At 46.8% G+C, this 138275-nt stretch overlaps 17 protein-coding genes and 2 non-coding genes across 22 annotated transcripts; 12 read left to right on the top strand and 7 right to left on the bottom strand.

Moving 5' to 3' along the window:
• The first annotated feature begins 5504 nt into the window (after window positions 1–5504).
• LOC112897920 (external alternative NAD(P)H-ubiquinone oxidoreductase B2, mitochondrial-like) lies at window positions 5505–11088 on the top strand. The gene is made up of 10 exons (XM_025966324.1): window positions 5505–5860; window positions 7107–7371; window positions 7984–8190; window positions 8316–8566; window positions 8659–8875; window positions 8953–9057; window positions 9599–9871; window positions 9992–10113; window positions 10465–10584; window positions 10698–11088. Exons 1-10 carry the CDS (start codon window positions 5769–5771, stop codon window positions 10783–10785), a joined length of 1740 nt encoding a protein of 579 aa, XP_025822109.1. The 5' UTR covers window positions 5505–5768; the 3' UTR covers window positions 10786–11088.
• Window positions 11089–12707: 1619 nt separating this feature from the next.
• On the bottom strand, window positions 12708–15233 carry LOC112898556 (vesicle-associated protein 4-1-like). Its single transcript, XM_025966892.1, has 7 exons — window positions 14816–15233; window positions 14274–14344; window positions 13937–14018; window positions 13714–13832; window positions 13506–13583; window positions 13278–13397; window positions 12708–13150 (listed from the first exon to the last, which is right to left on the bottom strand). Exons 1-7 carry the CDS (start codon window positions 14976–14978, stop codon window positions 13091–13093), a joined length of 693 nt encoding a protein of 230 aa, XP_025822677.1. The 5' UTR covers window positions 14979–15233; the 3' UTR covers window positions 12708–13090.
• A 17115-nt stretch (window positions 15234–32348) lies between these two features.
• Window positions 32349–35006, top strand: LOC112897682 (tryptophan decarboxylase 1). The gene is made up of 2 exons (XM_025966033.1): window positions 32349–34048; window positions 34857–35006. The coding sequence occupies exon 1, from the start codon at window positions 32489–32491 to the stop codon at window positions 34037–34039; it is 1551 nt and encodes a 516-aa protein (XP_025821818.1). The 5' UTR covers window positions 32349–32488; the 3' UTR covers window positions 34040–34048; window positions 34857–35006.
• Window positions 35007–59641: 24635 nt separating this feature from the next.
• LOC112897228 (tryptophan decarboxylase 1-like) lies at window positions 59642–61610 on the top strand. The gene has a single exon (XM_025965480.1). It carries the CDS (start codon window positions 59837–59839, stop codon window positions 61382–61384), a length of 1548 nt encoding a protein of 515 aa, XP_025821265.1. The 5' UTR covers window positions 59642–59836; the 3' UTR covers window positions 61385–61610.
• A 4058-nt stretch (window positions 61611–65668) lies between these two features.
• LOC112896839 lies at window positions 65669–68320 on the bottom strand. The gene is made up of 6 exons (XM_025964964.1): window positions 68307–68320; window positions 67703–67841; window positions 67393–67618; window positions 66877–67307; window positions 66285–66623; window positions 65669–66202 (listed from the first exon to the last, which is right to left on the bottom strand). Exons 2-6 carry the CDS (start codon window positions 67802–67804, stop codon window positions 65669–65671), a joined length of 1632 nt encoding a protein of 543 aa, XP_025820749.1. The 5' UTR covers window positions 67805–67841; window positions 68307–68320.
• Window positions 68321–73362: 5042 nt separating this feature from the next.
• Window positions 73363–75201, bottom strand: LOC112897684 (tryptophan decarboxylase 1-like). The gene has a single exon (XM_025966038.1). The coding sequence runs from the start codon at window positions 75099–75101 to the stop codon at window positions 73551–73553; it is 1551 nt and encodes a 516-aa protein (XP_025821823.1). The 5' UTR covers window positions 75102–75201; the 3' UTR covers window positions 73363–73550.
• A 5927-nt stretch (window positions 75202–81128) lies between these two features.
• On the top strand, window positions 81129–82896 carry LOC112896242 (U-box domain-containing protein 8). Its single transcript, XM_025964162.1, has one exon. The coding sequence runs from the start codon at window positions 81306–81308 to the stop codon at window positions 82365–82367; it is 1062 nt and encodes a 353-aa protein (XP_025819947.1). The 5' UTR covers window positions 81129–81305; the 3' UTR covers window positions 82368–82896.
• Window positions 82897–87422: 4526 nt separating this feature from the next.
• On the top strand, window positions 87423–88917 carry LOC112896699 (NAD(P)H dehydrogenase (quinone) FQR1-like). The gene is made up of 4 exons (XM_025964796.1): window positions 87423–87657; window positions 87902–88027; window positions 88140–88499; window positions 88568–88917. Exons 2-4 carry the CDS (start codon window positions 88005–88007, stop codon window positions 88800–88802), a joined length of 618 nt encoding a protein of 205 aa, XP_025820581.1. The 5' UTR covers window positions 87423–87657; window positions 87902–88004; the 3' UTR covers window positions 88803–88917.
• Window positions 88918–89031: 114 nt separating this feature from the next.
• On the top strand, window positions 89032–91148 carry LOC112896698 (multiple organellar RNA editing factor 9, chloroplastic-like). 2 transcript variants are annotated; one of them, XM_025964795.1, is made up of 5 exons: window positions 89032–89471; window positions 90106–90203; window positions 90291–90356; window positions 90455–90628; window positions 90709–91148. In XM_025964795.1, exons 1-4 carry the CDS (start codon window positions 89113–89115, stop codon window positions 90625–90627), a joined length of 696 nt encoding a protein of 231 aa, XP_025820580.1. In that variant the 5' UTR covers window positions 89032–89112; the 3' UTR covers window position 90628; window positions 90709–91148. The 2 variants fall into 2 exon arrangements, with proteins under 2 accessions (XP_025820580.1, XP_025820579.1); XM_025964794.1 differs by having other exon boundaries at window positions 90455–90636.
• A 745-nt stretch (window positions 91149–91893) lies between these two features.
• On the top strand, window positions 91894–95602 carry LOC112896700 (organelle RRM domain-containing protein 2, mitochondrial-like). The gene is made up of 4 exons (XM_025964797.1): window positions 91894–92110; window positions 92974–93042; window positions 93120–93226; window positions 95101–95602. Exons 1-4 carry the CDS (start codon window positions 91990–91992, stop codon window positions 95224–95226), a joined length of 423 nt encoding a protein of 140 aa, XP_025820582.1. The 5' UTR covers window positions 91894–91989; the 3' UTR covers window positions 95227–95602.
• LOC112898654 lies at window positions 93755–93885 on the top strand. Its single transcript, XR_003229914.1, has one exon. It is a non-coding gene; the product is annotated as a small nucleolar RNA snoR113 (small nucleolar RNA).
• Window positions 95603–97851: 2249 nt separating the features above from the next.
• LOC112896335 lies at window positions 97852–98583 on the top strand. The gene is made up of 2 exons (XM_025964276.1): window positions 97852–98378; window positions 98475–98583. The coding sequence occupies exons 1-2, from the start codon at window positions 98080–98082 to the stop codon at window positions 98530–98532; spliced, it is 357 nt and encodes a 118-aa protein (XP_025820061.1). The 5' UTR covers window positions 97852–98079; the 3' UTR covers window positions 98533–98583.
• A 13340-nt stretch (window positions 98584–111923) lies between these two features.
• On the top strand, window positions 111924–112059 carry LOC112898648. Its single transcript, XR_003229909.1, has one exon. It is a non-coding gene; the product is annotated as a small nucleolar RNA Z247 (small nucleolar RNA).
• Window positions 112060–114775: 2716 nt separating this feature from the next.
• Window positions 114776–119309, top strand: LOC112896416 (calcium/calmodulin-regulated receptor-like kinase 1). Its single transcript, XM_025964375.1, has 8 exons — window positions 114776–114919; window positions 115792–116194; window positions 117132–117285; window positions 117384–117510; window positions 118010–118095; window positions 118171–118242; window positions 118459–118662; window positions 118751–119309. The coding sequence occupies exons 2-8, from the start codon at window positions 115872–115874 to the stop codon at window positions 119087–119089; spliced, it is 1305 nt and encodes a 434-aa protein (XP_025820160.1). The 5' UTR covers window positions 114776–114919; window positions 115792–115871; the 3' UTR covers window positions 119090–119309.
• Window positions 119310–119830: 521 nt separating this feature from the next.
• LOC112897958 lies at window positions 119831–122036 on the bottom strand. The gene is made up of 4 exons (XM_025966366.1): window positions 121938–122036; window positions 120840–120978; window positions 120447–120652; window positions 119831–120213 (listed from the first exon to the last, which is right to left on the bottom strand). Exons 2-4 carry the CDS (start codon window positions 120939–120941, stop codon window positions 120027–120029), a joined length of 495 nt encoding a protein of 164 aa, XP_025822151.1. The 5' UTR covers window positions 120942–120978; window positions 121938–122036; the 3' UTR covers window positions 119831–120026.
• LOC112897957 (pentatricopeptide repeat-containing protein At5g50390, chloroplastic) lies at window positions 121933–124651 on the bottom strand. Of its 3 annotated transcripts, none has more exons than XM_025966365.1 (2): window positions 122309–124491; window positions 121933–122036 (listed from the first exon to the last, which is right to left on the bottom strand). In XM_025966365.1, the coding sequence occupies exon 1, from the start codon at window positions 124380–124382 to the stop codon at window positions 122313–122315; it is 2070 nt and encodes a 689-aa protein (XP_025822150.1). In that variant the 5' UTR covers window positions 124383–124491; the 3' UTR covers window positions 121933–122036; window positions 122309–122312. The 3 variants fall into 3 exon arrangements, with proteins under 3 accessions (XP_025822150.1, XP_025822149.1, XP_025822148.1); XM_025966364.1 differs by having other exon boundaries at window positions 121938–122049; window positions 122309–124490; XM_025966363.1 differs by lacking the exon at window positions 121933–122036 and adding an exon at window positions 122075–122245 and having other exon boundaries at window positions 122317–124651.
• A 998-nt stretch (window positions 124652–125649) lies between these two features.
• LOC112897123 (transcription factor ILR3-like) lies at window positions 125650–128801 on the top strand. The gene is made up of 5 exons (XM_025965325.1): window positions 125650–125902; window positions 126774–126836; window positions 126931–127008; window positions 127099–127261; window positions 128255–128801. Exons 1-5 carry the CDS (start codon window positions 125748–125750, stop codon window positions 128546–128548), a joined length of 753 nt encoding a protein of 250 aa, XP_025821110.1. The 5' UTR covers window positions 125650–125747; the 3' UTR covers window positions 128549–128801.
• Window positions 128802–128980: 179 nt separating this feature from the next.
• LOC112897122 (blue copper protein-like) lies at window positions 128981–130373 on the bottom strand. The gene has a single exon (XM_025965324.1). The coding sequence runs from the start codon at window positions 130005–130007 to the stop codon at window positions 129072–129074; it is 936 nt and encodes a 311-aa protein (XP_025821109.1). The 5' UTR covers window positions 130008–130373; the 3' UTR covers window positions 128981–129071.
• Window positions 130374–135465: 5092 nt separating this feature from the next.
• LOC112896836 (protein STRICTOSIDINE SYNTHASE-LIKE 10-like) lies at window positions 135466–136494 on the bottom strand. The gene has a single exon (XM_025964961.1). The coding sequence runs from the start codon at window positions 136492–136494 to the stop codon at window positions 135466–135468; it is 1029 nt and encodes a 342-aa protein (XP_025820746.1).
• Between the last annotated feature and the right edge of the window lie 1781 nt (window positions 136495–138275).

The raw sequence follows: 138275 nt of genomic DNA, 5'->3' as shown, positions 1-138275 counted from the left end.
AACTATAAGAGATATATAAGATTTGTGAACAATATTAGAATTATCATGTCAGATGAAGAAATGACAAAACAACCAAAATAAACTTTGTAGATCTAGTTGGCAATATTTTAATTTGAAGTCATCTTGTCAACAAAAACTACATCTGAATATAGAAAATTTAAAATTTGAATTTTGCAAATGACCTCGAATGGAAAAACCATCAGAATTAAAGTTGTAGATCTCAAAACGTTATGAAAGTTTATAGTTGACAACTTTTTCATTTGAAATCATTGTGTCATATTAAAATACGTTTGAAGTTTTCAAATTTGAAATTCAAATTTTGTAAACGATCTTGAATGAAGAAACTACCAAAATAAAAGTTATAGATCTCGAAAAGTTATGCTACTTTGTAGTTAATAACCTTTTCATTTGAATTTATTTACTATCTTAAACAAATAATTTACACTCGATTAATTATAATATGTGGAGAATAAAAACGTAATGTTGACACACTTGGTCCAATGGTGTAGTGGTAGAGAGAGTTGTTTGTGTGCAGGAGGTCGTGAGTTCGAAACCTATCATCGACAACTTATGAAAAATTGCTGAAAAAATATGCAACCCATTAGATGGGTCACTGGATGGCTGTGCATGCCTCCCCCCAATAATTTTTTTTCTATTTCTTTTTTTGGATTTTTTTCTATTCACATTTTGCCGAGTGCTTCTCTTTGCCGAGTGCTTCACTCGGCAAAGACGTCTTTGCTGACGAAATCGCTGCCGAGTGCCCTTTACCGAGTGTTACACTCGGCAAAGCATTTGTCGAGTGTAATCGGGGCTTTGCCGAGTATCCCAGACACTCAGCAAAGGGCCTGAATCCAGTAGTGATGACATGCGCCATGGCATGCAAGACACCGCAGCTCTTCGACGTCTGCAAGGAGACGCTCAAGGACGCGCCGTACTTCTCGCCGATGACCGTCTGCGCCCCGTGGCGGCGAACCGCGCCACGAAGATGTACGACGACACAGTGTACCAGATGGCCAAGATCATCGCCAACGGGGTCCGCAGCGATCAGCGGGCGGCATACCTGAGCTGCACCAACAGGTACGCCACGGCGCGGATGCAGATGGTGGGCGCGGCCGCCGACATGGACAGCTGCCGGTTCGCGCGCACCAAGCAGGAGTACACCAAGGCCGCCGATATTGCGTGTAAGTTTGCTAAAATGGTCTCGCTCTCATACTTATAATAGATTACTAGTTTCCAACTAGTATCTTATTGAAGACGTCTCGCACACATACTTTTAGTATAACTCCGTTTTACTGGTTTACAACTGGTATTACACGCAAAATTGCTGAATGGGCCTCACTTCCATACTTCCAGTGACTGATTACTGTTTCCGACTAGTATTCTATATTACTAAAGGGGCCTCGCTCCGATAACAAGGTGTTTTTTGACTACTTCGACTACTCTCACTTACAAATTTGGTCGGAGTTGACTCCGACAGGTTGGCTTCATCGATAGTACGATATCCAGCGGCACCTTGGTCATTGCCTTGGCTCAGGGCCTGACGCCACCATATATATTGTACTACTCATCTAACTCCCTGGCTCGGGAGCTGGATGCGACAAGACACTCAACGTGCTTTCAGCGACAGCTCTCGTGCTTTAAGGCTGGACACTGTAAAACTACTCGGAAGATCCCGATTCAAGAGGCATTTGAAGATTTATCTTGGGAAGATAATTGTTGTCCATTATTTCTAGGATTTTATTCTAAAATAAGGGGTTTTCAGATTATTACTCAGAGATCTTATCTAGTCATTGACTCAGGAAACAAGATCTGATTTGAGCGGTAATTTAGGGCGTTTTTTGGAGAAGTTATTTGTTTAACCATTTTTCAGTAAATTCATTCCGAAAAAAGCGGTTTTCGAATTACTGAGCCAACTTGCCCATCTTAACCATCAAATCTTTACTGTCATATATTGCATGCCACGATTCTTTGGATCTTTTATTTCAAACCTTGGGGATTTGGATTCAAGACTCGAGGGCTGTGGGACACGTGTCATCAACGACTTATTTTTCAAATCTGTTGGAAGATAAGGACAGAAGACTCAAGATTAAGTTGACCCTCAGCCTGATTCTATGAGTCAACCTAAGACTCGGGGGGCTACTCCATATGGGGTGCGAGTTCAATCGCACCCCATATAAAAGAAGACTTGACAACTATTCAGGGTATCAGCACCTCATAGCTTCGATACAGCCAAGAAAAATACTCGGAGGACACCTTCAAGGCGGAGTTCGGAAGAACTCGAAAACGCCTTCATTAGTACTCGGAAGCTTGTAGCACTCGATTATGAAGAGCTCGGGGGCTTGTTAGATCTGGACCTATGGGACTGCGCACATGACCTACATCTTACAGGATAAGGGGCGAGACATGGCTCACGCTCTACACTAGTTGCAAGTACTCGTAGCCTAGTAGAACTACTCATACAGTAGTAAAATTAGTCGGATACAGTGGGAAAATATCCGAAAAGTACTCGGCTAGAACTCCTGGGCTTGTATCTGACTAGGACTTCTATGTAACCCTGTCCCCCTAGACTACATAAGGAAGGACATGGACCCCATTCAAACAAAAGATCACCCGATCACCACCTAAGGCAATACAAACCACACAGAACGTAGGGTATTACGCTCTCGGGGGCCCGAACCTGTCTAAATTTTGTGTTCATTGCACCTTCAAATTCCTGATCTTGACGACACCCTACCTATAAACTCACCATCTCGGGAATATCCTTTGGTGGGCATGACGGTAAAACACTGACAATGGGATCACTAGCAAACTTGTTTTCAGAAAGAAGAATTGTAGATACATCTATCAGGGAGGGGGTGGAGCTGAGCCGGCCCACGTCTAGGGCCACTCCATGGGCTGATTGGACCAGCTCGGTTGGACCCCTTTGCTACGGTACGAAAAAAACAGCCCAACGCCTAGGGTCATGGCGCTAAGTCTTCCTCCGCTCCTTAATCAGGTGATATTTATAAGTTTATTTCCTGACTTCGCCACGTGCGGGGGGGGGGGGGGGTGTGGTGTGTGTCTCGACTCACGACTAGGGATGGCAACGAGTCTAAACCTACTGTGTCCGAAACCCAAATCCATAAAAAATATTCAAATCCATTATAAAAGCCATACCCGTGGTGGGGTAAAAATTTTGCCCAAACCCGTACCCATCGGGTTAACGGTACTCACGGATCATCCTTGGGTCTACACCTTACTGTGCTACTACCTTTGTCCCAAAATATATCAACTTTTTGACTTGGTCAAAGTCAAACATTTTCATCTTTGACCAATAATATCTCTAAAAATAATTACTTTTAAATATAAAAAATTACGATAGTTGGTTTCATTATGAATAAACTAATATTATTTTTATGTTGTCAATCTTTATGAGTTTTTTTACCATCTAGGTCAAAGTTTAAAAGATTTGACTTGAAAAAAAAATCTAAAAATAGCTATATTTTGGAACGGAGGTAGTAGTTTTTATAATAATCAACAAGTTCAATATAACAAACATTAAGTTTATAGTGTAAAAAATACATGATGAGGAAAAAATTCATTGTTCACTAAAAAATATTAGAGAAAATATAAATATAAATACCAAGTTCTTATTCAAGAGATTATAACACCATATAAAGTTACCAATCCATCATATATATACATGGATAATACATCAACAAAGCAACAAAAGCCATACCCGCCACCAAAATATTTAGAGTTCACCAAAATAAGAAGTGAAAGAATAAGGGATATTAAGTTTATTACAAATTCACAAAGTAAAATGATAATTGCACTAGGTTGGAACGGGTTTAAACAAATTCATAGGTTTAGAGGTTCGGATATTGAGGAACAAATCCGTTCCTTGAAACCAGGTAGAATTTTATACCTATTAACAAACCTCCAGACCCATAGGTAAGAAAATTGACCTAAATCCATACCTAATAGATAGTAAAAATCCATCGGCTTTTAGATTTTAGGTATCCATTGTCATCCCTGCTCACTGACACATTTGGAGTGCACGTTGATCGCGATAATCGTTTCAACGTCGGACGGTAGCCAAGGCAGTGGTGGGCCGAGATAAATAAATAAATTAGATCGAAATCGAAATACTGTTTCTGTTGGGCCGGCGGCCCTGGCACGGACGGACGGGCCGTAAAAAGCGGGCGGCCTGATGATAGAAGACGGGAGTCGCGGCCCCCAGCGCGCGTGTTGACGGCCTGCCTGCCGTGTGCAGCAGCAGCAATCGAAGAGCAGAGCAGGCCGGGCACGAAGCGAGTGGGCCGCCACCGTCAGTGCTCGTCGTTTGGGCCACGCCAGCGCCCGTCGTGTTTGCGCGCGTCAGGCAGACAGTTCCTTCCTCGAGTAGGACATGGGATCCGCGAGACCACCCGCATGCCATGGCCGGTGTACCAAACGTCCATCTTCTTTTTTTCTCGGTTGGTTGGGCGTGCTCTCGCCGTGGATGCTCCTCCGTTGGTTCCTCGCTGTCCACGCGCACCGACACGCCCTCCTCCTCTTCTTCTTGGGGCAGCACAAGAAGCAGGCATCGATCGATGTCCACGTGCTCGACCAACTAACGAGCCCGAACAAACGAGCGTTCAACGCCAGGCCAGACGGGGCCCACCCGCCAGCCACCTACGTTTGCTTGGCTTCGCTGGCCAGGCACGCCACCTACGGACGGACTACGGCACGAGTACCTGGCAGCCTAGCAAGCTTTGTTTATTCGCTGCCATGCTCCCACCTTCGCCCGATGCAACGGAATATGCCTCCCTCCTTCTTGGGAGACAAGTCATGCTCGAACACCACCACCGCCGTCTGCGTCTCGGGATCCACGGCCACGGATGGTCGAGATCACGCACGTCGCCAACCACATCGCCGCCCCCTAAATTCCGTCATCCTTTCCTCGTTTCTTTATACTCGTCCGCCCCCTAAAAACTGTTTACATTACTAAGTACAAAATGACTATATTATTCCTAATTAATAGAGATAATCGAAGACCACGCTATTTATTTAGTCCTAAAATCCTCGCGTCATGCAAATGTATTGGAATCTGAAAAGTAGCATCTATTCAAGAGTAGTATTTGATTGGCTCCATACCCTTCTTTATGCAATTATTTCTTGGTATATTACTAAGAATATTTTTGATAAAAGTCCTCGTGGACGGAGGGAGTATAGGTTAAAGAAAAATCTTCGGAATACAGCTAAGAAAACATTGCGAAGATTTGGCCGAAATCTTTGCGATCCTCCTGCACCAACCAAGCAGGAAAAAGGACGCGAAAAGCGCCGAACGGGCCGGGCCCCACGCACATGACGTGACGCCCGGGCCCGGCCCCTAGCAGCAGCCTAGCAGGCGGCCTGGCTGGTTCGCTTTAGCATGCGCACCACGTGTCCCCCCGCCGAACCGGCGAACCACCTAGTCCTCCTCCAGATGCGGGCCCACCGGCCAGTCACCAACCCCGTCAGCTCGCGGCGACAGCGGAGCACGGCGCCGTCCCGTCCCGTTCGCCGCCAGCCACGAGCACAAGGGAGAAAAGAAAAGAAAAGGGGTGGCGAGGTTGGACTGGGAGATCGATCAGTTGGGCAGATCGGTGGAAGAAGCTACGAGTCGTCCCGGTATAAAGGGGCGCCGGCCATCCTCCGTCCTTCTCCATCCCTCCGCCCGCCAAAGTGGTTCTGCTCGGCTGTTGCTTCCAACATCACCGGAGCACGCAAAGAAGCCAGCGGCCCGAGGAACAGGGCAGGTGACCATGAAGTGGGCGGCCTTCCTGTGGGACGGCGCGTCCGGCGCCCGCCGCCGCCCCGGCGTCTCCAACCTCCTCCTCCTCGTCGCGGCCGCGAGGTAATACCCTGCAGCTGCTGCTGCTCCTCCTCCTCCCTGCTCATCGACGAACCCTTCTCCCTCGCTTCTCCTCTTCCTCCTCCCATCGCCTCTCTTTGTAACCGCCTCTGCTTTCTCTTCAACCACACGAGTCTGCTCCCGTGGTCGGCGCTGCCTTTGCCTCCTGCGTTACCAAGTCGAAATCGGGGTCCACCACGGGGATCTTGCGACCTCCTGCGCGCAATTCTGCTCCGGAGCCCCTGTAGTTACCTGCAGCTCTGCCTTTTGTTCCGTTCACCCCGTAGTTTCTGCCCATTTCAGTCCCCGCAGATCTTGTAGGAGCATAAATTTGCCGCCTTTCTTCTTACCTCCGCCGAAAGTGAAATCTCGACGGCCGCCTTGTTCGATTTTGCTTTCACATGCGTTGCGTTGGCTACAGTAGTCCTTTTCCATGAATGTTAGATCAGCCAAAAAAAATCGAAAAAAAAAGGGTTTCCCAACCTACCTGATTTGCAAATCTGAGGCGTCCCCACGTCGGTCGGTCGCTGTGGACTCTTCGTATGAACATTCCGCGGCGCTCCATGTGGCCTAGAAGAAAGGGACCTCCTCTTTGATTTCTCCACTCCATGTAGAGCCAGCGTGTCCCTCCCTACATCGTAGCGAGAAAGGTCTGAGTGTTCAACGTTGGCAGCCCATTTGACCAGCAAGAAAAAACTGGCTTTGATCTCTCCGTTCCGTAGCACCACCACTAGGCATGTTTCAGCATCTCCTTGTTCCATACCTGTGCTTGTGCGTTTTCAATATTTAATTAATTAAAGGCGAGATCGTTATGGTACGGCAACAAACCGAGACTAGAAACATGTTGGGAGTCCTCATGTGCCAACTAACATGGATGGAACATGTTACTGTTTGTTATAAAGTACTATGCTTTCCCTTTTTCTTCAGAGTCCTGAGTAAAACGAAAGGTATCTCCTTGTAATACGCTTGTTTGGCAAAATGGAACATCAGAACGTAGAACAGTTGTTTTTCTTTGAATAGCATTAGAACGCAAAGAAAAACCTTGTTATGTATTTTTGTCAAGGCCTGCTCCATGCTATCCTGTTTCTTCAAATAGTCGACAGATAATTAGGTGGCTTCAATTTATTATAACATAAATATTAGGTTCTCTAAGATGACCGAACAATGCTGCAACCTGATAAAATCAGTCACATCATGAGTCCTTCTCAAGTCGATTGGACGATTCCTCACTAAGTTGCTGAATTTGCAGTAGTGGAGGCCTAGTCGCGTATGCGGACTCCGGATCAGATGCTGCTGTTGGGAAGCCCCAGCTTCCTCAGAGGAAAAAAGTCGTGGTGCTTGGGACTGGTTGGGGCGGCACCACATTCCTGAGGAATCTCGACAGCAGATTGTATGACGTGCAGGTCATATCTCCTCGGAACTACTTTGCGTTTACGCCATTGCTCCCAAGTGTCACATCTGGAACAGTTGAGCCAAGGAGCATTGTTGAGCCAATTCGTAGGGTTTTGGAGAAGGTATGCTGTTTTGCAGAATTTCTGGGGGTCCTTTACTCTTATGCTTGCACTTCCATTGTGTCTACTTCTATCATCTATATTTCAATAGAGCCATTAGTCAATTCCGGGTCCAGTTCTTCCTTAATATAGGATTGATTAGTATTGTTTTTCAGATAAGAGCAATATAACAATGTATCAGCTGACAATTTTCAGTATTCAGTAACAATATCACTGTATCAGTGCAATGTAGCATTACATAACTAAAAGTTTCTGCTTTCGTGCCAGATTGAATTGTTTTTTGTTTTTTAGTGGCAGCATGGATTATTTTTCCCATTGAACACTGTTTACTGTAAGCACTAGGATGCTTTATTTTTCGACCATGTACCAATTAAGTTTCGCATCTTCCTGACATTAGTGTCTTGCATCTCACGAATTGAGTCCCACTCATACAAGAAGTTGCAAGTTTTGACACACTTGGGAGCAGCCATATTTCCTTTTTCCTTTTCTTCTTGTATCAAGGGATCAACAAATTCATGTTTGAATTATTACAAATACTGAGCACTACTTTAGTTAGATGTCTGCATCTGTTTCCAATAGACTAAAATTCGTGCTTTTGTCTGTTATGCATAACAGAAAGGTGGAGAAATCAAATTTTGGGAAGCAGAATGCTTCAAGATTGATCCACGGAACAAGAAAATCCATTGCCGCTCGAATATTGGGACAAATCTTGATGGGAATGGTGAGTTCTTGGTTGACTATGACTATCTTGTGGTAGCTGTCGGAGCTAGGACGAATACATTCAATACTCCTGGTGTGGTCGAGAATTGCCACTTCTTGAAGGTAACCTTCCACTATGAGCTTCCACTACGAGTTTATGACATGATTTCTGAATATATGTGAGATGTTAGGTACTTAGGTCTGTAGCGTCATATTGCTTTGCTCATTTTATCCTCCTTTAATCGCAGGAAGTTGAGGATGCTCAAAAGATCAGGCGGAGTGTGATGGACTGCTTTGAGAGGGCAAGCCTCCCCTTCCTGGATGAAGAAGAGAGGAAGAAGAACCTTCATTTTGTTGTTGTCGGTGGTGGACCTACTGGAGTGGAATTTGCAGCATCTTTGCATGATTTTGTTACTGAAGACTTATCCAAGCTTTATCCCTCAGTTCAGCACCTTGTCAAGATATCATTGATCGAAGCTGCTGATCACATACTGACCATGTAAGGCTATATCCCCGTAATGTTTTTTCCTAAAAATTTTATGTTTGAGTAACATCACTTCCTGGACTAATGATTGCCTGCATTTCCTAAAGGTTTGACAAGAGGATAACAAACTTTGCTGAGGATAAGTTTGGAAGGGATGGCATTGATGTAAAAACAGGATACAAAGTTGTGAAGGTCTCTAAGGATGCGATTACCATGCAAAATCCTGCAACTGGGGACATCTCAGTTCCTTATGGAATGGCTGTCTGGTCGACTGGTATTGGAACTCGTCCATTCATTGTGGAATTCATGAAACAAATTGGCCAGGTAGACATAAACTCGGAGTTGATTTAGTTTTGTGCTGCAATTAAGTTAGCTGACTAATAATATCTCTGCATATACAGGGGAATAGGCGTGTCTTAGCCACTGATGAGTGGCTTAGGGTCCGTGAATGTGATGATGTCTATGCAATTGGTGATTGTGCTACAATAAACCAGAGGAGAGTAATGGTATGTAATGGAAACCCATTACTTGTTCTGTTGTTTGTTAATGGTCTGCCTGATTTCCTGTTGATCTCCATCAGAGAAAGGTTCTATCGAACAAGAGAAGAGTCATTTACGTAGCTATTCTCTCATATGACTATATTGCAATCTTGTTTAATCGCAAACCCATATGAATTTTGTTACTGCTTTTCAAAAAAAAGACTTATATTGCTAGCATTCCTTAGATTTTGTCCATTGACTCATAAGGAGCAAAATCTTCTGAAAAATATATTCCCTAAGTAGAAGCTAATGTCTCAGTAGGAGTACCCATGAATGACATTTTTTTTAAAAAAAAAACCCCATAAATGACATTAGTTCACTTGATCATTATCATCACATATGGACATGCGGTCAGTACTTAGATAATTTAACTCGGCATATTGGTTTTACAGTTGGCTAGCATTGAGTATCTGTAATACAGCTTTAAGCCAACTAACCATAGATATTTTGCTCGACTGTTATTTGAATTTAGGTACTTATTGATCATTATGTGTAATAATGCTTGCAGGAAGATATTGCAGAAATATTCAGAGTTGCAGATAAAGATAAGTCTGGAACCTTGACTGTCAAAGAGATTCAAGATGTATTGGATGATATTTATGTTAGATACCCACAAGTGCAGCTCTACCTTAAGAGCAAGCAAATGAATGGTATTGCCGATTTAGTGAGGAGTGCCAAAGGAGATGCTGAGAAGGAATCTGTGGAGCTGAATATTGAAGAATTCAAGAAGGCTCTTTCACTGGTGGACTCGCAAGTCAAATTCCTACCTGCAACTGCTCAGGTTGTTATTTTTTCTTCTTCAGATTATAATTGATTCAACAGTTTTGAAGTAGCAAATTTGGTTTAAGCACACTTCTTGTGTCCAAATTTTTTAAACTAGCTTGTTTGTTTTTTCTGCTAGGTGGCTTCGCAGCAAGGGCAATATCTTGCTAGGTGTTTTAACAAGATGAAGGATGCTGAAGAACATCCTGAAGGCCCTATCCGCATCAGGGGAGAAGGCCGCCATCGCTTCCGTCCTTTCAGGTTCCTATTCCATCACTCGTTTGCTCGATGTTTCCATAAATCCATTTCATGGTCTTCGTTCTGATCCAATTGCTGTGTACCATACTCACTGTTTGCCTACATGGCCGTTTAGCCCGTGTACACAAACGCTACACAATGGCCAGTCGTGTCTGTTTAATCAGCCGTTTACCCCGTTTAGTGACCGTTTAATCCGTTTAAATAGCCATTTAGTCCGAATAAATAGCTAAATGGTAGGCACTGTTTATTTTTACTGTTTAGGCTAACACTGACCATACGTCGCCACAACATAGCTCTAAAAGTGTTCACTTTTCTTTTTCAGAATCTGATTCTATTACTTTGTTAATCCTCCAGGTACCGGCATCTGGGCCAATTCGCCCCACTAGGAGGTGAGCAAACTGCCGCACAGCTCCCCGGAGACTGGATCTCCATTGGCCACAGCACTCAGTGGCTCTGGTACTCCGTGTATGCGACGTAAGTGTTTCCCTTTCCGTGACAGCAAAGTAGATCATGCTACCACACTTGTGCCCCACATTTCTGATTCATCAGCAACATGTCTAATGCTCTTGTTGCTTCAATGAATTCAGCAAACAAATCAGCTGGCGCACGAGGATGCTGGTGGTATCTGACTGGACACGCCGATTCATCTTTGGAAGAGACTCGAGCTGCATATAGTAAAGAAGGAAACTGAAATTTTTGCTGACACATAATCAGATGATCAGGGCCAATAGAGCTCATCCCACTATGAGTTTTGAATCACATAAAAGTTCTTTTTTTTTTTGGTTGAGGGAAGAATGGAAGTTCCCTTGCACTTGTATGGTGCACCACGAAATTCCTTTGTTACTACCTATTGGAGAGAGTTGTACTACTCACTTTGCGGCCTGAGCATGCTCAGATTCTTTAATAGCCTTTTTTCTACCACTAAGAAATGATATGCAAAAGGAGTCAGTTTGTACCAGATTTTGTTCTGCGAAACTATCCATGGTAGTGGTCCTGGTCCAGTTGGTTGCATAAATTACCTAACATCTGGTAAAATGTTGGTAGTTTGTACCAAACAGTTGGTCATTGGTACTCACATACCAAATTCTGTGGAATTTACCAAGCAACTATTAGCTGATAGTGTAGTGGTTAAGTTGCCACATCAGTGCAAAACTGCTCCCTCAAAATCCTAGCTACTTCAGGTCCATCAGTTGTGTGTTTGGATCCATTAATCGTTGAATTTTGTGGGAACCACCGAACACAACTATTCTTAAGTGGAGTAGATAGTTCACTCAAACAGAGGGCGAGATGTACCATCAAAGACAAAGATGCCGCAAAACTATATACACTCCCTTGTTTTAGAATTGTTGTTTTAGAATTGGGCACAAAAACTAAGGTAACCTCCAATTACTCCCTCCGTTTCAAAATGTAGGTGTATTGGTGTTTGTAGATTCATAATATTTGCTATATATTTACATATAATATATATGTCTAGGTGCATAGCAAAATTTATGAATCTAGAAAAGTCAAAACGAACTATATTTTGAAACGGAGGGAGTACTTCTTTAGTTTAGAGTTACTTCTTTAGTAGTTTAGAGTGTGCATGCACGAGGCAAGAAGTTAACTAATTATACAACTAAGAAGGGTAAAACTACCTTTAAAAAAATAAATGGTAAAATTACAAGGGTAAAACAAAGATAGCAAAAGAGGCTAAAACAAACAAGTATTTTAGTCTAGAAGGAGAATTTATGACCCATGACTAGGAACTGTAGCAGAACAGAGATTGGTCCCAAATTTGAGAAGAATGTCCAGAAAGATACGTGTATCACCGGTAAACTTCACGGATGAGTCAAAGTTTTGGTCATGTCTTTGTTTTATTTCCGTCCCTATCTTACTGTCATTCATTTTAAGAGGAAACCAGTTTTGCAGGAATCCAGCAAGGGAAAATCGTGGATCTGAATTTTCAAATTGTTCTAGAACATATCCAATTGCATCACCACATGGCGGCAAAATACCGGTTTTAAGGGTGATATCGCAACAAAAAAATATACTTATTCTTATCTGTCTCTATGAAAGTGAAAGGATACTAAAGACAAACAGCAAGTTGCAGTTATTCAATCTTAAAAGTCAAGGATGTATGATCACATCTATCTGGCTATGAAACTGAAATAAGTACTTAAAAAATAACCCAATATGAATGAATTCCAAGAAAGCAACAGCTTGTCCAGACCACAAAAAGGACTAAAACTAATGTTCCATTATCATGCACCTCTTTGGTTGGTGGGTTAGGTATACTTGTACCTAATTCCTCCAGCTCAACAGTTGCATTAGTACAGATCATATGAACACAAAGGAACAAGGGGCAATTATTTCAGCACAGATCACACCAACAAAATAAAGGAACATGGGGAAGAACCAGATGCTGAGCCTAGCCCAGAATGTTTCATGGGACCAAGCACTTGACAACTCAATATGACATAAACCTCAGGGTGGCATTAAAGTTTTTAATAGCAGCTCTACAGAGAAGATTCCCGGGATGATTAGTACTAAGCTGTCTTCTTAACATTAATTTCCAGTTGCCTTATGAGTTTATAAGCAAGTGGATGGTAGAATTAATGTAACATGATAGGAGAACTTTCATTAATCACCTTGGAGAGTGCCTGTTGAGATTACATTACAATTTCAATATTGATAGGCCAGCAGCTAAGGGAATGCATCACATTCACATGTCCACGTTCCACAATTCCAAATATATGGCTTAGCACAGAAGGTATTATCATCAAGCAGTGACTGGTTATCTACACACATGCAGACCCAAGGGAGAAGTACAGCATGAAGCTCGAATCCTAATTACACAAAGCCTCATTCTTGTTTGATTGCTACAATACGAACCTTCACAAAATTTAAGCTCCAAAACCATTTGACAAATGCAAAAGGACAGTATGTTGGCTCCGATAAAATGGTATGTTCAATTTGCAGAGTTTACAGCGCTGCGTCGTGTCTACACTGAATCAACACCTTCGATCTGCTGGCGAGCAAGGTATCTCTCTCTTCGTTCCTTCTGGAATAACATAATCAAGAAATTAACATACTAGCACATGAGGCAGAGCTGCATCTCCATACACTATTGAACACTATATTAAAAGACTAGGCACTGTCATTAAAAACTACAAAGTCACTGATCTTACCCATTCGTCAATCACAAGGCCTTCGCCAACAATGCGGGGACCATTGTCCTCTGGAGGTTTCTTTCGTGCCTCAAGTGCGGCTTCTGCTTCAGCGAGCTGGCGCTTTAGCTTGTCCATTTGCTTAAAAAATGTTGCCAGAATGTGTAAGCCAAACCTGATGTTCTTGAAAAGTTGCATTGCATTAACGGAAAAAAAATGAAAGGAAAAAAGAGCTTTGCTGAGGCTTACTGGGCTGGGACGCTCAGCATCCAAGAATACTACCCGCAAAATTTGCTCGACTGCAACCTGGTCCTTTTGCTCATCAAACTGCAACATAATGTTAAAACTTCAGCTCACACGAAGTCATGATGATCTGAATGGAGACAAGTGGAGGATTTGAACAAATAAACTGAATATACACTGAGGCTATCAGGGCTGTTCGAGGGGAAGGATTTACCAATTCAGGGACATACTCCATAGGCCCCTTGACTTTCAAGCTGACAATCTTGAACTTAACCTTGCACTTCTGGTCTAACGGCTTCTCATTGTTCTCCGGATGCTCCACAAATTTGAACACTGGCATTCAAATAAGAGAATGCACTCACGGGTCAGGTCATCATAATTGTGAACAGTGAACATCACAATTATCGATGACATTCATCGGTCTCAAATCGAATTACCTGTTGCAATGATGCTTTCCCCTGGAGCAAGTATGCCGCCGGGAGGCCTCATGAAGCAACTCTTTGGCGCTGTGGTTTGGAACTGGAACAGAAACATGCCCAAAATTAGTGTTTTGCTGCGAGGTACTGCGCAGCTGCTGATGTGCTAAATCGTGGTACTAGTCAGACTGTCAGAGTAATGGCTAACAACCTTCCTAGGAACAAATTGATTATCCCGTTATGTAAAAATGACGCAGCAAATTGAATGGAAAATTCAAGAAACCATATTAGAATAACATCAAGCTATAACAGAACGAAATTGCGGAGCAGAGCTGATAAAGAGACGATTGTTGGTTACCTTGAAGGCCACATGGGACTTGCTGATGTTCTTGATCCTGACCGCGCTCCGGACTTGCTTCCCGGGTTCATCTTTACAAGTCAAAATCAGGGGCCAAAATTAGGCGAAAAAGCCAGATGAATGAAAAATTCCTTCCTACTAAACTGCATAAGTGACATGCCCTTTACCACCCATCGAATTGATCAATCTCTATATATAAACAGTCGTAAAAAATCCGCGAACAAAAATCCCTTTTTGACGAATTAAAAATCCTCTTTTTTATACACCAGAAGGAAGCTGGAATAAAGGCTTCCGCAGAGCAATCAAACTGGGATTTGTGGAAGCATACAAACATAATAATAAAAAGTTAAGAACACGAAAGGCAACGCCTTGTCGAGAACAGAGCAATCGGAACGAAGCCCGAACAGCAAAGGGAGAGACAGCTTCAATCGAAACCATAATCACACGCTAACAGATTAATCAGGTACCGAAACCAGCAGACCACCGGACAAGCAGAAGTAGAAGAAGAGGGAAGAGCAAGGAGCAGAGCTCCGGGTGCGTACATGGGAAGTAGAGCTTGGCGGGCGGGTCGAGCCGGAGGCGGCGCCGGGTGGGGAGCAGCGACCGGATCACCTTAACGCCGCCGCCGCCGCTGGACCCGGGCGGCGCGCGCGCGGCCTCGCCCTCGGCGGCCGGCGGCCCGGACGCGGTCCCCCAGAGCGGCATGTGGCACAGCCCCAGGCGCCCGTGCCACTCAGCGGCGTCCTCCTCCTCCCGCCCGTCCCGGTAGCGCTCCTCCTCCGGCAAGACCAGCAGCGGCTCGCCGTCCGCGTGGGGCGCCGGAAAACGTATGGTCGGGGCCGGGCGCTTCTTGGGAGGAGAGCTGGAGAGGCAGAGGGAGAGGAAGAAGAGGAGTATGATTGGGATGGAGACGCAGAGAGAGTGGTGCGTGGAATTGTCAATCGTGGTGGTGGTGGTGGTGGTGGTGGAGTTTAATGGGGCTGTCTTATACGCTGGACTGGGTGGATGGGTGGTGGGGCCCACCTTGTCTAACAGCTCCCTTGTGTGTTTTGCTGGGACGCTGATTGGTGATGATTCTTGTTACCGGTAGGGCTAGGGGTTTTAGCTGGGTGGCATGGTGGTTGGGTGCTTCCACTTTAAGCCCCTGGTTTGGTTACCTTCTATAGGACCCTTTTACAACATGCATGGTGTTGCTACTCACGTGAGCACTCAACCCTTCTTCCAAAAACAACCTTATATAGTCATAGTAAAAGAAACCTTATATATGTCAAAAATGTTGTTGTTGAGAAGATGAGAATAGGAAAATGGTGGTCCCACATGAATAAAAAAACATATTTTTTTAAATTTGTGAAGAGAAATATACTGTTCTACGGATTTCTCTCTAAATTGAATGCCTTAGATATAAGACAATCTTATTGAACTTTCTCATGGATATCGCCGGAACCAAGGTACCTCACTTGTTAAGCAAAGAAGTTGAAATAAAGGTGTATTTAGCTTGTTAACATGCTCGAGTATACTTATTAGAATCAGGAGTCCATGAGATAATTAAAGTCGTTGCACCGTTATACATCTCACAAGTCATAGTTACATACATGCTCATGGACTTCTATACAAGTCTCTGCATTATACATTACAAGGAATAGTGAAAATGTGTCATCCTATTTCCACTTTGGGGATGATATGATCTACCATGATACGTAGCAAAATAAGGCCTAATCCTATTGCCGTATCGCCATGGGCCTACCGAGGTGCCAAAACACACGCGCGCGCGCGCGCACACACATATATATAATACGATTTGGTTACGGGATGGATTGACCTGTGCACGCGCTTTGGCTCTGCCTTTTTTTCCCAGGGAGTGAGCTGACTCACTCCATTGACCTGCAAAAGCAGCCAAGAGATCATTTTTTGAGCTTATTTGGCGCCTTTGAGGAGCAGCTTTACTCTGGGTGGATGTTGTGCTCAGTTGACTGCTGCAACACCGAAGATAGTGCGCAATATTGAAAAACAAAATTCCTCTGGTCATGTGGGCCATGGCTCTTGTGCGTGCCCATCGTCCTTATCTCCAGCTGCTTAAGTTTGCACAAGAAAAAGAATGTTTTCATCATTTCATGTGTGTTGTACTGTGAGCAGTATTAAAAAAGAGAGAGGAAACTGTTAGTATAGCAGGGGAAAAAAAAAGCCTAGGCAGGGATGAGAACACAAGGGGCTGGAACTGGGAGGGGCCCCGGCCAGAGCAGCGCTGGAGAAGTCAATGGAGGCTGCAGGCTGGCTGTGGCGCACGTCGGACGACAGCGGCGTCGCTCTTGGAGCCTTGCGGTTTGCCCGGCCGGAGCAGCACGAGTCACGGGCCTTCGTTCCAAGCTAGAGACAACAGGAGCCATGCCTACTCTTTCGCTAAGACAAGGAAAAGAGAAAAGAGAGGCCATTTGGTTGCCAGAATATCTCAGGAAATAGAAATGGATTATCTACTCTTCACGTCATGTGATTTGAACTATTATTAAAAAGATCCCTGGTCAGGTCTCCGTGTTTTGGCTTGAGCGCACGGAAAAGTAGCTGGCCTGTCCCGGTCTCCGATGAACGGCGAATGCATGGTCCAGTCCAAGTCCAACCAGGGACCGGATCCAGAGGCACGGAAACAGGGAACTGTGTGTGCGTGTGTGGATGCACCAAAGGATCGGAGCAGGCGACGATCGAGACAAACAACTGACGCTGCAGATGGACGCACTCTGCGCCAAGTCAATGGACAGTGCGTTTGTTATTAGCCTAATGGTAATGGCCACACCGTACCTTTCTGGCTTTCTCTTCCCTTTGGATGCACGCTGAACAAACGAACAAAAACCTTAGACAAGAGGACATTGACCAGCTCCTGCACTACACCATTCTGCATTCACCACACCAGCTGCTCTGACTTCCGAGCGAGTAAAGATTCCGATGTAGTCTTAACCTTGCACCGATTAAAATATCACGCCATTACGAGTACCAAAAACTTGCAAGAAAAAAGTGTTTTCAGGTAGTTTCATAGGTTCATATAGGGAGGTTTGAAAAGAAAAAAAAAACTCTACTAGGAAAAGTTTACAATATTGAGTTACTGGAAGACCTATTGGGCTTCCATGTACAATAGGGCCGAAAATTCAGCACAAGTATGTCCTCGATATCTAGCAGAATGCATGAGCATTGCAAAGGTGAAATACTTAATTTGTTTTCTTTTCCTTTGAAAACTTTTTTTTTTCCGCTATACGCGATACATCTTTACGTGTTTGCTCTTCCAGAACAGTCACACAAGCAAGCAAACGAAGATAATTAACAGTACATGAATCATCATACGCAGACTCAGAAAAGCATGCTAAACTATTACAGATGGGAGCACAAAGAATAACTAAAGTGGAGCTAAAAAAAGTAAAGTTATCAACTGAACATGGTTCCAAGGGCATAATTGTAAAGAATTCTAAAGTTTTTAGGGCTTAAACATGAAAACTACTGAAACAAGGACCGTCTGGGTTGAAAACCTAAACACAGCATGGATCGTTTTCTGCAAAACAGAAGAAACACAATTCATTTTTAAAATAGTAGTGGATAGATATGTTTTCTTCTGTCTGTCCATGGTGTGGCTTTGTCAATTTAGAAAAAGGGGAGCATCGTAACAAAGCTTGGATTAATAAAATCATACCATTTGTTTGGTGTACTTATGGAGACCGACAGAGAGACATTTCTTTTCCTTTATTTATGCAAACAAAACGTGTAACTTTTTGTGCCTTTTCTCCAAAGTAAATAAATGAAGCAAAATAATAAGAAAAACCTTCTCGTATTGCATTCTTTTCACGTCACCTATGGACATGATGCAGTGGTTACTGCCTGCCCATGTATTTATTGTGTACAGTTGGGCGTCCGGTCCATGATTGTGGGGCCTGCTTCTAGCCCGGGTTCTTATGGAATGACAAGTTGGGCGGGCCGTCTGGTTCCAGTTAAGCGTGCGGCCTGTTAACAAGCCCACTTCACTAATGTCTGTCTGCCTGCTGCATGGACAGGCCCTAATTTGTGGCCCCTTGGTTTTTTAGTTCTTTGATTTAGGAAGGAATTCTCCAATATTGTTTTGTCTGTGGGCTGTTTTCTTTTTAAACTGTGAGCCTTGGCTAACTCGTGTGGTTTTGTTTTATTCACCTTCTAGAAATTGATGGTCAATAATAGAAATATTTGACTTAAGACAAAGATGGAATGGCAACTTTTTTTTTTTGAATCAGAAGGAGTAGTAGATTCTTATTACTACCCGCGCAATTACGTGGAACTATCATCACCCCGCTGGCTAGTTAACCAAGAATTTTCCAGCTACAAATAAAATTGCATTGTGACTTGTTCAGCATCAAATTAAGACCAACTTAATTATTGCCCAAGCTAATCTGAAGCAACGAATAATCGACCATGACGTACGTGCTCTGCATAAAAAGAATGATATGATATGGCTACGGAAAAAATATTAAATACCCCACCTGAATAATTACGAGGAATAGGGATTTGAACAATGGTCCCAAGAACACTAGGCAGCTTCTCACGTGTACTCTCCATAAGCCCATGTGAACGGGAACATGTAATTTTCCCAGTCATATGCACGCACTAAAATCGATCACGTCTAGTCCATCGACTTGGCTCACATGCTCACGTCATCCATGATATTGCTGTAAGCTTGGCTATCTAACGACTTGTCCTCCCGTGGTCCTAGCTACCAACCTTGCCGACCTTCCAGTTGCAGCCAGGAGACCGTGTGTGGTTAAAAGAAAAAGGTGTTTTTTGTCGGTAAATTTTTTTTTGCTGGTGGTTGAATATGATGAACTTGTAATTAATTAATAGTAAAAAAGGATCTGGTGATCGACGACGACGATGTCCATCGTAGCCGGCCAGGCCGGCTGCTGCTCGATGACTGCAGAAGTAGGCCTGGACAAACACTTTTGACTTGAATTAGCTAGCAGGACCGGTAAAGTTGTTATATATATATGGCTTAACCTCCTGATGACCGTTTAATAAAGCTAGTAGCAAGTAAAGTTGGAAATGGCAAACGGGTCAACAAAACGCTTTCCCATCCCATGCGGATCGGGGATAGATATATATATATATATATATATATATATATATATATATATATATATATATATATATATATATATACACATGATATGATATTCGCAGGGCCTGTAACATCCCGAAATTTTCCCGAAATATTATAAGTTGAAAATCGTGAATTTTTTTAAAAAATTGTACAATGTGCTAATAGCTAGGATCACACGTAAGTACGAACTCTATCAATCCCAAATTCCTAGTAATTAAAATCTAAATTGGATCAAGGACTACATTGTTAGTGTGAAATATCTGGAGTTTAATTGGAGTTTATTTGAGCTGTTTATTTGGATTTATTTTGGTTGGATTTTGTTGTGTTTAAATTGTGTGGAATTTAAATTGAAGTGTGCTCTTCAATTTAAATTCAAAAGCTAACTATCCTAACTCAGCCCGCTATCCTAACCCTACCCTAATCCAGCCCGGTCCAAACCCACCTAAACCCCATAGCCCAACCCAGCTAGCCAGCCAACTAGCCCAGCTGGCCACCAAAACAGGCCTGCGCTGGCCCGTACCGCGCGTACGCCCCAGCCTGCGCCACTTGAACCGGCCCAGTTGGCCGACCGGCTTGCACGGCCCGCTAACAACCCATCCGCCACCTCCCTCTCACGCCGCACCCAGGGTCTCTGACAAGCGAGTCCCGCTTGTCAGCTTTCCCTTCCACCTCCAACCACCCCGCTCTTCTCTGTCTCGCCCCTGCCCCGCGTTGCTCCGCCGCAGCCCACGTGGCCCCGTGTCCTCACTCTTGACCGCCTGCGTGCCTCCAAACCCTAGCCGCCGAGCCGCAGGATGCCGCCACGTAGCCCTCGCGCACGCGCCGAGCCCCACCGGCCAATCCTCGATGTTCGTGCCGCCCCAAACCCTAGAGCGCCCCTATAAAACCCCCGCTTCGGCCGCCGCTGCAACTTTAGCACCCCTAATTAGGGTTTCCCCTCGCCCGCCGCCGCTACCAGAGAGAGAGAGAGAGAGAGAGAGAGAGAGGGAGAAGAGGAGAAACCGAGGAGGAGAAGCTGAGGAAGGGGAGCACGAGGAGGAGGACGTCGCCGCCACTGCAGGAGCCCCGTCACGCCTGCGCCCCGATCGCCTTCACCACCATTGCTGTGCTACACGGCACTACTCTGACCCACCGGCCTCGACTCGCCCCCGCTTCAGGCCTCATCTTCCTCGAGCCCACCGGTAGGTCGCCGCCTGAAGCGTCCCCCCATCAGGGGAGACTTAAAAGTGTTGCTTTATCAGTCCCAGGAGGCTGATAACACTTTTATTACATCAGATGGTACATCACCGTACAACTCTTCGCGGTAATGGGCAGTGAAGCGCCACTATCGCGAGGATTACAACAAAAACCCATACTACCACACTAACTACGAACAGGGGATCATCAGAGTCTTGCGCCATGCGGAGCTCCAACGGTGACCTCACCCACAGGCAAGACTGGGTGCAGGACGGAACCCTACTCGACGTCTTCTGGGATATAGTCGGGATCTTCCACTGTAAAAGTAAGGACGGGGTGAGTACTAACGTACTCAGCAAGTCCAATCACACCCGCGGAGGGGGTTATAACAGAATTATATGCACAGGATATTCCAAGGATACGGTTATGGTTCATTTGCGGAAAACTTGACTTTATGCAAAGGTTCGTTTCAAAACATTTTCAAAATCAAACCGTTAAACATCAAGGAGCACACGGTGGTGATCCACACAGGATCCAGTGTAAAACTGCTACCGGACTCCCCGTCCGCCGTAGCACACGGCACAACTGCCGGACACTTCCCAAACAACACACACACACACCAACCCATCCGTTCCCAGGGAGAAACACTAGTTATGTGACCACACCGTAACTTGCCCAATACCGTGGGCACGGCTATTCGAATAGATTTTTAACTCTGCAGAGGTGTGCAACTTTACCCACAGGTGGGGTACCACAGCACGAACACCTTAGTGCCGGTGCAGATCCCATCGAAGCCCTTACTCACCTTAGCTAGACCTGACTAGCCACCACGGGATCTATCAAGGGGTCATTCGACCTATCTCCGAGGTTTAACCGGGGCATAAGTCACACAGAGCTTATCCCGTCTCCTTGATCACCCGTTGCTCCCAGCCCTCCTGATGGCTATCAGACCAACTAGTGGGGTTAGGCTAAGCCGTTGCCCATACAACGGTCAAGTGGTTTGCACGACAGGAAGCTAGGTGAGACGACACATCAACTCGGTCCTTAGGGGTGACAAGATGGATATCTCCCATCCACGCTCAACCACACAGGTACGAGCACACCAACGGCAATTCACACAGAAATGCCATCCATCCCGTCCGACTCGTTTCTCAAATCCACATTTTTACCCTTTCCTACACGCATTTTCTTTATAAAATCAGGTGGTCAAGGTATGGTTGTCACAACAAGGGTGGCTATCCTACCATGGTTACGGCACGCAAAACCATGCAATTTTATAAAACAGGCCATCGGGTTGTGTTTATAAAAACTAGGACAAAAACATGCATCAAAGGGCGGAATTGAACTTGCCATCGTCAAACCCTTGCGGGAAGTCCTGATCGAAGCACTGTCCTTCGGGTTCGGGGTCGCAGAACTGTTCCTCAGTTGCTTGGTCGCGGTCGGGAACCTCGTCGTTCACTCCGTGTCCTACGACGCAAACAAACAGACACACAGTCAAGCGAAAGGTCTGAAAGCTTTATCGTTGGGCTTGAATCGGAAATAATTTAGTTACGGAGTTAGGGGTGGTATCTCTGGGTGGTTTCTTGATGGCATAGCTAAAACTATACTATAAAAGGTGTGGTAAAGTTTCGGGTCGATCGGAGGTCGTTTCGCGCATAAAATGACGCTCTAAAGGTGGTTTCAGGGCTTAAACTGGGGTCCGAGGGCTTGTTCGTAAATATCCGGAAAGAGTGTGGGCCTATTTGTAAATCCTAGAAACACCCTAAGCATGCTAAAAGGTGTCGAATATGTTTAGGTTTATGTTCCGAGGGGTTTGATTTGAATTAACGGAAAGGGTGGGGCTATTTTTGCAAAAAGGCCAATAGAGTGGGGGCTATTTTAATCAGTTAGGGAAGAAGGGAGGGGGTTAAGGGCAAAATAGCCCTCTCTTCTTCCTCTAGCCGTGGAAACAGGGGAGGGAGAGGAACAGGGCGCCGGCGGCGGCCCAATCCGGTCGGCCAAGGCACGGCGGCGGCCCGGGGGTGGGGGAAAAGAGGGAGGGGGGCGCGGGGAACCCATCCCCGGCCTTACCTCGGGCCGAGGTGGAGCGAGGGGACGCCCCCACGGTGGGCGGCGGGCGGCGGGGAAAGCTGTGGGCGGCGGCGGCGCTACGGCTCGGGGAGGGGCTGCAGGTGGCGGTGGAGGCCGTGGGGAGGCGGGCTGCGCGATGGGGGGGGGTTTATAGGGAGAGGGCGGCGGGAAGGAGGCTCTCGGGGGGGTGGCGGCCGGCGGCTGCACGGGGCGCTATTAATGGTGCCCCGGCGGCTTGCGGTCGTCGCCGAGCGGCGTGGGCGCCGAGGGCGGGGCGCTGTGCGGCCACAGTGGCCAGGAGGGGACGGCGCGCGCGCGGTCGGGCAGGGCGCCAGCGACGGGCGGCGCGGCACGCGCCCTTGCGCGCGCGGGCGGCGCGGCGAGGCGCGGGCCAGGGCGGTCAGCGCGGTACGCGGGCACGCGCAGCACGCGGGGTGGGCGCGCGGCAGCACGGCCGGGCCAGCGCGGTGCTCGGCCTGGGCGGCGTGCGGGCGAGCGGCAGAGGAGACCAGGAAGGGAAGAGGGAGAGGGAAGGAGAGGGAAAAGAGAGAAGGGAAGAAAGAGAGAAAAAGAAAGAAAAAGGGAGAAAGAGAAAAGAAAAAGGGAGAAAAGAGAAAGGGGAGAGAGGGGGAAAACGCGTCGGCGCCGGTCGCGGCGGCGACCGCGGCCGGTCGGCCACGCGCGCGGGATTGGCGCGCGGCACGAGGAGCGCCGGCGTTAATCGCGGCGGGCGGTCGCGCGCGAGCGACAAGCCCTCGAACGATGCGGAATGACGATCCGGTTAGGGTTAGGGTTTTGATCTCGAACCGTTTTTACGATTTATTCTAGCGCGTGAGTGGTGCAGGATGAGACGGCGATCGGGTTCGCGTCGGCCGTCAGTGGGGTGGCGAAACGGAGAGAGTCAGGGTTTTACGAATAAATTTTTGGTCCGGGCACCTTGACGCGTAGTTTAATTTCAAAATTTTTAGGGCGTTACACCGCCACTCCCTATCACCCTCTTGCTGCCGGCCAAGTCCGATGAGTCTTCCTTTAGCCAGCCCTAGGATCCTACCTTGTCTTCTGCAGGAGCCCGTCACCGCCGTTGCCCACGTTCACCGCCGCAACCTCTGGCCGCCGTGAACCAAGATGCGGGAGCTCGCGATCGTGCCTTGTCCTGGCCGAAAGGCCACCGTTTAGGCCTCCCTTCGCTTCGCCACAACCCCGCCGTGCGCAAGCACCGCTTGGATAGTAGCCGCGCCGCGCCGCCACATCGAACCTGTAGCGCTGCCCTGCCTCGCCTCGCCGCACCGCCACCTTGCCCTAGCCTCGCCACAGAGAGGTGACTGCACACCCGTCCCGCCGTGCCGCGACGTCACGGCATCGCACCCGCAGGAGCCACTATGGCAATTTGCCAAGCATCCTACGGGCGCACACGCCACCACACACACACTCCCCTACTCACGCACAGGCATGCCGACACGAGCTAGATCCACTCCGGATCTACCCCAGCCACACGGGATCCCGCCTGAGACCGAAGCTTGGGCCCAGCCTGTGAGCGCATGGCGCTGCGGATGACCTGTGGGCCCATCCTGCCAGCGAGTGCGGAGAGGAAAGGAACCCTGGCCGAGCCATGTGCTGGCCCACGTGCATAGCCGAGCCGGCCTGCTAACCTGAGCCGGCCAGCCAGCCAGCTTGTATGCGGGACGGCCTGCGAAGCCATAGGCCGAGCCAAATCCCCAAGCCGGCCTCCTTACGCTGAGCCATGCACCCTTGAGCCGAGCTGAGTTTTTGGGCTGGCCGAGCCAACCCAACCCCTTTCAGCCCAGTAACCGAGCCGCCCTATCTTTTTCCTTTTTCTTTTCAACCTGCTGACTTGTGGGTCCCACCTGTCAACCTCCGGGTGAGACTGACCAGTGGGACCACTAACCAGTGGGCACGCTCTAGTGTTGCCATGTGTCACTGCGGTGTGTTTTCTTTTTCCGATAATCTTTTAACAATTTTAGAAATAGGTTTTTCCTTAAAAAAATTCATAACAAATTAACCGGACCTCCGAAAATTATGAAACCAGTTTTATAATTCTTCTAAAATTATGATCTACTCGTTAGAGTAGGTTTTGTTTTGATTTGGGTCTTACTTAAGCAGTTTTTTGCATTCTTGCACTTTGGTCCCTACGTTTATAGACATTTATGGTTAGGCCCATGCGAGGAGGAGCTGATCGACGTCCCGGATGACCAGAAGACCGAGGAAGACGTCCCGGATGACCAGAAGACCCAGGAGGATTTCCTGGACGACTAGAAGACTCCGGAAGACTACGAAGAACCACCATGTTCACGTCCATCTATGATTTGATTACCCATTAGGCATTGCTTGCCAGATATGCTACCGCTTTATTTTATGTTATAGTGAGATGAACCTGCATGGCCTATTTTTATATACTCGAATTCCTTTCCTTGCTACCCTATCACACTTGGATATATTTATGAGACGCCTTGCTATGCATGTGTATGTGTGGGATATGGTGCTATAGTCTTGGCGTGAGTGGAGATACACTTCTAAAAAGTTGGTGATTAGGAATTTTAGCTAGGGGCGAGTGAATTAACCTGATCTTCGGATCAGGGGCTGAGGGTGTGTGTTGGGCACACTCTACGGAGTTCCTGTTGCTGTACATTCTTTTAGTGGATATTTGTGATACTTGAGGTGTTTGGCCGGTGGATACGCCTTGTGATGAAGATGCTCGCCTCGGCATATGAGGACCGGTTGAGGTAACTATGATTAGTGGGACTATGTCAAACGTGCACACCACTTATCCATTATGCGGGTGGATCCGGTCCAAGCTAGCTACACGCGGCACCAAACTTGTAGGAGGATAGAGTATTAGTGTAGGGGGAGGATCAGTGCTGGGGGAAGGGGTGCTGACCTCACGATCCCAGAGTAGCAAGGGAGGCTTCACAGTCTTAGGGCAACCTCTCGCGGGAGGATGCACCCAAACCCGGGAAAGCAGGATGGTTGCTGTAGCCGCTAGTTTCGTTCTTAGTAGACCGGTGTCTTGGAATCAGTCGGTCGACGAACTGGCTAGCTTCAATTCGAGTGGGTCCAAGTGTACAACCCTGCAAGGTGAAACTATACATATAGCCGCGTACTCGGTCATGCATAACCCTACTTTTCTATTGATGAATTCATCAGAGTAGTGTTACTCATGCTTTCTTCCTCACTCTAGTGATGATTTCCTGCCTGGAGTAGCTGGGGTGCGAGGAGTGGGAGTTCTCGCACCGACTTGGTGATTTTTGGAAGGTGTGTGTTAGATTAGGAGTCCAGGGTACCGGAATGGCCCGAGTTCGGAGTTTGGATGATGATATATCTTGATGTTACTCTTGCATAAAACCCCAACTTTCCTCCTTAATTTTGATATAACTTTAGTATAGTCCATTTAAAGCTTACATACGGATGGTGACGTGGATCTATCCTATTCCTTAGGGATAGGTTGGGTAGATGCAGGTTACGGCTTGGACTACGAAAATAACGATGATGGATGGTATGATGGAGGCCCGTGCTTCACTCAAGTTTGCCTGTTGGAGGAGTTTTCACCAAGATGAAGGATGGCCCTGAAGCTTAGCTATCGTGTCCGCTTTCTTCATGATCGATTTAGCCTAGGAGGTTTTGAAAGGATCTTGGTGATGCCTAGAGGAGGGTAAATAGGCATACCTGAAAAACCTGAAAAGTTCTTCGCAGCAATTAAATATGTCGGAACTTCCTCAAAATTAAACTTGAAACTGCAGAACCTGGCTGAATCAAAAGTTACACAATGATACTACGAGACTTCTGCAGGTGATCTTTGCAAGCACAACAACTCGAGTACGTAGATCGGCACGAAACAAACTCTAGGTCAACAAAAACTAAATAAATACAATAAGCACAAGACATAAGAGATTTATTCCCGAAGTTCACTTCCATTAAGAAAGCTACGTCTTCGTCGAGGAGCTCACAAAGAACCGGATCTTTCACTAACCTTTACCTCACTCAATCAATCACAAAGGAGGATTGAGTCACTTGCTATAAAATCCATAAACGACAGGATAATACAGATTTTCTGGAACGCACACACACGAGAGGACGCTCCACGGGCGACACCAAACCATCTAGAAGCAAGTTTCAAGAGTAACAAATGCGAATCGAAGGATGAAGATGCTTCAAATGCTTTTAAGATGAAATTGGCTGCCCTTTCACTTAAATGGTTGAGTCTCACACCTCAGTCTTGCTCTCACCTAAGCCCTAGCTCAAGTCAACTAAAGGATTAGCTCAAGAAGTGATTGGGGAGGAGTAGTAAATGCTCTTGGAGGTGTTTGTCTCGGGTTAGGTCAGCAGCAAATGAAGGAGGGGCTGAGAGGGTATAAATACTCAAGCCTCAAAAACTAGCCGTTAGTGCACTTTTTAAGTGATTGTCGGAACTTCCGATACGGGATCGGCACTTCTGACCATTTAAATCAGCTGACCGAGGATCCCTTGTCGGAAGAACCCAGCTACTTCCGACAAGCGTCGGAACTTCCGACACACACTGAAACAGTAAGAAAACTAGGTGCACAAGTGTGTAATTTTGTATCTCTCCTTGATGGTTAGCATCTCAAATAAGCACTTTGACACCTTCATGCTATCCATTCGCATCCCTCTTAATAGTACGGTATTTTCTAAACTCAAATTCAAAATATAAAATAAATAAAGATCTTCTTTCAAGCCCAACACTATCCTTTAAGCAAATTTGGCATCTTTTCTTGGTCTTTTTTATTTTATTAAATTTTAACCTGTCCATAACTCGATAAACACATTAGCTCCTTAATTTTGTATGTCATCAACACCAAAACCTACTTACGAGGCCAAATGCACTTTCAAGTTTGTATTGGAATCTTATCACAATCCTTTGGATTATGTATTATTTAAACCCATGTAATGACTTTTTGTGTTGTATGACTATGATATACTGCTGTAATGAGTTTTGTACGTGAGAGTACTTGATTCAGGGACTATCACAATATTACGGAAAGTCGGATTCTTAGAAATGAAAATCTGGATCGTTTCAGATGTGATATCCTGGCCCAACAGGACGAATTTGAGTCCACTAGTGGCTCATGTGTGAGTGGTATGACATGTGTGGGAAAGTTGTCCCACCTTACTAGTTGAGAGTAATGTTCACCAACGTATAAACCCAAGTGCCAAGTGCATTTCAACCCCCGAATTAACCCTTTTACGTGAAGCGAGGACGAAAACGTAAGCGTGGTTAGTTTGAATGCGTGTTTTACTCAGCGTGCGAGTAGGACCGAGCCATATTTGGGACCAGGGCATTACAATTTGGTATCGGAGCCGACCCTTGCGGTTACACGGGCGTGTGCATGCGAGGGACGCGGACATATGGCGCATGGCGCGTGTGGGCCCTGGTGTGGTCACACGGCATGGCACGTGTACCGGTACTAGACGCATGGATGACTTGTGCTAAGAGTGGAAGTTCCTGGTCGATTGCCCCAATGTATGCGGGTATGTTGCCGACAAGGACGTCGGGTCCTTTATGAGGATGTATGTGACATCCTGGCCCAGCATGACGAATTTGAGCCCACTAGTGGCCCATGTGTGAGTGGCATGGTATGCGTGGAAAGTTGTCCCACCTTGCTAGTTGAGGGTGAGGTTCACCAACATATAAATCCAAGTGTCAAGTGCATTTCAACCCCGGGTTGATCCTTTTACGCGAAGCGAGGACGAAAACGTACGAGTAGGACTGAGCCATATTTAGAACTAAAGTGTTACAGGGCCGGTTGAAGGGCAATACAGTGGAGGCGACCGCCGGGGTCCCACGGACAAAGGCGGATCCGGGGGGTGCAGGTGGCTCCAGCCCCCCTACCCCATACAGCCAATGGAGCCCTCCAAACGAGAAAATGAGGAGGAGAAAGAAGAAGTTCACATTCGCCACTGGCCACGGAGGAGGAGGTTCCAACATCATCTAATCTAATCCCCTTTGCTAATCGCATGACCACAACAGAAGACGAGGCGTCGGGGCGTCGCGCCGCTCCGTCCCTCTGAACCGCAGTCTGCAGACCGCAGCCGTCTTGCCGCTGCGCCCAGGTGCCCACATCGGCACGCCCTCTGCCTGTCCGTCGCCCCGTCTGCCGGCCGGCTGCCGCAGGGGCGCAGCCCGTAGTGCTGCCGTGCTGCTGCTGCTGCCTGCTACCTGAGTGCTTGATCGCCGGCTGATCCAATCGACCAATCAGGCAATCCTGCAATCCAAAGAGGAGATTGGTAGAGTCCTATCTCTAGAGAAGATTGGTAATTCTTACTCTTTCAATTTTCATACATAACTTTTATTCAATATTTATCTAGTACCTCTGGTGCATATCGAATCCTCTTAACTGAACTTGTGACTGCAGTATTGAGAAAGATATCTTGAACAACATTGATCTAGATATGGTTCTTAATGATTTTGCATCAAGAAATGCCTGAAGGAGCTTTTTTGTGAAGGACTAAAACATGATTGTTGATGGAGTCATGTAGCTTAGTCATTATTTGAGGTAATCATACTTGTTTTATTTTCCACTCTTTAGTTTGTATTATAGACATTCTTCAAGAATTATATATGTCACTACTATTATTATCTTCTTTATCATGTTACTAAACAAAAAAAAGTACTTAGTCTAAAGGGCCATAAAGCCTGGTTCGCTCGTGGGCACTCAAGATCATAGAGCCGGCCGTGGATATTCGTCCAAACGACCCAGCCTTGAAGTCCAAGTAGTACCAGACGAATGCGCTCACCAGTGTGGTATGCACCTGTGTTCGTTCGTCGTTCACTACTGGGTAAGCTAGACGTTGGTGAGCACGGAAAATGACGGATGGACTCACGTAGGAAAGTTGACCTGAACTTGCATGCCTATTCTCTGCTAGCTATCTATCGATCGATCTCTCTCGCGAGCTAGGGGTCGACGGCGACGCCGCCGGCTGTGTCGCCCGGTCGGCGGAGGATCATCGCAGGCGTTGAACACGACGTACGTATGTAGGATCGGAGTGCAGACGACGATGGGCCGGGTCAATTCAGCAGCTTGCTTGTTGCATCATCTATCCTCTAATTTGTGTGCTCAATTATCTTTTGTATAATCGCCATGCTTGTTAATGATATAGCACCGCACGTGCGAACGCGACGGTGCCTTGGCATGCATCCGGATCGTCCGGAACATATGCATGCATGACCGCTTGTTGACTTCCGCCGCGATGACAAAGTCGTCGGTACCGTACCTACCCACCCCAACGTCGTACCATGACCCGTGCGACGCCCTGTTCTGTTCGTTAACCTATCGTTAACGCGAGGAGGATAAAATTTACAACACAATCTAGACCAAACTAATATAAAAAAATGTACAACGAAAGCGGAAAATACCTTATAAAGAGATCATCGTGATCATTATCCATTTACATTAGACTACATAGCTCTTAAATCTGAAAAAATAAATAATATGAGTTAGGCAATTGCATTTGTCTAGTGAAATCTATAAAAAAATGTTAAACTTGTGAAATAAAAAATACCTCTAGTTACGTCTAGATCTAGGAGACCTAGTCAATTGCATTTGTCTAGTTTTCTTATTTTGAAATGCCTTTTTAATTTGCTGAAGATCAAGTCTTTTGAATACTTCTCTTTCTATGTAGCACACCGTCAAGTCATTCAACCATCCATCGGTCATCTTGTTGCGCAATTCAGTCTTAATAATTTTCATAGCCGAGAAGGCCCTTTCAACCGTTGTGGTTGCCACTGGTAACAACAATATCAACTCAATGAGACGATAGACCAATGGAAACACAATATGTCTCTCAAGTTGAACCATTATTTTTGATAGACTCGCAAGATCATAACAAGCCTTGAATTCTTCAACTCTTCGCACATGAATAATGAAAGTTCTTAGTTGATCTTTTATAGTCTTGCGGTCATCAAAAGAGAAATTCTCATGATAGATATCTGCAATCCGAGCAAGCTTCTCCACATCAAATTTAGAGAATGAATTTCTTAGATCAAGGCAAGCAAAACACACTAAGCAACTCTGAAGATAGCTCATTAATCAAACAACAATATGTATTAGACATTACAGCAAATCCGAAATCAAACTCATGCAATGGAATCAACAATTGCTGGCAAATGGCAAACATACCTCTGGTTCTTTGGCCAATTCCCCTCCCCCTCCCCTGGTTCTGGTTGTTTCCGGACATGGGAACGGCCAAACAGGGGATCTCCGGATCTAGGATGGGCGACAGCGGCCTGAGCGCCTGGCGGCATGCGGGCGCACGGGCGGCGGCTTGGCGCCCTGGCGGCGTGCGGGCGCACGGGCGCACGGGCGGCGGCGGCCTGGGCACGTGGCGGCGTGTGGGCGGATGGGCGGAGGCGGCCTGGGCGCCTGGCGGCGTGCGGGCGGATGGCGGCATGTGGGCGACGGGGCGGCGTGCGAGCAGGTAAGTTCTTTTTTTTTAAGCCCTGCTAAGTGCTACCCTTCTTGGGCTGGGCCAAGGTATTGCCCAAGCAATACCGGGCCACATTGGACCCTCCGCCCATGCCACTTGGTTCACTCTCCAGCCGCCGCTCCCCTATTATAAGTCAAACCCTAACACCAAAGGAGTTAGCGGAAAGCTTCTTGCAAGCGAGCATACATACATACATACATACATACATACATACATACATACATACATACATACATACATACATACATACATACATACATACATAAAAAATGTATCAAATTTGTTGGACCAGTAATAAAGAGGAGGGACTGGTACCAACAGTAATTTATTTTTTTTAATTTTCACAATCAGATCAACGGCTAGAAAAATTCTCAAATATATAGGTACGTAGGGTACTCAATCTCCTACCGATTTGCCTCAAAAAAATATACGAGTTTAAAGTAAAGTAGTCAAATGCCGGGCGTGGTTACTTGATGTCTATACACCTTGGCCGTCCGATCTGCTGATGGTTTAGGACGCCGCGTCACAGCCACCGCGCGCGACCGTGTGTTGAGTTGATTACTGTTACGCGTGCACGAATCGAATTTTCTACTCTCTTTTTTCTGCCCAATTACGCATGCGATGCACTCGGTGCTAACTCAGCAACTGTTTTACGTACGTGGTCGGCTAATAATCGTGACAAAATTCATTGTTTAATTACTGTGGGGGCAATACTAGCTAGCTATGTGTCTTTTTAACAAAAACTGCGGAGGAGTTCCCACAACGCTTCATGCTTTTTTCTTAATTAGCAGAAGGAGTACTTTCTAGCCATTGACACATCAACAATGGCATTAGATCCTCCAAAGGTGGAGTGCCCAACAAAACCATATTCAAAAGTTTTGTTGTCGTCTTATTTTTTCTATATAATCGTCATGTGGTAGTTTAGGAAAGGAGTCCATAGTAGAGTTAGAAACACATATTAAACATGTAAACGTTTTAGACATAATCATTTAGGTTTTCACATATATAATCGAAATGTTGAACGAGGCACACATGGGTTACAACTTGAAACAAAATTTTCCTGGACGTTGGAACGCGTAGATCGAGTTGCCATGCCGTGTTTATTATGAGTTCCGCACGTGCGAAATATGGATGGACTCCTCCCTTAACCGCCGACATCTTACGTACGACCCGTGCAACGCCCGCTTCGCCACGCCGCTTCCCTCTGCTCTCTGCTCCCTATATAAGCAAACCATAACACTCCCCAGCTTATCCTCACCAAGCACACAAACAACCAGCAGGCAGCAGCTAGCTCTCACCAAAGAGTTCAGAGCTCGCCTTGATCAGCTTCGTAATTGCTCCGTCATTCTAGCTTCATTTCCTGCATCGATCTCGAGCTAAGTCTGCTAGCCAGCCAACAGCCTAGGACGCCATGGGCAGCCTGGACACCAACCCGGCCGCCTTCTCCGCCTTCGGCGACGACGCCGGATCGTTCCAGCCCCTCAACCCCGAGGACGTCCGCTCCTACCTCCACAAGGCCGTCGACTTTATCTCCGACTACTACAAGTCCGTCGAGTCCCTGCCCGTGCTCCCCGACGTCAAGCCGGGGTACCTGCAGGGCGAGCTGCAGGCCGCGCCGCCCGCCTCCTCCGCGCCCTTCGACGTCGCCATGAAGGAGCTCAGGGCCGCCGTCGTCCCCGGCATGACCCACTGGGCCAGCCCCAACTTCTTCGCCTTCTTCCCCTCCACCAACAGCGCCGCGGCCATCGCCGGCGACCTCATCGCCTCCGCGATGAACACCGTGGGATTCACGTGGCAGGCCAACCCCGCCGCCACCGAGATGGAGGTGCTCGCGCTCGACTGGCTCGCGCAGCTCCTGCGCCTGCCGGCGAGCTTCATGAACCGCACAGCCGCCGGCCGCGGCACTGGAGGTGGCGTCATCCTCGGCACCACCAGCGAGGCCATGCTCGTCACGCTCGTCGCGGCGCGTGACGCCGCGCTGCGGCGGAGCGGGTCGGAGGGCGTCTCCGGGCTGCCGCGCCTCGCCGTGTACGCCGCCGACCAGACCCACTCCACGTTCTTCAAGGCCTGCCGCCTCGCCGGGTTCGACCCGGCCAACATCCGGTCCATCCCCACCGGCCCGGAGACGGATTACGCCCTCGATCCGGCGAAGCTGCTCGAGATCATGCAGGCCGATGTCGACGCCGGCCTCGTGCCGACCTACATCTGCGCCACGGTCGGCACCACCTCGTCCAACGCCGTCGACCCAGTCGGAGCCATCGCCGATGTCGCCGCCGTGTTCAACGCGTGGGTGCACGTCGACGCCGCCTACGCCGGCAGCGCGTGCATCTGCCCGGAGTTCCGGCACCACCTCGACGGCGTCGAGCGCGTCGACTCCATCAGCATGAGCCCGCACAAGTGGCTCATGACGTGCCTGGACTGCACATGCCTGTGGGTGCGCGACACCCACCGGCTCACCGACTCGCTGGAGACCAGCCCGGAGTACCTCAAGAACGACGCCAGCGAGTCTGGCACCGTCACCGACCTCAAGGACATGCAGGTCGGCGTCGGCCGCCGCTTCCGCGGGCTCAAGCTGTGGATGGTCATGCGCACCTACGGCGCCGCCAAGCTCCAGGAGCACATCCGGAGCGACGTCGCCATGGCCAAGATGTTCGAGGACAGTGTCAGGTCCGATGACCGGTTCGAGGTCGTCGTGCCGAGGAACTTCGCTCTTGTCTGTTTCAGGATCAAGCCCAGTCGCGGCATGACGGAGGAGGACGCCGACGAGGCCAACCGCGAGCTCATGGAGCGCCTGAACAGGACGGGGAAGGCGTACCTGGCGCACACGGTGGTCGGCGGCAAGTTCGTGCTGCGGTTCGCCGTGGGGTCGTCGCTGCAGGAGGAGAGGCACGTCCGGAGCGCGTGGGAGCTCATCAAGAAGACGACCGCCGAGATCATGCAGGAAAAGATCGTTGTGGAGTAGCATATGCAAGTATATAAAACACACACACATATATGTTATTTGCATCGAGATGTTTGATTCTTTGTTTTTTTGCTGAAATGTCGAATGAAGGCAAATATATTTGTTGAGGAGATATGATTTTCTAAGAAGGGATAATGAATGTAATTCTTGGTATTATTGAATGGGGGTATACTTAATAACGTTTCAAATGCGCATATATTTGCCCGATTCCTTGTGAAATGGAATGGTTTACTGTGAAACAACCATGCATATTGCCAGAAGTTCAGGAAAAGGATAATATAGTGAAATGGTGTGAACGGGCTCTCAACGATCTAGTACTTGCTGTGTCATCCTCATCAACATTGTGCCATGCATAAAAAAAAAAGTAAACCTTGGTCTTGAAACCATAACAACTGAACAAATAAATTAGGATGTATAATGATGTCAACAATTTACGTATTTGCTGGCCTAGTCTCCTTCAGAGCTCAGACTGCTGCTCTCTGGCCTTTATCTATGTTGGGTTGAGTTGAACCCCTAACCATTATTATCACAAAATAATTTATTATAAAAAATGGTTTGGAACCTCTGTTTTTCTTGGTCTCGATTAATCGATTCAAACTAGATGTTTTCTTAGAGCTGTAAACATCCTAGATAGTCCAATTGCAATGCTAGGATGAAATCTCAAATCTCCCATTAATGTAGAAATTACATTTGTTCTCTATAGAAGTACTAGACGCTGTTTGCCTTGCCTAGTCTCAAATGTTCTTACTGTATTCTTCTACCTTATCTTTAATTGATTCATAAATTAATTAGTTGATGTCAATGTCATATGATGCAGATCATGCCCGTTCTGCCTTCAGCACAGAACATGCCACGTCGCCACATGCTGCTGTCGGATGGAATGGAAGCACGAGATGGTTGTTTGGCTAGATTTTTTTTTTTGGTTAGTAACTGCTTGGGAGAATGTATCTGAGTGACCCCTGCTGTAAGAGAAGAGAAGGCCGCTGTGCAAAATAGGGTCAATGAAAAGGCAAAATGGTACTCACTTTTTTTTGATTGCGTACAGTCATGTTAATCAGTTTAAGCATGGACAATGAACTAGCGAAAACCACACAATTATGCTGGATGAAACATTCAACATAGATATCGGAGCACCGGAGGGGAGGGGCGCTCGGGCTTTTTTCAACTCGAGGACCGAGTCTGAAATGGCCAACAGTACGATACGATACTGCCGTACGCTTGACCGAGAATTGTCTAGCTGCAGCTGGCCACCGTTACATGGGACTCTGCTTCTGAACAAAGCTAGCTAGCTAGCTAGCTCTTGCGTGTGGCTCCAGGCTGCAAGTAACACAGCAAGGAATTTCTGAACGTCTGAACCTGCATGCGTATGCTCTTGTGAACAGGAGCACGCAATTTTCTCCGGTCTTCTAAGTAACCGTCAAAGTTACCACGGTTAACATATATAATCCGACAACTTTGGCTCACATATATGCTTGCATCATCCCCTTAGATCTTTGCCAAGAACGGCTACCGAGCCGGCCTCGTGTCTGTGCGTACCTAGGAGAACAAGTGTAGCAATCAGGTAGGTGACCTTTTGTTTGTCGGTAATAAGAACTTTCGCTGGCGACCTCGCAGTCAGCATTTGCATCTGATGAACTACTGCATCGATCCTAGCTTGAAATTACTGTCGTCCCACGCTGAGCAGCCGGCTAGTGAAGAAATGTCGTTTATTTACCCTGATTAACTAAGTGTGTCAAAGTAGTAGTAACAACAGATGGTCCTCGATCGACAACGTCGTGTAGGGCTGCAGCTACCTTCTTCGATCAGAGATTCTAGCTAGCTTCTTCAACTCTTTTGACTTGAATTATTAGGTACGCGGTTAATCTCCTCCATGGTATAAAGTAATATTTAATTTTCTTGTAAAAAGTAAAGTCTTTGAAAACGACGAACTGCGGTGCACAGAATCAATCTTTTGCTGTACTCTTCCTGTCACACAAAGAATAATGCAAATCGTAGCATTCAGAATTTGTCACGTGAAGAACGCAGTTGTGGCTTTTAAACTAGTTTGGTAGGGCGCCCATCTTATTTCATTAAGCCACACACGGTTGCTCCATCAAACTGGCCACTAATTGTGTTGACTCCATAACAAAGTGCACGCTAGCTCTATTAACTGAAGTGAGAACCGGACACTTTACTCGTGCTCCCGTAGCAACTACTCCTTCCGTTCTAAAATATAGGTCGTTTCCGCTTTAATTTCTAGATTTTTAGTGTTCGTTATACACTTAGATATAATAAATTATATCTAGGTACGTAGCAAAATTTATTAATCTAAAAAAGTCAAAACGGCGTACATTTTGGCTTCCACACATATATATTTGTCTGAAAAATCTTAGAATTGTATTTTTTTATACGAGAGAGAGCTGAGCAAAATACATGCTAGTTCAAGTGCCGACTTGAACTCACGTATGCACGAAAGGATTTCGAAGCAGTACCTGATATTCTTCCAAAGGAATACTTATTAGAGCGAAGTCTATCTGTCGCTCTCATCCGATCAACCCATAATCTGACCAAATCCAGCAAGCAGTACTGTTTCGTGGAGTCCGAGTGCATGCTTTCCGGTCCTTGCTCGATCAGAGAATTGAAAGATGTCCAAGTCGCCAGGCTGATGTCCAAACGCAACCAACGTGTAGCTCATTTTACTTGCCGAATGCAGCCGGCACCCGTCGTCAGGCGGTCAAGGCAAACGCCTTACACATGACCTCACTGGTTGACTGGATGAAATATGTGTATTGAACAAAAGCCTGCGTGTGAACAAAAACGTAGCTGTCTGGTCATCTTTTCTACTCTGATGACCCTAGCTAACTCGATCAAGAAAAAAAAAACTATCACTGCCGGTTCAAATCGACGGTGATAGGTCGTTTGCAATGGTGTAGTGACTTTGCCAGAAAAGCTCCGATCCACCATGGCGCTGGTGTGTGAACGGACATAATGCCAGCCGATAGCAGGCCTGAAGATTTTGTTTTATAGCGTCCCGGACGTCTTCAAAGAACGACTAGCAAAGAGCTGTGGACCGTCTCAGTTCTTCTATGAATGACACATATACACAATTCATAGACTACTGCTCGGAATTAAGTCATGTATAGTAACATATCATAGTGCATCTGGAAGCTCTACTGTGACCATAGGTGTGCAGAGTGCAGGCAATGGGTCAATTCAGCAGCTAACTTCTGGCTTTATTATTTGTGGAAGAACCGAGCAAGATTGAAGAGAAAAACTAACACATGAAGCAGGAATTCAAGGCTGCTATAAAGTACGTACATGGGGGTTCGCATGAAATGAAGATATGTTCAAGTTAATGCCTCGATGAGACATGAATTGTGGTGGTGGTGGTGGTGATGTGGATGCATGAAATGAAGATATGTTAAAGTTCTTGTTTCTAAAATGAAAGAATTGTCTGGATTCACAAAAGGAAAGAATGTTCACACAGGTCTATCAAGATTTTGGATTAGCTTTGCCTCCCTACTTAACTAAACGAGCCGGTGCCACCTGAATTTTTTTGTTTCGTTTTATTTGGTGCTATGCAGTAGTGTCATTAGCTCAGTTGTCCAGTTAGTTTCAGTCGTGCACATAAATGATCCAATATGCTCAGCACCGCAGTCGGAACTCCGCCCCGGCGCCCCCCTCGTCACGCACTCGCACCAACCCTACTTAAGCTTTCGTCCTTGCTTCGCGCAAAAGGGTTAACCCGAGGGTTGAAATGCACTTGGCACTTGGGTTTATATGTTGGTGAGGCTCACTCTCAACTAGTAAGGTGGGACAACTCCCTACACATACCATGCCACTCACACTTGGGCCACCAGTGGGCTCAAATTCATCCTTGCTGGGCCGGGATGTCACATACACTACCCTAAAGGACCCGACGTCCTCGTCGGCAACATACCCGCACACACTAGGGCAATCGACCAGGAACTTCCCCTCTTAGCACACGTTGTTCATGCGCCATATGTCCTACATGTATACCATGCCACTCACACTTGGGCCACTAGTGGGCTCAAATTCATCCTTGTTGGGCCGGGATGTCACATACACCTCCCTAAAGGACCCGACGTCCTCATCGGCAACATACCCGCACACACTGGAGCAATCGACCACGAACTTCCCCTCTTAGCACACGTCGTTCATGCGCCATATGTCCGCGTCCCTAGCATGCACACGCCTGTGTAACCGCGAGGGTCGGCTCTGATACCAATTGTAACACCCCAGTTCTACTCACATGTTGAGTAAAACACGTACTCGCACCAACCCCGCTGTCGGTGTTTTACCGGCTGCCCACCGAAGGGTATACCCAAGGTGGTAAATTTAGGTGAGGAGACGCCGAGATCAGGAACTCGAAGGTGTAAGGAACACAAGACTTAGACAGGTTCGGACCGCGAGGTGCGTAATACCCTACGTCCTGTGTGGTGGTTTGTATTGCCTTGGGTGCAGAATGATCTGTTTTGAGGAGGTCCCTGCCCCCCTTATATATCCGGGAGGTTAGGGTTACATGAATCCTAACCAACACTAGCCGGGGAATCGTAACCGAATACAACTCGAGTAGATTCCTTCTACACCGACTAGCTTTATCTCCTACTCAAACGAGTAGAAAATAACTTAAATAAGAGATAAGACGGGCTTTATCTCTTAATCCTGCTTAAACTACATTATGTACACAGCCCCGTAGCCCCGGGTCTGACAAACCCCCGAGCTCTTCGTAGCTGAGTACTGCAGGCTTTTCGAGTACTTCGAAGTAGTCTTCAGCTTCTTTTAAAGCTCCGTCTTGAAGTTCTTCTTCGAGTACTTACTTGGCTGCATCGAAGCTATGAGGTGCTCATGCCCCGAATTATTTCTCTAGTATGGTGTGCGATTGAAAAATCGCACTTCATATGGAGTAGCCCTCGAGCCTTAGGTTGAATCGAATAATCAGGTTGAGGGTCGCATTAGTCCTGAATCTTCCTTACCTACTTTTTCAAATAAATTTGAAAAAATAAGTAGTCGATGCCACGTATCCCGCAGCCCCCGAGCCTTGAATCCAAATCCCTCAGGTTTGGAAATAAGGATCCAAAAGTCATGGCATGCAGTGAAAAAATGTCCCCAAATAAATAACTGGTGTGATGGTATAAATGATGGAAATTAGATCTGGAATTCGAAAAACCCCTTTTTCAGGACAGTTAACCCAGAAAATCCACCAAATGACCTCTCATCTTCCGAATATTCTCTGAAACGACTCTTCAACTTCGAAACGGTAAACCTTTACCCAACCGCTGGCTATTTAACCCCACGGTAACAACAAGTAAAAATTGTGCTTCCAATCTGCAATTCGCCAAGAACTGTCAAAATCCCCCAAATAAAGCCGCACTCCGCCCTCACCCTCTTGGAGAGCCCCAATCCAACCAAAATCTCCCCGCCCCTTTCCCCGTAGCCCCCGAGCAACTCGTGGCGAGCGGATCTAGAAATGGCGCCCAAGAGACCTGAGAAGGCTGGGAAGAAGAAGGAGGCGCAGCCACCGGCCGGGGAATGGACTCACAGTAAGTGCTCCAACAACGACCTCCAAAAACTTGTTTCCGAGGGATTGCTCCAAGAGAGGAGTCTTGTCAACTGACGCCTCTCTTTTCGTGATCCAATCCTCATGGAAAATGTGGACGAAATCGTCACATTTTACCATTTTGCTGAACGGGGTTTGGCCCTCCCCTCTTGCTCCTTCTTTCGGAGTCTTCTTTACTACTACGGGCTTGAGCTCCATCACCGCAACCCGAATTCTATTTGCCATATCGCAATCTTTATCCATTTCTGTGAAGCCTTCCTCGGAATCGAACCCCATTGGGATCTTTTCCGCTTCCTTTTCCGAGTAAAACCATAACCCACCTCCAAAAATCCATCTGTTGTAGGGGACGCCGGCATCCAACTTAGACAACAAGCCGGCGATAAGTAACTTTCGTACAAATTCCCCTCCAACATTCCTGGGTGGAAAAATCATTGGTTCTACATCAAAAATCATGCCCCCCAACTCCCAGAAAAGTCAAATAAACCACCTGTTGTAAAGCCGGAGTGGAATATCGAACTTCCCAAGGGGGATATGGATCAAAGTCGATGAGTTGCTAGACACCATAGCAGCTCATAAGGAAATGGGAGTGACCGGCACATCCATAATGTTTTCCTTCTTCAAGCGCCGAGTCCAACCAATCCAATAACGACATACACTTGGATTCGAGTACATGGGTGCTGAAGATCCATCTCGCTTGTGCGCAGAGGAGCTGATGGACGAAGCCGCACTCATCCGAGTCAAGCAAGTGCTGTTGGACATGAACGCCATCCCCTACGTCCCGGGATTGTTTTCCGCATGGAGTCCTCCAAAACCGGTGAGTATTCGACAACTCTTGAGAGCAAACTCTGCCACTGCTAACTGAAAATCTTTTACAGGGACTCACAGAGTTGTACCGAAGCTACCCTCCACAACACGACATCCCTCGACCGAACCACCTTCTCCCCAGCGCCGCAACCAAAGCGAAGAGGGCTCGAGTAGCCGAGGCTCTGCCCGGCAGTGAGTCCACTGAAGGCGGGAGCCCCCTGGCGGAAAGGAAAGCCGAGGGGGAGGCGAGAAGGGACAACTCACCCGGACCATCCGTGGAGTTGACCGAAACTCTACCCTCGGTCCCGCAAGGTCGTCGGGTAGTGCGCAAATGGAAAGCGCAAGAAGTCGAGTCTTCCAGGTATGAATATGCTGCCTTGTTGAATCGTCAAATATCGGTATTGTTGCACGCTAACATTATCCTTTTGCAGTCCCCCTGCTTCTCCACCCAAGCCCGAGCGCCAAGAGATGGGAATGGATCCATCAGCTTCTGCGATAGCATCGGTTACCATTGCCGTGGCGGGCACTGTGCCACCAGCTGATGTGACCCCACCGCCAGCAATGAGTGCCGTGGTTGAGACACAACAGGCTATAAGGGTGAAGAAAGCTGTCATGAAGAAGTCTTCGTTGTAAGTTTACATCTTTTTGCATAATGAACATTCTGTTCTCTTCAACTTGTGTAATGATAACTAATTCTGCTTCATTAGGTCTGTGACTGCCAGGGGATTTAAACCAAAGCCTGTGTCGGCTACGCCAGCCCCCGAGCCACCAGCCCCAGAAGGGCCCGTGCCCAAGGGACCAGCCCTCGAGACGGACACGACACTACCCGACCTGCCACCTCCCGAGCCCCAGCAAGCCGAAGCCAGGGCTGGTGGTGAGGAACAAGTCGAGGCCCCTGCAACCGCTCTTGCAGATGGCACAGGTGAGTGTCTGACCGCCCACGACTAGCTGCTTAGACCGCAGATGTTATGTACTGAATGCATCCTGACTCGCAGGTACCCAGCAACCATCTTCTGAAGAAGCCGCAGAGACCTTAAGGAGTCTTGGAGACTTGCTGATGGCCGGACGCAGATACCAGAACATCATCACCACATATCTGGTGGATGATCCAATGCTGACGGACAACAACATAAAAACCTTCAAGAAGACCTTCAAGGAGTTTACGATTTTGCCCTGGTAAGACATGATTACCCTTCTGCCAGTATACGTTGGCGAGTTGCTTTCCTTAATCTTCCCCCTTATGCAGAATGTGATCATGCACTCACAAAAGAAGATAGAGAAACTGAAAATGGTCATGAGTGGTCACCAGGAGCTTGCTGCCAAGGAAAAAAGCATATCCGAAGAGAAGACGAAGAACTGCTATCTTCAGAGAGAACTTGACAAGCTGAAGCAAGAGCGGACTCGAGAGACGTGGCTCCTCAAAAATGATCTGCGCAATCTCGAGAAAGCCAACTCTGAGCTCCAGGAACAACTCGAGGAACAAAACAAGGCGCACCAGGAGCAACTCAAAGAAGAGAAGAAGGCACACCAAGGAAAGCCCTTTCTTCCCTCGAGTACTTTCTCTTAACAATTTATCTTGGATTCTAAAAATATCTTCACCGCAGAGCTTAGAAAAATCTTAACATATAAAGAAGAGCTGCTTACTGACATGAAGAATATGCTGTATCGCCATACAGATGATGTCGAGAGGCAGCAAAAGGTCATCGCCGACACCGAGCAACAGTTTGCCGGCAGCCTTCAGCAAATCAAGACGCTGGGCGAAGAGAAGGAGCAGCGGAAAAAGAAGCTGGAGGACCTCAGGGGAGCCGCCAAGAAGCTTGTGGACATTGTGAACCCACAAGAAGAAGTTCCTCGCTGAAGCCCCGATCGCGTGTGTCAGCCACACTCTTGCCTTTGTGAAATCCTTTTGGCCGGAAGCTCAACTAGAAACGTTCGCGCAGGGAGTGGCTGCGGAGTGCACTGAAGAGCAATTCAACGAGTACCTCCAAGAAGCCCAATCTGTAGCAGAATAAATAGTAAAAAATGTACTGGAGGATTAAGATGTAAAAGCAAGTACTCATTTCCTTGTATATGAATTCTTTTTTGATGTCTCGACTTGTATGTGCCTCAACTAAATTGTCGTCCAGTTTTAAAGGCTAAGTAGTAGACACTACCCCGGGTGCAGCGACCCTAGAAGTAGCCGTAGCAGCTCCAGGTAGGAACCCATCCAACAAGTTAGATACAACCCGGTTGAGCAGGTCTAACCAGTTAGGGAAGAACGCGAGCATCATCATGAGATCGCCATGCTTATGGCAGGAAAAAACGAAGCTACCCCGAGTACGACGACTCTGGGTGTAGTCGAAATTGCTCCTCATATGAGCGCGTCCAACAAGTTAGGTATAAACCAATCAAACGGATCGAACTTGTTGGGAAAGAACGCGAGCATCGTCGCGTGACTGCCGTGCTTATGGCAAGAAATTGAAAGTACCCCGAGTGCAACGACTCTGGGCGCAGTCGAAATAGCTCCTCATGCGAGCCCATCCAACAAGTTAGGCATAAACCAATCGAACGGATCGAACTTGTTGGGAAAAAATGCGATTGTCGTCGCAAGCGACCATCAAAGGTCACGGCGAAAATCGATTCATACAAAGCATGAATGTGGCCGAAGCCTCCGTCAAAACTTATAACACGAAGTCGATAAAACATGAACGTGGCCATGGCCTCCGTCACAACTCATGACAAGAAGTCGATTTATAAAACATGAACGTAGCTGGAGCCTCCATATGTTAACAGAGAAATTTACATTCTGAGTTTTCTGACACGTAGCCTCCAAATTGATTCGGAAGAAAAAAGGCCGCCTAGGCGTCTGGAGAACAGCTATCCACGCGTGCTTCCTCATGGGTAGAACTTGCGCAGGTTCTGAATGTTCCAAGAATTCGGGACATCTTGGCCCTCGGGGTATTGTAGTCGATACGACCCCGATCTTGTAACCTGCTTGACGACGAACGGACCTTCCCACCTTGAGTTGAGCTTGTGTAAGCCGGACTCGTCTTGGATGCGGCGTAGGACCAGATCGCCTATATTGAACGATCGTTCCCTCATATTGCGATCGTGATATTGCTGGATCCCCTGCAGGTATCGAGCTGTCTGAACAAGAGCGGTGCAGTGAGCCTCTTCGACAGAATCAAGTTCTAACTGCCTTACTTCGTCCGCCTCGCCTTCATTGTACATTTCAACCCTTGGGGATTTCTACATGATGTCGGCCGGCAAGATAGCTTCAGAGCCGTAGACGAGGAAGAATGGTGTTTGTCCTGTGGCTTTGGACGACTGAGTCCGGAGCCCCCAGATGACACGTGGCAATTCGTGTATCCACTTTTCTCCTTTCTTGCTGTTTTCATCATAGAGTCATTTCTTGAAGCCATCGATTATCATACAGTTCGCCCTTTTGATTTGACCATTGGCCCTTGGGTGTGCAACAGAGACATATTTGATCTCGATGCATGCATTTTCACAGAACTCTCAAAATTGGTTGGCCGTAAAGTTTGATCCCAAGTCCGTGATGATGGTATTCGGAAAGCCGAAGCGATGCAAGATATCGGAGATGAAATCAACAACTTGATCTGGAATGAGCTTGGCTATCGGCTTGTACTCGATCCACTTGGTAAACTTGTCGATAGCCACCAATACATGGGTGAAACCGTCTGGCGCCATTGTGAAGGACCCAATCATATCAAGGCTCCAACAAGCAAATGGCCAAGATGACGGTACGGTGATGAGGCTGTGAGCTGGGACGTGAGATTACTTGCTAAAGAATTGGCAGTTTTGGCATCTCCGCACAAGGTCCTCAGCATCGGACACTGCGATGGGCCACCAGAAACCAGCTCTATATGCTTTCCCTACCAGCGTTTTTGAAGCGACGTGGTTGCCATAAATTTCCTCATGTATCTCCCGCAGTATGTCGTAACCGTCTTCTTTCGTGACGCACTTCATGAGAACGCCTTAATGTGCACCATGCCGGTAAAGCTTGCTGTCGACTAGGACGAACCCCTTACTTCTGCGTATGACACGAGCTGCCTCTGCACTTCTTGCGTCCATCCCCGCTGGTAGTCTTTGATCCCGGATGAAATCAATATAAGCCTCTCTCCAGTCCTCACCAAGCATCATAACCTCCCAATCAGGTTGTTGAGGGCCCGCATCGGTGGTTACCTGAGGTGAGGACTTGATGGATGGCTGTTTTAACTCTTGGACAAAGACTCCCGCTGGAATCTGTGCACGAGTAGACCCCAGCTTGGATAGTATATCCGCGCCAACATTATGCTCCCGTACCACACGATGAACCTCCAAGCCAGAAAACTTATTTTCCAGCTTGCGCACTTCTTGTACATAAGCGTTCATCGTCTCCTTGTTGCAGTCCCACTCTTTGTTGACTTGCTGAACGACTAGAAGTGAATCACCATATACAAGAAGTCGCTTGATGCCTAGTGATATCACCAAACGGAGCCCGTGAAGGAGTGCTTCATACTTGGCTTCATTATTGGATACTTCCCAAAGGATCTGTACGATATACTTCAATTGTTCACCTTTTGGAAAAATAAATAGAACTCCAGCACCGCCGCCATCGAGTTTAAGAGACCCATCAAAGTACATGGTCCAGTGCTCTAGTTTGTCGACTGGAGTTGGAATTTGATTATCTCTACACTCAGCCATAAAATCGACTAGAGCTTGAGACTTGATTGCAGTGCGTGGCTTGAAGTTGATAGACAAAGCCTCTAGTTCCCACTGCCCATTTTGATATACGCCCCGTGGCATCTTAATTATGGAGAATATCCGCCAACGGAAAATCCGTAATCACAGTGATCTTGTACTCATTGAAGTAATGGTGTAACTTTCTTGATGTAATCAGAATTGCATATAAAACTTTCTGAATTGCCGGGTATCGTATCTTGGATTCAAAGAGTACCTCACTGACGAAATATACAGGCCTCTGTAGTCCAAATGCATGGCCTACCTCGCCTTGCTCGACTATAATAGCACTGCTGACAACATGAGTTGTTGCCGCAATGTAGAGTAGTAGATCTTCTCCCGGTAGTGGTGCTGTAAGAACTGGAGGAGACTGAAGGTGATGCTTCAGGTCTTGCAAGGCTCGCTCGGCCTCCTCTGTCCACTTGAACTTGTCCTGGCGCTTCAAGAGTTTGAAGAAGGGTAGTCCTCTCTCCCCGAGCCGAGAGATGAACCTGTTCAGGGCTGCCATACAACCCGTTAGCTTCTACACATCTTTGATTTTGGCCGGAGCCCACATATCGGTGATGGCCGAAATCTTCACAGGGTTGGCTTCAATTCCCCGATTGCTGACGATGAACCCGAGTAATTTCCCTGATGGTACTCCGAAAACGCATTTAGTTGGGTTGAGCTTCCACCGAAACCTACGTAGGCTGCTAAATATTTCTTCCAAGTCTGCAATCAGGCCATCGGGATTCCTGGTCTTGATGACCTCATCATCCACGTAGGCTTCAACATTCCGATGCAGCTGATCAGCAAAGCACATCTGAATAGCGTGCTGATAGGTTGCTCCTGCATTTTTCGAACCAAAAGATATAGTTTTATAGGCGTTAGTCCCGAACGGGGTGACAAACACGGTCTTGATTTGATCCTCCTCCTTGAGCGCAATCTGGTGGTATCCTGAATAACAATCAAGGAAGCAAAGGAGTACACAACCCGCCGTCGAGTCGACGACTTGATCAATGCGCGGTAGCCCGAAGTGATCCTTTGGGCAATGCTTGTTGAGATCGGTGTAGTCAACATACATTCTCCATTCATTATTCTTTTTCCTTACAAGGACGGGATCAGCTACCCACTCTGGATGAATCACTTCTTTAATGAAGCCAGCCGCGAGGAGTTTAACTATTTCCCATTTAATTGCCTCACACTTGTCGTGATCAAATCTTCGAAGGCGTTGCTTTTTGGGCACAGCCTGCGGGTGTACATTCAGACTATGCTCGATCAGTTCCCTGGGCACCCCTGGCATATCTGCTGGTTTCCACGCGAATATGTCTCGGTTAGCCTGAAGGAAACTGACGAGCGCGAGTTCCTATTTCTCATCTAAGCCCGCGCCAATGACGGCGGTCTTAGATGAGTCACCCTCCTGAAGCTGGATCGACTTGAGGGCCACGTCACCAGTCAACTGGATGCTCAACTTGCTGGCCTTTCTTGAAGGGATCTCCAACCCGGCTTGGGAGAGCTGCTGCGCGGCCGCGAGTACTTCTCCTGAAGCATCTGGCACACGCGTAGTCGAAGCATATTGGATCGCCTCCTGGCTTCAATCATATGACTTCTTCAAGTCGCCTCGGAGAGTGAGTACCCCACTTTGTCATGGCATCTTAAGAAGCAGATAAACATAATGCGGCACTGCCATGAATTTGGCGAGTGCCGGACGACCCAGTATAGCATGATAAGAAGATTCAAAGTTAGCAACTTCGAATTTAATGAACTCGGTGCGGTAGTTCTCCCTCGTGCCGAAAGTGACTGGAAGAACCACCGTGCCAAGTGGGTGCGCCGCATTACCTGAGACAATGCCGTAGAAAGGAGACTTGCTTGGAACTACCATGTCCATGAAGTCGAGACCCATCTTTCTCAAAGTGCTGGCGAAGATGAGGTTGAGGCCACTCCCACCATCGATGAGCACCTTGGTGAGCCTGACTTCTGCCACCACCGGGTTCAGGACCAGGGGGAACTTACTAGGCTCCAAAAAGCTTGTCCACTGATCGTCGTGGGAGAACGACATGGGCACCTCTGACCATCAGAGTGGTCGTGGTGCTGCCAGCTCGACGGACATGATCTCCCGGAGAAGCAGTTTTTGTTCCCGCCTAGAACCGAAGTCTCCATCTCCCTCGAAGATGACGTTGACGGTCTTTGAAGCATCCTGGAACTTCACGTTGCGCCCCTGGTCCCCTTGGTCATCATCTTCGGGTTCTTTGTCCACTGGCTTCTTGTTCTTCTTGCCACCACCGGAATTGTTGAATGTCCTCCGGAGGTGGTAACAATCGATTGCCGCATGATTGGCACCTGGATGCCATGGGCATTTCTTCTGCAGGAGCTTCTCAAACTCCTCCTGCGTTGTCAACTTCTTGCCTCACGAGGGACGATCAACAGCCATGATAAGATCATCTAGCTTGCGTTTTCGGGATGGGCCCGAATAGTCCCGCTGGCTCTTGTCATTGCGGTTGTCATGAGGACGCCTCAGATTGCTATCATTGCGCCTCGGGAACCGCTTCCGCAACTTCTCTTCCTGCTCGGACCAGTCGTGCATCATGTCACGAAGCCCCGCAACAGTCTTCGGCCTGTTCCGCCCAAAGTCCCTGTAGATGCTTGGGTCGGTGATGCGGTTGTAGAAGCAGTCGATGATGTCATCCTCCGAGATATTCGCAATGGTTGCACGGACATCGAAGAAGCGGTGTGTATAGGACCGTAGAAGCTCGTTACGTTCCTGTTTACACTAAGTAAGATCGTGAAGAGTACCTGCAGGAGCGATCGCCCCCTGAAAGTTGTCGATGTAGACCTTCTTGAGCCGCTCCCAGGAGTCGATCGAGTTGTTGTTGAGACTCTCCAACCACGTGAGCGGCACAGGGTCCAAGACCATCGGGAAGTAGACGACCTTGGTGATGTTGGAGCCCCCTGCGACTTCAATGGCGGTGGAAGTAGCAATGTAGCCATTGCTGAGGAGCTTGCTTGCCATCATACTTGGTGATGCCGATCGTCTTGAAGCCCTCAGGGTACTTGTAGCTGCTGAACCGTGCGGAGAAATTTGGAAAACGGTTGCTGCAGTCAGTACCTTCTGTCTCGACTTCTTCGCGCACTTTGCGCCTGGAATCGATCATGGACCGCGCATCGCGGCCTTCATTGATGTGCTGGCGTAGGTCTTCTGGAGGAGGCCGGTGATTGGCCTGTCACGGGTTACCCCCTAGAGGTGGCTGCTGCCTCCCGCCAGGGGCATGACTCCCGTGAGCGTTGTCGTTGTTGCTGCGCTGAGGTTGAGGACGGCCGCCTGCCGTTCGACTGTGAGCCTGGCTTCGGCTCTCACCCACGCGCTCTTCCCTGACGGTAGACGCCGGGTTTTGCTGATCCAGCTGGATCCAGGCCCTCTGTGCATTACGAAGTGTTTGACGCACGTTCGGATCGTTACTGCGCTCGAGTATGGCCGTGACCCTAGCGATGTTGGCCACCGGAGTCCTGAAACCCCGCTCGCTTACGGCAGCGAATTCGGCATCAAGCTCGCCATGCATGGATCGCATGCGCTCATTGACCCTCCTTCGGCGAGCTGCGCGAGCCCTATTCCGGGTCCTCCGTGCCTCACGATTGGCGACATTTTCATCGCCGGTGTTGGCTGTGGCTTCGTCTTCAGAGACCGTATCAAATTCGACGATGGACAAGTCGCCATCGTCCTCGCCTTCTTCCGCCATCAGCACCTGGCGTGTGCTGAGCTCCTCAGAGCTCTTGTCGACTAGTTCGGTCTACTCCTCCACCACAGTGGCTAACAGCCTGCCCTCCTGAAAAGGCAAAGGCTCGAGGTGGGCCACAAGTCGATCCTCAGCCTCGAGTAGATCGGAAGATTTCATGCCCTTCCAATGCATGAGACGCCCCTCCGATGTGGAGGTGATCATCAGATCGCTGGCACTAAAATAACCCGAAGCCCCCGACGTGCGGTGGCTTCGGGCCCTCCAAGTTGGAGCAGAGAATTCAAGTCCTTCTCTAATGTGGAGAGGGACTCAGAGATGTCGACCTCCTAGAGATCAGTAGCCAAATTGCGTAGGCTGAGTCACGATCGGCTACGCGAGTCCTTAGATTGGAATGAGTCCAACCCAAGGAAAGTTGCTGCAGCGCCGAATGAAGTCGCGCCGGAAGCAGACTCCACCTCGGTCCTTGCAGCGGATGCATAGATTGACAAGTCGTCGAGATTATCAACGAGCTTGTCAAGGTCGCTGCGAGGACTCGCCGCAGGAGTTTTCGGCTTCATATCGTCGAGGAATCAACGGAAACTGCCCGCACCATCTGCGATGCAGACCCACGAGCCAAAAACAAATGTCGTGCCTTGAGAGGGAACTGACCTGGTGAACTGGAAAGATGCCATCGAGTTCGCCGGTGGATCTTCGATGTGCTCCCCTACCTGGCGTGTCAGCTGTCGATGTTTTACCGGCTGCCCACCGAAGGGTATACCCAAGGTGGTAAATTTAGGTGAGGAGACGCCGAGATCAGGAACTCGAAGGTGCAAGGAACACAAGACTTAGACAGGTTCGGGCCGTGAGGTGCGTAATACCCTACATCCTGTGTGGTGGTTTGTATTGTCTTGGGTATAGAATGATCTGTTTTGAGAGGGTCCCTGCCCCCCTTATATATCCGGGAGGTTAAGGTTACATGAATTCTAACCAACACTAGCCGGGAAATTGTAACCGAATACAACTTGAGTAGATTCCTTCTGTACCGACTAGCTTTATCTCCTACTCAAACGAGTAGAAAACAACTTAAATAAGAGATAAGGCGGGCTTTATCTCTTAATCCTACTTAAACTGCATTATGTACGCAGCCCCGTAGCCCCGGATCTGACACCCGCTTACGCTTTCGTTCTCGCTTCGCATAAAAGGGTTAATCCAGGGTTGAAATGCACTCGGTACTTAGGTTTATATGTTGCACTCTCAACTAGTAAGGTGGAACAACTCACTACATATGCCATGCCACCCATACTTAAGCCAATAATGGACTCAAATTCATTCTTGTTGGGACGGAATATCACACAAATACCGCCCGGCGTTCACCGGGGTAGGTCGGTAGCTGGGGCGATCATGAAGACGAGGACCTGCTGGTAGCTGATCAGCCCGTCGTGGGCACGGGACACGATGGCGAAGACGAGCACGTCGAGAACGAAGGACCGCAGCGCGGTGGTGCTGTTCGCTGGCGCGGAGGGCTTGCTGATCGAGCAAGTGCCGGCGCCGGATGAGAGGCGTGTTTCGTTGCTATCGTGGATGGGCATGGCATAAGGACATGGAGTCCTGGACGTTGACGACTTGTTTTGCGGGAGACGACAACTCAAGAATTGGTCCTGGACGTGAAGGATTTGTTTGCTGCTTGATTTAAATTGCTCACGTGGATGGCATAAGGATTCGGGAGTCCTGGATATGAAGGACTTGTTTGTTCGTACGATTGAACACCGGTTTTATATTTGGTGGAAATATTTTGCTTCTTGCATCTTTATACCATCCTCTACTCTTGTCAAATCGCTTAGGAATGGTATTAGGTGGATCTGTCGTAAGGGCTACGGTGGATTTAATATTGGTGAGAAATATTTTTAAAAGTTCTTTTCTTTATAATATAGATGTATGAGTCAGAAAATATGGCACTTGTTGTGCCTATCCTCGTCTGTACTCGTGATTGGGAGTTGTGTTTTCTTTGATCACCTAATTAAGACAATATCTTGGTAATTTTAAAATATAAAATGCTGACTGGTGAAATGGTTGAATGACAAAAACCTGTTGTGTTATCACACCTTATGATGCTATTTACTAACACAACTAGTTCATGCTAGATAGCTAGGACACTCTTCATAGAGATCGATAGATGTTCAGGGGGTTGAAAGGACATGAGAGTACAATAATTATAGTAGATGCATGTGATCAATTCAAGTGCATTTTTACGCTTACTGAATCTTGCAATCTGTATGATTGACGGGAAGTGTAGAGCATCACTGCCCTTTTTCCCAGTCCTTTTGAGATAAAAAGTAGTATGTATACATATTTTTTTTTAGCACACATATGTATGTATAAGGCACAAAATTGAAAATGAAATATATTAGGCCCTGAAAAAAACCAAAATTGTATGTGCCAGACATGACCTAAGAAATATATTCGCTTATGGAGATAATAATAGAACAACCTTCTAGTCTTTCCAAAAATTTGCGTTTAACTCTAAGCATGAAGGAGAAAGCCAATCGTTTCACATGCATTGATCAATGCAAAGTGTAGAATCGTTTTCAAGCTAGCTAGAGATACCTCAGCGCATCTATTTCTTTGATTGTGATATTGCTATAAAAGTCCTGTTGGCATCTGGTAGATAACCCCTTCGAAATCCTACAACATTTCAGATTCAGCCTTCAAGATCCTTTTTACATGGAAGTTATTCTCCTGCAGCTGGCGTGGAGAAACATGGACGGTAAGAATGATCACGTCTTCAACAACCGGACTGCTTCAGTAGCTGCTGCAAAAATCAACTTCAAGCATGCATGAATACGCGTTGCTTTTTGCATAGAGCAAAGAAGAGTTACTTTTTCCTAGTAGCCAGAGGGAGTGGCTTGCGGCATGGTTAAGCATGGATGCAGGAATTTGATCGAAGTCATCAATCATTTCCATACAAGCATTTGAATGGCAGTGTAGGTTCGTTTTCAAGATAGAGAAACCTCGGTGGATCTGTTTCTTGATTGTGATTTTGCTAATAAGGCATGTTGCTATCTGGTAGGCCTGCATGCAGCCAATTGGAATGACCCCTTTCAAGTCCTGCATGCATCCTTTCAGAGTTAGCCTTCAAGTTCCTTTTTACATGGCAGGGATAATCTTGCTGGTCTGGAGCATATGGGCAGTAAGAAATGATGACATCTGCAACGCCCAGACTCCTTCAGTTGCTGCTAGCTGCTGCAAGAATCAAGTTCAAACATGAATTTGCCTTGTTTATGGATATATCAAAAAGGAGTTACATTCCTCTAATAGAAGAGTCGCCAGGTCGCCTAGGATAACCTGATTCTTTTTTTTTCTTTTCTTCTGTAGTGAACCTTTTAGACATTTTATTTTTTAAAATATGCTTGTAACAGCTAGCAGTGTCCCTGGCTAGCCCTCCTATTTCTTCAAGAAAAAAAAGTGGAGATCAATTCGTTTTGGGGAGAAGTGTTCAACACGCCGTTAAAACATGGATCCGTTCCGTACAAGAAAGAGTTCTCCATGCAAAATTGAAGAGTGTCAATGACGAATCCCAACCACCACGAAAGCGACGACATTCTTAATTTCTTGGTCATGGCTTGATTTTCCTTGCCGTTGAACACATTTATTCACCCCGTGTTAATTGGCATCACGCGTACGCTGTTTACTTCAAACACTACCGGAGACGGCACCTTTACCGAGTGCAAAAACTTTTGCCGAGAGCATTTCGTCGGGCACTCGGCGAATAAGACCTTTGCCGAGTGCCGCACTCGGTAAAAAGAAACACCCAGCGAACAATAGATTTGCCGAGTGTCAAACGCTCGGCAAACAATAACACTCGGCAAAATCTGTTTTGCCTAGTGCCCTACACTCGGCAAAAACAGACACTCACTCGGCAAAAACAGACACTCAGCAAAGCTCCGTCAGCTGTGAACGATAGCAAACGGCCATTAGCTTTGCCGAGTGTCGGTATCGCGGACACTCGGCAAATGTGTGATTTGCCGAGCGCTCTTTCTAGGCACTCGGCAGAACATATCTATTTTTTTCCTTTTTCCACCCAAACTTTTCTGTTGTGATTCTAGATTATCTTGAACTACATATGCAAGTTTAGTACATTACTCGAATTGATTGCTATATTTAGTCAATTTATTTCATTTGATTGAATTTGTTAGAATAATTCAAATTTGAATTGCAAGTCATTCAAAGAGTGGAAAAAATGAATCAAAAAATGATATTCATATTATTGAGCCTACTTCGACACCTTATCCATGAACAGAAAAGAATTTCAAACATCTCATGTTCACGAAGCATGACCACAAACTTGGGGTCCGGTTATTTTTAAATTGTATAAAAAGCAAATTTGGTCAGAAAATCATGAAACTTGCCCAGATGTCATGATATCATATGTGGAGGCTGTGATAAAAATTTGGTTAGATTTTGTGAAAGTTTGTCAGCTACGATGCTTAACACCTAGTTGGCCTTCACAAGAAATCATGAAACTTATTTGGACATGCTTCGGTTTGTAAGCATCGTATGTTACAACTTTCACGAAACTTTGTCAAATTTTTATCACAGCCTCCACATATGATATCATGACATCTGGGCAAGTTTCATGATTTTCTGACCAAATTTGCTTTTTATACAATTTGAAAACAACCGGACCCCAAGTTTGTGGTCATGCTTCGTGAACATGAGATGTTTGAAATTCTTGCCTGTTCATGGATAAGGTGTCGAAGTAGGCTCAATAATATGAATATCATTTTTTGATTCATTTTTTCCACTCTTTGAATGACTTGCAATTCAAATTTGAATTATTCCAACAAATTCAATCCAATGAAATAAATTGACTAAATATAGCAAACAATTCGAGTAATGTGCCAAACTTGCATATGTAGTTTAAGGTAATCTAGAATCACAACACAAAAAGTTTGGGTGGAAAAAGGAAAAAAACAAATATGTTTTGCCGAGTGGCACAGAATAGCGCTCGGCAAATATTGTCTTTGCCGAGTGTCCAATTTGTGGACACTCAGTAAAGATTGCCACGTTTCAACAGTTCACGCTGATGCGTTGAAAAATAAAAAAAATAGAAAACTTTGCCGAGTGTCCGTGTTTTGGCGCTCGGCAAAGATATCTTTGCCGAGTACCCGTGATCTGGCACTCGGCAAAGGGTCATTTATTCCTTCAACGGCCCGCGCCCCGAACACTTGTGCACTTTCATTCCTTTCCACCGCTCGGCCCCCGCCGCGCCCCCGCTGCGCCCCGGCCACCGCAGGTACTGCATCCGTGGGGAGAAAACAAAGCTATGCATGTCCTTGTGTTTATAATTGAAATAATTTGTACCATAGCTTTAGGGATGAAGAGTCATGACTACCACATATGGATTGAGCGGCTTCTTCTGGCGATGGATCGAGGGTATGTCCCTGAGAATGTCTGGCTAGTGCTTGCAAAGTTGAGCTATTTCTTCCACCAGCTTTGTGCCAAGGAGTTATCTCGGTCCATGGTTGCAGACTTGGAAATAATTGCACCGGTGTTGCTCTGTAAGTTGGAGAAGATCTTTCCACCTGGCTTCTTCAATCCGATGGAGCATACGATTTTGCACCCGCGCCCCCATATGAGGCGCGAATGGGGGGTCCCGTGCAGGGTCGTTGGTGCTATCCAATCGTGAGATGTCTAAAGGTTCTTCGGAAGAAATGTGGAAATAAATGCAAAATTAAGGCTTCCATTGCAGAGGCATACATTCTGGAGGACGTGTCGAACTTCACAACAACATACTATAGTGACAACCTCCCTAGCGTGCATAATCCACCCCCTCGTTGCAAGGCTAGCGAAAATGAATTGAACCTCAGCCTTTTCCGAGGGCAACTCGGAAGTGCAAGTGGTTCAACCACCAAGACATTGAGACATCAAGAGTGGCGCCAGATCATGCTATATGTGTTGACCAACCTTGACGAGGTGGTGCCGTACATGGAGCAATTTGTTCATGAATTCTGGCATCGGTCAAGGGATCCTACCCAGCAGGAATGTGATACCCTTCTTAGACAGGGTGTGGGAAATGGATTGCCCGATTTCATTTCTTGGTTCAAACAGCAGAGCCATAGGATAAGTGCCAAGTTGAGACAGGTTGCCGATGGCTTTGCCTATAGGGTAAGGTCATATTCTGTTAATGATGTGAACGGATATCATTTTTATACAACAAGCGACGAGGCAAGTCGACCCAATCGAAAGACCACAAATACTGGAGTTTTTACTCCTAGCCTTGATGGGGTCGAGTATTATGGAAGAATTGAAGAAATAAACGAACTCGGTTTTCATGGTTCCAAACCTCTTAATCCTGTCATATTCAAATGTCATTGGTTCGATCCTGAAGTAACGAGACGGACATATTCTAATTTTGGGCTAGTCGAAATTCGACAGGATTCCGTCATACCAGGAGACGATGTCTATATTGTGGCCCAACAGGCCATACAAGTTTATTATCTCCCATATGCTTGCCAAACCAAAGAGCATCTTAAGGATTGATATGTTGTGCACAAGGTATTACCGCACGGTAAAGTACCTAGCCCAAACGATGAAGGTTATAACTTAGACCCTAACACATATGATGGAGAGTTCTTTCAAGAAGAGGGGTTAGAAGGACGATTTGAATAGACTTAACCGAAGCGAACGGAATGGAAGTTGAAACGGTTGTTGATGAGGAGGAGGAGGATGAGGTGCAAAATACGAAGGACTTACAAATGCTACAACGATTACATTTAGGCAATGCCAATGATGATATTGATTCTTCAGATAGTGTTGATTATGACATGGTTGATAGTGATGATGAGACTTACGATCCAGCTGCTCCCGATTGTGAAGATTATTTTTAATCAATGTAATACTATATTATTATGTAATTATATTTTATTTATTTTGCAACTCTTTCTAAGTACGTCTTGTTTATCTGTACTTATTACTTTACTCTTCTTAATTGCAGGTGATTAAACAAAGATGGTGGGTAGTGGGATGAGGAGCGTTAGGTCGCTTTACCAGAGGATTAGGTCTGCTGAAGCTGGGTCGTCTGAGAGGAGGAGGGGGACGACGCAGGTGCCCCTGCAGGAGGCCACGGAGGAGGAGGCGCAGGTGGCATCGCAGGACGACACGGAGGAGGAGACGCATGTGGCGCAGGAGGAGGACGAGGAGGCGCAGGAGGAGGACGAGGCGCAGCAGACCGCCTCTGGTTCCGCAGCCTCTGATTCGTCGAGCGTCTACTTGCGAGGTAAGTAACTTTATATGTTTTTATTGCTTCTTCATGTTATATGTTCAAATTCGAAGTAGAAACTAATAATTTTTCTTAATCACTTGTGCAGGTCCCGTGTCTGCCTAAGCGATCGATACCTCATGAGAAACGCCCGTTGATTCGACCCGAGGGGGAAAAGTAAGTAATTTTTTATGTTTTCATTGCTTCTTCATGTTATATGTTCAAATTCAAAGTAGAAACTAAAAGTGATGGCTAATCATTTGTGCAGGTCCTGGAGGATTGTGGAGAGTGCAGGTGCTGCTCACATACGCTCCGTCAATGGCATCCTCGGTCTTCTGTGCAAGGAACACTTCCGTGGCCTGGTTGAGTACGCTGGAGTGGTGGGGCCGGTCTATACGTTCGACCAATACGCCGCCGCCCCCGATACTGAAGATCGGGATGGTAGGGTATTCAACAATAAGGCGGAGCGGGTGAAGCAGGAGCTATGGATAAGTGCTAAATACATCGCATTCATTGCACATTCTTGAAATAATGAATGGTATACATCGTGTTTGCATGCAGGATTTCTTCAGATGACAGGATGGGTTTGAGGCCAAGGCTGATGTGGTGGCTACCAGATGCTGTAAGAAACTAGTCGTGGACATGCACTATGAGGCGCGTCTCCAGGCCATTATAAGTTTCCACGCCACCGTCCTTGGAGAGAAGGTCACCAAAACGGACGCAAGAACCATATCGTTGACTGAGGAGCAGTACTTGCCAGTAAATATAGAATATTAATATTTATTCTTTTTACATTAAGTATTCATTCCTTTTTACATTAAGTATGATTAATTTCATCTTCTAATATGTCATATACTTATTGTCCTGTAGATGATTTCTTATTGGTGCGCTGCGCATGCCGAGTGCTGGCAACACATGGTGCAAAAGTGGTGCTCCAACGAGTGGGAGGAGTCGCACAACGCTTGCCGGGAGCGGCGTTTGATGATGCCTGGTGTACCACACCATCAAGGCAGCCGCAGCCTCAGCGGATACGTAGAAGCATGGGTACGCGAATTCATTTATTTAATCCAACACTCAATTATGCATGATTTCTAATTGTCTTGCTGGTTTTCTCGCAGTCGTCGTCACATGGTGGCCAGTCTTGCTCCCTCTTCAAGGCATTTGCTATGGCCCACAAGGGCAAGGCGACGTCCGATTTCAACTACAAACCAGAGGACGGGCCCGAGGCATACAGCAACGCGACCGCCCACAGCCGCCTCAGTGAGTACACATCGATGGTAAGGGAGATCCATGGTCCATATTATGATCCGACCACCGAGGACCTTGACGGTGAAGTCGTCATGAGGGTTGGAGGAGGTAAGAAGCATGGGCGGTACTGGATTGCCGACGGCGCAATCGACTCGTTCTCTACTCCTACTCTATCTCAGATTAGAGCAAGGAGCACCAGCGCGAGCCCAGCCATACGACCTCGGCAGGACACTTCACAGTACCGGATACAGGCACTCCAGGTTATTCTTTCTTCATATGTCATTTATTGATTATTTTAGATCTTTTCTTTGCATTATTGTAACATTGGGGTGAAAATTTTGCAGGACCAGCTAGAAGAAGAGAGGAGGCTACGTGTGGACTTGGAGGCGAGAATGAGGGTCGAGTGTGAGGCCGAGCGGCTGGCCGAGCAGCAGAGGATGAAGGAGATTCTTGCTTACATGGAGAGCCTTGGCGCCGCAACGGGTGTTGCTCCGCCAACTTCGTTGTTTTCTCCACCTCGACCTCCACCGCCACCTCCTGATCCGTTTTCTACTCCTATGAGTATGGATAAGTTTTAGTCATGTATGATCGTTATTTTTCTTGTCTCACACATATAATCTTTTCTACTTTGTGCAGAATCAATCGGCGGCCTCAAATGATCCTCATGTTTCTCCAAATTAGTCTAATTGGCCAACTTGGTGATGGTTCTCGAAATCAGTCAAATGATCCTTTGTTGTGAACTTATTGTAATCAGTAGTTTTGAGAACTGTTTGTGAACTTTGTAAAACTATTTTGCATTGCTTGTTAATTTCGTCGTTAAACTCTTGTAAAACTTGTGGTCGATCAGCTTATTTGATGTATCTGTGTAGCTATTGTAAACTTGTAAAACTATTATGTAAGGCTTCCCAACCGGGGAGGGAGACAAAACAGGCATTTCCAAAAAAAAATTATACCTTTGCCGAGTGCCTCTCACGCGGTACTCGGTAAATAAATCTCTTTGCCGAGTGCCACTCCACCAGCACTCGGCAAAGAGCATACGCTTTGCCGAGTGTCTCTACAGGAGTACTCGGCAAAGAGCATACACTTTGCCGAGTGCTGACCTAGGACACTCGGCAAAGAGCATACACTTTGCCGAGTGCTTCTCTCAAGCACTTGGCAAACGTCCGTCACTGTTTCTTCTGCTGTCACATCCATTTTTTTACCGAGAGCAGGATTAGGCACTCGGCAAAGTCTTTGCCGAGTGCCCGACAAAAAAACACTCGGCAAAGAGACCTTTGCCGACCCTTTCTTTGCCGTTTCCTCTTTGCCTTATGTTGTTTTGCCGAGTGTGTCAGACACTCGGCAAATGAGGCTTCTCCTGTGAGCTCTGACCATTACAAGACAAAAAATTATAAAGATTTGAGATGTCAAACTGAACCGGAGAGCATACTTTTATTTGAGAATATATATACAGTGTATATAAAATAATATGGGTCGTAGGCATTCACTCAAAATAGTCAAACGCCGCAAGTGTTCCAACGTTGTCCTAGGAACGTGGCCTTGCATGCCACGAAAGTAGGGAAGTATATGCTTGGGACATTTCACCGTATATATGGGGATCGGATTAGGTTAATAGACGACGGATTAGATTCCAGGTGCATGAGCTAGTATCTAGCTCTAACTGTAACTCTTACACAATCTTTTAAATGTATGAGCTAGTTTGTCTAGATTGAACGCTAGTCAAAAGTCCTAGAGCCATAATAGATTATATTAATTTGAAATTTGAATCCCACAGTTTTATATTTGTTAACGGAGGGAGTATAACTTAACAGAGATAGTTAATTAATTTGTACTGTCCTCTTCCCGTTAATCCAATAAATAAAAAAAAATGTTTCATACCGTCCATCCAACCAAACAGATCAACAGCCTAGCTAGATTGTCATGTCCTGCTAATAATATAGATGACCATGTTTCATGGAATCTTATCTGAAAGCAAACACACTGAAGCTTGGTCGCTGACTTGCATTGGCTAAACGTTACCAATGGATCGGATCACCCCCACCTACCGTACGATGTTCCACGACGCCCACGTACGCAGGCCGCAGCGTGATTTCTTCCACGGGACTTGCGCGACGACGCGACGGGTCGGCGGCGACGCCTCCGCTGCGCGTGCTACGCGTGGACGAGGACGGCCAGCCCCCACCTACCCCGGCCGGCTGCTGCCTTCACCGGTTAAACGCCCATCTCGCCACGCCGCTTCGCAAGGCCACCCATGCTGATCCGTCGTCGACGTCGTCCCCTTCCTCGGTTCCTCCTATAAAAACCATCCGCCCCATGACACCACAACACACACCACCCAGCTTCCGACTCGATCGATCTCGCAACATTGGAGCTAGCTTAGCAGCAGCTAACTGCTTCTTCAATTCTTGCTCACAGCTCGATCGAGCTCAAGCTTGCTCGCTCTCATCTGCGATTTCGATCACAATCCAGTTATCTAGCTAGCTAGGTCACCGACGATACTCACCCAGTCGATCGACATGGGCAGCATTGACGCCAACCCCGCCGCCTTCGAGGCCTTCGGCGCCACCGGCGTCGACGGCTTCCAGCCGCTCAACGCCGAGGACGTGCGCTCCTACCTCCACAAGTCCGTCGACTTCATCTACGACTACTACAAGTCCGTGGAATCCCTGCCCGTGCTCCCGGGCGTCGAGCCGGGGTACCTGCGCCGCCTGCTGCAGTCCGCGCCGCCCACCTCCTCGGCGCCCTTCGACATCGCCATGAAGGAGGTCCGCGAGGCCGTGGTCCCGGGGATGACGCACTGGGCCAGCCCCAACTTCTTCGCCTTCTTCCCCTCCACCAACAGCGCCGCGGCCATCGCCGGGGAGCTCATCGCCTCCGCCATGAACACCGTCGGGTTCACGTGGCAGGCCAACCCGGCCGCCACCGAGATGGAGGTGCTCGCGCTCGACTGGCTCGCGCAGCTCCTGCGCCTGCCGGCGAGCTTCATGAACCGCAGCACGGGCGGCGCCGGCCGCGGCACCGGGGGCGGCGTCATCCTCGGCACCACCAGCGAGGCGATGCTCGTCACGCTCGTCTCGGCGCGCGACGCCGCACTGCGCCGGATCGGATCCGATGGGGTCGCCGGGATCACGAGGCTCACCGTGTACGCCGCCGACCAGACGCACTCCACCTTCTTCAAGGCGTGCCGCCTCGCCGGCTTCGACCCGGCCAACATCAAGTCCATCCCGACAGGGGCAGACACCGACTACGGTCTCGACCCCGCGAAGCTGCTCGAGATCATGCAGGCCGACGTCGACGCCGGCCTCGTGCCAACCTACATCTGCGCCACGGTCGGCACCACGTCCTCCAACGCCGTGGACCCAGTGGGCGCTGTCGCTGACGTTGCTGCCCGGTTCAATGCGTGGGTGCACATCGACGCCGCCTACGCCGGCAGCGCGTGCATCTGCCCGGAGTTCCGGCACCACCTCGACGGCGTCGAGCGCGTCGACTCCATCAGCATGAGCCCTCACAAGTGGCTCATGACATGCCTCGACTGCACCTGCCTGTGGGTGCGCGACACGCACCGCCTCACCGGCTCGCTGGAGACCAACCCGGAGTACCTCAAGAACGACGCCAGCGAGTCCGGCACCGTCACCGACCTCAAGGACATGCAGGTCGGCGTCGGCCGCCGCTTCCGAGGGCTCAAGCTCTGGATGGTCATGCGCACCTACGGCTCCGCCAAGCTCCAGGAGCACATCCGGAGCGACGTCGCCATGGCCAAGATGTTCGAGGACGCCGTGCGCGCCGACGACCGGCTCGAGGTCGTGGTGCCGAGGAACTTCGCGCTAGTCTGCTTCAGGATCAAGCCCCGCGGCAGCATGACGGAGCAGGACGCCGACGAGGCCAACCGCGAGCTCATGGAGCGCCTGAACAGGACCGGGAAGGCGTACCTGGCGCACACGGCGATCGACGGCAAGTTTGTGCTGCGGTTCGCGGTGGGGTCGTCGCTGCAGGAGGAGAGGCACGTCCGGAGTGCATGGGAGCTCATCAAGAAGACGACCACCGAGATCATCAAGGGAGAGTAGTAGAGAGTATACTAATATTGATTAATTATTTGTTCTTATATATATGTTGGATTAATTTTTGTTGTTGTTATTATTATTCCGAAAGGTGGCGTCGAATAAAGCTTTTCGCGATGCATCTATGCAAGGAGACGTAGGGTATATATGAACATGATGTACGGGTTTTGAATATACACCGAGTTGGTTTTTCTTTCTCTTACATATATATGATAATGTTTGATTGATGGCTAGTTTTTCGAAGAACTTGCTGTCGGGATCCGAATAATATTTTTCCAAACAGAAAGTAGAAAATGGTGTTTTAACTCAACCTAATAACCTTATATGCACTCTAAAGATCCTAAAAATTATCCCGGTTACATTAAAAGGCAGGGGTATTTATACCCCCTACCTTCATTACATAGTTCCGGTTATATCCCTACCTACCCGGAATATTCGTTGGATATTCCGGTTCCTGGGTCATCTCAAGACATTGGTGTGTACAAATTGTTCACTACAAGGTGATCACGCTACACATGTGACGGCGAATGGTCCGGACAACCTTCGATCCTCCGCCTAGGGTCTTGGCGTCGTCGAAGATTGTACAACCGATTCTTTCATCATCATCGAAGGTTGATCTTAACCTCTGACATGCTGATCACGAGCCCAGGCGAGTGGATCATCTTAGCACGAAGGTCACGGTGTAACCTTCGCTCATTCGGCTAGGCGCAAATCTTCGACCATCACAGAATTCGACCATCACTGAAAAGGCTAGTCCTGGAAATCAAATCAAGAGGCTAGTCCTGGAAATCAAATCAAGAGAACCGTGAAATATCTTTTGTACTGCCCGAAGGTTACTCGAAATCTTCGGCGAGTCCTCCTCTTGGGTGGCGATCCCCAACACATGCAGGGATCAAGTGTTAATCATGTTCTTAATTTTCTAAGTTAACCTTGCTCTCAAATTGAATTTTATATCTTCACCGTTCAATTCGTTGGGCTTGGTTACCTAAAATGACATATTAGTTTCCCACAAACACATGGCTTGCAAAGATTATAGTGTCATGAACTACAAAATTGAAAAAAGGATTCCTGATTTCAATAAATTCTGATGTAAGTAAAAAAACAGTAGAATGAAAGATGATATATTAATTAAGCCGCAACGGAAACAATGTTAGCTGGTAATCAGTTTAAATTAAACCTCTGGATATGTTTGTACATGTATAAGAGTTTCTTTGGAATGCACAGGCAAAACACATATGAATAGGTTTCGAAAAATAAAAAACCATAGGAACAGGATTGCACAAGATTTTAGTACAAATTAATCAAGTGCAAAAGTGAGGATTGTGAAGCATAATTAAAGAACCACGAGAGTTTAACAGAAATCAAGTTCAAGATTATAATCTGGTTGTAGGATTTTATAGAAATCAAGTGCAAGATTTATTTTATGGCTTGTAGGATTTCTGGAAACCCAATAATCCTGCTTTGTGCCGAAGGATTTGATTAGAGATTTTCCCATGTAGAAATTGAATCCTACTAGTCTCATCCATTCCAAATTTAAGGAGCCCTAAGTTACGGTGACATATATATTATGTTTAATTCGCAATATCTATGAAAGCATCGTGGCTCAAGAAGGGGGATGAATTAGAATTTTTTAATTTCTAAGAAGTCCTTAACCTACTAGTGTTGCCCAAACCTAGAGTTCAAAACCTATAAACTAGAGCACAGTAGCAAAGATATCCAAGGTGGGTAAACACACTAACATGATATGATTCCTAGTTGAGATCATACTATCAAGGATAACACCTAATCAAGAGGGCACACTATCATGCAAGTGTCCTACTCAACAAACAAGCAAACAAAGGTGACAACAAGTAAAAAATAATAAGTAAATGCTTAAAGGAGGGACACGAGACAACTAGATTTTTTTCCGTGGTGTTGAGGAGTTGAAGCTCCCCCTAATCCACGTTGAAGCACCCACTAAGGGTTAAGCTCCCTTGCATCATCAAGAAACAAGTGATCACTAAGAATGCTCCTTCTCCATCTGCGGAGCGGCAAGCTTCAAACCGCGTACAGTCTTCTCTTATTGGTGCTCCCATAAACTCCAAGAGCTCACCAAGAGCCACGGATCACCGAGATCGTCTAGGTGACATCAAACACCAACAGTAACAAGCCTAAGTCTTCACTTGATCTACACTAAGCTGTCCCTAAGCTCAAGCACACTTGCTACTCTCAAATGGATAATTTTTCTTGTTTGGATCAAACTCTCAAGCTCAAACTCTTCTTATCATGGCTTTAAGTCTTTCTCTCCTGCTCTGGAGTGGCCTCAGATATTTAGGGTGTCAAAAGCAGCTCAAGTGACTCGGGGAACTCATTTTATAGACTAGAGATCAAGCCATAGCCGTTGGAAGCAACTTTCCCGAAAAGTATAAAGCGGCGGTTAAACCGGTCACAGGCGTTGGTTCAACCTGTCACACTGAGCTATGAATAGTAGCCATTAAACCCTAACAGTGTTCTTGGCTGACGTCATATGCACCGACGGTTTACACCAACGCTCGTCGGTTTAAGCGGTGCTGAAGAGATTTTCAGCAGGCAGTTAGCTTCAATTCCAAAATGCTTATGTATAAGCAAACTACTAATGCACACGCCTTTGATGAAAGCATCGGTTTAACCGGTGCTATAGACTTTCTTGACAAGGCTCTTGTATCTCCAAAATGCTCTCAGTATCGGTAACCGACCTATTGCACCGACACTGCGTCGCTTAAACTGGTGTACACTGTCGGTTTAACCGGTCCTACTGTCTTTTATTCACTTGATCGCCAGTTGTATAAAATCATCGTGTCGGTTTGACCGGTCCATTCAATCTTTCAGCCCCTTGTGCAATAGGCTTGGAGTTGAGTTTTTCTTCAAGTTTGTTCTTCTTCCAAGTGTTGCTTTAACTTCTTTGAGCAAGTGTGCATATTTTTAACACCAACTTTCACTAGGTCAAGCTACTAAGTTAACTTAAGAACTCCTTTTAATAGTATGGTCAAATACTAAAAACTATAAAATCTTAACTAAATCAAGTGTACTTCATCTCCTTACGACACTTGATACTAGAAAGGTCATTAATTTTCATATCCGAGTTCTTGACACATATTTCAATGAGAATTGAGAGATCTCCTTTCATATTTCATATGTGATATAACCATTGAATAATAATTCCTTCAAAATAAACGTTAGTCACATGCAATTATCATTAATCACCGAAACTTATCATGTGCATCCATCGGTCTAGATGCGCTTCACCCTGGATGTCAACATAGCTAGTCATGCTTTGAACAAGAAATTACGAAGGTGTCGTCTTCAGACCGGTCAAGGCTACGCTTGCCTTATGCTCACGTCACAGCAAATTAAATCTGTTGTCGAAATTACGGTGCGGAATTTAAAGCGCGCGAGTCATGTTAATTTCAACTTTTTTGAAGCCATATTATCTGTTGTCTTGCATGAAAGCGACTGTAGGCACCTGGATTTGTCTTGTACTAGTAGTCAAATCCTATCTCAATTCACACAACTGTTTAATACACTTTATCTCAACTACTAGAATCTTCTTGTTTCCCTAGGGCCAAAAGCAATAAACCGTAGGGAATGAGTTTCCCTACAGGTTTTGGTAGGGAAATGTTTCTAGGGAAATTTTTGATGGGAAATAGATATTGCCCTAGAGTTTTTCCTAGGGAAAAAATTTTTCCCTAGAGATTAGTAGTTATAGGGAAACTTAGGGTCCGTTTGGTTGGGGAGCCGCGTTGAATGGAACCGTTCCATTCCAGTTTCTGAGGATGGAGCCGTTCCATTCTACGTTTGGTAAGGAGAACGGAGCCGTTCCATTTTCTGTTTGGTTGGAGAGTGCGTTAGAGTAGAACCGTTCCATTCTGTGTTTGGTTGGAGAGTCGGGAGAGTGAGGTTACCTCCTCCTTTATTGGGGGTGAGGTTACCACCATACACTAAAAATGGAATATAAACTAAGTTTCAACATGACATAATATGTAATATAATTAACTGAGTTTCAACGTAACATAATATGCAATATAATGGACTGAGTTTGAACATAATATAATAAAAATCATGACATACATGATTTCAAATCAATCAAAATAACACATGCATGAGTTCAAATCAACCGAAATAAAACATACATGAGTTCAAATCAACCGAAATTACACATACATGAGTTCAAATCATCCGAAATAACGCATACATGAGTTCAAATCAACCGAAATAACTAAACTAACAAACATAAGGGCAGCAGCCGCCATGACACAAACAATGACCCATAAGCTAGAAGTTCTCAGCCACGAAACTCGAAAACCACGATAGCTTCCAATCGGACGGTAGATTCACAAAAGCATGGGCATCATTGGGATGCCTAACCAAGTACTGATAGTATCGAGTCTTGTGGTGAAGCTCAAAACCTGGGAGACTGTCCACGGCTTCGAACAAACCATGTGGTAAAGCACTGCTTGCTTGCGCTATTGCATTTGCTAGCGTCTGGGTGCCACACTGAAATGCTTCAACCAAGCCATCGGTCTTTCTCCCGGTATCATCAATAGTCTTGGCTCTCTTAGCTGGTCTAGCTGATGAAGATATATCATCATTGATGACACTTTTATCAATACCATGGTTCAGCCCATCATTTTCTGCAGTGGCATCACCCCCATGGCTCACACCTTCACTTCTATCGGTCCCAATTGGGTCATTGGAACTCTTTGCATACTGACCGGTAGCGACGCTATTGCCAAAAATTGTAGCTAGAAAACCATAGTATGGAAGAGGCTTGTTCAAATATTCATCATCAGCTTTATTTTTTGGATCCTAACAGCGAATGCAACACAAATTAAGTACAATATCCAGCATATAGTGATATCAAATAGAAAATGCAAGTGAAAATTCGTACCGCCATATGTCCTTTGTAGTGGTCATGATCTAGAGAGACAATGAATTCGTCTTCATCCCAAAGAGCAGCACTCAAATTCTTAAGATAGTTGATCCTAGCGTATTTCTTTTTCCATGTCTTCAAGTGATTACTAACTTGATCACCTGTTCTTGTCAGTTTAAAATGATCGTTGAGAGCCTTAGCACAAGCGTTGAGATGAACTTTCTTGAAGCCGGTAGAGGTCTTTGTGCCATCAGCTACAATATTAGTAAGAAAGGTGAGCACAAATGTGGACTGAGTTGGAGTCCATTGACACAGTCCACTAGCAGCTTTTGCACCGCTTGCCTCCATGTCCATCCCCTACATTATAAATCATTACATCAAATACATTAAATTCAGAAAGATAGTTTGCCAAAGCACTTGTCCATATTGCATCAAGTTTGCCAAAGTACATGTCCATACAAGTGAAGGCACATTAAAAGATACATGTTCATACCAATAAAACATACATGTTCATACGAATAAAAGATACATGTCCATACGAATAAAAGATACATGTCCATAAAAGTGAAGGCACATTAAAAGAAATACATAACTATCATATATTGTTTGCATGATAGTCTGCCCACATGGCATTGGCAAGTTCCTGCCTGAAGTTAACCATAAAGGCATGCTCTGCTGCTTGTCCATGAGAAGATGTATGATGATTAATGGTAGTCGAGTCCTCACTCGCTTCAATGATAAAGTCATCACCTCCATCTTGTATAACCCAGTTGTGAATAATACAACAAGCAACCACAATTTCTACTTGTGTAGAGAAGGGAAAGAATGGTGTGGCATCATCTAGAATTTTAAATCTCCTCTTCAACGCACCAAATGCCCGCTCAACAGTGACTCTCAACGATGAGTGCCTATGATTGAATAATTCCTTCTCATTTTGCACAGGATTGTTGCCCCACTCGTTCAAGTGGTACCGAACACCACGAAAAGGGGGCAAAAATCCAGGTTTGGCTCCATATCCGGCATCAACTAGGTAGAACTTGCCTAGCATACAAGGGATATGTATGTAAGCTATGCTAGGTATTAAATTTCATAACTAAAATAATGAGCTACACAAGTTTTATTTTACCTTGTGGAACACGAAGACCATTTTCCCTCTCTAAAGCATCCCGTAAGACTAGAGCGTCATGGGCTGTCCCCTCCCAACCGGCCAACACAAATGTGAATCGAAGATTAAAATCTACAGCTGCCATGACATTTTGAGTAGGATAACTCTTTCTACCACGAAAGGAAGCCTCCTTGTGTTTAGGAACAGAGGCCCGCACGTGTGTGCCATCTATTGCTCCAATACAATCCTATTATACAATTAGAATGGAAATAATATCAGAAATTACAATCTGAACCCCACCCTTAAAATGAAGGGGAGATAGGCCTCACACCTTAAAGTAAGGATCCCATCTTGGGTTTCCTGCAATTTTAGCTGGAGTTGATGTCGACGGTGGTGTAATGAAGTCGTTTCGTAGCTCTCCAATAGCGTGCATTACTTTGTTGAAATACCGACTAACAGTTTCACCGGACCTATCAAAATTGGTGCCGACTAACCTATTTCGAATATTGTGACCTACTGTGTTTAAAAACATTGCAACCTGCTGCTCAACACACAAATGTATGGTGTCTTGCAAAAGGCCCCGGTCCCTAAAAAGCTTACAAAATCGGAAAAAAGATGCTCTATTAAGTCTAAGCATATTGACACAAGTTACATCATTCTTCCATATCTTATTATTCAGATACTCAATTCTCATTCTATCCCTCTCCTCAATTGGAGCATAGGTAATTGGTTCTACAGGTTCACGGCGTTTTCTTTTTCTAGATTGAATAATCATGGCCATCATCGAAATTAACGTATACGCAGCAGCTGTGTAAATGAAAAGTTGCTGCTTCTTATCCATCTAAATTATACAGAAACAAGATAAAATCAATAAATTTTTAAGGCATAACAAGTAATCACACAAAGCATATATTCAGTAAGACATAATATGATACCTTCCGAGGCGTGCACACTGCCTTTCAAATTTCTCCTGCGAGCTGCCAAAATCAGAGACAAAGGGGGGGGCGCTGCAGGGGCTCCAGCGCGGGGGGGGGGGGGGGGGGGGGGCTCCAGCGGCGGCGCGGGGCTCCAGTGGGGGGGGGCTCCAGCGCGGGCCGGCGGAGGGGGGGCTCCAGCGGCGGCGCGGGGCTCCAGCGGGGGGGGGGGGGGGGCTCCAGCGGCGGGCGGCGCGCGGGGGGCTCCAGCGGGGCGCGTGGGGCTCCAGCCCGGGCGCGCGCGCCGGGGGGGGGGGGCTCCAGGCCGGCCGGCGGCAGATCCACCAGGGCGCGCGTCGGGGGGGCTCCAGGGGCGCGGCAGATCCACCGGGGCGCGTCGGGGGGGGGGGGCCTGCGGCGGCGGCGGCGGCGCCCGGGGGGGGGGACTCCAGGGGCGGCGCTCACCTGCGTGGGAGACGAGCGGGCGGTGACGGGCAGCAGGACTCCAGCGCGCGTGGGAGCCGAGCGCTCGCGTCCGCTCGTTTTCACGGAGCCAGTTCGTTCCGGATCTTGAGCGAATATTCCTACGCGGGAGCGCTTCCGCTCCGCTCCGCTCCGCCGTCCGCCAACCAAACAGGTGCAAAAATGGAACCGCTCCGCTCCGCTCCCCCTCGTTCCCCCAACCAAACACACGGTTACTCACATGGCAGTGTATCCTACATGGAAAGCTGCATTCCCTAGTGTCTATTTTCCTAGGGAAACTGTTGAAGTACAGATATTCAAATATAATGTTTCATTTGCAGGTGCTAATTAAATATTTATTTTTCATGTTATATTGCAATTCGCATTGATAAAAGGATTCATTGGATTAATATTATACAACAGGATTTGTATCAACATTACAATAAAAATATTTCTTTGGATTGAAATTACAAGCAACATTCATTTGGTATGATCATCAAAAAGCAAAAAAAGAAAAAGAAAAAAAGAGCAGCTCCTTCCTGCCTCAGCTTTGCCCTCGCTGGCCATAGAAATAGAGACGGCCACTCCGCTCCCTGTAGCCGCAGGAACTCTGCTCACTAGACCTGCAGTCGCCGCTCCGCTCCGCCCAGTGCCGCTGCTGCATGACCTCGTTTTAAATTGCCGGGCTGCAGCTACCGCTAAATTCAGCTATAACTGCTAACACTACGGGAGAAGCCTCGTTTGCCGAGTGTCTGACACACTCGGCAAAATAACATAAGCACTCGGCAAACCTTTTGCCGAGTGTTGCACTCGGCAAAGAGGAAACGGCAAAGAAAGGGTCGGCAAACGTCTCTTTGCCGAGTGTTTTTTGTCGGGCACTCGGCAAAGACTTTGCCGAGTGCCTAGTCCTGCTCTCGGGGAAAAAATAAACGTGACGGCGGAAGAAACGGTGACGGATGTTTGCCGAGTGCCTGAGAGAAGCACTCGGCAAAGTGTACGCTCTTTGCCGAGTGTCTAGGTCAGCACTCGGCAAGGTGTATGCTCTTTGCTGAGTGCTAGTGTAGTGACACTCGGCAAAGCATATGCTCTTTGCCGAGTGCTGGTGGAGTGACATTCGGCAAAGAGATTTATTTGCCGAGTGCCGCGTGAGAGGCACTCGAAACTCCAAACAAGCTGATGGACCATAAGTTTTACAAGAGTTTAACGACAAAGTTAACAAGCAATGCAAAATAGTTTTATAAGAGTTCAACGGACAAATTCATAAAGTTCACAAACACTTCTCAAAACCACTGATTACGACAAGCTCACAGCAAAGGATCATTTGACTGATTTCGAGAACCATCACCAAGTTGGCCAATTAGACTGATTTGGAGAAACATGAGGATCATTCGAGGCCGCCGATTGATTCTGCACAAAGTAGAAGAGATTACGTGTGTGAGACAAAAAAAAATGACGATATTATTCCAAATTTTATAATTGACTATGCTATCATAAAAAAAAGACTTATGTACATATTCTAATTATTCAGTGCGCACTAACCTGCTTCACAGTTCTCGGAGCCGGGGTGGCGGCGGCCAGGTGGTGGCGGCGGCCGGGCGGCGGGGGCCGGGGCGCGGCGAGGGCCGGGCGGCGGCGGCGGCCGGGCGCGGCAGGGGCCGGCGCTGCGGGTGTTGGTTGAACAAAATATGGAAGTCTACGGGAAGATAAAGATGTGCTTGTTGCTGTGAATGATATAATTGGAACTTGATGCTTATTTCCGAGAGCTGATATAAACACGGCTTGAGAAGATTTCTGTGGGCTAATTATAGCTTGGACATTGTAGTTCTCCAGCAAATCAAGAACTGTATAAATGCGTAGAGTCATACTTCAACGTTTTGATGGAAGCAAATTTCTTATAATCAGATAGTACCCAGAATTGAATCGTTCGGAATAGCTATATCAAAGTAGTATTCACAAGAGATGGATGGACTACTAAAATTCAATGACTCACTACACTTTTTAGCTATAAATTATGGCAATGGAACCTATCAAAAAGGCGGTTTCTCAATCACAATTTAAATGACCATTGAACCGTTTTTACGCAGCTGGTTTCCGGACAGTAAGGCGGTCAAAATGGCTTGGACGATGAAAACCAATAAGTTAGGACCCTTAGGAGGTACTCCGATCAGAAATATAAGTCATTTTAGGATTGTCATAATTCAAACATTAACGTTGACCAACAGGTGTCCAAATAGCTGTGCGGCATAAGATTGCTGCTACTAAATTTATCATGAAAAATACTTTGTAATATACATTTACAAAAATCAGTAGTCAAAGTTTCACCTTATAAACCGAACGAACTGCTTGTATATATTTGTGGTAATAGGGAGCAATAGATATGTAAATTGTTGACTCCATCAAAAAATCGATGTTCACAGGGTGACGGTTTCAGAATCCTATGTGTGTTTCACTTTTCACCAGCATCCATCTAAAAAGGATTCTTACTTTCTAGCACGGAGGTGTGAAACCCTATAACTAATTCAAGCCAAAAGTGTACGGAGTTTTTTTGAAGATATGAAAGTGTATGTTGAAGCTCTAGCTAGAAGCTCAAAAGACCTCTCTGCTTCGTCACTCTTTCTTGTTACTAATTTGATTAGTAAACACTTCTTCATTAGTCGGCTGGTCAGCGTTGCTAAATGCAAGCGCTGACTACTCTCGGTCGCCAGCGAAATTTCCTTAGGATACCAGCAATGGGAGGGTAAGAAGGGGCAGTAGGAGCTTACCGCCGGCAAGATACATTGTGGAGGGTACAAGTAGAGCAGATAGTAGTTGCTGCCGGCAGTAGCACTACTACCAGGTAGGAGGCAATATAAAATTTCCACTCTCCCTCTCATACTGTCCTTGCTTCACTATTGTCTACTGAAGCATCTTATTTACTTTTTCTCTATACCCAGTTTATTGTTAGCACATTGCGATTTGTGTGAGATGACTGCTATCTACTGACATCTGGTTCAATCTTATTACCGAGTCAGGCAAGATACATTGCCCATGCCCTTACTGTCAGAAGTCACCTACCTGATTGTTACTGCTCGTTCTCCCCTAGAGCGAGTTAAAAAAAAAACACAAGGCCTGCTGCTCGGTAGGTGGGAGAATTTCATTAGCCGCATGCTCGGTAAATATCGATGGATGACGCACGCCTATATGTGAGCCGAAGGTGCCAGATTAATTACATTAACCGTGGTAATAATTTTGACGGTCATATGTAAGACCGGAAGCTACGTGCTAGCTCCTGTTCACAAAAGGCGTTGTACGCAGGATCGATTACTCCTTGCTGTGTTGTTACTTGAGCCATAAGCTAGGTAGCTTTGGTTTGTTCAGAATCAGGTTGCCAAGTCAAGCTTGCAAGCTGCAGCCAGATAGGTGTTCTTGGTCAAGTGTAAAGCCATATCATATACTTCTCAGTTCTGAAATATAAGATATTTTGATTTCTCCTAAGCTAAAGTAGTCTAAGTTTGACCAAAATTATAGAAAAGAATATTAACATCTAAAACATCAAATAAGTAAATTATGAAAATATATTTATAATATATCTACTTATTCTCATTTGACATTCAAAATATTATTACATTTTTCTATAAAGTTGGTAACACTTACAACAGTTTGACCTAGCATAAATCAAAATACCTTACATTTCAAGATGGGGGAGTAGTATTGTTGGAGCATTATTTATTTTGTATAATAGGTGTGAATGATTTTCAATGGTCTCACCAATGGCAGGAAGACTAATTTTCACAAATTAAAGGGCCAGATAAAATTGAACCAATTTATGCAAGAAAAGTTTATTTAATGCATTTTATGGAGAAATGTTTTTTGTGAAGAAGGGTAATTGAATTAATAAATAGCAGGACTCTCACTTTGTCCTAGTTTTTATTGGTTGGATATGGCGGCATGATGTGTTTCTACTGTATTTTTAGGGGATCCCACACCCTAGAAATACGGAGTTGCTAGGATCTAATCCGTTCTTTTGAACCTCGAAATTTTTTAAGCTTGGTAGGTACCTTCCCATTGTTTCGCTACCCGAAGAAAAAAAATTAGTTTGGAGCCACGCCGTTTCTATTATGATAATCGATTTCCAAACCATTTTTTATAATAACTTATTTTGTGATAATAATGGAACATTAGAACAAATAATCGAGCATCATACAAAACAGATGTAAATAAAAAACATTTGTAATTATTATATATCACATATGATCTTTAACACACCCCCACCCCACCCCTCTAAATGTTACAAATCCAAATGTGGGTTAGGGGTTCAACTCAACCCAACATAGATAAAGGCCAGAGAGCAGCAGTCTGAGCTCTGAAGGAGACTAGGCCAGCAAATACGTAAATTGTTGACATCATTATACATCCTAATTTATTTGTTCAGTTGTTATGGTTTCAAGACCAAGGTTTACTTTTTTTTTTATGCATGGCACAATGTTGATGAGGATGACACAGCAAGTACTAGATCGTTGAGAGCCCGTTCACACCATTTCACTATATTATCCTTTTCCTGAACTTCTGGCAATATGCATGGTTGTTTCACAGTAAACCATTCCATTTCACAAGGAATCGGGCAAATATATGCGCATTTGAAACGTTATTAAGTATACCCCCATTCAATAATACCAAGAATTACATTCATTATCCCTTCTTAGAAAATCATATCTCCTCAACAAATATATTTGCCTTCATTCGACATTTCAGCAAAAAAACAAAGAATCAAACATCTCGATGCAAATAACATATATGTGTGTGTGTTTTATATACTTGCATATGCTACTCCACAACGATCTTTTCCTGCATGATCTCGGCGGTCGTCTTCTTGATGAGCTCCCACGCGCTCCGGACGTGCCTCTCCTCCTGCAGCGACGACCCCACGGCGAACCGCAGCACGAACTTGCCGCCGACCACCGTGTGCGCCAGGTACGCCTTCCCCGTCCTGTTCAGGCGCTCCATGAGCTCGCGGTTGGCCTCGTCGGCGTCCTCCTCCGTCATGCCGCGACTGGGCTTGATCCTGAAACAGACAAGAGCGAAGTTCCTCGGCACGACGACCTCGAACCGGTCATCGGACCTGACACTGTCCTCGAACATCTTGGCCATGGCGACGTCGCTCCGGATGTGCTCCTGGAGCTTGGCGGCGCCGTAGGTGCGCATGACCATCCACAGCTTGAGCCCGCGGAAGCGGCGGCCGACGCCGACCTGCATGTCCTTGAGGTCGGTGACGGTGCCAGACTCGCTGGCGTCGTTCTTGAGGTACTCCGGGCTGGTCTCCAGCGAGTCGGTGAGCCGGTGGGTGTCGCGCACCCACAGGCATGTGCAGTCCAGGCACGTCATGAGCCACTTGTGCGGGCTCATGCTGATGGAGTCGACGCGCTCGACGCCGTCGAGGTGGTGCCGGAACTCCGGGCAGATGCACGCGCTGCCGGCGTAGGCGGCGTCGACGTGCACCCACGCGTTGAACACGGCGGCGACATCGGCGATGGCTCCGACTGGGTCGACGGCGTTGGACGAGGTGGTGCCGACCGTGGCGCAGATGTAGGTCGGCACGAGGCCGGCGTCGACATCGGCCTGCATGATCTCGAGCAGCTTCGCCGGATCGAGGGCGTAATCCGTCTCAGGGCCGGTGGGGATGGACCGGATGTTGGCCGGGTCGAACCCGGCGAGGCGGCAGGCCTTGAAGAACGTGGAGTGGGTCTGGTCGGCGGCGTACACGGCGAGGCGCGGCAGCCCGGAGACGCCCTCCGACCCGCTCCGCCGCAGCGCGGCGTCACGCGCCGCGACGAGCGTGACGAGCATGGCCTCGCTGGTGGTGCCGAGGATGACGCCACCTCCAGTGCCGCGGCCGGCGGCGGTGCGGTTCATGAAGCTCGCCGGCAGGCGCAGGAGCTGCGCGAGCCAGTCGAGCGCGAGCACCTCCATCTCGGTGGCGGCGGGGTTGGCCTGCCACGTGAATCCCACGGTGTTCATCGCGGAGGCGATGAGGTCCCCGGCGATCGCCGCGGCGCTGTTGGTGGAGGGGAAGAAGGCGAAGAAGTTGGGGCTGGCCCAGTGGGTCATGCCGGGGACGACGGCGGCCCTGAGCTCCTTCATGGCGACGTCGAAGGGCGCGGAGGAGGCGGGCGGCGCGGCCTGCAGCTCGCCCTGCAGGTACCCCGGCTTGACGTCGGGGAGCACGGGCAGGGACTCGACGGACTTGTAGTAGTCGGAGATAAAGTCGACGGCCTTGTGGAGGTAGGAGCGGACGTCCTCGGGGTTGAGGGGCTGGAACGATCCGGCGTCGTCGCCGAAGGCGGAGAAGGCGGCCGGGGTGGTGTCCAAGCTGCCCATGGCGTGCTTAGCGAGCTAGCTAGCTTGCAGCTCTAGAAGCTTGAGCGACGAAGCTGCAGCTGGAGGAGATCAAATTGCATGCAGTGAAGGTTCAGCTCGATGCTTGGTTTGGTGGGGAAGAAGCCGGAGGTTAGGGTTGGCTTATATAGTCGTCGGATCGATCGAGGACTAAGGAGCGAAGCGGCGTGGCGAGGTGGGCGTTGCACGGGTCGTCGTCGTCGTACGTGCGGCGGGACGACCGTGCGAGGCAGACCAAGTTATGGGTAGGTGAGAGAGACCTGGCGATCGATGGGTTCAGTTCATCAGTTCGCGTCCATGCACGCGGAAAAAAAATATTATATGCAGCCGGCCTGCAAAACAGGGCCGTGCACCGGCCGACGCGGCGCCGTCTCGTATGTACGTGTGTAAAATTTGCCTCCTCTACTTTCCGTTCCCGTGAGATCGTACGTCTGTTCAACATTTTTTTCCATGTTTATTAGCGTGTGTCGAGGTTAGGGGAGGGGTTTTCAGGGCTGAATTCAACGATAGATTTCTTAAGGTCACCGGCAGCTCGAGGGATGAGGCGTGGGTGCTGAACGAGAGATGGCAAAAGCCACTGCTAAAAAATATTTTTGGGGGCAGGTAAAAATGTATTTCTAGAGACGAGTACGGTACCCGCCTCTACTTTTCGCAACTAGAAATACTATTTACATGTCTGGGTAATACGTCTGCCCCTAAAATTTATTTGTAGAGGCGGGTCATAGCCTAACCCTGCTTTACATTAAAAATCGATTTGTAGGACGGGTCATGGCATGACCCAACCATACTAATCAATTTCTGAAAAATAAAAAATAGAAAAAACTCAAAAATAGCAAAATAAAAAAGAAAAATATCCTAACCAATAGGCCACCACCACAAACCCCTCTAAGTGCTTACCTCGAGCCTCGCGCGTACCCTCCTCTCCACCACACCACACAGGCACTTATGACTCTATAAGGTATGTCATTTTTTTATTAACTCTGAAATTGATTTGTACGAGTGGGTGATGCCATCACTCGCCCCTGAAAATATTTTTCTATTTTATTCCAAAAATTCATTTAAATCTTTAAATATAATAAAATAAATAAAAAATTAAAACTTTTACACTATGCTTATTGTGAACTATAGATATAGAAAAAAATATACCAAGTATATTTCCGTGTATATAAATGTTAAGAACGTGGAAACCTCAGAGTATGACATGAGTTGAATGAAATATATATAGTGAGAATTTATAATAATTTTTTTAACTATTAAATGATCTTAAATAAAAAAATTATCAACTATAAAATTTTAGGTCTCGTCAAGTTCTACAATTTTGGTATAAAGTTTGACTTTATCCGAAATCATATGAAAAAGTTATAATTTTTTTATGTGGAACTATTTGTAGGGGTGGGGCAGACCATCACCTGCTCTGAAAGAAATATATTTTTAGAGGCAGAAGATGCTATCACCCGTCCTGGAACAAATGCTAACCTTTGTGAGGAAAATTTTGAGGTTCTTGGTTGGCCCCGTCCGAGAGCGAAAGCGATGTATATATGCATATTTAATTTGCAACTGTGTGTAGTCACCGTTACAAAAGTACAACAAAAGCTACGCCTGCAGCATTTGAAAATGGAAACTAAAAGTAGAGTTTTTATTTTGCGTTTGACCTGCTCTGATGGTCACATACATTATATTTATATCCACGTTGGTCATTCCTATATGTGTGAGATTTTCACGTGGTCATCATATCACCAAGGTCCTTGCACGGGTGCATTATTCCTGCAAGCCGAGGATCGATGGACAGACGCCGACGTTGCTACGCTGTCTAAAGTTCAAGGTCAAGTCGTCGTCGTGAGGCGTCGATCCTTCACAGTCCACGGATAGATGTGCTTTACAAGTGATTCTTTTCTACTAGCTAGCAGCGTACGCGTGCTAGCTAGCTCCTCCAGACTTTTAGGTTCGAACTTTGAACATGAGGTGAATCCATCCGTCAGAGATGAACTCACCGTGTCCCGTTGCAACGACGTCAGATATTTTCATCGTCACGCTGTTGTGCATGTGCGATCTTAACAAGGATTGCTGCATCAACTGCATGCGTGTCACGAACTGCGTGCTAGTAATTAACTATATCGTTTTAATGGCCGTGAGCATAATTGTATGCATGCGTCAAACCGAGTTGAAATATGCTCTCAAGGATTTTTTTTACCTGCAGTAAGATTCACTAGTCATTCTGGGTCCCAGCGTGCTTGGATCTGGAGATTAATTTTTACTCCAGATCATATCGAATATTTGATATCAATTAGAATGACTAAATATAAGCTAACTATAAAACTAATTGCATAAATCATGGCTAATTCACAAGACGAATCTATTAAGCCTAATTAATCTATCATTAGCATATATTCACTGTAGCACAACATAGTCAAATTATGGACTAGACTTTTTAGTTCTGTCACAGCGGATGCTTGACACCAATTAAGAGTATTAAAAATCATTATATAAATGGAGACTGATTCGCGAGATGAATCGTTGTCGAGAAGGAAAAACTCAGTGCGATTGGAATGAGCAATATTTGGGCCTGACTCGTGATGTCAACGGCAAGAAAAGTTGGCCTTTGCATGTGTGTGTGAGAAAAAAGCTGTAACCAAATATGTGGCCCAATAAGAAATCGAAGTTGTTGGGCTGGGCTTTTGTTGAACCGCCAGTCTGCATTTTGTTCCCGAATGCAGTCCAACAACGGCCGTGGGTCAGGTGTCGTACGGCCTGTTCGACCGTTCCGGTTACCTGGGCCTGAAGTTAGGTAAACGGGCCGACTCGCGAACCTTCGGAGGAGCGGTAGTGTGGGCTTGAAAACGGCACGGATTTTTCCTCCTTTTCTTCTCTGCGAACGATAAGATGGCCGGCCCAGCTAAAAGGGATGCACATATCAAGTACTGTACTAGTAGAGTTTTTTTTTTAAAGATTTTGGAAACAAAAAATAGTAGTCCAGCACCCTTATATCCGTGTGGGGCAGGTTTTTCCCAAAAAAAAAAGCTGGGGCAGATTTGAGTAGAATCCGGAAAGGGTTTTGAAAGAAACTGGCGGCAGATACACCCATCCAAACTGACTGACTGACTGAAGGAGCTGCACGCCTGCTGACTGAGTCAGTACGACTGGGCTCGCTGACTGACTGGCTCGCTGGCTGCTTCCGGCCCCGGGGCCCCACCCGCAGTCAAACTGTCATTCAAAGTACACGCGGTAACCAACCAACGACCTTCCCTTGTGGGCCTGTGGCCTGGCCTCGCCTTCACTCGTAGCCGTTGGGACAGCGCCTCGGCTTCCGTTCCGCTTTCACTTTCACCGCGCGGTGAAACGGTCAAGGTCCGGTGGGGCCGGGGCCCGCACGTCGGTGACGCGCGAACGGATAAGGCGCGGCGGGTGGCGCTCCCGCGGCCCGCCCGTCGGCGCTCCAGCGCCCCGCGCCACGCGTACGGCGGCGATGCGCCCGCCGGATTCCGCCGACGGCTGGCTGACGGGCGGTGAGCCTACCCCACGCCCGCGCGGCCCCCGGCCGGTCAGCCGCCCGCAATCTGGTTCGCGCGTGATGAGCTCAGCTCACTGGAGCCGAACGCTGAACAAAAGCCAAGCGGCGGACTCCAGCCAGTGGCCAGGCTACCTGCATTGGCAGCATGTAGAACAGGAAGTCTAGATGAGTTGCCTGAGCACGGCGGGTTTGGTAAGGAGTAACTTTTCGCATTATTTAGGCAAAGGGAAAATCAATTACAAAGATCCGAGCAAAACAGGTTAAGGTTCGGTGGCAGGTAGTAGAGAATTATTTATTGACCAAATTCGTAAAAGAGAGTTCGAACGCAATCAAGCAAGAGAAAATAAGGCAGATGTTCGGTGGTGCTAATAACTACCACATCTGCATGATCAAATCACGTACTGCTTTTTCTTTCTATATCCTCGAGTGGGGGCAACAGTGCTAGTTTTGTCATAACGGCAGCCACTTTTTGTTTTCGACAAACTTAGGAAATAAGAGGAACCCCAAAAGTTGATGTACTCTAGCAATGAGTAGCGCAGCAAGATTTGATTGTGCATACGATAATTTATCGTCTAAAATACTTCCGTTATCCTTACACGACACAATTGGAGCGAGAGTGTCACATTATATATCCCACAAATTATTGAAAACAGTTTTTGGGCAAGTAAAAGAAAATAAGGGTGATATAAATAACATAACAAGCTAACCACTTGAATTTTTAGATGTTTTCCTTTTTTTTCTAAAGCAAGAAGGTTTAGAGATCTAGCATTTAGTCATGAGAATAATTCATTTTGCATCTGGAAAAATCATACATATTTAACTATTTATCCTTTTGCGTATATATGAAAGTTGTGCAGTACATATAGAATAAAACGATTGAGTAAACAAAGTGGTCAGGCTTTTCGCACTTGTTCTAGAAACCATAAAAAGTCCAACAAAATAACTCCACCAGCAAACACAACTGAACTTGATCAATACTTGTAACTGATAATAGACATACTTTCTTCTCTGACCATTTCAACCCAACAACAAGCCATCACTGCAAGTCCCGATCCTACTAGCCCCCACAACAATATATTATTTTAACTCCCATTGCCAGACACATGAAGGAACGTACACCATGGCACAATAGCAAAATAGTAAAGTCCCCTGCCCCCACTCCAAAAATTGAGCATTGATTACATACTACAAAAGCAGGACATCACTCCGTCTCCAAACATTGAGGCTGTGGGAGCTGCCCATCCCATTTTGGCACGAGGAGCATATATCCTTATCAACAGCACTAACATTAGTTGTGGTCCATATCGACTATTTCAACCATATCTTCTCAATTGAAAGACACTAATAATCCTCCTCCATCTAATAATAGTTACCAAAAATATACATGACTTAATTACCAACAGTCATAACCAGATACTAGAAAGCATAACGCAATCTTTGTAACCCAGTAAAAGAGAATAAGTTTTTTGACTAACCTTTTCAACGTTGTAATCTAAATGTGTCACCTAAAATTAAGAAATAAGATGTCTTTGTATCGTCAATATTTGTTTTATGGTTTTCATATGTTATCTTACCAAAAACACTCCTCATACTATTAGAAAAAGAGAATAGGTTTTTTGACTGACCTTTTCGATGTTGTAATCTGTATATGTCACCTAAAATTAAGAAATAAGATATCTTTATATGGTCAACATTTATTTTATGATTTTCATATGTTATCTTACCAAAACTCCTTATATTATATTAAAAAGATTGTTCATCTGGTACCTATCTTAATGGTATTGAAGTCTCGGCCACCACCAAGGATACTAAATGCTCCTTGGCCAACTTAGAAAAGAAAAGTAATGAAAATATTAGCTCTATTCTAATCAGTATGTTAATCCTTGGCCTATTTAAAAAAGAAAATTGAAAAACTTATCAATTTGGCGATGCCTTGAATTTCATGGCCAACTTTTTTAAAAATATGGACATATCGACTCCATGCTAGTGAGTAGTATGTCAAAAGTTACATAGCCAATTTGATGCTAATGTGAACATCAGAAGCTTCGTGGTTAACTTTAGAAAAAATGTACGAACATATTAGCAAATAATGTAAAAGGATAAGATAGGCAGAGAAGTCATTGCAAACATAACTTGCATAGTAACATCACGTTTAGTTTACTGTATTGACACAGCGCTAGTTAGATGCTAGAAACTTTCTAACCAGCTTTAAAAAAAATGGATAAGCAATACCGGCTCCGTGCTAATGAGTATATGAAACGTCTTCAGGTTAACTTTAAAAAGAAAATGATAAATATATCTATTCGGTACTAATGAGTGATGAGTATAATGAGTATATTAGAAGTTTTCTAACTAACTTTAAAGAAAAAGAAATGGATGAATATAATGATGAACGATATAAAAGAACACCCCACACATAAAAACTATTGCGCACGAGATTTGCATAGTGTGTGAGAGCACACTAGAGCCTACCGGGCGGTCTCCCCACCCTCGCCCACGGCAGCCCGTTTCCGTCCACCGGAAGTGCCGGACTTTCCCCACTCGCTCCTCCCAACCCCTCCTGACCTCCACTTCTTCTGCGGCTTCGTCTTCCTCCAGACCAGAGTCCCACACGCTTCCCATTCCACACTCCTCCCCTCCGCGTGAACGCGCCGGAGCCGCGGATCCTGCCGCCAAGAATGGAGGCGTGGCCGGACGACTTCCGGTGCCCCATCACGCTGGAGGTCATGACGGACCCCGTCATCCTACCCTCCGGCCACACCTTCGAGCGCCGCAGCATCCAGCGCTGGCTCGACGGGGGGCACCTCACCTGCCCCGTCACCAACCTCCCGCTTCCGCCCTCCCCGCCGCTCATCCCCAACCACGCGCTGCGCCGCCTCATAGCCGCCGTCGCACCTTCAGCGGTGGCCGCCCCCGTCCCCTCTGAGGGGCCTGCGCAGGGGAGGCAAGAAGCGGCGCCGGCGGTTCAGTCCTCGTCGTCCGTGGCGGCGCTGCTGAGGCTGGCCAAGTCCGGCGCCGCCGGACGGAGGGAGGTGCTGGAGTCCGGCAACGCGGCGGTGCTGCTGCGGCACGCGGCGGCCGGGGACGAGGCGGCGGCCCGGGCGCTCCTGCTCCTCACCCTGGACGGCGACGACACGCGCGTCGGGCTCGTAGCGGACGGCGCCGTAGACGCGCTCTCCGCCGCGGTACGCCGCGGCGGCGCGGTCGCCGCGCTCGCGGCCACGGCGCTCACCAGCCTCGCCACCGTCGACGTCAACAAATGCAGCATCGGGGCGCACCCCTCCGTCATCCCGGAGCTGGTGGGGCTCCTCCGCCGCGGCGACCCGCGGGAGCGCCGCGAGGCGGCCACGGCCCTCTACGAGCTCTGCAAGTTGCCGGAGAACCGCCGCCGCGCGGTGCGCGAAGGCGCGGCGCCCGCGCTCGCCGACTTCGCCGCCGTCGGCTCCGCCCGCGCCGTCGAGGTGCTCGGCCTCCTCGCCAAGTGCCGCGAGGGGCGCCAGGAGCTGTGCAAGATCCCCGGCATCGTGTCCGTGCTCTCGGGCGTCGCCGGAAGCGGCACCTCCCGTGCAATCGAGCAGGCCGTGCTCGTCCTCAACTGGATTTGCTCGGAGAGCAACGAATTGGCATTGGAAGCGATAAAGCTGGGAGCTTTCCAGCTCTGTGAGACCCTGGTGAACGACGACAACTGCAAGATCGCCAAGAACGCGGTCGAATTGGCCCGGACGCTCGAGACAGCATGAAAATTGGGCTGTCCAGAGATGAAATTTGTCATAATTTTGATTTGGCACCTGCTCGATTGGGTGCTGGCCTCATTGTACAGAGGTAGAAACAGCAAAGGTGAAGCTTTTCATCTTCTTCTCTCGTTCTGTTCATTTCCCCTTCTCTTTTCATGTTGTAGCGGCGCCGAAAGGGGGACAGATCAGTAGAATTTAGTTTGTGTCCATATGGTTAGAACAAAAAAAAAAGAACATGGTTCCTGGTCTTATCAGCTAGAACTGCTTCCGTGTTTCGGAGAATCACCAGATGAGCCAGTCTGAAATGTTGTTCACATGTATGGTACATCTGATGATCTAGTGAAAGTGATCATATCCTGAGAAGTCAGTTGATCCAGTGTGGTCGCTACTAGTTTCTTTTCTTCTTCCCTTGCTGTGTTCCATAGTCTTTCATGGTTACATGAGGAGAATTGGATTGTGTGTATTGCCTATCATCTCCTTGTGACTTTTGATAAGAAATGAAATACGCCACAAGTATATAGAGGCTGTTACTTCCTGTCTGCTCAGAAAATCTTTTGTGCTTGCTAACTTGATAATTGATATGTGCTATTTCATCAGCTATCTGCTCTATTAGGTTGGACATTTGGTGCTAATATTATTTCCATGTAGTGCATTGAAAGCTTGTGATTTGTCCTAAGTTTTCCACGTTGGAATTAAATAGCCAGGATGAGCTTCCTGCTGTGGGCATATTGTATAGCCAATAGAGATCCTGATGAAACTCGTGTAGGACCCTCAGTATCTCTTGCATCATCCTATTAGCTTAAATTACTCAGTTGATTGCGCAACTGATGTTCCTTATTTAAATTTGAGATAGGCTAACTTTTGTGTTATAAATTATAGGTATTCTATATCACTCCAGAATAAACTTTCAAAGTGCTCTTATGTGGAAACATACATTTTATACCAAAGCCATGTGAATCAATCCGGATTGCTTGTGTCACTTTTGTCCTTGAGAGAAGTGGTTGGTTATTGTGCACCTTTGATAATAATCATTTTGTTTGACAAGGACACCTTAGTTTTTTAGATGGTCTAGTTTCTGCTACGTCAACAAACTTACAATCTCTACCTCGAATTGAATATGGAGAGGTCTAAACACGCTTTTGTCCCATTAGTCAGCGACAAAGCAGTGGGGATTCTTGAGATCCCACCGGATCAGGAAACACCCAGGAAATGAAACGGCTTTGGTTTGTGGCTGATTTTTCATCATGTTCCTTTCATGAAGTTTGAATGCTCATCCTCTTTGCCATCATCTTACTGTACCTTTTGTTTTACTGTGAATATTGGAAAATATCTTCTTTCTCTCTGATCTGCCATGATGATAACCAGCCCTTAATTAGCTGATTAACTTTAGCAAAACTGCATTAGTGCAAAACTAGTGCTGATGTGGCGGTGATGCTGACAATGTCTGAATGGAAACCTAGCAGCCGTAGGATAAGGGTTGACCTTGACCACAAGCTTTTCCTGGGGGGTGGTTGGCATGTCCATTTTGATCGCATGGCCTGTTCTAAACCAACAAAAGCCTGTTGGCGCCATTACTAAAAGCTGAGACGCGGGGATCTATCTAATCTGACCTCTGACCCTGTTTAGTGGACACGGTTAGATCATGCAGATCGAGCAGTCGTCAGCTTCTCTGATTGGGTGACCCATCCTGATGTGCTCATGCACATTTTTAGCAGCGGACTGAATGAGTGCGAGACTGAACGGTGCGTAGAACTGTGGTAGCATCGTTCAGAAAGGCTTTTCCTCTTGTAGCGCCATTTTGGTGTGTGATGGATCTGTGGATGCTCCGTCTGGGTGGTGTTGATGCAGAGACGGCAGCGGGCAGCTGTTTCCTGAAATACGCTTGCTTCTTTCTTTCCCTGGCCTTGGCTCCTGATCTACATGCATGTCTGCTTGCTTCCTGACATGCCTGACGAATTCAGAAAGGGTTCATCTGTTCCATGCTTGTGGTGAATAAGTAATACAGTGTCCAACATATAGTACTCCTTCAGGAATCTTGACACAGGTAAGTAGGAATGCAGGTGATAGATACTCGGAGCAGGTCATTAGCATCATGGTTGTAATTTAAGCCTCTTCTGCAAAGATGCTAACCTCTGCTCCTTCAGGGAATCATATATATAACACAGGTAAGTGGAAATGCAGATGATAAGATTGCATAGCAAGAAAAAGTGGTCCATTCCATTGTGGGGCAAAGGCGAAGAAAACAAATTGAGAGGAATCCATGGCTGAGGTACTGAAGTTATCCAAGGCTGAGGTTCTGAACCTACTTAGTGATAATCCTAAGCGCAAGACGACAAACATCCGTCGCATCTCGATGATCTGCAGCCACTGGGATGTGGGGCCGTGCTGCGTCCGGCGGCGGTGGGGCCCCTGCACCAGCGACTGTAAACAGAGGATCAGGTTTAGGGAGTATTTTCTTTTCTTTTTCCTAGAAGGCTAGAACGCACGGTCTATCTGTCGCCTGCCCTTTCAGAGATGACTGGATCGGTCGGCAAAGCTGTGTGTTTTCCTAGCGGAGGGCCGGCGGCAGATGTTGTCAAAAGGAGCCACGTCTACAGTGACGTGGCCTCCAACAAACAGTCTTGAGGCCCCTCCCCGTTTTGGCGCATCGCATGTTCAGCGGAGCGACCGTATCCAACCAATGCCGCCACTGCAGTGCCAACTGCACGTTCATCTCTCCCATGGGATCTGTGTGTGTATTGTTTCTTCTTTTTGAAACGAAGTGCTGAATTTACTTTTCAAAAAATGAAGTGCTGAATTTGATCTCTGAACTCATGAACAGTCATCATGGATTAGAATTTGGGGTCACGGCTTCTGGTGGCCAAACGCAAGCAGGCCAAGTGGAGTGCTGCCAAATCGAAGGTAGGTTCTAGATGGATGGCTGAATGGTTGGCCAAGAACAGAACAGAACAGAACAGAAGATGAACATCTCTGTCTCTCTCGCTCATCGTCAGATCAGAGTCTCAGAGAGGAAAAGAAGGCTTTTGCATGGAGACGGAGGGACGGACGGACGAGGGTGGGGGACTTGCCGGACTGGTGGGCTAGTTGCTCGGGCCCAGTCCGTTCGGGATCTTGATCTCTTCCGCCTACCGCGCCACCTGTCAACTCGCCGGCGATTACGAGGACGACGACGCCGTCGCCTTTTGCCATCACCGGAGGTACGGCTCCGTCTGGTGGGGCTCTGCCGCCGCCCCCATTTTGTTCGGGCTCTTTTGGCCGTGGGGGTTCGTAGGGCATGTTGTTGGCAATGGCAACTGCGTTCTCGAGGTTGCAACTTTGCACGTCTTGTTCTTAACTTGCAAAGTTGCAATTGCTAGGCGGCCGGCTAGGCCGTCGTATGGAATTCCAGTTTGGAGCACATGTATTACCAGAGCGGACTTGCTGGTCGGTAGAGTAGTAAGGTAAAGTCCTTTCTCCTTTCCCAACCCTTATGCTAACTTGCAAAAGAGGGTTGTTTGACCAAGTTACCAGGACTTGAGACAAGGACCGGCGGACCGATCGAAGGAACCATGCATTTTCTAGAAGATTGGCAAGAAATTGTGTGACTCATGACCACCGGGTTAGGTGCTGAATGTTCGGATGATGGTTAGAGATCGAAAGAGTGCGAAGCAAACGTCAAACGTTCAGACAGGCCACGCAAGACCCTGCGACGCATGCGAAAGGCATGTGACGACGCGGTAGGAGTGCTGGACTGGTAATTATTCGGTGAAGAGTTACCTAAATTACACGTATCCTGTGAAAAGTGCAATCCTGCGTTTACCTAAATTGCACGTATCCCGTGAAAAGTGCAATCCTGCGTTTGAAAAAAAATCCCACAAGGATCTCAACTATTTACTTGCCTAATTAATTAAGTGGTCAGATTTGATTTGCATGCAAAAACTAATCACATATGTCAAACAAATGAGGATACGAGCGTCTTTTCGCGCCACCACTAATCTATCTAAATAAAACTAAAATTACACTCTTTATAGGACGGAGGGAGTATATATAAATAAAAGGACCAACGCAAATATTTATAGTTTTCCGCTCTGAAATGGCCGTCTTACTTAATTCTATGTCATTTAAACAGAATTTACGCACTTAACAAATTGCAGACCCAACCTAGTGTGCCTAGAATGTGAGCTTATGTTTTATTAGTTAACTTTCATCATAATTTCATCTCCTAACGAGAAACCCCGGAATTCATGGACGATAAAAACGAGCAAAAAACGGGGCTGGAATTCCTGCATCCTACCAGCTTACTCTATGGAACCAGACCACTATCAACCAATCTTCCAAGGGAAATGAGCTTACGAGGGGAGGGGAGGACGGGAATAATCCAAGTCAGCGCGCGCGATCCGGAGCCAACCTGTCACAGAAAGGTAGCTCTCCTACCGCTTCTTTGTTGCTTTTACGTTTTTTACTTTTTCCAGCCCATAATTGGCCCAGTAACCTATATACGTGCACATAGCCACCTAGCGCACGTATAGGATTATGCGCAAACGAACATTCAAAGTTAAAAAAATTTATAGTTTCGAAATTAGATATCCAATTGCATCATTGTATTTTTCATGTCAAGATCTTGAAAATAAGACGGCACTTGACCGTATTTAGATTAAAAAAATTGGATCATTTTTTAAAGCGGAACAATAAAATTGTTCTATATTTATAAGAAAAATGTTCCACCAAAAAAATTATCCAAAAATATCTAAATTTGATCTTACTTCAAAGATCTTGTCAAAATATATGCAATGGTGCAATCGGATTTTAATTTGCATATTTGTATTAAAAAAATATGGCTTTTTAACGTTTGTACATATATTTCCCCTTATCTTGGGCCGCGTGCCCGGCCCACTAGTTCATCTTCTGTGACGGATCGAACTGTGACTCCCAGCCCAGTAGCCCCGGGGGAGGAGGTTGAGGATCCACCGCACGCACAGAGAGAAGAAGAAAGAGGTGAAAGGCTTTGGAATCCACCCGGGCCAGCCCATGGGTGCTGAACCACCATGGGCCCAGTCTGGTTTAGCCCACTCCCAGCCCACGAATACCTCAGGGGATACAAAGATCTTGCGCCGAGGTGACTGCCGTGTGTTTCTTTTTCTTTTTTTTGAAGAAGTGAGGTGGCGGCCGAGGTGGAGTGGAATAAAAAAAAATAGAGGTCGTGTGTCCCGAGCCATGCCCTGCGACGCTGCGTGCGTGACACACGAGACGAGGCCAGATGCTTTGACGGCCTGCCCTTCTCCCCCAATCTTCCGCAGCACACCACTGCTCCAACCAAGGCCCCGTTTAGATTGAAAAAATTCGCAACAATACTACTGTAGCGCTTTCGTTTATATTTGATAAATTTTATCTAATTATAGACTAACTAGACTCAAAAGATTCGTCTTGTGATGTACAATTAAACTGTGCAATTAGTTATTTTTTTACATACATTTACTGCTCCATGCATGTGTCCCAAAATTAATGTGATGGAGAGAGAGTGTAAAAAGTTGGAATTTGGAGATGATCTGAACAAGGCCCAGGCTACTAGAAATACTAGCTCTCTCCTGTCTCCATCTCCACTCTCTGCCTGCTCAAAGCTACAAGCTCCGATCCAACCTTCTTCTCCGATCCAACAAGCTTCCAATGGCGACCAAGATCTACATCGTGTAAGCTATTCTTTTCGATCAGTCAGTCTGGACACCATTTGATCTCAATCGGGTGTTCTTTTTTTTTTCTTTTCCCAGCTATTGGTGTTCTGAATCAGTTAGCACGTCGCAGGTACTACTCCACGTACGGCCACGTCGCGACGCTGGCGGAGGAGATCCAGAGGGGCGCCGCGTCCGTCACCGGCGTCGAGGTGACGCTGTGGCAGGTCCCGGAGACGCTCTCCGGCGAGGCGCTGGCGAAGATGGGCGCGCCCCCGAAGCGGGCGGGCGTGCCGGCCATCTCCCCCGCGGAGCTCGTGGAGGCCGACGGCGTCCTCTTCGGGTTCCCCACCAGGTTCGGCATGCTGCCGGCGCAGCTCAAGGCGTTCCTGGACAGCACCAGCGACCTCTGGTGCGAGCAGAGGCTCGCCGGAAAGCCCGCGGGCATCTTCTGCTCCACCGGCTGCCAGGGCGGCGGCCAGGAAACCACCGCGTAATACTCTTGACGAAATCTGTGATACTCTGACGCATCATCGTCGTTTGATCTTGATGGTAATGTAGGTTGACGGCGATCACCCAGCTGGTGCACCACGGCATGCTCTTCGTGCCGGTGGGGTACACGTTCGGCGCCGGGATGTTCGAGATGGGGGAGGTCAAGGGCGGGAGCCCCTACGGAGCCGGCACCATCGCCGGGGACGGGTCCAGGGTCCCCACCCCGCTCGAGCTGCAGCAGGCCTTCCACCAGGGGAAGTACTTCGCCGGGATCGCCAAGAAGCTCAAGGGCGCCGCCGCTTGATCGCCCTGAGATTTGACATCGGCAGCTTCTGGCTTTGTTTGCTATGGAATAAAAGAGTGTTATTTAGCTGTAAACTTGGCTTTGTTGCAAAGCAGTGCTCACAATCAGTTAGGGTTGGCCCATTACACCAAGCAGAAATGGGCCAGCCCACTTACGCCGTAATGGGCCGGCTAAAACCCTCGTAAAATATCTTCTTCGTCCTCTTCCTCTCCCTTTAAAGCACGCGCAGGCAAGCACACTCGGTCTCTCTCCCCTCTCACCTTATCCCCTTCCCGGGCTCCCGGCTACCGGCAAAACCTCGCGCGCTCCGATGGCCGCCTCCCTCCCGACCGCCGCCGCGGCCGCGCGCCTCGCCGCCAAGACATTCGCCTTCCCGTCGCCCAGGCCTTCCTCCGCCACCGCCTCTGCCGCCCTCCCGCGCGCCGCCGCCGCCTTTCCCGCAATCTCCGTCGCGGCGGCGCCCCTGGGCGGCGGACGGCGCTCCCGTGGCGGCGTGCAGCTGAAGCCACCGGCCGCGGGGGCCGGGGGCGAGCAGAGGGAGACGATACTGCTCCCCGGGTGCGACTACAACCACTGGCTGATCGTCATGGAGTTCCCCAAGGACCCCGCGCCCACCCGCGAGCAGATGATCGACACCTACCTCAACACCCTCGCCACCGTACTCGGAAGGTAGGTACCGTCTTTCCCCGCCTTCCTCACCGAGTCTTGTGTCTGGTCCGGTTGCGCGGCGATCAATGTTGGCGCCTTCTCGATTTCCCTTGCTAATTTGCTGAATTGCAAGGGCAAAGTAGTTGCGATGGGGAAAAGATGCAGCGGGTTCTAATTTGGAGCGGGATGGGGCCCGGAACCCAACAAATTTCCCAGATTAACCGCTGAATTGATCAGTTCTATAGTTAGTTGTCTCTAGGATTTTCTGCAGATTGTGGACATTGTGCAGATAGGTACTAGGTTTGTAGATAACAAGTTAACAAGCTACTGTCCATTCGAGAAGATTATAAAATGTCTAGTGTACACAAATGAGATGGCCAGTTAGATAGTGCTTACAAGTTACAACATAGAGAACACCATTTCATTTCCATGGTTACATTACTGCACATATATGTGAAGAGTGACATTGCACTGCCTGATGTAACCAGCGGTGCAGTTGTGTAGTTTGGCGTCAGCATTTTGTGATGCCATATGAAGATTCATCCTCTAGTTCATTAACCTGATAAGACAGGCTGGGCACACATAATTTTTGTTTTGTTGAATTGAGGAACTGTGTGCATATGATTCTAGACTTAATGTTTTGTTGCGTTGGCAGCATGGAGGAAGCCAAGAAGAACATGTATGCATTCAGCACGACCACCTACACAGGGTTCCAGTGCACCGTTGATGAGGAGACATCAGAGAAGTTCAAGGGTAAATCCTCAATTGACTAAACCAACTACCAAGTGTTCCAAACATTTTGGATGGCCCTAGCTCATATTGTTGTTACGCTTCCTGTAGGTTTGCCTGGTGTTCTTTGGGTGCTTCCCGATTCCTACATTGATGTCAAAAACAAGGACTATGGAGGTCAGTTCAACACTAAAAATATCTGAGGTGGCGCTCTTAGTTGTGTATTGCTTCTTTCATCACAAGTAGCTCAACCCTTTTCCCTGTTGTCCATTCAGGTGACAAATACATCAATGGTGAGATAATTCCCTGCACGTACCCAACCTACCAACCAAAGGAGCGGAGAACATCAAAGTATGAGAGCAGACGGTATGAAAGGCGGAGAGATGGTCCCCCAGCCAACAGGAAACCAAGGCAACAGGCCCCTCAGACTGAGTCAGCATCTTCATGAGGTAGAAAGGTATCTGAATCGGTTCATTTGCACAGATTGGTGCCTAAGCTGAAGCCACACCTCATTATTACAATTTTGCAGGCACACAGTACTACTGAAACAAAAGAGCACGCTTAATTCTGTCTGCATTCGCGCCATGTATGGACAAACATGCATATCCATCCTCAGCCCAAAATATCAGGCAGTGCTGTGCAAGTGACCTGCACAGCTTGGATTTGGATCACGTGGATTGGTGCTGATATTTTGAGCAGACTATGACATCTGAGTTTGACATGGAGTGAACCTGATTTATCTAAAATGTTGCTATTCTCCCAACTCCTAGTGAACTGTCCTAGTGATATTTTTGCATGATGTTGACTGGCCTAGATGTATTGCGGATCTTGTGAAATGTGTTCCGTTTCCCCTTTGAGCTTTGTTTGAACAGTTGTTTTTTCGTGCCATAGCGTTATACTCGCAAAGTCACAATTTTCTGCTCGAGATTGCGTATTGGGTCATTGAAGGAAGTGAGAATTATCATATCAGTCCTTGTGTTAATTTGATGTGTTTCTTGCTCACTCAGTTGTACTGTGTACTACTTGATTGTGAGATATGAATTGTGAATCTTGAAGTGCTCTTTCAGCCCAGACAGTTTGACTGGGTATGGTTAGGACAATCTCAAGATTAGAGGCCATGGTCATGTGGTGGTAGTAAACCATCGATTGTTCTTCTGATCTGAATTCATCTGCGGTGTTGGTTTCTAATTGGATTACCCTTCCGTTGTAATTTAGCTGCATGAACTGGTTCAAAGATCAGAATGGGATCTGTATCTGTGAAGTTCTGTTCCCTTTTTCTCTGAAGAAATGTCCACTCTATCTCGATTTTGCCAATAAGATAGTGTCTTGTTCCACAAATCGGTGAGAATGCAGTGTCAAAACAAAATGAAAGTAAGGGATATGAGAATTTTTTTCAGAATTAATGGCAGAACAAGAAAAAAGAGGCACTCAATTTTTTTGATTACTCCGTCGCAGTGAGGTCTAACGAACAATTGTTACACCAGCAATTCGATCTGACCTCACCTCTCATAAGGTTTTTTTTTCTCGCATGAACTTTGCATGACCACCACTCCCCTAAGTCTCCAACGGCTTTCGTGAAGATCCCATCCGTTCAGTTATCAATCCGACGGCCACGATATTGCTCATTGAAAAAAGATTGAAGGGTATTCTGGTCAATCCGGATATGAACGCTGCCGCCGCCACACAGGGGGGCAGTACGGTCATTTCGTCCCAAGCCCTAGAAAGCTCTTAAACCCTAGGTTCAGCGGAGGAGGTGAATCCCTAATTCCCCGTCTAGTCTCTCGGCACCCGAATTCCGGCGGCGGCGGAGATGGCGGCGGCTGCGGCGAGGTCCGGTTTCCGGCGCATGTTCTCTATCTCGGCCTTCGCGCCGCCGAAGCCGCCCGCCCCGCGACCCCAGGCCGACCCCTCCCCGAACCTCTTCGTCTCCGGTACGGTCCGTCCTCCTCGCCATTCCTGCTCCCGTTTTCCTGGTGACACTACGGCGGCGACCTCCTCTGTTGATTTAGCTCGAGTATTGAATCGTTGACGTCGGAGGGTGGTCATGCGGTCTTGATTTTACCTGTCGGTTAGGTTTGGTAGCTCTGGATCTCGTCGTGGTTAATGTTTTGAAATCGATTAATTTCTAGCTCGCTCCTCGGGAATTGGGGAAAATCTGAGGTGTATGCCGATGGTGAACGAAATCACAATTCAACCTTTGCATCCATCCCACTGGAGGGTGGCCCTGTAGGTTTCCTTCATTCCACCTTAGGTTTCGTATACTGCTTGTGATTGGCTTAGTTCTCATTTCGTTAACCCATCAACGGTGGTGTTGACTACCTAGTAACCAATCGGCAGAAAAACTTGAGCAGTGACCTTGCCCGCAAGCGATTAGAGAATCGGGCATCAGGAGAATGTGGGGAGCCCAATAATTAAAACCCCTGAGCAAGTTAGTCCAACGTTTCAATGGTCTACACTTGGGTTGAAATTTTAGCCACCTTTGTTTGTGATTATGATATACATCCGAGCAACTTTGTCATTGTAAACTAGTGAAAAACTTGAAAATGCCGTAGAAACACAACTTGAAACAGTACGGATGCACTTGACTGCTTAGTTCACTTGAAGCCACGATAGAAAATGCCATAAAATTGTTCTGGATGTTGCCAATGTTTTACAATGTTAACATTAGGAAGATGGCAGTAGTGAGTTCACTTCTTCTATTACAGAAATTAGAATTAGAATATCATGCCTCTGCCCCTTTCTTGTGTGTTTGATGTTTCCATTCAATTCTGATCTTTACATCTATGACTTGTAGGATTAAGCAAGCGTACCACAACAGAAGGACTTAGAGATGCTTTTGCGAAGTTCGGGGAAGTTATGCATGGTATGGTTTTTCTTCCTTCCGTGTCCATTCTTTTCGTGCTATGAATTTTGATATTCCCATTTCTCTTCCAATTGCAGCTCGAGTTGTGACAGACCGTGTCACTGGTTTTTCGAAGGGGTTTGGCTTTGTAAGGTATGCTACAACTGAAGAAGCAGCGAAAGGAATAGAAGGAATGGATGGAAAGGTATATGGTTGTTTAATGCTTAGTGTTTATTTTATCTTCCATTGAAGAAGTGTCCCTGTTCTGTAATGATTGGTGTGTCTATTTCTTGACATAGCGAGCATTGCTCATTATTGAATAGTCTAGTTCCGTTCTCTTTTCAGTATATGCATATGTGATATGTGGCCCCTGCCCCCGTTGACACAGTTCTCAACATATCGCTATTTCTGGATAATAATGAACATACATCTGATACTATTTTGTGATATCCTACATGCTACAGCTAGTAAATGTTTTCTTGGCTTGATACTATTTGCATTGACTAATACAGAGCTGTAGTGGTGCAAATAGGTTCAGTCAGATGGCCACTGGCCATACCCAAAATTTTTGCCTCTGAACGGCAAAACATTAGGGTGAAATATGGTCTTAACGTAGATGGCATCTGGACTGGGAATTGAGAAGATGACTCTGATCCGGTTGTACACCCAGCTGGTGGAAATTGGGAAGGGCATCTCTGATTTTTGTATCTGCTTTGTTTGTTATGTTATGAAATGGCAGTGATGAGATCTGAAAGGCCGGTCTTACGGCTGCCTCCCAATTTCCCAGATATGACGAGTCTCTTGTCTTATAGGAGTGGGATGGTAGTAGCATGATGTGATTCGGCGAAAGGTTATCTGAGCCATATACTCAGAATTTCTATCTTCTTTTTCAAATTGTGTTTGGCTTCGGTTGACAGATGCCAAGTCCATTAAAATGGATCTATTTGTATGTCGCTTCTTCCTTTGAAACTCACTTGGCATGACTACCTAAAGAGCCATTAGGCATTGTGTATGGAATCTGATTATTGACATGTGTATCTTGCTTGAAAACCTGAGCTAGATCTAGTCAATGTTTGAATTAAAATACTGGTGTAGATCAAGAACATTATTTGGCAGCGACGAATGCAAAAGAACCCTGAATCTTTGATGGAGTAGTGTTCCGTTCCTCAATAGTGCAACCTCATTCCCAGTTTCCCACAAGCTACAAAATTGTTCTGGCCTATAAGGCCCATTGGTTGGGCCTTGTTGCTATCAACAGAGTTTCATTGAATGGTGGACCAGTTGAGAATTGTCTGTACAGTCCCTTTGCCCCCTTGATAACTGGGCCAGCCATGTGTAAAGTCTTGTTGACGTAATCATAATTTGATGGATATTTTGTCTTTCCATGAGACTGACTTTGGTGCCAATTCGACTCCTAACAAGTATATGGTGCTCGCTATTTGTGTGAAAGCTAGCAACTACTGTTTCTGCTTAAAACTTGCTTGACCCGACACATGGCACGCACAAATGAAATTATGCTGTGATTGCACTACTAAATGCGAAGTAAAATTTGTGGTCTAATTGACCAACTTGGTTGATCCATTTCTAAGTATCTCGGTACTGTTATCTAGTTTTTTCCACACAGTGAGCTGCAATTGCTTCTGCATAAATCATTACTGGGCCTGTTAGAATGTTTGAATAAGTCATTAAAATTGTTTGCACATTTCTTAATTATAAAATTAAAAAAATCTTAAATTTTCATCGTGGTCTCTGATGCTGCCCTGTTCTGTCACTTGGTGGGTTATTTCTCAGATGTTACCTTGTTGCCCAGATGATATGCAACTTTACCTCTGTATTCAGCTTTTTGTTAATTTTGAGCTATTTTCAGCATATAAAGCGTTTGCATGTGAACCAAGAAAAAGTATTTAATGTTTTTTTCTTGTTAGGTTTTTAGCTTAATAGCAATTCCCTTGTTCTCTATATGAAGATATTGATTTGCGGCAGCTCAAGTTTTTTTTATCTCATTTTTGTGTGGTTGTGCTACAATGCATTGTCATATGCAATTATTTTCTCCCCCTGACAGCTCTATTTTTCTTGCAGTTCCTTGATGGATGGGTTATTTTTGCCGAGTTCGCGAAACCCAAACCACCGCCCCGGGAAGCAGAGATGAATTCGCAGCCGCCACAATCTTGGGGCCCTCCATCAAATTCCTGGTGTTCACAGTAGATGAAGAGCAGCCCTCTATCCAGCCTTGGGGCTCACAGTGGATCAAGAGGCCATCAATTCTGCATCTAATTTATAGATATTGTGTGTTGTGCTGCACCAGGTGTGAATGCCCTGGACGATCCGATATTCTTAACGTGTTGGAGTGGTCGTTTACTCGCGTCCATGGTTTCCACATGAAGAGGTAGTTGTCAATCCCAACACGGACCAAAACAAGTATTACTGTCGATGTGCAACAGATGAGAAACAGTTGAAAACCTTTGCGAATAATGTCCGCTGTCATCCATACTGTGGGATGTTGTTATGCGAGGATGTCGTTTTATTTGAATTGTCGCTGTGCTTATCAGCTGGCAGCTTGTGCTAGCTGCTCGTCGTTTTATTTGAATTGTCGCCGTGCTTATCAGCTGGCAGCTTGTGCTAGCTGCTCGTCGTTTTATTTGAAATGTCGCTGTGCTTATCAGCTGGTAGCTTGTGCTAGCTGCTCTTGTATCAGCTGACACAGTGTTGTTCCTGGTTGATCCGTCGGTTGATGGCGACGGCGAAGCTCATCTCTTTGCTGATGCGTGCGGTACATTCCCTTAATCAATCGACAGTGTATGATCAACTTTTTGTTGCGTGCTGTTCTTGTCCTGCGTGGTTTCCAGTGTATGATCAAATTTGTCCTGGATGATGTGGTTGCATCTGTGTTGCCTAATATGGTTGATGCCGTGTGCCTGAACCTGCTGTTACCCATTGGTACACCTGTAAACCTGTGATACAGGACGCCGTGCTCTGCCCGTTGATGCCGGTGCCTTCACTGTCACTGGTGTACCTACAGTCTCCGGTCGTCTGGGGCTGCGCTGGCGAGTCCCGTCGGCAGTCAGCCACCGTCGTCATCGGCATTGGCCGCCGGTGCACAGGTGGTGTGGTCTCTGCTGCTCCTGTAGATGCTTCCACTGTTCCGTGGCGACGGTTAACCCGGGTTTCACAAGCCTAACCCAAAGCTGTGTATGTGAGTCGTCTGCGTCAAATCCGAGCATGAACGCCACAGGGCTGATCAATGCCTCGTCACCGACGACATGTCGCGCCGTGATCCAGAAGATCTGGCCTCCGGATGATCTTGAGACCGTCTGAAAATTGAAGTGGCCGGACTGCAGGGACGACGAGCGCCTCAGGGGTGCCTTTCAGGGGTCGTGCACGGCAGATACGGGCAGCCGGATCAAGTGACGGCGAGAGGTGCCCGGCGCCGCAGGGAAAGCGCCTCGTCCAGCAACGTGGCCGTGCGGTTGCAATCCGGGCAGGGCTGCCTATCCGCCCTGTTCTCCGAATCTTCAATGGAGGTTGAATGCGTCAACAGTGACTTGAACCAAACCCAAATGGGATAGGAGCAAAGGAGCAGCGTAGTTCAGGGGCGACTGAAGCTGATCCACATGTACAGTAGAAGGGAAAATTTTATAGAATTGCAACTATATTTTTTATCCAACATACACATGAACTATAATTATTTTGACTAGGTTTTGTATCTACTACAATGTTGACACTTGGTACCACAGAAATACTTGGATTGGTGAGGGTAGTAAAGTGAACTTTTTTGTTTAAGGTTTCAATGTAATTGTAGTTCTACAGTACGAAAAGTGTTAAAGATATTGCACTATATGTCAAAATAGTCCTGATTATGTGGAACTTACTCTTTGCGTTACGAGATTGTTATTTCAAAGATCTTAGCCTACACCTTTGTGCTACGAGGTTGTTATTACCAAGATTCTTAGCCTAAACTTGACTTTTGACATGGCTACAACTGTGGAGGATAGTGTAGATCATATCAAATTGCAAATTGGTTGAAACTTGGGCGGTTTGGTTCACAAGTTGCTGATATTAACATCAACAGTGGATCCTCTCAATCCCCCGAACCTGAAATCCGCACATGATCAACCAACCACTTCCAGTCCTTTATGCTAAAGAAGAGAAGAAATCAACCTCTTCTGCAAATGCTTCTAGAAGAACTATCACAACAGATAGAGTAAAGCTTCCCTTCCAATTTTTCTTTTACTTTTCTCATTTACATCTTGTTTGGAAACGTTGCAATTTACCCCCTCTAAGACATATGTATTGGGAGGTATTGAGTGGGAATTAGCTTATTTTCGTGAGCTAAACCTTACTAGTATTTCGATAAATGCTAACTTGCGAGGTCTGAGCCTGATCTATGTGCAAAAAAGAACAACATTTTTAAAAATTAATTGATAATAGAGGACATGCCATGTTGTCGTGCTACCATCATGCAGATACGCAAGTGTATGCTAGGTATACCGACGGAGTACGTCCTAGTCGCGTGCCCCACCTCCACATACATATAACGCATGGCCCCACCCAACGCCAATGTTGTGGGCCCCCGGGTCCGCGTGTAACACTATTTGCATCACACGATAAGGAAAGCGAAGCACCTAGAGATTCACGACACAAATGCATGTTCCCCTCCAAAATTAAGCTTGCCCCGCCCTGCATGGCATCCGTATCCGTCGCCGGTCCAGCCGACTTCATGATCCCAGAACTACCCCTGCCGGCCCCGCAGGATTCGAGGGCATTTTGGTCATCTTCAAGGCTTCAACCCCATCGCGAACTCTATAAAGCAGCACCTGAGCACGTGATCGCTCACACACAGCCGCTCGGCTCACTGGTTCGTTGGTTGCTTTATCTAAGCTACTAGCTCTCTGGCCACTCATAGCCAGTGGCGTTCCGGTCAGTAGGCGTCGAGGTCTCGCCGCCGGCCTAGAGAGAGAGGATTTGGATAGAGAGAGAAAGTAGAGGAGGGTAATAGAGAGAGAGAGAGAGAGAGAGGGCCCGGGGGGCAAGATAGAGGGGAGCGTGCGCAGGAAGCTGATGAGGCTCCTGTCGTTCGTGCCCTGCGGCTGCCGTGCTGGACCCATCGACGACGCGCCGCCCGCCGACCACGCCGGAGACGCCGCCGCCGCCGCGAGGAGGAGGCGCCGGAGGAGGAGGGCCGCCGCCGGATCCGTGGGTGGTGCGGCCGCCGCCCAGTGGCGCCCGTCTCTCGGGGACATCTACGAGGAGTACAGCACCGACGCGGCCAAGACCGCCGCCGGGCCGGCGAGGGCCAGGAAGGCGGCGTCCTGGGACGTCGCCAGGGTGCTGCCCCGCGCACACAGCGATGAATACCGGTACCTACACGTGTCACATCACATCTCTCTCTCTCTCTCTCACCTTCCATGCCAGTTGTGCGAGCCTGACGTGCTATACCGTTCGTCCATGTGCAGGCACCTCGAGAGCGCGTCGTCCATGCCGGCGTTCGCGCCGACGGCGTACTTGTTCTGATGAGGATCATGGCGGCGTCGGCATCGACCACGAATCGACGACGATGACGATGACGACGACGGCGACGACAAGTACCGGCCACCAGAAGTATTGTCTGAAGCATGTATACAGATTATTATCCACGTATTGCAGGACCAAGGATCTATACGCATCCATCAGGAAATAAAGTTTGTCCCTTCTTCCTCAAGACAGAGTCACAGAGAGATAGCAGCGCGTGTGTGTAAAATTGTAACTATACACATCCATTTCTATACATATAATCATATATGAGCTACTAGAGATGATGTGCACATATATGCGGCATGCATCACCATGCGTGGCATGACATGCTAGCTTGTAAATCTTCTCATGGTGTAATTGTCGTGTACATAATTACTATGTAATATAGAGAGAGTGGTGATAATTAAGAGAATATCAAAGTCTGCATCATTATATTGAAGTTGATTGGAACCGTTTGTTCAGTAGTAGTACTGATGAATCGCTAAGGAGTTCGTGTTTTTTTTTTGGCTAAGAACAGATACAGTAAGCAGATGAAAGAAAAATATCTTCCTGTGAATCTGTCCATCTCAATATCATTCTTCCTTACTTGAAGATGCCGATGCTTTGATCTTGTCACATCGAAAATGTTCCATGTCAACGACAACAGCAACCTGGCTTCATAGTATGTAGAAACATTCTTCTACTGAGCATACAGCTGCTGCCCTGCTGTCCATGGCCCAACCCAACTGACGAGGTCGCAGGAGAGATCCGTTGAGTCTTGACAGAAGAGATTCGGGGACATGAGCATGTCCAAACGCCGGCGGGGCCTCGGCATCTTCCCTGGCGCCGGTGGTCCTGAATGGCCTGACCGCCATGAGAGCCACATGAGTTGTTCAAGTGGGCGTCCCCGCACCTGCGCGTCGGCCACCGCTACTACGAGGTCTTTCGAGGCCTCCAGGAGTCCGCGTCGGAAAGGGGCCGACGGGGAAGAGGCGGCACCAGCAGATTAACCAGGCTGTCGCGGCGGCGTGAGCGTGTGTGAGATAGCTGGTCGACGGAGGCCAGCGGCGGCGTGAGCACCAGGAGAGGCGAGACGATGGGGGCGCCACGGCGAGGTCGAGGCCGGAGACGGGCGGTGGCGCGGCGGACAGAACGTTTGCAATTTACCCCCTAAATATATGCAAACACCCCCCTAATTCGGATCGCGGTTATTAACCGCGATCCTAATATATGCAAACACCTTCCTAAATTGGATCGCGATTATTAATCGCGATCCGAATATATGCAAATACCTCCCTGTTATTGTACAAATAAGCCCCTATCCGCACCTGCGGCCGAAGAACGACGCCGGCGGAGGACCGGCGACGAGGACGCGCTGATCCTGTAACGGCGAACCTGGAGATGAGGTCTCCGTAGCGCGGAGACGAACTGTGGGCTCCGGCGCATGGCAGTGGGCTCCGGCGGATGAATGGCGATCGGGACGCGCTTGCTCCGGCCGCGGCGAACCCGGAGATGCGGTCAGCGAGTGAGGAAACGGCCGAGTACGGGGGGAAAACTCGACGGTGGTGGCAGGGGAAGGGACGCCGGGTCAAGCGCCCGGTCGGTTCAGCATCCGGCCATGACTGGGGCAAAGAAGCTCCACGGCGACGGGTCTACGGAGACAGTGGTAGCCACTGTGTTGACCATCAGCGCCTGGCTATGCCAAGGCTGCGGGCGGCGGATCGACGACGACGGGGGAATGTCGACGGCAGATTCTGAACTGAAATCAGCCAGCGGGAGTTGCTGGTAATGCAGCACAAAAACTATTTGAAGAAATGCCAAAGATACCAGAGCCCAAGTTCACGCACGGCTCTCAAGTTTTTATGGAAATGCCAAGCCAACGCTAGGATCTACTCATGATTCAGTTGAGTCACACATATCCTAATTATATCGAACATGCAGGAGGGCTGCGTATCTTTGTATTAAGAGAGGGAAAAAATCCAATTACAAACACATCACCTCACCTAGGGCTAGAAATGAGAACATCACGAGAGAAAGAGGAAGACCAATGTTTGGATGGTGTTTACCTTGGTAGATGCGGAGATCAATGGCAAGGACAGTGAAGACATGGAGGATATTACTCTGAAGCCGGCGCTCTGAATCCAGAACACAAGCGGCAGAAGCCTCCCGTGGAATGAACACTGACTTGCCAATTGTTTCTTCCATCAACATCGGCGTCAGCCACACCAAGGTTACCCTAGGAATGAACACTGACTTGCCAATTGTTTCTGCACTTCTCTCACGCATGAACAATCACTGAACAAACTTTCAGAAACAAAGAAAGGGGATCATGTCCTAATTCTCTGTTCAATTTGGATGGGTGTGGGTCGTATACTTGTATGCCCTTCGTTGACAATTTGATATATATGAACTCCTGTGTACAGAGGCAGAAATGGCGATCTCGTTGACACTGACCGGGGTCGTGAAGAGACGGGCCCATGGCTGTGTAGGAAAGGCGGCGTTGCAAATTTGCAAGCCATTTAAGAACTATCTGTCGGTTCAGAGAAAGGGGTGCAGAATAAATCAACATTTCAGTTTTTTTCTTTAAACTAAATCAATATTTTCAGATAATCGAATCATTTTAGTAAAACAGGTCTAACACGAGGAACAAGCAAACACAGGGTTATGAGATTGTAAGATGCGAAATGGCCAAATGAAGTGCACCGTCATTCCATGTGAATTTTTGGGTTTTTTTAAGAAATAAATAAGAAGGCTTTTCAATATATCCATCACATAACGCCATAGCGGTATAATAACAAGATATTTGAGTACTCAAAATAATTTTTCATCTCCTATGACCGAAAAATAATTCCTAATACAAGTTAAGACAGAGAGTGTTCATCTGAAACAACAGCTCAATGGAAATTTGGCAATAGCTTTTCAAGCTGGACTTCCAGTTTTTGCTTCAGATTCTCCTATGTTGGCAATGCAATCCATGAGTTTTTTTCCTAGAGTTTCAGGACCAGCCCCTGCCCGTTGCATTGTAGTAGGACAAACGTTTTAACAGCACCCAGTTCATTCCGTTTTGCTAGCACAGAGTTGCCAGGAATTTAGAGAATACAAGCGCCCCTCCCCCCACCCCCCCCCCCCCCCAAAAAAAAAAACCCCTCTCGAACTAAGCTATTACATAAAAATGAAACTACTCCTGCGGGCTCCAGAAAACCATCCAGATCAGCCAGTATATCTGGGAGCGTTTCCTTCATCTTTCCCTACCCCTTACTGCAACTTCATGATCTGAGCTTCTTCTGTCAGGTACCTCCAATATTCAGTTATCACCTATCAGCAGACATATTCTCTCAACTTCAGCTGCTCTGGTCTGGTTGCCAGCTCAACCAGTTTCTCCAACCAGAGTTTGCATGGCTCTATTTATTTTACTGGAGATAGGGTCATCCAGCTCTTGATCATGGCAGCAATGGATCGCCAGAAATGCAATCCATAAGTAGGAAATGCTTTCCACAGTCTTAGCCTCTAGATCCATGGACATACCATTGTGAGATTGTCGATTGATGGGTGACGATCTGACCTTAAGATGTGATATGGAAGACAGCAAGGTCATCCTTCTGCGTTGATGCCTAGAAAGGAAACAAAGAATCATGGCAGACTGAAGTTCAGATTTCAACCAATTGCTAAATCACATGGAGTACCCATGGCTGCAGCCTTCAGGGACATTCCTGAAAACCGAGTAGAAATTATTAGCTTAGTCTTATTTTTCCAAAAAAAAATGAGCTTAGTGTCAGCTCGCAGAACAAAGTTCACAAGCCTCTGCTCCTGAAGTACTCCATGGAACACAGAAACACCAGAACACCACCAATAGTATGAAGTGAAAGAGAGGTCTGGCAGATAGATAACATTGTTTAAAAAAACGAGATGGCAGCGATGCAGAAATGGAACCAGTTTCCTGCATACACTACTTGGTAGAGTGCTTCTGTTAAAAATGAAAAATCACTCCGGTTCTGTTATCGCTTTACTAAGGTAAGATATTTTGGGGCAAAGTTTATATGAGCTAACTCCATGCTAGCATGAATATAAATTCAAAAAGAACCGTTAAGGATAAATCTAAGTATCATCGCATCATCATAATCTTAATCTAACTGTTATGCAAATCAGTAACGAGTATAGAATGAATTTGATGTTGCTGCCAAGAGAACCAATTACTGGGATTGGCATAAGCACAGTTCTGCTTCTCTGTTCCATTAAAAAAGGATGTAGCTGATTCAGGCATAGGCAGAAAATCATGTCGATCTTTATCAGTGCAGATATTGTGGCTCTGCACAGCGCCTGAAGCTCATTGCATCAGAAGGTGTGGCAAGTTTATGGCACCGCCACTGCCACACTTTATGCCAACTGAATTGATTGGAAACTGAAAAATTATGTTGTCAATGGACATAGTACATGTCAAATTGAATATGTGCTGAAAAGTTTTCTTCCAGTAGCCTTATACAAGCTCAATGATGTTGAGTGTTCAAACTTCAAAATTGAGCCAGATCTAGTCAGCACTTTTTATTTCATTTTTTTGAATAAAACTACGGCAGCCTAGGGCTGCCTGAACTTTATTGCATTGCATTAACAAATAGTTACAACGGTTACAAAGAGCTATCGAGATAGCTGAAGAAAACAAGAAAGGGAGCAAAGGGAAGAGCTAAAAGTAAAGAAGAACTGGCTATCCTATTATCATATATTACACCGGGACTGGGAAGAAACTACTCCAGGCTACTAGCTTCAGTCTATCAGAGGGAGAGGGGCATCTGTTGGACCAAAGAGTTAAATCTTCATTACATCTTCTAGAGATTATCAAGTTAGGATTTGATGCAGCCGATTACGAAGCAGAGAACATTGACGAATGGCAATGCGGCATTGGGCGAATGGGCGAGGGAGCATTGGAGAGAGGCGGGCATACAGCTGCTGACCTGCTGTCCATGGCCCAACCCAACTGACGAGGTCGCAGGAGAGATAGGGACGTTGAGGCTTGACAGAGGCAACAAGGCCGGAGCCCGGCAACGACGACGACGAAGCAGCTCTGGATCAGTCTCAGTCTCAGTCTCAGCTCCTGGACGGAGCTGAACCGAACCACGGCGACGAGCAGCGCCGGCCGCCGCATCTCCCTGGCCTCTTCCGTCGCCGTCAGGTGGGCACGGCCACGGCGCACCCCAGGCTGTCTTCCCTCTCCACCACCGCGGTGGAGCTCGCGGAGATGGGCGTCAAGCTGACCGCCAGCGAGACCAAGAGATTCGTGGACATGAGCATGTCCAAACGCCGGCGGGGCCTCGGCATCTTCGGCGAGCTCTCCCTCGCGCCGGTGGTCCTGAATGACCTGACCGCCATGAGAGCCACATGAGTTGTTCAAGTGGGTGTCCCCGCACCTGCGCGTCGGCCACCGCTACTACGAGGTCTTCCGAGGCCTCCAGGAGTGCGCGTCGGAAAGGGGCCAACGGGTAAGCGGCGGCACCAGCAGATTAACCGGGCTGTCGCGGCGGCGCGAGCGGTGCGGGAAACCGCCGGCTCTAGAGAGCCGTGAGGGAGGAGCGGCAGGGGCGATTTATCAGCGGCGGCGGCGCGAGCGGTGCGGGAAGCCGCCGGCTGTAGAGAGCCGTGAGGGAGGAGCGGCAGGGGCGATTTATCAGCGGCGGTGGCGTGAGCGTGGAGAGCTAGCTGGTATATGGAGGTCGGCGGCGGCGTGAGCAGAAGAGGCGAGACGATGGGGGCGCCACGGCGAGGTCGAGGCCGGAGACGGGCGGTGGCGCGGCGGACAGAACGTTTGCAATTTACCCCCTAAATTTATGCCATTAGACCCCTAATTCGGATCGCGATTTCTAATCGCGATCCAAACATATGCATACACCCCCCTAATTCGGATCGCGATTACTAGCGATCCGAATATTTGCAGAAACCCCCTAATATTTGCACAAAGCCCTTGACTTTGTAAAATAGCCCCTCGCTTGCATCCGGCGGGCTGGCGCACGGCGGTGGGCGGCGGTGGGATCCGGCGGACGAACGACGACGAGGACGCGCTCGCTCCCAGCGGCGGCGAACCCGGAGAAGCGGGCAGCGAGTGAAGAGAGCGCCGATCACGGGGGAAGCGGCGGCGGCGCGGGAAACTCGACACACGGGTGGTGCGGGACGGGACGCCACCGCATCCGGCCATGGCGGCTGTGCGGTGTGCGGAGCAGCTCGACGGCGACGACGGGTCAGTGCTACTGATACCCATTGTGTCGACTGCCAGTGCCACGCACGAGTTGCGGCTGGCTATCCCAGTGGCGCGTTCGGCGGATCAGCGGCAGGGGCTGTCGGTGGCGCCTGATTCTGAACTGGAATGCAACCCGCCGCCGGCGCCGCGGCGGAGGACGATGCCGGAGAGGACACGCGGCCGGCCGCCGGCCGGACGGAACGGAAGCCTGCGTCAGGCTGCCAAGTAGGCCCGGGCGTGGCAGGCCCATGGAATCTGGATTGCTTTGATTTCTCTGCAATTGCTCATGCATGGATCACTTCCGCTCCTAATTCTTTTCTGATTTCTCTGCACCCTCTTTTTCTTCACTGTCTAGGTACAGCAAACATGGATTTTCTGGTAATTCTGAGCCGTTTTTCACTAATATAATGAGCTCTCTTTGTTTTTAAATAGCCTGCTACTCTACTCTCCTGAGTATGAGGATGAAGTGCCTTGGTAGTTTTAAATCACTGTTGTTTATACCACATTACCCCGTAGAAAATCAAGATTATTATACATCGATCCTGATGGCGAAAATTTCTAGCTTTGCCCCTGTTTGGATTGGATGAGGCATCATGCTGAAGCACTTCGCATTATCCACACGATGTGAACGAAAATGATCTTGCTTTAGTACTGCAACATGCCCTTTTCATCAAGTGTTGGGGACTTGAGGTTTCTTCAAATCCATCAGCAGTGATGATGGAAACTGCACAAGTTGCGACGCAGTTCTATATAAAAGCTAAGGGATTAGCTAATGAAAAGTGTCTAGATGATTGGAACCATCATCCATGCAGCTAGCTAGCTGTGGTCAACACGGATTAGCTAGCTAGCTGTTGAACATATGATATATTTCCTGTCCATGTTGTAAATTTGTGGTTGGCCAGTCACCAGCAGGCACCCCTTTTTCCGGCGGGATATCTCGCATGAACAACTGTGCAGCAGTAAATCATCTGCAGCCCTGAAAGAAAATTGCCATCGTACGTCCGGGTCTGGCCGATCATGATCTCTCTCTCTCTCATGCATGCGTGTCCTGATCGATCCAAATAAATCCGGTGCAAACCGGTGCAAAGTGAACCTTGGCTACAGGATCTAAATCCAACGTTGCAACCAAATTGCCACCAGTGTTTCTGGTACTTTTACACATGAATCCCCCAGCTCCTTTCCAAATTGCCACCGAGTCCTGGCAGGCCAATCAAATCCGGAGAAGAAGCTCGCTCTTCAGGCGCCGGCCTTCACCCCGTCGTCGCGCCGCACTGGCCCCGCTGTGGCGCCACCTTGGCCCCGCCTCACCGCCGGCGCCTCCACCTGGCCCGACCTCGCAGGCGGCGCCTCCACCTGGACCCGCCGTCTCCCTGGCCTCCGACCAGCGCCGCCGCAACATCGCCCCCCCCCCCCCCAAAAAAAACACCAAGAGCCCTCCTCATCCTCCTCTGGCACCACGGCGTCCTCATCCTCGTCTGCCACCACGGCGTCCAACTGTTCCTACTCCATTCAGACCCATGCCGTCGTCATGTAGTACTGAAGCTTTCCCTGTCTACTTTCTGAGTATTACGCATATTAAGGGACTGATTTTTTAGGGCAATTGCGTGCATCATGGTGCCCTATTTGCTTACAGCTGTATTTGCTTACAGCTGCTGCACATACGAGTGCCTTTTCCCTTGCCTATCTCCTTACTTTTCTTAATTCTTTTGCATCTCCCCTTTGACCTGAGATCATTTGGTGGGTGAATGACTACTTCATTTGGAATTTTTGCACCAATGAAAGACTCAATTTCATCCTGTTTGGTACTGCTCACAGATGGTACCATGTCTTTGACAGCTACCTGTAGATTTGAAAAATTAAAAGGTCCATTCCTTTATTAGATTGTTTTGCCATATGGATAAGATCTTCAAACATGTTGCGCGCATCTGAAATTTTTTTCCGCATTGCCACCTCAACAGGATCTGCAGGTACATCTTCTAGTATGTTACCGTGGTCATCAAAAAATATAGCTCTGCAAAAAAAAAGGAATTAGAACATCACTAGAATAGAACATGTCACAATTGCATAGTAGCATATAGAAGACAAACCTTTTACACCATTTCTGCCATCTTGTCATAATATAATGGTCTGGTAATTCAATTAGTTTCTCAGCTCTAAGAACTTGTATGATGTGACGACACGGGACATGGTCCAGTAATTCAATTAGTTTCTCAGCTCTAAGAACTTGTATGATGTGATGATACGGGACACCGTGAGACTCAAATAATTTACATGAGCACCTTGCCATCAAATTTGACTTCGTGAACTGAACCAATTGTTCCTTTCCAGATAGGCTGCCAACGGTGAAGATTTTTGCTCTTCACCATCTGTTATACCTTGAATAAAACAATAATCTCTTGAGGCTAGTATTTGTTCCTGAAATTTAGTAAAAATTTCATGTGTATATATCAAACTACACTGCTTCTCCATGGCCCATTCTGTCTTCAATTTAGAAGTACCATGTAGGCTTTTGTGGTCCTGTTTCAACTCCTGTTCACGTTGGCATTCCAAAGCTGTGTCAAACCTTAGCCAAAATTCAATGAACGAAAATTTTCGGTGAATGAAACGACTGAAAAAGGAATTTGCACTCTCTGAGTGTGATATAGTCCTAAGGATGCCTGAGAGAGGTATATCCATCAAGTATGCTGGGATCCATGATTCACAAATGAGAAACCTGGTGGAGAACCATTCATTACCCGTGAGCTGAAATTTAGTGATGAGAGAATACCATTATGTCTCAAATTTCTCGATAGTTTCAGAGCCCCATACACATGAGTTCAGTGTGGCCCAAAACTCTTGATCCTCCCTTAGAGATGGACTGACCCTCTCAGGTACCTTCTCCATGATATGCCACATACATAGCCTATGAGTGGTATTTGGCAAAATCTGATTGATAGCAGCCTTCATGCTTGCACATTCATCAGTTACGATTAAATGAGGTGCTGCTCCTCCCATGGCTTTAAGAAAGATCTTGAACAACCATACATATGACTCGATCTTTTCATCAGCAATGAATGCCGCTCCAAGGAAAAGACTTTGCAAGTGGTGATTGACTCCAGTAAATAGCACAAACTTCATGTTATATTGGTTCGTAGTGTATGTTGCATCAAGAAAAACCACATCACCAAAGATACTATAATTTTTCCTGCTCATGGCATCAGCCCAAAACACTCGCATCAGTCTTCCCTGATCATCCACCTTAAAGTCATAAAAAAATGCAGAATTGACTTCCTTCTTTCTCTCAAGCTGAGACACAAATATCTGGGCATCTGCATCCTTGATTTTTATCCTTAGGTCACGATGATAGTTTTTTAGATCACTCAGCGTGCACCCAACATTCTGAAACCCACCATCACTGACCTGCATCAATCTAAATGCAAGGGATGTGCCAATACTAGCTTTATGGCAATTCTGCAAAGTACTCTTCGCTCTCTTTGTAATGTGACGGTTGGATCGAATAAAATGGCGGTGAATGGGGGATACAAGACCATGGTTGTGCTGCTCAACCACTGAAGCTATCATGTACTTCTTATCAGTACCAAGGGTCACATAGATGTGTGCCTCACACCCATACCTTGTTTCCATCACATTATGCGTCTTCTTTCTCTTTTTTTCTGATTGATCAATAACTTTTTTATCCTTCTGCACTCTATAACCTTCCCTTGCACAATAAAAATACTTGCATTTAATTATCTCATTTGCCTTCTTATGCTGTCCAACACGAACCAAAAATCCTCCGTCATGTGCATAATCTTTGTAAAATTTTTTCACATCGATGATGTTGTCAAATGCCATCCCTACCACAGGCTTCAAACTTGGATCAATATCAGGAGTAAATGAGGAACGCTGCAAGGTTAAAATTACTGTTATGAGTAATCAACACATAAGTTAGAGGAATTGCAATTAACTTCTCTTGTATACTCACAATGACATTAAAAGAAGATTTTATTGGAGTGGTTATGCCCTGATCTGGACTGGCAGGCACGTGCTCAAGGAGAGTGGCTGGTGCACTCGTGATTGGGGAGGCTGGCGTGTTCACCGTCAGGGACCCCGGCGCGGTCGAGATCATGGAGGCTGGCGCGTTCACGATCAGGGACCCCGGCGCGGTCGAAATTATGGAGGTTGGCGTGTGCTCGGTGAGGGAGGCCGTCGCGCTCGTGCTCGAGGAGGCCGGTGGGCTCGCGAACATGGAGTCTGGCATGCTTGAGATCATGGAGTCCGGGATACTCGCGATCAGGGAGCCCGGCGTGGTTGCGACGAGGAAGGGCATGGTGGTTGCGATGAGGGAGGGCAGGATGCTCGCGACGAGGGAGTGTGGCGCATCCTTGGCGGTGTCCAGCAGAGCATCCACAGCAATGGCCGGCGGCAAGTCCATGGCGGCGGCCACATCGCTTGGTTGCATGGCGGCGGCCAGATCGTGAATGCCGCTGGCTCGGTAGGTCACGTTGCAAATTGGGACCAGGATGCAATGTGGAGTGCTGGTGGAGGGAGTTATTTGCAAAATTGCCTAATGACTAGCGATACATGTGTGATGCAGATCGGCTGGCCTGTAGATAAGTTTGCACCGGTTTGCACAGGACCAGGAGTTTGCACCTGATCTCACGCCATCTATCTATCTGTATATAAATATGTACAGCTGAGGAGAGAGATTAACGGCTCAACACCGTACATGATCCGCATTCATGATCTTCAATCTAGCATTCCCATAGAAAAAAAAAAGATCTTCAATCTAGCACATATGTTTCCAGATATAATATTTCTCGAGTTCCGTTGATGGCCGGCAGTTATAGGTCTTCTGTAGAATTTTTCAGACAGCCAAGGGTTTGTAGTCTAATTAAGCCATTTTTGAGAGTCATCAAGAAGTGGTCAGTGTTTTGTGTTTTGTTAGGAAATGTTGGTTGGGAATTTTTTTAGTTGCCAATTTGTTTTATTTCACCCTCAGGCATTGTCCAAAACAAATCACAAAACCCTCAGCCACTTAAGAAAACTTGTAAAGTCAAAAATTATAAAGAAGAGCAATGACTCTCGGCCATCAGGAGAAAACACTACTCCCTACATATATATGTTTCTATCTAGTTGTACAGTAAAATTTATGAATATAAAGGACGGAGTGAGTAGCTCAGAAAATATTAAATATGTTGTAGTGGACGTACAGCTGGATCGAGAACTAGAGAAACGAAAGCACCAACGACCCCAGGTTTTGAGGGTAATTTATCAGTTTAAGGATATTAAAGATAAAATTATAGAATTTGGATATGAATGCAAGATGACACCAAAGTTTGGGGGATCGCCGGTGAGCTTTTGTCGAGTAACCAGTACTGGGGTGTGCAAACAAAAAGATCGCATTCATCCAACCCCAAAAGACAAGCAAGGTGCATGTACATCCATCGTCAGACAAACGATCGACAAAGCACCATATGCCATTATGAAAGCAGCTCTTTCTTTACCTTTTTTTTAAGACGCACTACACACCAAGAAGATTAAGTCTCAGTACTCTGTACCATTGTTGTGTGGTTTAATCTGTTTCTTGAGTTATTGGGCGCGCACACAAAAGTAGCAAGATGCAATGAGCCCTGCAGATTTCCATTATACATTGCCAGGCCACTACTGGATCTTTATTAATACTGTCTCTATTTAAAATTATAGTTCACTCTAATATTATCCTAATCTATTTCTTTTCTAATTTTGATCAAGTTTATAAAAATATTTAATAACACCTAAAATGCCAAATAAATGCACCGCCAAATTAAAAGATATTATATGGTGGATTCAATCCAAATAATTTGATGCTGCGGAAATCGATCGTTTCTCTAAACTTAGCCAAATTTTGAAGAGTTTGACTTTGGACAAAACCACACTGAACCATGGATCAACACGGAGAGAATAGAAATATTGGCGTCTCATCGGATAAACAAGAGAGACAATAGTACCAGATCCGAATATCTCACGAAGTACCATCCAATGCTAGCACATGCGGTGCATGGACATGCATGTACATGTACCGAGAATAACCATGTACGGGGGAACGTGCCGTGGCCACTGAAGTCGCGTGTACGTGCTTACACGGTTCAGGCATCCACGTGGGCATGTCTACTAGACGTGTACTCGCCCACTTTCGTACGCACGTGTACGTCTAACCACCATGTGACTTTGTTGTCCGTGTCCGATCGATCTTCATCGATCTTGTGTCACTGGTCAGCTAGCTGATTGCTGCATTGGTCACGGACTTGTCATGTTTCAGTGACCAAACAGGTACTTCCAACAAGCTAGATAGTTGTTTCTTCTTCTTTATTTTTTTTTCTTGCCATCTTACACCGGCGCAGCTTTTGATGTCGTAATAAACCATATTTGGCCTTTATTTTTTTATCAGCATTTGGTACTAGAAATTATGAAGAAATTTATAAAGAAATATGTTTCTTCTGTTGGAATACTTAATGTAATAAGATCGGTTACTACTCGTATCCTACAAGGACTTCTGTTATAAGCTCTGATCGGACTCCTATCCTGTATAAACTAAACTCGTGTAACTTTTTTGATATATAATAGAGGCAGGGCTAACCCAAGAGGTTAAGCCGTTCCCACATATTTTACATGGTATCAAGAGCCTCCTCCTCCTAAGCAGCATCTAGTTGCGTTTTTTTTTTGAGACAAGTCTCGGTGAAGATTATATGGCGTCGTCCAGTACGTCTGCGTCGACATCCTTCACAATTCCGATGTCAGAAAAGCTGAACCGGGAAAACCACCTGGTGTGTGGCGAGCCCAGGTTCTTCCTGCCGTGCGAGGTGGGCGGTTACTTGGCCTTCTTGATGGCTCATCACCGTCTCCAGTTGAAACAATTGAAGTGGGAGATAGTAGACAAGACAAGGCGCTGGTTGATAATCCTTCCTATAAGCAATGGCTCGCTCAAGATCAGCAAGTCTTGAGCTACTTATTATCATCAATGACCAAGGAAATCTTGGTTCAGGTGGCCTCGTATGAGCATGCATTTGAGGTCTGGAAGGCTATCTCCGACATGTTCGCGTCTCGGTCCAAGTCCCGTGTTCTATAGCTTCGATCTCAACTTACAAGAGAAAAGAAAGGCGATGGATCTGCATCTGCTTATTATACCAAGATGAAGGGTCTTGCCGATGAGATGGCTTCTGCTGGCAAGAAATTGGATGATGATGGTCTCATCAGTTACATCTTAAACGGCCTGGATGCTTCGTACAACCCGTTTGTGTCTTCCATGGCTGTCAAGGATAATCTTACATTGAGTGACTTATATGCTCAACTCCTGGCTTATGAGGCTCGGCTTCTTCAACAATCCAACGAGGGTGATCCATCGTTGTTTCTAAATAAAACTTGCCTAATACGCTCTTTCTTCTGTGTGATTTGATGCTGCAATTCTTTGTCAATTGTTTCTTACTTGCTGAGTTTAGCTCTCAATTCATTCCAAAAGTTCATGTTGGTAATATGATCGATACTAGCTTCATGTTCTTTTAAACTCTCGTTGATGTGCCTCCAATCATTGAACCCGTCACGCCCCAATGAACTCTTGCAGTTTTCTGAATTGAAAAGCTTACAACAAAAGCAAAATACTCTATCGATAAGTTTTGAATAAACTAACCACTTTCTATCACGAACCTCCCCATTACTCATTTTTCTAGAGTAATGAGTGTATGAAAAATGTCTCCCATTGTCATCCAAAGGAAATTCAACACTTCTCTCTTATAGGCCCCTTCTCTACTAATATATCCCTTACCTTGTTATCAATATTATTCCAATTTGTTGGTTCATGGATATCCTCGGTAAAAACCGATTGATCATCGAGATTAGCACTTTCTGTAGGAGATGAATTAAATATTGGCTCATGATCACACATTGTTACCATCTGTGTTCATATCAACATTTTTTTCCACTATAAGGGCCAACTGATCTTCTGAATTAATGTTTGGATATTACTCCACAGGTACTGTAGCCAAAGCCAACTCATCTGGGTTTCTTGAAGTACTTGTATTAGGCTTAATAAATCTATCAAGAGCTCCTCTCTGTGTTTCAATAAACGCATTTGATTGTTTCCTCTTCTTCCTTTTCTCACTGCCGGATGGGTATTTTCTTGTTGACATGATAGTACTTTATGCTGAAATTTTAAATATAAAATAAGATAGTCATGAATGTCAACAATTTAGGACAAAACGGGAATATATACACACTAATGTCTCCATGAATATAATACCTGGTAGCTTCTAAAGTTCTGATTCGCTAATTCCCGCATAAGAGATTGGATTAATTGAGTTGTTGGCTGATCCTCTCCCTGTCTACTCGCTGATTGCTGCGCTATGTGGTAAAATTGAAAAAAAAGACAAGATTGGTCAGTAAGTAACCAATGGATTCATGTTGTTATGGAATTAAACTAACATGAATAGATGATTAGACGAGACGTCAGATGAATAGGACTTGCTTGCTCCTTGCGTGCTGCGGTGCTGCGCGTGCGTCCTGGTCTTGGGCAGGGCTAACCCAAAAGGTTAAGCCGTTCCCACATATTTTACATCTTCTTCGTTAAATCTTATATTATTAATGCAGGTGTACGTTAGGATACCATTTCATTGCAGATGCTACCTGCTATACTTGATTGCAAGCTGGAGTCCTGCACGGTGCACGGAAATTTTACCAAGATTTTCATTTTACGTAGGAAAAAAGAATTTTTCTCTGAGTCATGCCCTGGTGAAACTGATGTTTTCAATACAATTTCCCAAGGAACCGAACATGGGGAAGGGGAAGAAGGGTAGTGTGGTCATTTCAGCAGCAGGGCAACATGGGAGGAGCATCAAGCATGAGCCGGACGCACGTCTCGAAGCCGGAAAAGGGTGCTGCTTTCTTCAGTGGGTTGCTGCTTTAGCACACATCTCGCCTAGTAAGCTTTAGAATTTTCTGTGGGATTTAAATAAATTTGCCTCGATTCATACGCGTCTAAAATTTACTACTACTTTAGTTGGCTCGAGTGGCGTGCAGCGAAAGGCAGAGTTTGGCGAGATGCGCCGGCGACGGTCCGCATCTTGTGTTACATGCTCACGAGATCAGTAAAGAAGAAGAGAAAAATGTCACAATACAAGATGCTTAAATATGGCTCTTCACAGAGGAAAAAAAATGCAATTATATCATTGAGCACTTGCATAAAAGTTTATGTCTTCCATGTAAAAAACATTAACTGTCTTGTGGACACACCTTAAGTAGTGCTAGGAGTAAACTTAAATATCTCTTGTTCCCTTGTAAGCCCATGGTGCAAATGACATAGCACAAATAATACGATTTTTTCACTAAACACCAAGGCAATGGTCTAGAAATTTTCTTGCCTTGCCTAGGTTTTGACTTTACCGAAATTAGCTCAAGCGTGCTTTTTTTATTAGATCCACTCTAATCTGATATTTCTTGCCCATGGAATTTCTTTGAAATCATGGAATGTGACCGGAACAGGTGCGCGGTAATTTTTCGGATTTTTTAAAGAAATATGTTTGTCCCAAATTGGCATAAACAAGAGCCTTATGCAATTTCAAAGTTAGGTACTTTTACCAAACTACCCTCAACTCCATCTTTGTATCGCTTTCTCGAAACCTTGTTTCCCCTGCCTTTGTTTTCCATGTCTGCTTTATTCTCAACAGAAGTTACACTCTCAAAAGTCCAAAAGTGGTTGCCTCTCTCGGAATCCACGTGAAAGCAGGCCTTCCCCTCCACGGATCCATCCACATTCCTAGCAATGAGCCGCGACATTGAGTTTTTCTTTTTTCCTTTTGCTGTTTTGTTTGGCAAATCTCTATAAAATTTTGAAAGCCAAATTATTTGACCGACCTGCTTTTATTTCAAAAAAAATTATTTGACTGGAAATATCTGGTAAATTTGAGCACCCGGCCTAGAAGTGCCGCACGGGAGTTACTAGTATTTGCTTGTGTGCACAACCGTGGCAAGGAATAAGAAATCTGAGGAAAAAGAAGGCAACCTACTGTCCGATTACGAATCCGGGACGGCCTTGCCTACCTTTTTCTTCCTCCGCTCCACGCCTTCACCTCTGTCTCTCTCTTTCCCTCTCTTGGCCTTTCTTTCCTAGCGGCGACCACAAGGCGGGCTGCGCCGTCCTTGGCCAGGTCTTCGCCGGCGACGACCATCCGCCAGGTATGCCCACCCATTCCCTTCCCTTACTGCCGTGCGAATCCGAACGCCCCAAACCGTAATGTATGCTATCTGTATTCGGATCTGACCATGTATTTTGCCTACTCTTTCAAAAAAAAAAGTATTTTGCCTACAAAGTTCGATTTTTTTTTGCAAAAAGAAAAATTATACTGGGTTCGCTCCCTGTTCCGATGGTGTTTTGGGTCGGAAGGGTTCTAGATTCACCACTGAAGGGAAAAGGGGGCGCTTTGCAGTTTGTGATTGTGATACTAGTGTTCGTCGAAACTATTCGTTCTCATGATGTGGAACAGTGAGTTGTTTGTACCATTTTTCGTTGCCACTAAACTGGATTTGTGTCGTACCTTTTTTCTGTTCTTTGCGGCGAAAATTCCCATTTTTCGGTGGTTTCAGTCGAAAGCTACTGAAAATAAAGCAATTTTGATTGATTTTCTGTTGCTAGCATTTAAGGAAGATGGAGATTTTGATGTGCTCCTTCAAGCCCAAATGATATTTGGGTGGCGTTAGAGTCTAGGTAGAAAACCAATTGTCTCACTTACGCATCCACAAATAAGGAAAGCGATGCCTCAGTTTGGATGTTTGTTCACCAAGTGTATCCAACTCGTCCCTGTCCAAGCCTGATTTTGTTTCTGACAATCCCATCACCGTGGTTATCATTTTTTTTCTGTTCTGATGTGATAGAGCTGAGATGGCAAAGTTTGACCAACTATTACTGTAACTTTGTTTATTGTGATCAAAGATTGGCTTAACCTGCAGAGCGTCTTGTCCTTGTACAGCCACCTAACAAACAGAGCCACATGTTCTCACAATTCAACGCTTCCAACTTACTTACTATTCTTTGCTGTACTTCTTGGCAGGACATAGCTGTTGCTCTTCTTCCTCGGTGGAGTGTCCATGAGGTGGATGCAGCATTCCTAGCGCTAGGATCCGTGGCTGAATGGGGACAATGAAAGGGGTATCCGAAGGTCTGATCATCGGAATCACAGTTGGGGTGGTGATAGGTGTGCTGCTGGCAGTAGGAATCCTGCTGTGCTTTAGGTACCGACGTTCCCGGGCGCAGATAAGGAGTAGCAGCTCAAGGAGGGCATCGACAGTTCCCATCCGCACCAATGGTGTTAATGTGTCTGCCATGCTCTCGAACTCGACTACAGGGCAGGAGTCTCCAAGGGAGCTTGAAGACTGTGGGAGTTCTCTGTGGATTGAAGGGCCTGGCAGAAAGAACATGATTTCGGCTTCTGGAATACCCAAATATGCATACAAGTATGCTTTCTGAATTCTTATGTATTATTATTGTCGCAAGATTCATTGTTGTTTGATTAATTTGCTTGGAAAATGGTCTAGATTTTGTTATCTTGATAAGTGGTTACTTCATTCTTGGTTTACCCTTCTTGATTTCCTTGGCCAGGATCTCTTCTTGATTTTTGCTTACTTTGACATGGCAGAATAGAGGTTTCCATCATAATGTTTGATATGGAGAAATTATTGATGGAGGGTGAGAATTTGGCAGATATATCTCTAGTTGAACAGATGGAGAGAAACAAGAGTGAAGGATGGGAACATTGGTCACAATTTAAAATAACGTTATATGTCGTAGTAAAACATTCATGTGCATTTCACTGAGGTCAAGATTCAATTTAATTGAACTGCATACATGGAGGACATGTGCTTCTATGTTGACCAAAGCATCCAACCACATGGGGATGTTTTGGTGAATCAAAGGCATGTGATAGGAAACTAGGAACCAACATTGCAACCTTATGAAAAGTACCCAAAATAATTAGGTCAAAAGTTCAGATATCACTAATCCATCAGTTATTAGTATTTTAGTATTTTTTTCTTTGGATTCAAAAGTACAATGCAAGTTTTATTCCAAATAATCTAATACTCATGCATTTTCCTGAATCTGAGCCCCCCCGCCCCCAAACACACACACAACACGCTGTGAGGCAGATTGCTACTCCTATGAGCAACATGCCAAAGGGTCAATACACATGAAGTTTTCAATATGAATTTGGTGTTTTATCACTTACATTACTGCTACACATTTCAGTTGGTGTTTCACATGTTGATGTGCGCTCGAGACATCATGTCTTTTACATAACTGTGCACCACTCACATAATTCTTGTACCATTTCAAATTGTCAATTCAGAATATCACATACTCCTGTTGAAATCCACAATTTGTCCTCACCTGTAGGGAACTACAGAAAGCTACCAGCAATTTCACAACATTATTAGGCCAAGGAGCCTTTGGTCCTGTTTACAAAGCAGACATGTCTTCTGGTGAGATACTGGCTGTTAAAGTGCTTTCTAACAATTCAAAACAAGGCGAAAAGGAGTTTCATAATGAGGTAAGTTAGTATTTGTATACTTGTACTGTTTGATTTGGATCTACATGTCGCTAGAAATCTGGCATGCTTAATATACATTTTTTTGTTTTTGACTTCAGGTCTTACTTCTTGGACGATTGCACCACAGGAATCTGGTGAATTTGGTTGGCTATTGTGCTGACAAAGGGCAACATATGTTATTGTATGCATACATGCCTAACGGGAGCCTTGCATCACACTTATACGGCATGTTCTCTCATGTGATCCCATGTTATCTCTCATGATAGTAATCATTATGGCATATCTATGCTTGGATGATGGTTAGCTTTGTGATATATCTAAACCAATTCAAGAAGGGTGAAATTTAAAATAATTTTTAGGGGCAACTGGACTGGTAATCATCTGAGGAAAAGATAATAAGAAACCCTTAAAGCACAGCTAAGATTTTTACTAGACGTATAATGCATTAATGGGGTCAACTTGAGGCTTTATATCTTGAACCTTGAAGACCATTCCAGCTGCTTTTATCAAAATACCTATTCATTATTCTCACGTATCAATTAAGTCCACATAAACTAGAGTCATTGAGTTTTAGTCCGCACACCATATTCTTAAAAAATAAATAGATCGCATATACTTGTCATACATCCTATGTCAAAGTTTGGTCTGGATCCAGCATTTAACATTTGCCTGTAAAAATGATGCATAATTTTCAACTAACTGGATATTCTTTTTGTGGTTTCAGGTGAAAACAGTGCACCACTGAAGTGGAATTTGAGAGTCAACATAGCTCTGGATGTGGCTAGGGGTTTGGAGTACTTGCATGATGGGGTAGGCTTTTGTAATGCATAATTCGAAGCATCATGATGCCATGATATTCCTTGATGTGGTTTGACTTTAGTGCAGGCTGTTCCTCCTGTAGTTCACCGTGACATCAAATCGCCAAACATTTTGCTGGATCAGTCCATGCAGGCTAGGGTATGTTAAGTATCTGTGACCATCAGGTTTCTTAAATTCAACATTTCTCCACGAATCTTTAAGTACTTCTTGAACTGTCTATTGAAAAAAAGTAGAGAAAAGAAAGGAATTCTTAAATTCTAGTTTGCACAGATCAGATTTTCTTTCCCACTGCTGCATATATTGCATTTTGTTTAAAAGTCCTGCTCTTACACATAAAGAACCTCTGCTGGCCAGGTTGCGGACTTTGGATTATCAAGAGAGGAAATGGTTACTCGAAATGGATCCAATATTCGAGGAACTTATGGATATCTTGATCCAGAGTATGTATCCACACGATCATTCACAAAGAAGAGTGATGTGTACAGCTACGGTGTTTTGCTATTCGAACTGATTGCTGGCAGAAACCCACAACAGGGTCTAATGGAATATGTTGAGCTTGTAAGCTAAACCCCTTACTCTTCACAGGCTTCAGTTTCCGAGGACACTAACATTTGTAAATTCTGACTATAATGCAATCTATGAACAGGCTGCAATCAACGCTGATGGAAAAACTGGGTGGGAGGAAATTGCAGATTCTCGGTTAGAAGGCGCATTTGACGTGGAAGAGCTCAACGACATGGCTGCTATTGCTTACAGATGCGTAAGCCGTGTGTCCCGCAAGCGCCCAGCGATGCGAGACGTGGCCCAGGCTCTGACCCGTGTGTTGAAGCACAGCCGCAGCAGGAAGCATCACAGCAAGAAGCATCCTCAGGCAAGGGCGGACGACGAATCTGTTGACTTGGAGGCCTCTGAGGTTCAGTCTTCATTCTCTGGCCTTCAGAGAGAAGAATCAGTTGGTAGTGTTTCCGATCTGCCAGATGTCTGACCTATAACCAAATTTTCGACTATAGTTGTTCTTTTTTCCGGTTTGTGCAATTCTTTTGTTTTGTCGATACGAAAAGTGCTGCAACCAAGGATAGAATTGTTGGGTAGATGCAGTTTTGAGCAGTAGGGGTGAGTGGTGTGAAGATCTGACAATTGTAAGTGTGTTGTATAGAATGCATTGTGACTACTTGATAAATAGAAGCTGATTTTTACCATTTCCACCCGTCAATTGTCGTTGCCTTCCTCCAGATCAGGTGGATGTATAATTGTATATACAGTTTCCCTGGCAGTTTAAATTTGTTTAATTTCAATGAAAATTTTAGATTTGACAAGATTCCAACCAGATTACCGACCATCAACTTGGATTCAGATTTTTTTTTTGCAGGAGTATTTAAATACAACCGAACTGGGATTGCTCTACATTACCCTTGGGCCCACTGGATCTCTAACCTTTTCTGTAATAAATAGTTGTTAGTTTATGAATGAAACTGTGTAGTTCATAGGTGGGCCCAGGTAGCAGCTACACTTGGAGGGGCTTGTGCAATACGTACCTGGTGGTAAGCCCAGAAAACCGAAGGACTCATCACAGAAAGAAAAGGACGGCAGGTGTCAATTGCAAAACGGTCATACAACGTAGTTGTGCTGAGACACCCCGTAAAAATCTTTTTGGAAAAGGAAAATAAAACGTATACTTTATGGTTTACTTTTCTTAATTTTAAAAAAGTTGCACATACAACATACATTAATTCTGTAATGACAACAAATCAAACCACAAGCGTATATTTCCCTTTTCATTTAACTCCGGTACAAAGACATAACTATATGTTCTGCAAATGCCAAATCACAAATAGAGAAGACGAAACAACAAAGGAAAGAATTGTGGTGATCTCCCGGCCAAAAGCATTGCACTGAGCACCCGATGAACTCTCAGCCACTAGCTAAACAGCTTCGTGCGCCGCAGCGGTAGCGGTGACGTAGTACGCGACGGTGATCCCACCGTGGACGAAGCACATGATCCCACCAAGGGCTAGGGTGTGGCCGTGCGTGAACCCGCATGACGTCTTGGACTTGGAGTTGGACATGGCACCGGCGAGCAGCAGCGAGAATCCGGCAATCAGGGCAATCCTATTAAGTTGGAGAGCAATTGGATTTAGTAGTGATGAAAAAGTACATACTGAAGAAAAGCTAGGTTAGTTCTATCATTTGTTCATTGCTGCGTGATCACAACATGGTTCATTTCCTGATGTGTGCGGGGATCAGGAAATAATAGTAACTTAAATCAGATAGTGTCATTGAATATTCCATCTAAAGGTCCATCTTCCAGATGTGAAAAGAATTCTATAGAAAAGGGAAGTTACCATGAGAGAATTATAGTGGCGGCTGCCAGTTTCCTGTTAATGGACGCCCGGATGAACTCCAGCTGAGAGCAGATGCAGGCACAGCCACCAAGGAAGTTGGCGATTGCGTGGGCAACTACCAGGAGAATTGCAGCAGCCAGGCCAAGCTGGTATGCTTTGTACACTGGTTTCTCACATTGAATGAATAGAACTGTCACCTTTTTAGTCTGCAGGAACATGGGAAAAAACCCAACATGCGTCAGTCATAAATTATCATATCAGGCACGCTTTTTAGTCTGCATTAAGATCCCATACCATCAACAACACATGAAGTAGAAACATAGTTGATACCCATTTCATTTTGGTAAGCCCTTTGTGAAATCAGAAAGAGATTATAGAAACTCTGAATTTTACCTTGTTCTGAGCAGCCTGCGCCTCAATTCCTAGTATGCCAGCAGTGACATCCAGGGCCAAAACCACTATGCAGACCATAATAGCAGCTCCCATCTTAGCCATTGTAGCACGCTCTCAGACTTCTGTCAGCAGAGAGAAGCTGTTGAAGGAAGATCACCTGATTACAATGGAGTTGGGTTGCGAGCAGCTACCCCTTTTATTGCTAATCTGTGAATAAAGAGGCAAGAGCAAAAGTTCAGCAGGGTATTTGTTCTCCAGCTAGGATGCAGTCATGAAGTAAGAAGAGACTAGCTGTCCCAAGGTGCTCAAAGCATTATACTTTCCTTTGATCCTTTGTTACATCTCAGCTTTATTCCTTCCTTACAGGGCACAAGTAAAGACTGGCATCTTGAATGTGAAAGCCAACCAAAACATATTCAGGCTACTTTTACAGATCTGCTTTTACACATGGTTTCTAAAGCTAGTGGAAACTCAGGGATAACTATGGGTGTGATTGGTTACTTGGTCTATTTCTGGCCTGGCTAGGAGTTATGCAGGGCCAGCCCAAGCCAGGCTTATGTAGTATTTTGTGGGTTTGTTTGGTTGGCTGCATATTTTGTCTTGGCCCGCATAAGATTTTGTTTGGATGGCTGCATTGCTTCCTAGGCTGCACTGTTGTAGCTAGGCTGGGGCCAAAACTTGACCAGCCGGGGTGCTGTGTAGCCTGCACAACCAGGGACGAGCCTCATTTGCGTTTCCCACTATGCAGGCCGTACAGGGCCATTTGCACAACCAGGGCCTGGCTAACGGGCCTATTCAGGCTACCAAACATCCAAGCCTGCACTGTGCAAGCCTGGATAGGTCCTTACGCAGCCTACCAATCACAACCTATATATCTGAGTTTGCTCAAAAGAAAATAAATTTTAGTTAGCAGATCACAACAGCCAGCTTTTCTACAGCAATAAAGGGATACATATGCTGCTTACCAAGATAAGCAAAAGTTTTGCCAACAGTTAAAGGAGAAGGGGAAAAGAAAGGGGCCAATGGACACATCAATGCAAATTAAGCTTGTAGATTACTCTTTCAAAATCTTGAAATACTATAGAACTCTGAACTCACCTCATGCATGTGCAGAGAAATAGAAGCATCATGATCAGCCAAACCGCTTTCTCCTCATTAATCAAAGTTATTTCCAGTACAGAATTGGCTTCAGAATATCTGGAGTGTTTAGCTGTCAGAAAAATATGCATTAACTTAACAAGTATAGACTATGCACTTCTGATGATGCCTAAGAAAAACATATTTGATCAGAACATTTATAAAATTATACATATAATGAAATCAAGTATTCACAGTTAAATCTGATATATATACCATTCTACGTTGTGGTAATGTCATAACCCTTGTTCAGTTTCAATGCCAGCAAACTACAGTTAATTAGAATGCATTTAGGTTAACCCAATATCAAAGTACTAGATAGTTGAACATACCCAATTACCAGTAATCACCGCAAGAGCAGATCCCGAGTTTGAAGTGATGGAATCTGCTGCCATCCCTTACAACAATTTCCCTCTTGGTAACTTTTGTCAAAAACTTGATTATTTTGTGACAGTCACGGCACAAACAATGGCTTTGAGTGATCCGCAGGGGAGCACATGGAGATGTGCTGATGAGGCCAAAAGCAATTGCCAGTCTTTCACTGTGGTATGCTCTCGATATATTCTGCTCGTCTGGATGAACATCAGGGAGCAACTCATTCTCCTCAACAACATAACCAGCTTCCTTTACCTCCTTCATTAATGCATCTAACTTCCTGTATATTTCAGCGCATTGCGGGTGCAAACTATCTTTAAAGAAAAACCTATGATCTTTTTTCTTGACTGTGACCCAGCTGCAAGCATTACTGATACATAGACCCTTCTTCTTCATTGTTTCAACTACCTTGCAGGCATCATCCTGTCTACCAGAGCTAATATACAAGTTGAGGAGCACAGCATAATTGTTTATTTTTTCAGGTTCTATTGCCAACAGCTGCTCTGCAGCTAATTTTGCAAGATGCATGTTCTTATGGACCTTGCTAGCAGTGAGCAAGGCCCCCCACATGTTAGCAGTTGGGGTGAACGGTGCTCTCCGTATCATTGAATAGGCTTCATCAAGCAGGCCTTCTCTACCAAAAAGCTCAATAACACATGCATAGTGCATAGCCCGTGGTTTCGTTTTTGGATTTTGAGCCATCAACTGAAAAATCCTCTTCCCTTTGTCAACAAGACCAGAAAACCGACATGCATTCAGTACCGCTAGAAAGGTCACATGGTTTGGCGTGATACCTTCAGCTATCAGCCTCTCGAACATCTCGATCGCAATATCCCCCATGCCATGGTAGCCGTATCCTGCTACCAAAGCATTCCAAGAGATCAAGTTCCTTTTGGGCATCCTCTCAAAGACATTCCTCGCGTCCTCCATCCTCCCCCACTTGCAATACAAGTCCACGAGCGCCGTATTCCCCACAATGTCCAGCAGCAATCCTCTCTGTATCAGGCCAGCATGCGCCTGCTTCGCGTGCTCCAGCAGCCCCAACCTTGCAAACACCCCCAGCATCGTGGAGAATGTGCACTGGTCCATGGCGACACCACTCCTGCGCATCTCGTGGTACAGCTCCAACGCCTCCTCGCAGCGCCCGTGGAGCACGTACCCCGCCAACATGGAGTTCCATGCCACGATGCTCCTCTGATAAGGCATCATCGCGTCAAACACGCGCCTAGCCAAGTCCACCCTCCCGCACTTGCTGTACATGTCGAGCAGCGCGCACGAGAGGTACCGGTCGCTTTCGCCATCGTCACACGGCCCCATCTTGATGACGCAGCAGTGCAGCTGCTGCCCTGCTCGCAATGACCCGGACGTTGTAGACGCACGGACGGCCACCACGACCGCCCTCGGGGGAGCCTCCCCACCGCCAGCCTCCGCCCACATCTCCCGGAACAGCACGAGCGCGGCGCGGGGGCGGCCCCGGTCGACGAGCCCGCCCATCATGATCCCCCACGAGACGCCATTCCGCTCGGGCATTCCCTCGAACACCCGCCGCGCCTCCCCGAGCATCCCGCAGCTCAAGTACATCCCGAGGACGCAGTTGTGCGTGTACACGTCCGTCTCGGCGCCGGAGCTCTCCATGTGCCAGGCCACCGCCGCGGCCGCGCCGGGCTCCCGCAGCGCGGCGGCAGCGGCGATGAGCGCGTGGTAGGTGGTGGGCGGGAGCGGCATGAAGGGCCCCGCCGCGCGGGCGAGGCGGAACGCGTCGAGGGCCTCGGCGTGGCGGCCCGCGGCCGCGTGGCGCTCGATGGCGGCGCAGAGGGCGGGGAGGCGCGCGGGGCCGGGTCGGGGCCTGGGGACGGGGCTCTGGCGCGGGAGGCGCGGGCGGGGCTTGAGGGGCTCGGAGGAAGATAACGAAGAGGATGTGGAGGGCGCAGCTGTGGCGGAGGCGGAGGCGGAGGCGGAGGCCTTGGGGCGGTGGTGGATGGAGGCGATGGGGCGGAGGGTGCCGAGCGGCGGGGCGAGCTGCAGCTCCATGGCTGGCGGGGTTTTGCCTGGGTTTTGCGGATTGGGCTCCGCAGCGAGCTGAGCTGGGCGCGGGGAAGGAGGTGAGGTGACCTTAGCCTGGTGAGCAGGGGTACGGTTACACTGACATGTGGGCCCTAGTTTACAGGGCTGGCCGTTTTCAAGAACCGTTGAAGTGAGCTGGTGTACCCGGTCACCCGCTTGAAAAAAGAAAAAAGACGATTTGGAAGGCGTGAAATATTTAAAAGAAACGTTTAAATTCCACGGGCGTCGCACTGGAATTTTCAAACATGAGGGTAGAAAAATTACACCTGCTGCCTACACGTGTGCACTTTTTCGTGCGCCCATAAATGACAAAGGAGGGTGGTGGAAAAATAGAGGGAAACCTAGGAGAAAATGGCTTGTTGACTAGATTTATTTTGAATTGTAAGCTTGTTGACTAGATAGACGCGTTAATCAATAAGCAACGGCAACAGAAGGGGATTAAGGTTGATGACCAAGGGAAGGGAGCGAGATCAAGGATCGTAATACGAATTTGGAACCAAATAGTACATGCAACTAAACTGCCCTTCTATTGTGACACTCGAGGGATCTAATCTAATGATGCCAACATATATTTTAGCAGCAGCATTAGTCAGACTCGGTTAGAACCAATAATAGGAATATCCATGAAATGTCGATGGATAGAATTGTCGGCCGGATGGCTGGAGACACTAAGATTGTGGCAGTAACAGTAGCACCTTGAGGCTAGATTACAATAAGAAAAATGTGTACGTTGACAATGCCAATCACAAGGTGAGCAGCAAAAGACATGGAGAGGGTGGTGGCGAGAGATGGATGATGTGGATGAATGAAAGATTAGGACTGCCATCATATCTGGTGGTGTATAGATCATGTTTTATTGTCAGAGGTCGCTATCATGGGCCCATCCTTACCCTGGGGATACCATAAGATTATGCCAAACTCATTAGCTCATCGATGATCATAGCATTCTTAGGCTAATAAAGCTATCAGCCTACAATAGCCTACTACCATTGTTTTAGCACAAAAAAGCTTACTAACATTGGCAAGGAGGAAGGGGGGTCGTACCTGGCCTTCATCCTCCAACTGCGCGGCGCCACGTCATCTCCCCCCACACGCCACCACCTCACCTACTCCTATCTCCTCCCGCAGCCACACAGAGAACCCCAGAACAAAACGCCACCCAACCCATCGCCCCCACGCGCCGGGGCCCACCTGTCATCGACACCGCGGCCCGCCTCCCTAGTCTTCCAATCCGCGCCGCGAGCGACCAAAAAGATCCACGAATCGGAAAAAAGAGGAAAAACAAGGGGACAGGAAAGGTCTTGCCTTTGCTCGGCGGTGGCGACGGCGGCGATGTCTCTCCCTCCGGCCCCGGTGGAAGGCGGCGGCGGCGGCGGCGGTTCCGCCGGCGACGATTGGTTCCTCGACTGCGGCATCCTCGACGACCTCCCGGCCGCGGCCTGCGGGGCCTTCCCGTGGGACGCGTCCCCGTCGTCCTCCAACCCCAGGTCCGCCGGATGATCGATCGACTCCTCCCTCCCCACACCCTGCTCTGTTGGGGCTTAGGATTTGCCTTCCGTCCCGGTTGATTTGTGGCGACAAGGCGTAGGATTTGTCTTCCGTTCCAGTTGGTTTCTGGCGATCGTTTCCTGTCTGGGCGATGGTGATTGTAGAGAATTGCTGAGTTCTGTCTAGGCGTCTTATCGTGGACTAGGAACGTATTAGGGATTTGAAGGCTATTTCGATAGCTGATGCATGCACCAGGGGAATCTGATCTGCAAAGGCAGTTCCTTTATACAACAGATCTTGTCGCCTGATATAAAACTTACCGAGGTTGCTTTTGTTGTAGGTGAGCCAACAAAAATAAAAGAATGAGTAAAAGGTCCATAACGAAATAGTAGTGATTTTGCGCGCTGCAAGATGATTACTTTTGGTAGATTAGTTCTCGTGTTGCGTGGCTGTGTTTATGATGCTGAAACGGATATATTCATGTGTGTGGATGATATATTGGTTAATTGTTAGGGATTAGGTTCCAGCCTTAGTGATAGTATGCGGCGGGATGTGCTGCTCTATCATGGATGGAATCTTAATAATGAACCAGATTGGAATCAAATGAATATTTCCCTATAAGTCATGACTGTATACACTGCTATTAGATAATTGTAATAAAGCAATTGCTAGGTTTAATTTGCAGCAATAGTGTTTTTTTCTATCCCTTTTGCTAAAAGGAGGTCACTGCATGTGGGCAGAGCTATGTGGCTTATATGTTGCTAATTTTTTGTGAATGATTTTGTTTGTTGGGTTGAAACAAGGTAGCAACTGCGAATTTTTCCATATGTAGATTCAGAATTGCTAATCATTTTCCCCTTGTTTTAACAGTGTGGAAGTTGGCAGCTACGTAAACACCGGTGATGTCTTCAAGGAGCCTGGTAGTAATAAACGGTCAGGCTGTTATTTCACCTCACAACTTAGGTCCACATTACATAATGGTATCCAGTCATCAGTTCTGTAATTGTTATTCTGTTGCAATTTGCAGTTTAAGGTCAGGATCTTCTGGTAGGCCAACATCCAAAGCTTCAAGGGAAAAAATGAGAAGGGACAAGCTAAATGACAGGTACATGATAAACGCAATTTCGCTTACGCTAGAGTATGAGAGATGGATTGCCATGTTGGTGATTTTCCGAATGTTTCTTATGATTGCTAGGTTTCTTGAATTGGGCTCTACCTTGGAACCAGGGAAACCCGTAAAAGCTGACAAAGCTGCTATCCTAAGTGATGCTACTCGCATGGTTATTCAGCTTCGCTCTGAAGCACAGCAGCTCAAGGACACCAATGGTAGTCTTGAAGAAAAGATTAAGGAACTAAAGGTTACTCACCTATCGTCTTTTCTATACTATTTAGGGATCCATCAACATGTTTTTGGGAAAAAAAATCTATTTTCTTGCTTGGAGTGGACTACAATTTGGTTGATTTTCCCAATCGGAGTCCAGTAAGAGCATCTCCAAGAGACTCTTTATATCTTTAGGAATAGAGATTTTGGTTAAAAATTACCCTCCAACAGCCTCTTCGATTGGATATCTAAATATAGACCTCCTCTACTCCGGATTTCTCGCTAGCCAAAGATGGAGAGCGAGAATTGCTCTCTAGAGTACGCACAAGATATAGAAAAGCTGTTGGCGAGTGCAAAGATATAGAAAACGATTTTTACTCAAATGACTCTCTAAATGATGATTTAGAGAGTAGATTTTAGAAAGGCTCTTGGAGATGCTCTAATATTTTTATGTTCGTCTCCACAATGAGATCTTTATAAGGCTGGCAGTGCTGTATAATAGGCTATGCTCTGCTTATGCTTGCTGACAGCTCTTGCATATCTCATCCAAGACATTTCTGGTTACTAGCTAGACTTATGGTCACACACTTGTTTTTTTAATGTGAATTGTCCACAGGAGCCAAATGAACCATTAGCTGACCACCAACTGCATAACTGGTTACCTATATGGTGGTGCTGTGTACCAAAATGGAGCACGTAGCATCTATTATAGATCAAATGAAGCCTTCCATTTTCTTGTTATAGATGCAATTAACTATCAAGATTTTCAGTCGTTTGTAATTCTGGGGAATTCACAGCCTACCACACCACTTTATTGTAGGACCCATCAGGAATATGATTAGACTATCGATTATATTTTACTGTATAATATGGTTCTCTTATGGTGCTATGATCCAACAGCTACCAAGTTATCGTGCAATACTGCTTGTGGACAAGTTTTCTTGGGGCCACAAACTTGCTCCTTTTCTAATGACTTTTATCCAGTGATCTCCAATGGTTATGAAACGGTTGTCCTCTCTCGAAATTACAGGCAGAGAAGGATGAGCTTCGTGATGAGAAGCAGAAGCTGAAACTAGAGAAGGAGAATTTAGAGCACCAGATGAAACTTATGACCTCAACTCCAGCCTACATGCCTCACCCAACCCTGATGCCAGCGCCCTTCCCACAGGCGCCGCTAGCACCGTTCCATCCCCAGGCTCAAGCTGCAGGGCAGAAGCTGATGATGCCCTTTGTCGGCTACCCAGGGTACCCGATGTGGCAGTTCATGCCACCTTCTGAAGTCGACACCTCGAAGGACAGTGAAGCGTGCCCTCCTGTCGCTTAATCGCTGCGAGCGACGCTGGCAGCGTATGTGAATTAATCGGAACCTGAAGCCCCTAGTTGTCGATCCATTGATTGGGTATAACTACTGTTATGTGGTAGTTCGTTGGTGACTGAGTAAGCTGATGTTTGTGGCGCCCTATAGAGGCTGCTATTAGCCCCTTCAATGGCTGTACAATTTTTTGCGGAGAAGAGAAGAATGTTCGTTCTTTTTCTCCATAGCAACAATGCCAAATTAATTATGTGTCACATATATATTTGACAGTGTCGTAAGTTCAGTGATTTTCGTGGTACAAGTTGGTATCTGGCATGAGTCTTTGGCGCAGATATGCCAAGCTGCACTTGTGGCAAGAAATCTGCAGCATATCATCCGGAAACTGTGTATCTGCTAGTACTCATGAACCAAGCAGTGACTATTTTTAGGCTGCGCCACAACTTCAGCTGTGGCGAATTACGTCCAGGAACCAAACACCCCATGTATGTTCAACTGTTTTTTTTAACCAAATTGGCAGGAGCTCTGCCCTTCATTAAGATGGGAAATAGAGTTTAAGATTAGAACCACAAATCACACGCCAAAGATCTTTTTTTAAAAGAAACACACCAAAGACCTTTGGCAGTGATGAAACCCCCAAGGCCCCAACACAAAAAACTACGAGTGCCAAATACACAAAAAGGACAGCATGGCACGTTCTTTTTTTTGAATAATGTCTTCTTTTGTGGGCGAGGAAACATCCATAACCACCAATAGTGTTGATGGAAAAATATAATGATTTCGTTCCTTCCAAATGTTCCACCAAACATAGATGATCACGCTGTTGAAAGAGTGTATGTTCAACTGTGCCATGAATGAAAGGATCAGCTAGACAAATGATGGGGCCAACAAGCAGCAGAGACACCATGGTGACAAGTAGAGAGGTGAGGCTGGCTGAAGACACCGGCGCCGCGCCGGAGCCGTGTGAGATGACGCCAGGGGTCATGATGACCGTCGGCGGGCCGCCAGGGCAGAGATTGATGCCCGACGGCGCGCCGGGCGGGGCCGGCGGCGGCATCGTCCAGGTGCACTCGGCGTCGCTGACCCTGACCTGCAGCTTCATCCCGGCGGCGCAGTGCCCCTGCACACCGCAGATGAAGAAGTAGCGCCACCCGTTGCCGCCGAGCTCGACGGCGTCGCTGCCGGTGCGGAGCGCGGCGGAGACCGGGCTTGCCACCGAGCAGGAGCGGTATCCTTCCCGGGTCGCCTCCACCTCGTCGTGCGCCGACGCGTCGTAGCTGAACACGAGCTGGTCGCCCGGGCGGAAGTCGATGGAGGACGCCCAGTCGGCGAGGTCGGTCCGCAGGTCCCAGGAGCCCCCAGGCGCGCCGACGGTGTAGTTGGCGCCGGACGCCGGCGTCGCGAACACCGCCGCCGCCGCCGCGATGACCGCGACGGCGAGCAGAGATGCTTGTAACCTCGCCGCCATCATCTAGGCTGCTAGCGGATCGTAGAATCGAATCAATCGATGGCGAGAGGATTTGGTGGTCGAGCAATTGTGCATGGAGGTGAATACACAGTGAGGGAGGAGGAGCTGGTCGTGGTAGTGAATAGTAGGCAATAGTGGAGTGTGTACTAGTGTCAGGCCCGGCCCTAGGGGGGGAGGGGGCGAGAGGGGCGGCCGCCCCGGGCCTCCGATTCCAAGGGGCCCACCCAGGAATACGTACAGTATACGTATTAGGCGCAATCATTTTCCACTTTTCAGAATTCTAATCGATGTTTCCTTTTGCCCGTGCTCACGCGCCGCCGAAGCCCGCAAATCGTATCGGTCTGACCTTCCGGCTTCCGCGATTCCGCTCCGCCTCCGCGCCGCGACGGCCGACGGCAGCCAAGCTGCAGGTCGCAGACGCTGAGACGCAACCGCCGGCGGCCGGCCGGGCCAACACCCGACGTCCGACGAAAGCCGGGACGCACGCATGTGCTGATGCACGCAGCACCGCAGCACGCAAGGAGCAAGCAAGTCATATTCATCTGACGTCTCGTCTAATCATCTATTCATGTTAGTTTAATTCCATAACAACATGAATCCATTGGTTACTTATTGACCAATCTTGTCTTTTTTTTTTCAATTTTACCACATAGCGCAGCAATCAGCGAGTAGACAGGGAGAGGATCAGCCAACAACTCAATTAATCCAATCTCTTATGCGGGAATTAGCGAATCAGAACTTTAGAAGCTACCAGGTATTATATTCATGGAGACATTAGTGTGTATATATTCCCGTTTTGTCCTAAATTGTTGACATTCATGACTAACTTATTTTATATTTAAAATTTTAGCATAAAGTACTATCATGTCAACAAGAAAATACCCACCCGGCAGTGAGAAAAGGAAGAAAAGGAAACAATCAAATGCGTTTATTGAAACACAGAGAGGAGCTCTTGATAGATTTATTAAGCCTAATACAAGTACTTCAAGAAATCCGGATGAGTTGGCTTTGGCTACAGTACCTGTGGAGTAATATCCAAACATTAATTCAGAAGATCAGTTGGCCCTCATAGTGGAAGAAAATGTTGATATGAACACAGATGGTAACAATGTGTGATCATGAGCCAATATTTAATTCATCTCCTACAGAAAGTGCTAATCTCAATGATGAACCGGTTTTTACCGAGGATATCCATGAACCAACAAATTGGAATAATATTGATAACAAGGTAAGGGATATATTAGTAGAGAAGGGGCCTATAAGAGAGAAGTGTTGAATTTCCTTTGGATGACAATGGGAGACATTTTTCATACACTCATTACTCTAGAAAAATGAGCAATGGGGAGGTTCGTGATAGAAAGTGGTTAGTTTATTCAAAACTTATCGATAGAGTATTTTGCTTTTGTTGTAAGCTTTTCAATTCAGAAAACTGCAAGAGTTCATTGGGGCATGACGGGTTCAATGATTGGAGGCACATCAACGAGAGTTTAAAAGAACATGAAGCTAGTATCGATCATATTACCAACATGAACTTTTGGAATGAATTGAGAGCTAAACTCAGCAAGTAAGAAACAATTGATAAAGAATTGCAGCATCAAATCACACAGAAGAAAGAGCGTATTAGGCAAGTTTTATTTAGAATAATTACTGTTGTGAAATTCTTTGGTTAACGGAATTTGGCTTTTAGAGGATCAAGCGAGCAACTTTACAATGACCAGAATGGTAATTTCTTAGCTTGTGTTGAGATGATTGCAGAATTTAATTTGGTAATGCAAGACCACCTCAGACGTATGGAAAAGAATCAGGTCCATTATCATTATCTCAGTCATAAAATTCAGAATGAGTTGATTTCTCTTTTGGCTTCTGAAATTACAAGTTTAATCATAGAGATTGTTAAATAGAGATTGTTAAAGAGGCCAAATATTTTTCTGTTATTCTTGATTATACCCCAGACGTTAGTCATCAAGAACAAATGAGTTTATTGGTTCGATGTGTTAACATGTCTACTGGCAAAAATGAGAAATATTTTTTGGGTTTCTTGAAGGTAGATGACACATCTGGTAAGGGACATTTCGATTCAATGGTTGATTCCATTAAGTCCTTTGGTCTCAATGTTGATGATATCAGGGGTCAAGATTACGATAATGGCTCCAACATGAAAGGACCCCATAAAGGAGTGCAAAGACGATTGCTTGATATAAATCCAAGAGCTTTGTTTATACCATGTGTTTGCCATAGTCTTAATTTGACTCTTTGTGATATGGCTAAATCTTGCGGTAAAGCTATTTCATTTTTTGGAATTGTTCAATGGATATATGTATTATTTTCCAAATCTACCAAGACATGGAAGGTTTTGCTTGACTATGTTGAAAGTTTAACTGTGAAATCATCGTGCAATACTTGTCGGGAGAGCCGGATCAAAAGCGTCAAAACAATTAGGTTTCAAGCACCTCAGCTAAGGTCTGCCTTGCTTCACGTAAGTAAAGATAAGGATGCTGAATTAAAGAATAGGAGTGATGCAAAAAATTTATTTGACGTGATTGGTACTTTTGAGTTCATACTTGGTATGGTTATTTGGTATGATATTTTATTTACAGTGAATAGTGTAAGCAAGAAGTTGCAGTCATCATCCATGTGCATTGATGCTACCTTACAACAAATAGAAGGTACAGTGATTTTTTTTGAAAACTATAGAAATGAAGGCTTTGCTTCTAGTTTGGTCACTACCAAATAAATTGCATCAGAAATGAGTGTACAACCATCATTTCCAATAAAGCGACGTGCTTCTAAAAAGAAACAATATGATGAAATTGACTGTGAGGAAATAAATTTAGAAGCCGAGAAAGCTTTTGAAGTCAATTACTTTTTAGTTATGGTTGATATGGCAATTAGCTCACTGGAATCCAGATTTGAAGAACTTCAATCATTTAAAAGTATATTTGGATTTTTGATGAGTTCAGCTACCTTGAAGTCACTGGATAGTATTGAGCTAAGAAAGTGTTGCACTATCTTTGCAAGCACCTTTTCTTTTGATGGTTCATCTGATGTTGATTTAAATGATCTAATTTCAGAGTTATGTGTTCTTCAACTGATTTTAACGGATAAACCAATGACTACAATGGAGATCTTTGAGTATGTTAGAGAAGTGGACTGCTATCCTAATATTTCTATTGCTTATCGGATCTTATTTACTGTGCCAGTCACTGTGGCATCGACGGAAAGAACATTTTCAAAGTTGAAGCTATTGAGGAATTATCTGAGGTCCACAATATTTCAAGAAAGGTTAAATGGTTTGGTAACTTTATGCATCGAGAAGAAATTATTGAATGAAATCGATATTGATACTATCGTCACCGACTTCGCTTCTAAAAATGTTAGAAGAAATTTTTAAGGTAATATATATAGATCGCTTGATATTAATATTTTTTATACAGTTTAAGTGTTCAGTGATACTGTTTGTTCCTATATCAATAATTTATTATTATTACTACTACTACTATTATTATTATTAAAGAGCCCCTGGGATAAATCTCGCGCCGGGCCCCTGAAATCTGAGGACCGGTCCTGACTAGTGTGCATGCATGGTCAATTAGCTTAGCTTTAGCATGATTAATTAAACGTGTGGATAATGTCTATTGTTGATTAGAGAAACCAAACACAGGACTTGGTCTTGCGATATGAATGGTATGGAACTCGTCTTCCAGCTACCACATTGACATCGACGGCATGGCAATTATTGCAAAGTACTTGGTGCTGTGATCATAAATATAAGTCGTCAGGGTCTGTCCAAAGTCAAACTTTTAAAATTTTAACTAGAAAATATATCAATGAAAATTATCTTAAATTAGAATGCATTGCATATTCCGAAAGTGTTTTCATAGTGATTTTGTTGGTGTCAATCTCAATATTTTCAAGTCGCCTAGTCGGTCCTAGTCGCCTAAGGACCGACCAGTCGATTAGTCGCGATTAGTCATCGACCAGGTCGAAATAGTCGACCCTAGTCGAGCTAGTCGGCTGTTAGTCGTCCATAGTATATAGTAATAGTATATACTATATAGTATATAGTAGAGCAGAGCAGAGCTACTGGTGGATCTGAGACGAGAGCAAAGCAGAGCTGCTGCTGGATCTGAGACGAGAGCAGAGCAGAGCAGAGGAGATCGGCGGCTGCTACTGCTTCCGCCGGAGAGGAGACCGGCTGCTGCTGCGTCCACGGGAGAGGAGAGAGGAGGGGGCGGCTGCTGCTGCAGTGCTGCTGCTTCCATCGGAGATGAGAGAGGAGGGGATGGCTGCTGCTGGCTTCCACGGGAGAGGAGAGGAGACCGGCGGGAGAGGAGCGGAGGGAGAGGAGAGGAGAGAGGAGGGAGACTGGGAGAGGAGAGGAGGGAGAGGAGAGGAGAGGAGCTGCTGCTTGGCGCCGCTCGCGTTTTGGCGGCCTGAAAACGGCCCGTTTTGGCGCCTCCCGTGCCTCTTTGGCGCCTCCCGGGCTGCAACTCTCTGGTCTGGTCGCCTACAGCACTAATCGGCCGACTAATCGAACAACCAGAAAGCTGGTCGACCAAATCGGATCGATAGCCCTGGTCGGTCACTCTTCAGCGACCTGGACGACTAATCGCGATTAGTCGGACGACTTGAAAACACTGGTCAATCTTGTGATGCCAGTATTTGGAGATATGGATGAAACATTTGATACAGAAAAGTTTCGAAGTCAACCCAACCAGCGATCAACATTTGAGTTTTCATTCTCGACTATATATGATTAATAAAGTTCTTCCAAACTTCATGTAGCTCAAAATGAATCCTGATTTTCACTGTTGTAAACTAGGTTTCCAGCTAAATGGATTCGTCGATCTCTGGCTGTCGCGTCTCTCCACATGCTCCTTGATCAGTAACGGCGCCATTTTGAGCTCTTCTTTTCCAGACAGAGATTTCCAATACTGAAGAAAGGCACCCATCCTATCATTCTAACTACTCTGATTCCCAGCTGGCTGCCGCAAAACCGATCCAGTGACAAAGCTGTCTCTGGAAGCACTGATTTCTGCCAAAACAGAGAACTCTTGCGCTGATCTCGGTTCAGAAACTGCCCCTGAGCTGCCGCCAAGTAAAAAAGAATTCTAAAACTGTTAGTGTTTCCAAAAATATAAACTTCGAACTGTTCGTAAATATTATTTGTTCAACGTTTTCATAGACCCTGTTTCTAAGGCTATCCCCAGCTTCGTTATTACAGCAAATAGTTCACTGCAAGCTCTTAAAATTAATATATATAATTGCAACATTTATGAAAGATCAAATACATCTCGTTTTATTAACCAAGTACAAATCTCTGAATCAAGACAATTTATTACATAGATAGTTAGTAACAACCATGACCACTAACTTAATTCCGAAGAGCTTTAACCCTTACAGTAGTCCATTAATCGAAGACAAATCTTTATCTTATACAACTATAAAATTTACTCTAGACCTAGGTACTCTTAACAATACTGACATAAGACAACTCTACGGATCCAAGATATGTTTTGCCATCTTCTCTTTCCACCGCCTCTGTTGGCCTGACATTCTTGGGACCCCTCATCTCTTGCAGCTTTTCACCATTTGCGCCAATCCTTATAGCGACCAAGTGGCTATCGGAACCAAATGGGAGCTCGTACTTCTCCCGGTGTAGCGCCACCCAGTACCCTCCCTTCCCATCGGGCCTCACATTGTCTGGGTATCCCGGTAGGTCAGCAAACAACTCGGATGTGCCAGTCTTAGGCCCTCGGATCCAGTATCTCGTTAGCTTGCACGGTCCGGTAAGAGCGACGATGAGGTGGCTCCTGTCGGCGCTAATGGCGATACCGTTAGGGTATGTCACGCCGGACAGGAGCACGGTGACCTTGTTAGTCCGTCGATTGTATCTCATGACGCGTCCCGTCGAGTCTCCCGACGCCGTGACCATCTGATGCTGTGCCCGCGTGTACGTCGTGCTGCTGTCCGTGAAGTAGACGTCGCCGGTGACCTGGTCGACGTCCACCCCATTGGTGAAGCGCAGCGGCGCGCCGCCGGCCTCGGTGGCAAGCACTGTGGCTTCCCCGCCGTCCGGCCCGACGCGCATGAGCCCCATGTACGCATCCGCGATGTAGAGGTTGCCGGAGTTGTTGTGGAACCGAAGGCCCAGCGGCCGGCCGCAGGAGCTCTCCGTTGCGACCGCCGGGAGCTCCGACTGCGCGTCGCAGCCGTTCTTGGTGTAGCTCGGGCTGTACGCGAACGTCGCCCACCCGACGCCGCCCTCGCCGCCGTACTTGAGCACGCGGCCATCCGAGATGCTGACGTAGGGGCCGGCGCCGCGGCGGTCGAACGCGACGCTCTCGGGGCCGACCAGCCCGTCCGGCAGCTCCAGGCGCTGGGTCTTGCTGGCGTCGATGGCCTTGGCTACCGCGGCCGAGGGCAGCAGGAGCAGGACGGCGAGCAGGATCATCACGAGCAGAGGCAGCTTCCACATCTTCCGTGCCATGGTTGCTGGTGCGTCGAGTACGAGAGTCACGAGACTACGAGTACGCGGTGGTTCCGGCTTGCTAGCTGTTGTTGGCTGAGACCTGAGAGCTGCTCGTGGCGTTTGGCTTGATGGAAAGGTTTTATTGGGGGGTTTCTTCGGACTTGAGGTGTCCAATCCGAATCGGCGGCTTCTGTACTCCAGCACAAAATCGGACTCGATTGGAGTTTCCATCGGCAACGGAACAGAAACGGACTCGGAGTCTCAACGACGGACTGTGCTACCGCCTACCGGGCAAGTTTTCAGAAGCAATTGAATTCATGAATTTCATATATGCAGACATTTTGAACTTGTAGGTGAAAATGGATCGATCAATTCTAACCATTTTGAACTTTTATGTGAAAAAGCCCGAATAAATTATTTCACATTTTAGCAATAATTTATTTCAACACTGCCATGAGGATTGCTGGGCTGTTGCGGCACGGATGAATGAAAAAAAAAAAACAGCTAGACAATGACGAGGCCAGCAAGCAGCAGCGACACCACGGTGACAAGCACAGAGCTGAGGCTGGCCGAAGACCCCGGGGCTGCGCTGGCGCCGGCGGGCCGCTTAACGGGTGGGGCGATGTTGACCGTGGTGTTCGGCGGCGGGCTGCCGTAGCAGATCGTGAAGCGCGACGGCGCGCCGTCCTGGCGCACCCGGCGTCGCCTCTGACCCGGACCTGCAGCTTCATCCCGGCGGCGCAGTGCCCCGGCGCGCCGCAGATGAAGTAGCGCTCCCCGGCACCGTCGAGACTGATCGTGTCGCTGCCGGTCATCAGCGCGGCCAAGACGAGGCGCTGCGCCGAGCAGGAGAGGTACCCGTCCCGGGTCACCTCCACCACGTCGTGCGCCGACGCGTCGTACCGGAGCACGAGCTGGTCGCCCGGGCGGAAGGCGATGGAGGACGCCCAGGCGGTGAGGTTGGTCCGAAGGTCCCAGGAGACCCCCGGCGCGCCGACGGTGTGGCTGGTGCCGGACGACGGCGTCGCGAACACCACAGCCACGATGGCGACCGCGGCGGCGAGAATGCTCGGGGCTTCGCCACCATTTTTCTTAGGCTCTGCTATTGGACCTTAGAAGAATCAATGGCAAGACGATGGTGATGATCAGCTTGCTGAGAGCTGATGAGGCGATGGATTTGATGGCCGAGTGATTGTGCATGGAGGTGAGAATATATAGAGAGGAAGAGTGACCATGGTCTATTAGCTTAGCTTAGTTTTGGCACGATTAAACGTGTGAACAATCACGATCACTAAATCACTAAGCATATGAGATGAAAAACAGGACTTGACTTGGTCTTGTGATGAATGGTATGGAGCTGGTGTTCCAGCTACCATGTCCATGTTGAGGTCAGCGGCGATCGCACAATGGTTCACACGTGCTGGACTGACCAACTATGGTAAGTGTTGGAAAGTACATTGAGACTGTAAGCCAGGTGAGATACAGAGCTTGGACTTGTGCCAACGTGCAGTAATTCGATCGGGCACAAGGCCGCCGCCGCTTCCACGGACGCGCGGAGCATTCACGCCAGCCACGCCACTGCAGCTCATGGGGCTGGGCATGCCGTGGTGACTGTGGCTGTGGCGCGCGCGCAGGGTTGAGGGGTCGGCGCCGGATCGACGGGCATCGCGCAGTGGCGCTCCGGCGAGCCACCGCGTGCACAGCAGGAGATCGACGTTCTTTGCGACGTCTAGAGGTGGATGCATGACAGGAGAAACTCGATGGTTGGCACCTAGGGCTGCGGATGTAGCCTCGGCGGA

This window comes from Panicum hallii, chromosome 6 (genome assembly GCF_002211085.1).
Source record: "Panicum hallii strain FIL2 chromosome 6, PHallii_v3.1, whole genome shotgun sequence".
Classification (NCBI taxonomy): Eukaryota; Viridiplantae; Streptophyta; class Magnoliopsida; order Poales; family Poaceae; genus Panicum; species Panicum hallii.
Note: the sequence above shows the minus strand (reverse complement) of the source record. Positions and strands in the feature narration are given on the sequence as shown.

Bases quoted from the DNA above. Each gene is read 5' to 3' on its own strand.
- LOC112897920 (XM_025966324.1), top strand. From the start codon at position 5,769: ATGAAGTGGGCGGCCTTCCTGTGGGACGGCGCGTCCGGCGCCCGCCGC. The intron at 7,372-7,983 runs GTATGCTGTTTT...TATGCATAACAG, and splicing joins TTCGTAGGGTTTTGGAGAAG to AAAGGTGGAGAAATCAAATT. The intron at 8,876-8,952 runs GTAGACATAAAC...CTGCATATACAG, and splicing joins TCATGAAACAAATTGGCCAG to GGGAATAGGCGTGTCTTAGC.
- LOC112898556 (XM_025966892.1), bottom strand. From the start codon at position 14,978: ATGCCGCTCTGGGGGACCGCGTCCGGGCCGCCGGCCGCCGAGGGCGAG. The intron at 13,833-13,936 runs GTAATTCGATTT...TTTGAATGCCAG, and splicing joins GGAAAGCATCATTGCAACAG to TGTTCAAATTTGTGGAGCAT. The intron at 13,584-13,713 runs GTAAATCCTTCC...ATTATGTTGCAG, and splicing joins TGGAGTATGTCCCTGAATTG to TTTGATGAGCAAAAGGACCA.
- LOC112897682 (XM_025966033.1), top strand. From the start codon at position 32,489: ATGGGCAGCCTGGACACCAACCCGGCCGCCTTCTCCGCCTTCGGCGAC.
- LOC112897228 (XM_025965480.1), top strand. From the start codon at position 59,837: ATGGGCAGCATTGACGCCAACCCCGCCGCCTTCGAGGCCTTCGGCGCC.
- LOC112896839 (XM_025964964.1), bottom strand. From the start codon at position 67,804: ATGCACGCTATTGGAGAGCTACGAAACGACTTCATTACACCACCGTCG. The intron at 67,308-67,392 runs GTAAAATAAAAC...CTTGTATGCTAG, and splicing joins TGGTCTTCGTGTTCCACAAG to GCAAGTTCTACCTAGTTGAT. The intron at 66,203-66,284 runs GTACGAATTTTC...ATTCGCTGTTAG, and splicing joins ACTACAAAGGACATATGGCG to GATCCAAAAAATAAAGCTGA.
- LOC112897684 (XM_025966038.1), bottom strand. From the start codon at position 75,101: ATGGGCAGCTTGGACACCACCCCGGCCGCCTTCTCCGCCTTCGGCGAC.
- LOC112896242 (XM_025964162.1), top strand. From the start codon at position 81,306: ATGGAGGCGTGGCCGGACGACTTCCGGTGCCCCATCACGCTGGAGGTC.
- LOC112896699 (XM_025964796.1), top strand. From the start codon at position 88,005: ATGGCGACCAAGATCTACATCGT. The intron at 88,028-88,139 runs GTAAGCTATTCT...AGCACGTCGCAG, and splicing joins GCGACCAAGATCTACATCGT to GTACTACTCCACGTACGGCC. The intron at 88,500-88,567 runs GTAATACTCTTG...ATGGTAATGTAG, and splicing joins GGCGGCCAGGAAACCACCGC to GTTGACGGCGATCACCCAGC.
- LOC112896698 (XM_025964795.1), top strand. From the start codon at position 89,113: ATGGCCGCCTCCCTCCCGACCGCCGCCGCGGCCGCGCGCCTCGCCGCC. The intron at 89,472-90,105 runs GTAGGTACCGTC...TTGCGTTGGCAG, and splicing joins CTCGCCACCGTACTCGGAAG to CATGGAGGAAGCCAAGAAGA. The intron at 90,204-90,290 runs GTAAATCCTCAA...CGCTTCCTGTAG, and splicing joins GACATCAGAGAAGTTCAAGG to GTTTGCCTGGTGTTCTTTGG.
- LOC112896700 (XM_025964797.1), top strand. From the start codon at position 91,990: ATGGCGGCGGCTGCGGCGAGGTCCGGTTTCCGGCGCATGTTCTCTATC. The intron at 93,043-93,119 runs GTATGGTTTTTC...TTCCAATTGCAG, and splicing joins GTTCGGGGAAGTTATGCATG to CTCGAGTTGTGACAGACCGT. The intron at 93,227-95,100 runs GTATATGGTTGT...TTTTTCTTGCAG, and splicing joins TAGAAGGAATGGATGGAAAG to TTCCTTGATGGATGGGTTAT.
- LOC112896335 (XM_025964276.1), top strand. From the start codon at position 98,080: ATGAGGCTCCTGTCGTTCGTGCCCTGCGGCTGCCGTGCTGGACCCATC. The intron at 98,379-98,474 runs GTACCTACACGT...GTCCATGTGCAG, and splicing joins GCACACAGCGATGAATACCG to GCACCTCGAGAGCGCGTCGT.
- LOC112896416 (XM_025964375.1), top strand. From the start codon at position 115,872: ATGGGGACAATGAAAGGGGTATCCGAAGGTCTGATCATCGGAATCACA. The intron at 118,243-118,458 runs GTATGTTAAGTA...TCTGCTGGCCAG, and splicing joins ATCAGTCCATGCAGGCTAGG to GTTGCGGACTTTGGATTATC. The intron at 118,663-118,750 runs GTAAGCTAAACC...ATCTATGAACAG, and splicing joins TAATGGAATATGTTGAGCTT to GCTGCAATCAACGCTGATGG.
- LOC112897958 (XM_025966366.1), bottom strand. From the start codon at position 120,941: ATGGCTAAGATGGGAGCTGCTATTATGGTCTGCATAGTGGTTTTGGCC. The intron at 120,653-120,839 runs GTAAAATTCAGA...ATGTTCCTGCAG, and splicing joins CGCAGGCTGCTCAGAACAAG to ACTAAAAAGGTGACAGTTCT. The intron at 120,214-120,446 runs GTAACTTCCCTT...CCAACTTAATAG, and splicing joins GCCACTATAATTCTCTCATG to GATTGCCCTGATTGCCGGAT.
- LOC112897957 (XM_025966363.1), bottom strand. From the start codon at position 124,382: ATGGAGCTGCAGCTCGCCCCGCCGCTCGGCACCCTCCGCCCCATCGCC. The intron at 122,246-122,316 runs GTAATTGGGTAT...AATTAACTGTAG, and splicing joins TGCTCTTGCGGTGATTACTG to TTTGCTGGCATTGAAACTGA.
- LOC112897123 (XM_025965325.1), top strand. From the start codon at position 125,748: ATGTCTCTCCCTCCGGCCCCGGTGGAAGGCGGCGGCGGCGGCGGCGGT. The intron at 126,837-126,930 runs GTCAGGCTGTTA...TGCAATTTGCAG, and splicing joins GAGCCTGGTAGTAATAAACG to TTTAAGGTCAGGATCTTCTG. The intron at 127,009-127,098 runs GTACATGATAAA...TATGATTGCTAG, and splicing joins AGGGACAAGCTAAATGACAG to GTTTCTTGAATTGGGCTCTA.
- LOC112897122 (XM_025965324.1), bottom strand. From the start codon at position 130,007: ATGATGGCGGCGAGGTTACAAGCATCTCTGCTCGCCGTCGCGGTCATC.
- LOC112896836 (XM_025964961.1), bottom strand. From the start codon at position 136,494: ATGGCACGGAAGATGTGGAAGCTGCCTCTGCTCGTGATGATCCTGCTC.